General features: G+C 37.9%; 7 protein-coding genes and 6 non-coding genes across 18 annotated transcripts; 10 read left to right on the forward strand and 3 right to left on the reverse strand.

Moving 5' to 3' along the window:
* Window positions 1-1,336: 1,336 nt before the first annotated feature.
* Window positions 1,337-8,403, forward strand: LCTL (lactase like). The gene is given in 15 exon segments (XM_062583999.1): window positions 1,337-1,346; window positions 2,208-2,319; window positions 2,321-2,373; window positions 2,597-2,706; window positions 2,994-3,025; window positions 3,027-3,120; window positions 3,674-3,769; window positions 4,440-4,509; window positions 4,604-4,644; window positions 4,646-4,779; window positions 5,179-5,372; window positions 5,375-5,448; window positions 5,812-5,890; window positions 5,893-5,931; window positions 8,300-8,403. Coding segments are annotated over 15 exon segments (1,242 nt in total).
* Window positions 8,404-10,272: 1,869 nt separating this feature from the next.
* ZWILCH (zwilch kinetochore protein) lies at window positions 10,273-23,550 on the reverse strand. 3 transcript variants are annotated; one of them, XM_062583752.1, is made up of 18 exons: window positions 23,481-23,550; window positions 21,627-21,678; window positions 20,701-20,775; window positions 20,436-20,554; window positions 19,103-19,299; window positions 18,543-18,622; window positions 18,003-18,158; window positions 17,689-17,760; window positions 17,259-17,352; window positions 16,282-16,337; window positions 14,677-14,779; window positions 13,856-13,935; window positions 13,493-13,649; window positions 12,458-12,486; window positions 11,919-12,055; window positions 11,515-11,610; window positions 11,306-11,424; window positions 10,273-10,557 (listed from the first exon to the last, which is right to left on the reverse strand). In XM_062583752.1, the coding sequence occupies exons 1-18, from the start codon at window positions 23,537-23,539 to the stop codon at window positions 10,466-10,468; spliced, it is 1,773 nt and encodes a 590-aa protein (XP_062439736.1). In that variant the 5' UTR covers window positions 23,540-23,550; the 3' UTR covers window positions 10,273-10,465. The 3 variants fall into 3 exon arrangements, with proteins under 3 accessions (XP_062439736.1, XP_062439735.1, XP_062439734.1); XM_062583751.1 differs by having other exon boundaries at window positions 20,436-20,548; window positions 20,680-20,775; XM_062583750.1 differs by having other exon boundaries at window positions 20,680-20,775.
* A 283-nt stretch (window positions 23,551-23,833) lies between these two features.
* RPL4 (ribosomal protein L4) lies at window positions 23,834-29,625 on the forward strand. The gene is made up of 10 exons (XM_062583952.1): window positions 23,834-24,020; window positions 25,244-25,415; window positions 26,229-26,335; window positions 26,757-26,895; window positions 27,452-27,576; window positions 27,950-28,079; window positions 28,505-28,661; window positions 28,825-28,908; window positions 29,290-29,410; window positions 29,490-29,625. Exons 1-10 carry the CDS (start codon window positions 24,018-24,020, stop codon window positions 29,541-29,543), a joined length of 1,092 nt encoding a protein of 363 aa, XP_062439936.1. The 5' UTR covers window positions 23,834-24,017; the 3' UTR covers window positions 29,544-29,625.
* LOC134144947 (small nucleolar RNA SNORD16) lies at window positions 25,075-25,175 on the forward strand. Its single transcript, XR_009959528.1, has one exon. It is a non-coding gene; the product is annotated as a small nucleolar RNA SNORD16 (small nucleolar RNA).
* On the forward strand, window positions 26,079-26,150 carry LOC134144952 (small nucleolar RNA SNORD18). The gene has a single exon (XR_009959533.1). It is a non-coding gene; the product is annotated as a small nucleolar RNA SNORD18 (small nucleolar RNA).
* LOC134144946 (small nucleolar RNA SNORD16) lies at window positions 26,592-26,691 on the forward strand. The gene has a single exon (XR_009959527.1). It is a non-coding gene; the product is annotated as a small nucleolar RNA SNORD16 (small nucleolar RNA).
* LOC134144945 (small nucleolar RNA SNORD18) lies at window positions 27,813-27,879 on the forward strand. The gene has a single exon (XR_009959526.1). It is a non-coding gene; the product is annotated as a small nucleolar RNA SNORD18 (small nucleolar RNA).
* On the forward strand, window positions 28,129-28,199 carry LOC134144953 (small nucleolar RNA SNORD18). Its single transcript, XR_009959534.1, has one exon. It is a non-coding gene; the product is annotated as a small nucleolar RNA SNORD18 (small nucleolar RNA).
* Window positions 29,626-34,064: 4,439 nt separating the features above from the next.
* SNAPC5 (small nuclear RNA activating complex polypeptide 5) lies at window positions 34,065-37,690 on the forward strand. The gene is made up of 3 exons (XM_062583619.1): window positions 34,065-34,255; window positions 34,765-34,854; window positions 35,496-37,690. Exons 1-3 carry the CDS (start codon window positions 34,166-34,168, stop codon window positions 35,610-35,612), a joined length of 297 nt encoding a protein of 98 aa, XP_062439603.1. The 5' UTR covers window positions 34,065-34,165; the 3' UTR covers window positions 35,613-37,690.
* Window positions 37,691-38,657: 967 nt separating this feature from the next.
* Window positions 38,658-81,321, reverse strand: MAP2K1 (mitogen-activated protein kinase kinase 1). The gene is made up of 11 exons (XM_062583856.1): window positions 80,966-81,321; window positions 66,985-67,195; window positions 63,881-64,027; window positions 60,615-60,692; window positions 59,999-60,050; window positions 48,384-48,508; window positions 45,298-45,505; window positions 44,575-44,639; window positions 41,873-41,934; window positions 40,739-40,784; window positions 38,658-39,583 (listed from the first exon to the last, which is right to left on the reverse strand). Exons 1-11 carry the CDS (start codon window positions 81,043-81,045, stop codon window positions 39,470-39,472), a joined length of 1,188 nt encoding a protein of 395 aa, XP_062439840.1. The 5' UTR covers window positions 81,046-81,321; the 3' UTR covers window positions 38,658-39,469.
* Window positions 81,322-88,228: 6,907 nt separating this feature from the next.
* TIPIN (TIMELESS interacting protein) lies at window positions 88,229-96,609 on the forward strand. 2 transcript variants are annotated; one of them, XM_062583658.1, is made up of 8 exons: window positions 88,229-88,463; window positions 88,863-89,017; window positions 90,351-90,444; window positions 91,413-91,488; window positions 92,496-92,618; window positions 93,084-93,147; window positions 94,797-94,997; window positions 95,977-96,609. In XM_062583658.1, the coding sequence occupies exons 2-8, from the start codon at window positions 88,888-88,890 to the stop codon at window positions 96,138-96,140; spliced, it is 852 nt and encodes a 283-aa protein (XP_062439642.1). In that variant the 5' UTR covers window positions 88,229-88,463; window positions 88,863-88,887; the 3' UTR covers window positions 96,141-96,609. The 2 variants fall into 2 exon arrangements, with proteins under 2 accessions (XP_062439642.1, XP_062439643.1); XM_062583659.1 differs by having other exon boundaries at window positions 95,980-96,609.
* On the forward strand, window positions 93,816-93,952 carry LOC134144949 (small Cajal body-specific RNA 14). Its single transcript, XR_009959530.1, has one exon. It is a non-coding gene; the product is annotated as a small Cajal body-specific RNA 14 (non-coding RNA).
* A 455-nt stretch (window positions 96,610-97,064) lies between the features above and the next one.
* DIS3L (DIS3 like exosome 3'-5' exoribonuclease) lies at window positions 97,065-113,428 on the reverse strand. 3 transcript variants are annotated; one of them, XM_062583876.1, is made up of 17 exons: window positions 113,270-113,428; window positions 110,737-110,890; window positions 109,790-109,918; window positions 109,007-109,142; window positions 107,841-108,017; window positions 107,219-107,297; window positions 106,049-106,228; window positions 105,306-105,475; window positions 104,336-104,497; window positions 103,425-103,672; window positions 102,462-102,554; window positions 101,353-101,886; window positions 100,357-100,511; window positions 100,072-100,250; window positions 99,443-99,588; window positions 97,654-97,828; window positions 97,065-97,578 (listed from the first exon to the last, which is right to left on the reverse strand). In XM_062583876.1, the coding sequence occupies exons 1-17, from the start codon at window positions 113,397-113,399 to the stop codon at window positions 97,270-97,272; spliced, it is 3,156 nt and encodes a 1,051-aa protein (XP_062439860.1). In that variant the 5' UTR covers window positions 113,400-113,428; the 3' UTR covers window positions 97,065-97,269. The 3 variants fall into 3 exon arrangements, with proteins under 3 accessions (XP_062439860.1, XP_062439862.1, XP_062439861.1); XM_062583878.1 differs by having other exon boundaries at window positions 113,382-113,417; XM_062583877.1 differs by lacking the exon at window positions 101,353-101,886.
* Between the last annotated feature and the right edge of the window lie 29,716 nt (window positions 113,429-143,144).

Genomic DNA, 143,144 nt, shown 5'->3' on the forward strand with positions numbered 1-143,144 from the left:
CTAAAACTAATCAGATGCTTTGAAAATCTATATGAATGTTTTTCATTTTTTGGCAGAATTGTGATACACCAACACTACATAATTGGTATTTTAACTAATATAGTTAGAAGTTAGATTCCATTGAGGTTTTCCACATATATGAAGACTAAGGTTTTCATAAAAGAGGTCTCAGGAAGAATTAAGAGAAAAGAAACCAATTATGCCTAAAGTGCTAAAACAGAAAAAAATGGAGGAAAAAATTCACTTGACCTCTCTCAAGCAAGAAGTTTGAAAGAATATCTTAAAAATCCAGGGAGAGATTGCAGCTCTAAGGCTCAAAGGTCTGTTGTGTGGTAGGGATTGATAGGATGAGTTCAGGACTTGTTTTTCAGAGTGGATTAAGGCACAAATCACAATATTTTGAAATTTACTCACTACTGTGGGCTTGTATTTTGAGACACTTACTAAAATTTGTTTGTATGAATTAGCTACGTGGTCATTATAGAAAATGAATCTCTTCCTTTATTAGCTTTCATCAATCAAAATTCAGTTGGCATTGGCTTATGTGACATAACTTTCTATTTTCACTTATTCTTGAAAATCTGAGCGTATAGTTGCTTAGAAGAACAACATACATTAATATTCAGTTTCATTTTATAACTGTTTCCAGTATGAGATAGTAAATGAGAAAGCCTGTGTGATCATGACTTTGTACCTGAGTATTAAGTGACTTTTTTTTTTTTTTTTTTTTTTAATATTGTGGTATCTGGAGTTGTTTTTACAATACAATCTTTGTGAAGAGATTTGACTGAATAGTTCAGCACGTTAGTGTTTCAGTGCCTCTCTGTAAACATTTGATTTAACACAAATTAGTTTTCCAGAGAAAAATGTCTTCCTTAGCAAGTCTAGTCAAGACCGGGGACTAAGTTTAATTAGGTTTAATTCCCCATAATTTTTACTTATGAGTCTAGTATTTGTCAAAAGTGTCTGCAGTCAAATATATTGCCTTAGTGGAAAAATATCTGAAGTTAAGCTGGGATATCCAGAGGAAACTCCTACAGTAAAGAATAAGAGAATTAAAGTTAAAACTGGAAATACTACCTATTATTGGGTATACTATTTCTTGCTACAGGGAAATTCAAATGAACTACAAAAGCAGGAATGGGAAATCCCTAATGCACCTGCTAGGGTATTTTAGTAAAGACTGAATTGCCAGAAACTAGATCCAGCCCTGTCAGAAGAGAATTTCTGAAAATGCAGGTCACAGTAATTGCTGTTCTTTCAGGACATAGCATAGCCTACGCCAAAAACAATTTCTATTGGTATCTACTGTCTTAGTTTGAAATACAAATTGATCATGGTTCCTGGTACTGTAAGTGGTCCTGATAAACTATTCAATTTATCAACATGACACAGTTAGATTTAACCTAAACACAACCCCCACTCCCTGCAACATATGGAATGTGCAGCTCTCCAGGCAGTTCTGATGATTCTGCATCAAGCTTTAAGGTGCTTAGAATAATGTTCAAGGATTTTTAGAATAATGTTCAAGGATTTTTGTGTGTTCCAAAATTGTCACAGTTTGTATAGAAGACTTGTAAGATATCCAATGTTTATATATAGCTGACATGTATAAATTCCTTATATGACACATTTCACATACATTTGATATCTTTCCTGAACTACTCTTGCAAAAGGGCTGAAGAGCTGAAATGTTTGGGGTCAAGATTCACAGGCTTACAGTTGGCTACAACCAAGATCAGGTATACTCAAATCCCTTACTGGCCCATTCAAAGCCTTATTTGTGCAGACAGGTCTATGAAAAAAACTGCAGTCACACCAACCTTGGTATGAGTAGTAAAACAGGTCTGCAATAGCAGAAGTGCAGAAACAGAAGTCAAATGCAAATATATGGCACCCCTGGATGTACCTTAAGTTCAGTTGCTCTTCCGTCATTATTTTTTAGATATGCAAATTACAAACACTGACATAAACTTAGCTGTGCTGCAAAATATCTTAACTCATTATTCCATCTTCAATTTCCACGGTCACTAAAACAACATAATATAAGACTTCTCTGTAGAATCAAGAAAAAAAAAAAACACACTGAAAAAGGAAGTACACAAAGCAAAGAGAGCCATCATCTAAAAGCAAATGCAGAAAGTAACTGATGCAATCCTCTTCTGTGCAATTTTTCCTCGGTTTTTCTCTGTTCAGTACTATTTAAGATAAAGGAATAACTGAAGAGCTATTCTGTGTGGATTTGATATATGTTATTTGGATCTTCTTGTTGGATGACATTCAGTTACTGAAGGAGCTGAAAATTAATCACTATACTCTATATTTCATGGCCTCAGATTATGCCCACTGGCCTAACAATTTTATCTTTGCAGTGTAAGAAGGCAAGTAATTTTACTTCTAAGGATACTACAGATGTTTAACATTACTGTTAACTAGGTTTCTGTTTCTCTGTCTGGGCCCTTATATTGTATCCATTACTATAATATGAAATTGCTTGGCTTAGATTTTTTTTAGATTTCTATTTTTCCAGTTAGCTGAAAAACTGCTCAGGTAATTTCTTGTGTGTGTGCATGTGCATCTGTGTGCGCTTCATCAGCAGAACAAGTGAATGAAAAGGGAATACAGTTCTACGATGATACAATTAACAGTCTTTTGGAAAACAGTACTATCCCTACTGTGAGCCTCTACCACTGGAATCTTCCACAGGTTAGAAAATACTCAAATTAGTGAGGTGTCTAATCTAAATGTTTCTGATAGTAAATTTATTCATAAATTTAAGAACTATGTATACATTAAAAAAGTTTAAAGATGCCTGCATGCTTTTAAGGGTATTTATAATTATTCTCTATTTATTTGCATTTTATAAGCATTTTTGTACACCCTTCTGAACCACTGCACACTTCCTGAAATATAAGTAAAAATCTTTGTTAATAAGGAACAGAACACTGAACTTTAAAGGACATTATTAATTCTTTCAATTCTTGTTTATGAAGGTTCTTGAAGAAAAGTATGGTGGCTGCCAAAATAAGCATAATTTATTATTTTAATGATTATGCAAATCTATGTTTTGAGAAGTTTAGTGATCATGTGAAACATCAGATTACTTTTAGTAATCCTTGGGTAAGTTATCAATGCTTTCCTTCTAATCATTCTACTTGTACAGCTGTTACAAAACTCCTTGGAAGTGACATGAAAGGAAAAGTAGGTTAAAAATTCTAAGAGAAATAATTAATCTGCGATTAACCTTTGTGCCCAAAATCTCAGTGGCTAGTTCTAGTCAAATACTACACATAGGCAGAGTTTCAAAAGATATTAAATTGCTGTGAAGTTTTGGGGAAAAAAAAATCATCAGCCAGAAAGGAGAGATGCATAGAAATCAGAAAGGTAGTTTATAACTTGTCTTGCTGTGTTTAAACATGGAGCAGCAAGCAGGCAGTCAGTCCGCTAACACTAGACAGCAACATGTTGTTTCAAACAAGCCACAACATACTATCAGCCAAGTAATGGAGTAGTAGATGGGAGCTAAGGAGAGGACACTGAGAAAGGAGAATGGAAAGGATTGAGAGACCGAGAGAAAGACAGACCATGCAGAAGGGCATGGGATCCAGATCCATAGGACAATAGTGAATTAATTAGTTCTACTGTTCAAAGAATCACTTCTATGTATTCATAGGCAGTTGCTGAAAAGGGTTATGAAACAGGAGAACATGCAGCAGGACTGAAGCTGGGTGGATGTGGAGCATACAAAGCCATGCATCATATAATTAAAGTAAAACTATAAATGTGGTTTCTATTCTACTTTGTAAATAGAGTGGTTTTGAGATTGAAAGGGAGAAGACATTTTTGATTCTTTTTAAACAGGAATACAAAGTTTTGTAATCATGTTGGTTTCCAAAGAGCACACCAAAATTACGCCCTGCTGTTCAAGTAGCCTGACTATAAACCGCTGCATATTCAGGCTTAGCAGGTATATATGCATAGGTGCTTGATATATGAAACTTCATTGTAACAATTTCGATTTTTTTCTTAAAGTCTTGAAACATACCATAAAACTGGTTAGATAAAAAATGTCCAGGTGACTCTAAAAAGGAGTAATACCCTGACCTAGTGAAAGGAACTCAGATTTTGCAAGTGACTTCCATGAGGCAATGTCTCATAGAAATAAACTTCCACTTGCCTAAAAAGAATAAAGTACGTAAAGATACATAGTATGGGTATAAAGTAGGTAAAGACTAAAGAGGCTGGAGAGAACACTATACTGAATGCTTCATATTACCTTAATTGGGACCTCATGGAATTTAGGAAAGGAATCTTGCATAAATGCTTTTTTGATGTCTTATATAAAATCAATGTGGTATTTTCAGAAATGCAATAACTCCCCTCCGTCCTCACCAACATCCTATACTGACTAAAGCATAAAAGATTAAAATATGCATAAGCTTTTTTACTTACATACTCACACATCAGTGTGGCACTCTTATAATCCCACATGGTGTAGTGAACAGCAAGGTAGTAAGTATTCATTCTGTTAAGGATGCTTCTATTTATGTTAAGTACTTAAAGATTATAAAATGATCATTCTGCAGTTTATGCATATTTTAAGGTATGGCTGGAATTTCCTTAACTAGCAGCTGAGGTAAACCTGCTGTGGATCAATGATCCACATATCCAAACAGATACAAAAGCTGCTGAAAGATATATACAGTTTCATTTGGGAGGGTTTGCAAATCCAATTTTCAAAGGAGACTATCTAGAAGTTATGGAGAATTACGTAGGCAAGCCACAGCAACTGACGATACCATGAATAAATTATAACTACATCACATTACAATGGAATAGCCCCTGATCAACCAAAGGCAAAGTAGAGACAAGGCTAACACAACAAATTGCCCAGGGACTGGAGCACTTGCTTTCTTGTCATGTTATGTTTCCAAGCATTCTGTTGACATTTAGAATACTCTTTGGGGAAATTCTTCTTTAACTCACTTCTCCACGTACACGACTAATACTTCTCCAAACTAAAGGCTGAACGCTTCTTTCATATTAAGGAGAAAGCAATCAAGCTAGATTGTCCTGTACTTTAAGTTTAGAAAAAAAAATGCGTTCATTGTTTGTAATACAAAGAAAATGTATTTTTGAGCATCACAAAATTTCATTTTCTGTGCTTACGATACATAGAAAGAGTGCCTAGAAGGGCCAAAGTACCTCAAGATTACCAACTTTCTCAGTGCAAGAGAAAAGTTATATTAAAGGCACATTGGATTTCCTGGGCGTAGGTCATTTTACTACTTGTTACATTATACAGAAGAGCCTTCCCTCTCTAAACACGTCCAGCTACAACATGGACTCTGATTTGGCAGAACTGGAAGACCCAAATGGCCAGCACCAGGATCTGAATGGTTATACTGTGTGCCTTGGGAATTCAGAATATTATTCAACTTCATTAAGGTGATTATGGAGTAAATCTTTCAAAGAAGTGAACCAAAAGTCTGGTTACATAAAGGAAACATACCTTCATTAGTAGGACAGATTTTTAACAGCTTTGCCAATATACGCTTCTCCTTATACTGTAAGTCCCCTTTTTGCCAAGGATCTTAATTTCAACTGGAAAAGCTATATACTTCCATAATTTTAAAATAAAAATCCTAATTGACTGTTAAATTCAGTTGCATATTTTTTTTAAAGGTACAGTAGGTAGACCTAAGGAACTGGTTTTAATCTATTTTACTAGGAATCTCATATTCTATCAACATAAAATCATTTCTGTTTATAACATGGAATATTCTAGTCTAAACACATCTTTGTTTGCAGACACAGGATGGGAATCCTCTCATTTATGTGACAGAGAATGGAGTTTCTGAAAAGGTATAGTGTACTCAACTGCATGATGAATAGAATATCTAAAAGGATATATTAATGAAATACTGAAAGGTAACTTTAAAAATATCATTTAGTACATAAAATATATAGTGCTATTACCTTCACTTTTTCACTCCCCACTTTTTAAAACTCTTTTATAATTTATATTATAGAGAAATATTCACATATCAGATTAGATAACAAATGACAATACCAAGTTTTATCAGCAGAATAACACAGCCTTGCCAAACTTACTCATGCTATTAAATACAGTAACTACAGGAGACTTAATATTGTAATAATTATCAATTTCCACTTTTAGAAAGGAGAAATTGCATCTAATTATTGTTTCTATGGCGCTAAAGATAACATTTTCAAAGGATCTATATGACTCTACTTCTTTACTCCTCCTCCTTTCCCCCTCCTCCTCTATTTCTTGTAGAAAATAAAATACAAATATCGCCCTATTTCAAGGAAGACAAATATAAGCAACAAGTTTAACAGAATAATTTGTATTCTATTTACAGGTATAAATGATGGTGTTAATATCAAAGGTTATATGGCCTGGTCTCTGCTGGATAAATTTGAATGAAACAAAGGTTTCTCTGAAAGATTTGGATTTTACCGCATTGATTTTAAAAACAAGAACAAACCATGACACCCAAAGGCATCTGTTGAATATTATAAAAAGATCATTAGTGAAAATGGATTCCCAAATCGGAGAGGTGATGGCAATCACTAAATCTTTCTATTTTTAATGTATGGGCAAAAATCACATCAAATTTCAGGAACTTCATTTCTCTAACTTGGGGTGTGTTTTATATATGTCTCCAGGGATGGACAGTTGAAATAACCTCGACTACTCTTTGTACAAATATTAATTGGATTTACTGATGTGATCAAAAAATTGGAACCATAACTTATCAGTACTCTGTCACATTAGAAAATTACTCATATATGCTACTTAATTGCAACATATATGGAAAACGTTACACATTTTTTCATTACTTTTATTTTATCAAATAACTAAGATATATATTGCAAATCACCAAGATACAAATAGTTTCAGAAAATCATATATTGATAGAATAAAATAGTTTCAAGTGAATTGACAAGAGTTCAGGCACAGAGAAGAGGCTGCTGTGGTAAGACAGAGTATTTCACAATTTAATACAACTACTGATAGGCATGTGGATCTTCTCAGGTGGAAAACTGATATCAGAAGGCAATAGACACTTGCTCTATCACAAACCAACTCCTTGCTTCAGGTAATTATGGTTATTCTTTTTTATTTGTTTTATAAAAGCATATTATGTAACTACTAGATGTTAAACATATTTGTGAATACTACTACTAGTGGATCCTAAAAGAAATTTCCCCCTGGAAAGCACAACAGCTTTCAAATACAACAGGCTCTAAAGAAAAATGTCCTAGCTTATACTCACCATCTAAAATCACTGCAACTAAATGGATCAAATTTGAATTTTAATTGAGTTCACAAACTGTAAAAATTACTATTTAAAAATAAGGGTAGGGATGAGAGTATTTTCCTTAAAATAATAAAAAGGTTAAATGCTCTTATGAAAATAAAACCAAAACCAGACAATTTAAGGCAACTATTCAGACAGAAAAGCTCTCAAATGTTTGACCTCCACATAAAACGAAATTATATTTTCTAAATATATTACTAAAAAAACTGACAACAGCACAACTTCAGCAGCTGCTTAAGTATATAAAAATATAGTAGACCTTGCCTGGATTTCCACAGTGCCAGGCTGATCAACCTCATTATAAAGACCCTTCCAATGTCATTCAGGACCTTTCCTAAATCCTGAACTATCAGAAGAGTCTAGAATACTCGATTTCTGAAACTTTTAAGAAAGATGAAGTAAATAGTATAAAATCTCACAGGAAGGATGAAAGAAATACCTCATGGTAGAAAAGCTCTAAACAGTCATCCTAAATTTGTCCTGCCTAGCTTCAGTTATGAGTGACATGATGTTCTGTATGAATTATGCTTACTAAACTCTTTGAGGCTTATATGCAGAGCAAAATTCTACAAAGATAAAACCCATTTTATTTTTCAAAGAGCTTCAGTGCAGTTCACAAAGGGTTAGATTGTTTCCCAAGGGTTTTCCTTTGACAATTTTCTTTTCTACCTTTCCCTTGAAAATTAAAGGAGCAGCAGAATACTGCTAATGCACTGAGCCTCATTTCTAATAAGCACAAAAATTTACCTCAAAGAAAAGTGAGCAAAACCTGTCACAAACTTGCTCCAATTTCACAGACTTGTGAAAATGTTTTAGTTTTGATTGTTGTTTATGCTAATATCAATATTTAACAAAATATTTTTTCCTTTCAATGTTCAAAAAGCCTTAATCAGTTAACAATATATTTCTGAAGATTAAATTTCTTACATTGTTCATTTCTCAAATTTTAGATCCCTTGATGACTCACATGGAAATGGTGATAGAGATTGTCGTTCCCACAGTTTTCACATTCTGCATACTTATCAGTGCTGTCCTACTAATGTTTGTCCTTTGAAACCATAGCTAAGATTATATTCTTATACACAGTATCTTCATTTAGTATAAATAAAATGTTAGTTTTATTACATTGTTTAAAGTTTACCTCAGATGCCTATTTTTGTAGCACTGTAACAGTGAAAAAAAGATATTAATTTACCTATGTCCACATACTACTACTATAGTTTTTTTCTATTCAATTCCCAAAACATAATTATGAGGATTTTAATCAACACTCAAAGTACATTTGGTTTCTGTATTATGTTCTATTAATTTTCTGTAGCAGACTTTATGCTTCTTATTATTTTGGAAACTATTATACATTTTGTTCCCCAGAATAACAGTTAGCTAAGCCTAAAGTGATTCAAATCTTGCCAAGATAAAGTTCAAGTGATTAAGGGCTGTTTTTTGCAAATTGTTTTCAGTCTATTCATCAATATACTTTGATTATCATGCAATTACTATTTAAAAAGACAGACAAATAACTTTCAAATGAAATATGGTTTAAAAATCCCAAGCACATTGATTATAATATTAACACCTTATTTCTTATGTAAACGTTAGGATAATATATGCCTTACTATTGAAGTCTGAAGAAGAAATAGTGGAAGTAGTTTAATCAAAGAAGGCAACTGCAGTGTCAGATTTAAACCAAGGAATTCTTGTATCTCCATCTGTTTATAGGGGGACTAGGTCTATATCGTACAACTTTTTCTTTACTATAATATATTGCATCCAGGAATATATAAAATAAGTAATCCAAGTACTTCAGAATTCAATATTCCACCTCAAAGTCAGTCTTACTGCAGGCACAAACAAATTAAACACATGATCACAAAAAAATCTGTCCCAGAATATGGCCAGCTTCCTCTTTCTGTTGGGCTTGAAATTATTCTTCTAAAACAAACTAACAAACAAGTTTCCTGTTTAGCTTGTGCTAACCTGCCCACTTTGGGGGTGAGGTTTAGTTCAGTTGGTTAGAGCGTGGTGCTAATAATGCCAAGCTCCCAGGTTTGATTCCTGTATGGGCCATTCGCCTGGGGGTTGGACTACATGATCTCCAGAGGTCCCTTCCAACCTTACCGCTTCTATGATTCTACAGTTCCAGCACTACACGTGCATGTACTGGATGCAAAGCAGTAGCATACAAATACAAAAAAGATCTATTTTTTAGCTTCTATTCAAAAGCTTTGACTGTTAAATTGATCATTGTTCTTTTAGTATGTAATAATAGGAAAGAGGCAAGAACTAAGGTTTACTGAGGAGAAACCACAAGTGATAGGACTTTAACAGTTTTTAAAAAGTAGGAATATTGACATCTTTCTTATATGTCAATAGTTGTTGTTTCTTATATGCAAAAAAACCTTCCTTCTCAAATGAATTAATAAGCATATACTACACTATGCAACTATTTAAAGCTGCGATGCCAAAAAATTACACACAGTATCCAATTAATCCCAAAATTTTTGAATAATGCCCAACCAATTACACTAAACAATGCTTCAGAAAATAATGCAAAAAGTATACACAAAACCACAGTCAAAATGATTTACTTCCCATTGAAGGAGAAGCTGAATTTGAAAAATAATTTGATAAATTTGATAAATAGAGGGCAGAGAAAACCAAACTGTATGTCAGAAGTTTACAATTCACTAGATGAACAGCTTTCCAAATATACCTGGGTGATGAAATGTCACACAACAGCAGGAAAAAAAAATGACAACATTAGTTGTTTTGTCAGGTTAAAATAATTCATACTTTGAACCACTCTTAACCAGTAAAATTTAAAATCCCAAAGTGTAGAACTTTATTGAATGTACATAAAATTATGAACCAAAAATCTAATATATTTTCAAAGCAATTATATGGTATATTCATAATTGCACAATCTTTATAAACAAACAATATATGTACAGTTATTTATAGCTGTAGATATCACACTAAGCACATCAAAGCAAATAATAAAATGTACTGCTCTTCAAATCACAGAATATTTCTAAATATACTGCTAAGATACAAACAATACTGAACTTTCCCTTTTACTGTACCTTGCAAGTGCCTGCTTGTAGAGCAATACGCATTTACGTGAAATGCACCTGACTGCATTTAGCCATTGTAATAAAATACATTCTTTCTTCACTGTCTCCATTAACTGTGGAATCGCATAGAAGACCTGCACAGACAAAAGAGAAGATAAGAGTAGGTGGTATTCTCAGAAAGAGAAATTGCAGGGATTAGTTCATGCAACAGCTTCAAGAACTGGTTCAAGATCTAAAGTGTTCCTTTCAGAAAACTTATGATAGAAGTTGAGAAAGACAGGAAAGCTTTACTAAAACATTACCCTGCATCAAACCTTGCCCCACAAACGAAAAGGCAAATCATTTCTTTATCAGTCTGTATTATGAATTCTTCCCTATTCTCATGCATTTTCATTTGTCCTATATTTCATTTTATGAAGCAAGGCATGTCATCTCTTCTTAGCACTTGTTTGCTTCTCAGACTCTGTAGAGGCCAGCACTCAATAAGAGGTAAACTTTTCTTCAAATCTTTTCTGAGGTATACTGGCATTTTTATACTGACATTTAAAAAATAATTGTAAGATACTGCTGACAATATTAAACAATCATGTTATGATCATGTTAAGATTACAACTATTCTGTGATTAATTTTAACTCTAAAAAGAGTTCAGCAAAAGTAAGAAGGCAGGGAAAGTCACTGCTTTCTAAGAATCTTATACATACTATAGATACCCTCTCATATTTTCACTTTTTATAAGCAACAAAGCATTGTTTTGGTTTTGCTGAAGATATTCATAAGAAAGAAATGGCTAAGACCCACTGAATCCCATATGAAAACCAATTTGGTTTTGAAAGTAACAAATGTTAACATTGATTATTCCATTCTGTATATAAATTCCTTACCTATATTGTTGGATTTCATATGTTCAGCTGGGGGATTAGTACTAACTTGCCACGTCGTTTTAACTTCCTTCTGTCCATGCCCACTACTTATGTCCACCTTCCATATTTGTGGATGGTCACTGATAGAATAATCAAATGATGTCAGAATTTGGTCATGTATGTAGTCACAGTGTGAATTTTACTGCTACAGACATTGAAGTTTATCTTACTTTTGATAGAACTTCTTGACAAGAGCTGGTCTGATTGGCAGCTGAAACACATGCTTCTCATTTAGAGGGTTTTCCTTGTAATACTTAATGCATGTTCTAAAATAATAGGAATCAACCAGTTAGTAACATTCTTTGGAGAAATGCTTGTGCAGTACTGCATAAACCTTGTCAAAAATGAACTATATCTCCATGTTTTATAATTTCCTTTATTTTTCAATCACAAAACAAAACTGAACAGGAAGATCCACTACTGCCTTTGAAGTCTCATAATCATCAACATTAAGGTGGGCTTCCATTCTTTTTTCTCTTAAGAGTGAGTTTACTTTTAAAAGTGAGTTTACATCTAAGTAAATCTATTTAATTCTAGTCATTTAAAGAGCAAAAAGTAAAAATTAAATAATTACTGTGTCAAAGGGAAGAGGTTCTCATGTTTGAACTGAAGTAAGACGGTACAGCTGACCATTATTTCCAGCATATGGTGAAGTTTTTGAACACGATGAACTTGCTCTTGTAGATCTACCAATGTGGAAATGAAGTAATCCTGAAACAGCAAAGAGCTTCCGCTATTAACTGGATACTCAGTTTATACTGGCATGGAACATGCCCTCTATACTAAAATCATCTTCCTGCTTCTTTTCAGGAGCCAAAACATTAAGAATTGCCCATCAGAGTCAGAATAGTGTCCGCATAGTCCAGTATCCTGCCTGACACTGACCAGATACAAATGAAATAATGTAAAAATAGGGAAACAATATAATGACATTTCTATAGTATATTGTCCCATCTTCATGATTTACAATTCAGTTTTCTAGCTTATGGGAAAGAGATGACTTGTACCCCACCATCAGCTAAGTGTACACTACCCTGTGCTGCTTTCAGAATAAATAAAAATAATAAATAAATAAATAAATAAATAAATAAATAAAAAGCAGCAGCATCTCACCAAGTAGGTTAATGTTGCAAGTTCCTGACCTGTAAAATGAACACAAAAAATAATTAAAATTTACTGGATAATAACAGCTGAAACATAAACAACAGTCAGGTAATCAAATAGGGAATTTACCAGAGAAAAAGTGCAGATCAGTAGCACTGAAGACTTCTTTTTGTATTTACTGACATAATTGTCCGTTCAAAACAAGAAAAACTCTGAAAAGTGTCAGGGCAGAAGCATTAGCGTATTTAGGGCAAATGCTGCACATCCATGGAAATACAGTGAAGAAACTTCAGTAGGTGCCACATATCTCGAGACAAAAAGAACCCTTGGGACACAGAGGCTTACAAGTAGCAAAAATTACAAAGCAAACAGAAGAAAAAGAATAAAAGCAGGCTGACAAGAAAGAAATCAAGAATGAAGAGATGAAGCAAAAGGAAGTGGAAAATAAGAGTGGTAAAGACAAACCTGCTGCCAGAAACAGAAAAATATAAAGCTGTAGCACTGAAAACAAAGTCATAACATTTTAAAGAAACAAGTTAATATTACAGAAGTCTTTCCACCCTAGCTTTTGTTTCCAGTATAAACTATAAAATAATCAAAAATCTCTCTAAATACCACACACTGTACAAACATGGCTACTACATGTGAATGTTTTTATTCCTTCTGTCCTATGTAAACTATAGAGGACAGGACAGGACAGAGCTTGAGTGTCTTGTTTTTCACCTAGAGTAAATAGATGAAGAAATAAAATAGTCTACAGTTATGTAAGTCTGGTATTATTCTACTCAAAATTCAAGCTACAGGTTTTTCCAGATTGACCAAAAAAGGCTATGTGAACTATAATTATTTTTAAACAAATTCACTTTTTAAATTATGAAAACATATACAACTCAAAAGTACAAATATTTGAAAGAAGCTACTGACCAGCACTTGAGCACACAGGACCAGAAGTGAGATCAAGGTTAATAAAAAGAATTAGTTATTTCCTAGATGGAGCAACTTTCTCCTTGAGTTTTTAAACATATCAATACATCCAAGGCTTACCTATGAAAAAACTGACATAATCCTTCTTCATCTTATCCAAACCAATCTCCAAGAGCATTTGAATTGGAGTTATACCAGTGAGGGAAATGCCATCTATCTTTCCATGATAAGATTGTTGAATCAATTTACTTAGCAAATTGCTACTCCCTTGATGAATCTAGAATTAAAGAGGTTTTCCTGTGATGTAATGGTGTATGGAATATAATGAACATTGTTTAGAAGTAAGACATTACAGAAACAGAGTCTGTGACATGTAAATATTTTAAAAATAAAACAGAAAGAAGGGGCAATTAAATAACAAGAACTATGTCCTATTTCACACAACTCAAAGGAATAAAATTTATTGTGACTGCAAATACATACCCATGGCTGTATCTCACCACGTTCCAGGGATCTTATAATCAATGTGAAACATTCTACCAACTCTTGATAAGAACTGACACCTTAAGAAATAAGATGCAGTATTTTACTTATCAGTCTAGACTACATCTTTAGCTGTTAAGTCAATAAATATAGGTCAACATGTACCTGCAAAAACAAACTCCCTCATTTAAAGAATGACAGTTGAAATAACAGCTTGCACTGCTTTTTGTTACATTTGTCATATTATGACTTCAACAAAGATTACTCTAAAGATGCAATGATCAAAAGAGACCACTGAATTGCAAATGACTGTTAGAAAATAGTACACAAGAAGCAGCTTGCCAGTTAACACATTTTGACCACATTCTCTCTCTATACATTGTGGTACAACACATATTTATAAATATAAAGTGGACTATTGGTATCTATTTATCCTCCTAACTGCTTCCCAAATAAGAAGCAAGCTTCCACAATGTGCAACTGACAACGCCCTTAAAGCAGAACACAGTGCAGTCATCACAGTGCATTTTAGTTATCCAGTTTTGAATCTGCCAAGACAATAATTACAGTGATAGGAATGAAAGGGATTTAGAGGTTACATACTCCCTTCCTCAAACAGAAAAGAGTTGCCATAATCTCTGGAACAGCTGATTAGTAATGAAAAAAAGAATAGAGTATTTGACCAAGTGTATTTGACTGGTAGTAGGACTACAAGAGTGACATAGTTTGTGTGTAGCTTTATCAACTTTTAAAATATTTCCTTCTGAAAGGAAGGAAAAGAAGGTTTTTCTTCTTTTTTGAAGAAAAACCAAGACACTCACTTCTCATTTTGCACCAAAGTTGTTCAGCAAAATCCAGGTCTCCTCGCTCACTGAAGATTGATTTTATTGAACTGTCCACTGCTGCAGTGTCACATTTAATTTTCTGAAAGAGATGTGTTTGTCTTAAATAAAAAGAATGCCTAACATTCAAAGACCTTGCAAAAATCAAACACTCTCTAAAGATCAAAATTGGATGCAATGCTAATTTTTTCCCTCTTCTAGTCAGCAGCTTTGCATGCAAGCATACTGCATAGTAATTAGGAAGCATATTTTTATTTAAATGTGAAACTTGTTGTTTTCAGGTTTAGCACCTTGGATAGTTAGAATCATAGAATGGTAAGATTGGAAGGGACCTCTGGAGATCATCTAGTCCAACCCTCAGCATAGCCCCATATGGGGATTGAATCCACAACCTTGTTATTAGCAGCACCACACTCTAACCAACTGAGCTAAACCTGTTAGCTTTGGTCCAAGAAGAGAAGCCTGTTATTGGAAATACTTTTCATCATAGCTAGGTAAAACTGGTCCAGTATTATGTCTTTTGTCAGACTGTCTAGTAAAAACCAGCTGCTTTCTTCAAGACAGTCCTTCTTTGTCTTACAACAGTCATACGAATATAGCATCAGTAAACACAAACGCAGTCCAGCAAGTACTGGTACAGAATCTGATCTGTGCTATATTAAACTCAAAGATTATTGAATAACTGCTTTAACATATATTTTACTATTGTGGTCTGAGAGGCCAAAGTTAAAATACACATATTCTGAGAATAAAGAATATTTTCCTGTTCTCCTGATGCTGAACATGATTTTTTAGCTGATATATAAATCATTCTACTTTTATCACAGCTTGAGACCAAAACTTTCCTCTCAATAGAAAAAAAAAACAAAACCTTCCTTGCAGACTGAAAGGAAAAGAAGTTCAGTATACTAAAGACATTTGTTGATTACATTAGAATAATACTGTAAACCCCTGCACAGATAGTACAGATACACAACAGACATCATTAAATTGGCCGAAAACCAAAGCAGGAAACGGGCAGGAAAGGCAAATTAGTGATGGAATGCAACGGCACAGAGGTCAGAGCAGTTTCCTGAAAGAAAGCGTGACATCCTGGGACTAGCAGCTTTAGGAGATGACAGGTAACAGTTAAGATGGGGGGAGGGGGCGGCAATTGGAATGATGATACTGCAGTTCAATTTACAAGCTTTTGGTAGTGAAAAAAGAAGGGAAAGAAGCAAACCAAAACAGCTCCAGTTCTTCAAAGGCTGCCAACTGAACAACACCAAGTTACATTAAAAATATGTATAATAAATACTGTTACAACATTAAGAATTCAAAAATAGGAAGACTTTCTGAAGGTAAAAATTACAGTGGATTTTCTATTATTGGCTAGCAACAAAACTGCTATTTTTGCCTTTAAAGACTTCTTCCACTGCTTTTACTCAGCAGATACAGAATGCAGGAGCTCCATCTTTCTTTATATCTTCATGTATATATATTTATAGGAACAAATATATACGAGAAACGTAGTCAAAATTTCAAACTAATAGAGTTATTAGGGGAATGACAATGACAAGGCAATTGTTTGGAAATTGCACATACCTCTGTTTCATTCTTGTTTCCTGATGTACAGAATCCATCCAGTTTCATCTTTAAATCTAGCAGAGGAGAAAGTAGATTTCAGCACTATGAAAAAACACATAGTCAAACTAACTATACTAATCCCTCTGCACGTAATAATTAACAATAAATACATTGCCTGGATGACTAACAGACGAATGTATGTTTAAAACTTAATTTTTTCTTATTGGTTAAGTATACAGCCAGAGATAATTTCTGATCAACTTTTATTAAGACAAAATTTCCCCATATACCTTTACTATATTCTATTGTCTAAGCATTAACTTGTCACCCCTTATTGCCTAATCAATGCAACTGAACAAGTCATCTAAGAAATATCTCTGTTTTTCTTCCAAATGTATTTGTCAGAGAAAATCTTTATCAGTTTTTCCCAATTTTATCTACATATTAATTTGTGAAAAATTTACAGTTGCATTCTAACTTTTTTGGTGCATTCCTGTAGCTGATTTTCTTTATAGATTCATTTACCATGATCTTTAACTTCTAACATGTTAGTTTTTCACAGCAGTTTTCTGAAGCAATTATTTACTTTGAGTGCTTCATTTTAAGACACCATCAAGGAACTGTTTTCCATCACCATCTAAAGGGGCATTTAGCACTTTTACAAGTTCATGTGCATTTCAAATAACTTGATTCACTGAGAACCTGCTAAATAACCTTTTAGTATAGTCAACTTTATATTGTGTTTGTTCCTAACTCTGTCAACCTATAAAGAAAAATATTTATTTATTTATTTATTTATTTGCAAAGTACTGGGACACAGAAAAGGGTCAGAGATGTACTGACTAATCAATTTAACTACATCATGCAGGTTATTATAGCTTAGAAACTAGCATTTCCAATTCTAATAATTTAAGAATTGAATGTGGACTTTCCTTCTACTTTTATGAAATTTCACATCCCTCTTTCCCCCTTCCCACATAACAGGCAATAAATACCAGTCAGAAATTCCTGGACAAGTTCAACAGCTGATTCAGATTCTAAGGGCTCAGGCCACTCAGTCACACCTGTCTTCAAACCTTCTGCCAAAGCCTAAAAATAGCATCAAACACAAAACAAGCAGGTCAGCTGTTGTTTGAGGTTCTGTATATATTACACTTAAAACATAGCAGCTTCTCCAAAAATGACACAGCTCTGCCTGCTCAGTTAACCATGAATTTAGAAACTTCTAGAATTTCCTCACTTTTGTGTTCATGATTCATTTTCCTTGTATTCAAGATTCTTAAAACTGAATACAAAGTTTAAAATAAACTAAGTGCTTAAGATTATCTTAGAAACATCCAATGGAATTTTAAATAGAGTAAATTAAGACATATAATCACTACTGCAGAAGTAAGTCTGCAATTGGATTTTCTTGTTTATACTTACAAGGAGAAACTGGAGTTCTCTATATAGCTGATATACAGGACTTCTGGGGTCCCCAGATTCCAGCGTAATGTTCTGAAAGTTCCACAAGTTTACATCAGATTCAAACTTTAGAAATTATATATTCTAAAATTTTCATTAGGGAAATGCAGATTAACAAGGTTTATAATTTAGATTATGAATATATTGTATTGCTTAAATCAGGCATAATAAACACAACTCGAGAAAAATCAAACACATTTTCTATGCTTTACACTACTTATGATGTAAGTAATGGAAAGAGTTTGAGTTTGTTTGCTTTACCATTCTTTACTTACCAGTGTGGCAGCTGAAGTCAGCGGAGGAGTCTGTAGAATCTTATCTACAGTATTCCACGTAATATCAATATATATATTGCTTTCAGATTCTACAAGTGTGTCCTCTATTGCAGCAGCTCTAATAAGTTCATACCGAGCAAAGCCTTTTGTCATCGTCTAGAATCAATATATTTAAAAAAAATTAAAAAACACCACCACAGATTAAGGCTCCAAAATCTAGCTCTGCAAGAATTGTTGTTAATAATTCATGATGTCAGCTAAAGATATCTCAATACAAAACAGAATAATATCAAGAATGTTTTATAACCACGTAAAATATTTTACAAAAGCAGTTCACACAAAGAATGACTCATGTCAGACAAACACTTTACAATACGGGAAGCCTAATTGTTACTTCCAAAGAGAACTTTATATTAGAGAATCATGCCAAAATTATTTTCTAAATATTATCTGTAAAGCTTCCCAAAAGCAGAATCAAAAATTCAAAAATACAGAATTTTAAAACTTATATTTGAGGTACGACAGACTGTAAAGACCTACCACAGATGAATGATACTTGATTTTGTGTGCCATTTGGAGATCTTCTAGACTGGCAAAACAGGTTTTATCAGCTGTAGGACCTGACGAAAAAAAAGGTAAGAATCAAAAAAAATATGATGCAGCCTGAATTTGGCACTTGAGAATTAATTCTCATATATTCTATTCAATCAAGTTACCATTCACGTTCTTTAGAAAACAATCATTCTTCTTGCATTTATCCTATTGACAATAAAAGTTGGTGCAATGTTAAAATTTAGTAAGAGTCAGTTACTTGTGTAAGTTGAATGGGAGCAATTTCAATTTTCTGTTGTGCCTGATTGAAGGCAGTCCTGAACAGACACTGTCACATCACTCTATGTTGCATATACTAAGAAGTTATTTTGTACATTCCATGGGTCAAAATATCTCTTTTCTTTCACTTTTTTTTTTTTTTTTTTAATAGGAAATAGGGAGCAGTACCAAGCTGATATCACACAAAGATAGCACCAGTAATTTTCCCACTTTTCTTTAATTCTGTCTTATTCAATTTTAGGTGTAACATTATAACCAGAGAACCTTACCATCACATGTAACCATATGCAAATAGATCCCTGTGATTTTGTTTCCAGTTTTGAGAGGCTCAGCCCCAAGCCAACAAGTATGTTCAGGATCAGAGCTATCACACCTTATCCAGAGAGGAGGAAGCACAACCAGTTTGCTTATCTTCAAATGGGTCATGTTTGGATTTTGTACCATTGTATAGAGTGAAATCAACTGCCTAAAAATATGAATGGAGGAAAAAAAAGTCAGATGCCAGCAAGTATTAGGAACAGCTAAATATGTCTCCTATACATAACTTTAAATGAGAGGACAGCAACACTTAAATCCTATCTGGGCTGTTTCATAAATCAAAACATTTTCAAAAATAAAAAAAAAAATCTGTATTATAATCCCCATTTTACAGGCAGAAAAATTAAGTCACAAAGGAGAAAGTAAGATATCATAACAAAATATATTTAATACAATATTGTAATTTAGACTAAAATACTAACATTATAATTGATTTTCACATTTTAACTAACTTGTCCTTTTAACTTGCTTAAGCAAACTGGTAATCATGTTTTGGTTCGATGCCTTAACATTCTAATAACAACCAAAGATCAAATCCCAACCAGATCTTAAAAAAATAAAATAAAATAAGTCATCCAAAAGCAAGCACTCAAGACTCACTAAAATTTCTTTGCACACCTACACAGGCAGCCTCATTAATCTAACGAGACTGCTCATAAGTGCTCTTGCAATACCAGGACTTTAGCTTCACTTTCTCATGAATATTTCTAACCACAGGAAGCCTTTTCCATGATGAAAAATGGCCATATCATCACTATTAAACTAACGAGCAATTTAATTTTATGGGCTCAAAATAACAGCGTTTCTGAATGCTAGGAAGAGAGACAAAACTTACAAAAGAAAATTGCACTGAGTCTGTATGAGGCAAAAGTCACCCCTGCACAGAGGTCTGCAGGAAGCCATAAAAAGTTTCTTAGTAATGCAAAGACCAACCACAAATTGCTTTTTAATGAGAACTTTACTTCATTTTTTTTTTTGGCATCAAATTAACAGCGTGCTTTTTACTATAGTTTTTTATTATTACTGGTAAAATAACATTTATTAGGAGTCCTTCCATTTACTTTATTCATCTTACTGTCGCCTAGATATTGTGAAAGCAAAAGAAAGTGTAAGAAAACTAGACCTTGCAGTCTGAAGTAAATATCTATGTATAATGCTCAAGTCCATCTCCAGTTTTTACCATTTGTTTGCTTATCAGCAGAAAACAATATATCTACCATGATATATCTATTTGTTTTGAGGGTATGAAGTTATTAAAGTATGAATGGGACCTTGGAAACTTACTTTGCTCTTCTAACAGAAAGAGGAACTGGTCCAGAACTCTCCTCTTGTAAAAGCTCAGAATCATAAATAGCATCATCTGCTTTTGATTCTTCCATCGGGTCACTTTCTTCCTTCTGTCCCTTTAAGAGAAATGGCCAGGTAAGTCTAAAAATTAAGGGTATATGACAATTTTTGGTGGGAATAAATTCCAAAGAACAGATTAATTTGAAAATTTCACAACTAACATACACATGCACACACTTACTGCTTTCTGCAAAATATATACCATATTGCTTCCATTCCAAAATCTTTCAGCAGGACTTTTGCTATTACCGCCAATCAAATGGATCTCTACATCTGTCTGAAAAAAAAGAAAATATTATACATTACATATAAAGGCTATATTGTAGCAACATTTTCCACTGAAGATTTCAAAATTAACTATTTCCATAAGCTATTTTCCAATCCCATTGCAACCATTCATTAATCTATTTATGGCAATACAGCTACTACATATTGCAAGAACTGAATCTTAAATCAACTGTGAAAATGCAACAGCCCCAACTAACCAACACAGAAACAGTTCACCTTTAGTATGTTGCTTCTATAAGAAAGTGAAATAGATTTTGAAAAGATTCACACAAATAAATAGCATTAAAAATTTTCCAACCACTTCTGTGTTTCAGCGACTATTAAAAGCAATTGCTTCTAACAAGCACTTAGAAAACAAATGTGCCAACAGAAGGCGCAGGTTTGAAGGTGTGGATTAGAAGCATGACTGTATCAGCTCCGTGCAGCCACCTACCTGCTGCCTGAGCAGAAGGGCAGCTGCTGTAGCAGGTCTTCCATCTCCACACACATTCCCTCACTATCCCACCACCTTCTACAATAAGTCTTACCCCTGCCATAACACTCCCACATGTACTTGTTCCTTACAATTATTTTAAACAGGTTAACAGTTAACAGCTGCAAAACTTCAGAGACAACTCAGGAATAAACAAGGAGGTGAAGGCAGGTGATGGCCTCTAGAAAATTGTCCCCCAGGTACTTCTCCGTCCTGAGATAGACACAGTTCTAAAAACATATTGCTGAAGTAAACTTTTTAATGTGGCAACGGCATGTATCCCAGCTGTTCGTCGATGACAGTTTGCTTGTTTTTTTAAACACGTATAGCCTTAGATTACAGGGTTGTATTTTCACATATGCATTTACCTCAAAAAGATAGGGATGTTCAGAGATACTTTTCTTTCCTTCATCATAAATTCTGGGGAAAAAAAATACATATAACATGATTTTCTCTATTCCTCATTAAACAGTAAATTTATCTGTAAAAACCAAAACATCAGTCTCAAATCATAGTTCTATATATTTAATTAAATTTTCATTTATAGTAGATGGAAGATATTTTTACATCTAGTTAATTTTGAAAAAAGTTACTAAACTAGTTCCTAGTAAAACTTCACACCTGACACTTCTATATATATACATATATATTTTTAAAGATTCATAGATGCTGATCAGGCAAGCTGACTGATACAAGACAAAGGCCCTCTCTCGTTCCAGACAAGATGAATGGAGTTTCACATCCAAGCTCAAGACTACACCTTTCCTTTAATGTATTCTTTTTACACCAGAGAATCACACAGACAGGAAAAGTGACTCATTGGTTATGTCACAAAAACAGTTAAATGAATTTATACAAAGTGGTGTCAGGTGAGTTACAAATGTAGAGAAGTTCATTACTCTTCAGCCCCTGACATCCTGGAGAAGGGGCAGGATACAAATCTCCAATTTGACAGAAGCCTACATGCAACATTCCGGACCTCTGCTAGATTTGAGACTTTGAACCTACGTAACTTCAGTTACACAGTTAAATGAAGCTAACATAATTTCATATTCTGACATCAATTTATTAAATATGCCTGGTTACGTATCTGCACTAACAACTATCTTAACTAAGCAACTACCAAAATCTCCAGCCCCAGCAACATCTCAGTATTTTTCCAGTAGTCTATGTCTTAAATAAGCCTTCTTGTACTACTGTTAGGGTTCTGGCATTTTTAAGTAAACTCCTCTTTAAAAACAAAATATTAGGATTGGGGTTCATGACATTATTAATAGGAATTCTTAAATAATTTTTATACAAATGTACAGGCGCACACCAGTACAAAATCCACCGTAATTCAAAGTTCACTGTACAGCAAATCTTGCTCAGTATCGTTGGAACACCAGGCTTTCCGAATGCAGACAAGCCCTGGAAGGGTGGACACAATACCTTTAACACATCACTCATCAGCTGAAGTGCCTTAATTGTCCGTTTATCCAATTTCATTGCAAGTTGAAAATACGTTAACTTAAACCAAGTTTTATTTCACGCATATATTACAACTTCTTCAAGATTTTCTACCAGAGACTTTTTAAAGTTTTTTTTTTTTTTTTTTTTTTTTTTTGCTTGAAAGTAGCAAAAAGTTTCAAGCATAACATTTTGTGCTACATTTTTGGGGGGAAGGGAGCGTCTCGCCAAGGATACAGGGCACAGGTATAGCCGAAAAACACTATTTTTGGCATCGTGCAAGCTGGCAGCCCTCGGTGCCAGACCCTGGAGACGCGGCGGTGCCCCAAGGCCCGGGGCCCAGGCGAAGGCCGAGGTCCCCTCACACCCACCCTTCCAGCCTCCACAGCCCCCAGCTCTGTCTGACTGACGCTCACGACTCGCCCTCGCCCTCCCAAGCCGCTTCCGAGTGACTTCGCTTGTCAGCACTCTCTTTTTTTCCCTTCAAAATGCATTTTAAGTCAGCCTCGGCACTACGATTAACTTCTTCAATGTCCTTCTCTATTCGCTTAATAAAACTGCCTGGATAAGCGACCGGAATAGGCAAATCCCTTCCTTTTCGGGAGCTCGCAGCCTGAAAGTCTGTCAGGGGCCGCGAACGCCCGCGCCGAGGTGGACACGGCGCCAACGGCCGCGCGGAACCGCGAGGGCGCCGCCGCCTCCGCGCCCTCCTCGCCACAGCCGCAGCCGCAGCTCCTCCGGGGCGGCCCCGGCCCCGGCCCGCCGCGACTCACTCGAACAGGCGGCCGTAGAGCTCGGCGGCCGCCGCCGCCCGCCGCCGCCGCTCCGCCATCGCCCGCCGCAACCGAACCGCGCGCCTCGCCCGCCCACCCGGCGCTACATCCAGCGCCGCGCGGCCAACGGCGCCGAAAAAAACCGTTCTCCCCCGCCCAGGCGCCGGTTTTATTCGGTTTTAGTCTCGAGGCAAATGTGCCCGTGGAAAAAAAAATCGCCTCAAAAAATTTCTAATTTTTGTGACACTCGATGACCCCTAGTGCCGAATCCCTCCGCCAGAAAAGAGTCCCCCAGTTTGGGAGGCGGCGGGGAGCGGAAGAGGCGCCCGAGGCGGGAGAGCTGCGCCCCGCGGGTCGCGGCGCACACGGCGGAGGCGCGGGCCGAGGCTGGGGCCGGGCCCCGGCCGGGGCGGCGGGAGAAGGCGGGACGGGTGCGGAAGGACACTGCTTAAAGCCGCGCGATCGCACCGCGTCCTTCCTTTTCCGGTCGGGGCTGCGGCGGGGACGGGAGGGAGCGTGAGAGGCTCCGCCGCCACCATGGTGAGGCGCGGCGCGGCCGCGGGGGGCGAGCGGGGCGCTGCAGTCGGCGGGCCGGGCCGGGCGGGTGGGTCGGCCGGCCGGCCATGTGCCGGGGTCGCTGGCAGCCAGGCCTGGCGGGCAGAGCCGGGCCGCCGGCGGGCCCCGGGCTCGAGGCGTGCGGCGCCGGCCGCCATTTTGGAGTGGGCAGCGCTGCGGCTGCCGCGTGGAGCCGGCGCGGGGAGGCTGCGGCCGGGGCCGGGGCCTCGCTCCGCCGCCCGCTGGAACTCGCTCTTCTCCTCTGTAGGGCGGGGTTCGGGCCCGCGTAGGCCCCTTGCTGGGCTCCATCGTTCTTTTTCCTCACAGCTTTCCTTTAAGCAAAATACACAAGATAGAATGCAGGCTTCTGAGGCAACATTGGGTTATTTTTTTTCTTTTCCCGTTCTTGTTAATCTGAAACAGACTTTAAAGGCCTTCACCTGGAACCAGATGGCAAAGGAACAACTCTTCTTGTTAACGTGATTCAGCTTGTGATCCTTCCTTTACCAAAACTGGGCTTGTTGCATGCTTGTGTGGCAGCCTCTGCCCTAACTTCAGGAGTCAGTGTCTTGCTAGTACCCAGTAATGGGTACATAGACAGTATGTATTACTGTTATTTGGTCAATTGTATAGCATAGATTAAATGTTTGAAATTAATTATGCCTTTTTAGTAGGAAAGGGAAGGAAGATATTTTGGTAATGCCATGAGCTACTAAAGGCAATCACCTTAGATGCTAAGGTGCTCCTTTTAGAAGGTTGCTGCTGAGCCCAGCAGGACATTTTGCAACATCTTATCAGCTTTTCTTGAAAGGAAGCTGGTATTTGCAGTTAACTTCTCCCTTTAGAAACCTTGAGACACTAGATACTGTTCAGAGGGTCCAGACTTCACAGAAACTTTACTGATACTAACTTAGCTTTCTTGTAGTCATTGTGAGCCTGCGCATTATATTATGACAAGTTGGTTGCAACACTTAAGATGTTAAATGTAATCTAAATAATAAGCCTGTAGTGAATAAACATTTCTTTAAGTGAATATTATTGCTATGATGATGTAATTTGCGTCTTATCCAGTGTTCAGTGACAGTTGCCTGCTGTCAGCATGCTGGCACTGTTGAATTGAAGACACTTCTATTCTGAGCAATATTTGATGCCTTTGAATGCTAACAGTTTGCTTAACTAATACTTAAGAATTTTTCTTTCTTCTTAAGGCTTGTGCTCGACCGTTAATATCCATCTACTCTGAAAAGGGAGAAGCATCAGGCAAAAATGTCACCTTGCCGGCTGTATTCAAGGCTCCTATTCGCCCTGATGTTGTGAACTTTGTTCATACTAATTTGCGCAAGAACAACAGGCAGCCTTATGCTGTCAGTGAACTTGCAGGTATGGTTTGCACATAAAACATACAGGAATAGTTGTATTAGTGGTTGGTTTTAATATAGATAGGCTAAAATACTAACAAAGTTGGAACTGAAATATAAGAAGCTATATTCAGTGGGACTTTGTATAGAAAGCAAGAAAACTTCTGATTTACAACGCTTTGCTGCCTTTTATAAGGTTTTGGAGGTTTCTGGGCTCTTATCAGAAATGTGTATTACTGAAAGTATTGTGGCACCTAGGTTCTCAAATAGAATTTACCTTCTTTGCAAGAAGAACCACAAAATGTCTGAAATTTAGCCTGTTGGGCTGAAAATCATGGTGCAAAGGTGCATGTTATGGTCATTGCTCTATGCTGACTACATGATGCTTTTATCTGAGCTGCTTGTCAAGAATAAACTTGTATAATTGAGCATTTGTTAGTTACTTCAAAAACTAGCAGCTGCAGATACCTACTTTCAGAGAAACTTGTGCAGCAATATGCATATTCAAGCTTATTTTTGAAGGTAATTCACATAACCATTTTAATCCAGTAGTAATAGCAGTACCAATTCAGGCCTCCAGACTGGGGATCAAGCTTAGCCATTGGTGTGTTACATTTAGGTCAGAATCAAGTATATTATCTTTGATATAGAAAAGAGTTCATTTACTTGATCAGGATTTGTTGTGCTGAAATGATGAAATTCCACTTCATTGGTCCGTGTTTCTGAACTGCATGATAACAGTGGAAGTTCTGATTGTTGGCCTTCAATTCTGCATTTCTATCACTAGCAAAAATTGTGCTGTTGACACACTCTGAATTAAAATCTTGCGTTTCAGGTCATCAGACCAGTGCTGAATCTTGGGGTACTGGGAGAGCTGTTGCTCGTATTCCTCGAGTAAGAGGTGGTGGAACTCATCGCTCTGGCCAAGGTGCCTTTGGAAATGTATCCTTTCATAGCTGCCATTTCAATCGGGTGTAAAGCTGAGTTCTTAAAGGAGAAAAATGGTATTTTAAGTATCTAAATGTGCAATGTAATTTTCTACTTCTTGAGGTGATGGCTATCGAGCAATTTGGACAACACAGATTTTAAGATGACTGTAATGTGATCAGTAGCTCCAGTATGCAAACACTGGAGAAGAGTTAATTGATTTCCACTGGAGGAATAGCGGATGTTGCAGATCTTAAGATGCATAGAGTCTTGCCATGATGTTGTAATTTGCGTCTTACTCTGTGCTCAGTGACAGTTGCCTGCTGTCAGCATACTGGTACAGATGATTGACGAGCAGTTAATGCTGAGCAAGTATTAAAGATTCAGACTGGAAAAAGTAGTTTGAGAAAGGTTATTCTTAACTGTAGATTCATAGATGTGTCGTGGAGGCCGCATGTTTGCCCCAACCAAGACTTGGCGACGCTGGCACCGTAGAGTGAATACAACTCAAAAACGTTATGCCATCTGTTCTGCTTTGGCAGCATCAGCTCTTCCAGCGCTGGTCATGTCTAAAGGTGGGAATTCCAGTGTGTTCATTCTCTCTGGAAATGTTTGCTTGCAGTTTTGCACTGCCTGAGCAGTATATGTGGTTACTTGAAATGTAACTAAATCTATAAAATATAACTCAGTTCTCATTTAGAGTTTAGCATGCAGTCCCATTCTTTAGTAGATGAGTATTTTTGTATACTGCTTAAGGAAAGTACTTTGAGGTTACATAGAGTTGGGTGTCAGGGGATCTTGCAGTGCTTTTGTGTCCATCACTGACATGAATCTTGTCTTGCAGTTCATGGTAACAAATCAAATTTTGAATCACAATGCAGTTCAGTTTGTAGAAGCCAAAATTTAGAACTAATCTTTACTCAGGTATAGCAAGTATTGTTTGAAGCAGGCCAGCAAAACTGCATTGAAACTTCAACTACTTTAATTACTATATCTCCATATTAGATACTGAATTTCATTTCCACTGTTCTTGATTTTTTTTAATTCATTTCTGAACACACACGACAATATCTTGCAATCTGTATGGCCAAGATCAATGGGTAACTTAGTGTATTGTAAAATTCTCATTAGGCCACCGCATCGAGGAGATTCCAGAACTTCCTCTGGTTGTTGAGGACAAAGTTGAGAGTTACAAGAAAACCAAGGAAGCTGTTCTTCTTCTTAAGAAGCTTAAAGCTTGGAATGACATCAAAAAGGTGAGCTGCTGCAAGTATATTCTCAACCCAGGTCATTAGACTTTGCCATTACTATTTTATGAATTCTAAGTAGTTCTGTTTTGATTTGATACCACTAAAAATTCATTGATAACAAAACACAAGAAACTGTATAAATCAGAGTTTAAGCCATCAAAGTAAATTCCTTAGTATGCTACTTTACTTTCTCGGCACTTTCTTCATTTCACTGTTGCTTAACAACAGTAGGCCAATTTTCTTAAGAATGATGAACTTTCACTGGTCCGTGTTTCAGATGATCAGTGATGACTGTGAAGTTCTGACTAGGTGGTTTTGTTGTGCCTTACTATAAGAATTTGGATTACTTAGACTACTTAAAGGTTTCATTTCTGTATAGGTTTATGCCTCCCAGCGTATGCGGGCTGGAAAGGGTAAAATGAGGAACCGTCGTCGCATCCAGCGCAGGGGACCGTGCATCATCTACAATGAAGACAATGGTATTATAAGAGCTTTCAGAAATATCCCAGGTAATTTTAAATTTGGGTTATATTTACTCCTACTATTGGAAGAATATGTCTAGAATGATGAGATTCCACTTCATTGGTCCGTGTTTCTGAAACACATGATTTTGTGGAAGTTCTGACTTCTCATTTAAATAATTGTCCTCTGATTTGGTGATGTTGAAGATGTTTGTCAAAATGACAAATGATTAAACTATATTTGGAGCATTAAAATGAGATTTTATCCTGGAAGAAGACTGATCATTTTGGGTGTGTGCATGTGTTTTGTTTGTGTGGGTTTAAGATTTTTTTTCCTTAATGTGTACGTAATTTTAACATAAAGCTAACAAATCTGTATCTGTTTCTGTGTACTTTCTGTTCAATTTATCTCTTACCGTCTGTGAATTTAATTACAAATCCAAGGAGGGTTTTTGTTGTTCTTTTTCCTACAGGAATTACTCTTCTTGATGTAAACAAGCTGAATCTGCTGAGACTTGCTCCAGGTGGTCATGTTGGGCGTTTCTGCATTTGGACTGAAAGTGCCTTCCGCAAGCTGGATGATCTATATGGCACCTGGCGCAAAGCTGCTACTCTGAAGAGTGACTATAAGTAAGCATAGCAAGCGTTTGATGCAGCTAAGTAGGTTAAAACATAAAACAAACTTGGAAAATTACCTGTTAGTGTCACAAATTCTTCTAAATTCCTATTTTAATATAATTAGCTATGTTTTCTTTTTATCATCCAACTTACTCTGTGAATGTTTGTTTCACAGCCTGCCAATGCATAAGATGACCAATACAGACCTTGGAAGAATCCTGAGAAGCCAGGAAATCCAGAAGGCGCTACGTGCTCCAAAGTAATAATTTTTATCTAACAAATGCCAAGTGCAATCTCGTTATTAATTGTCAAGTGCAAGACTTGAATGAGTGCAGAAATCTCAGTATTTCAAAAAATAATAGTAATAATAGCAGCAGCACTTCTGACTTCTCAATTTCTGGTGCATAAATAACAGGAGTTACAGTTCCCCTAAATCAAATTTTAGAGAAGGTTTTACAGACCTTGATGATTTGTGAAATTGTGTCACTTAGCTAGATCCTTGTGCGTTGGCTATGTTTTTTCTCTGGCCTTCTGACAACATCATGAAGCTTATTTAAAAAGTTAAACTTCTAAAGCTTAGTGAAGGGCTTAAATACAGTAAACAGCATTCATGGTATGCTAAAAATGTCTCTATTTATAGGAAAAAGATTCACCGTAGAGTCCTGAAGAAGAATCCACTGAAGAATCTGAGAATCATGATCAAGTTGAACCCATATGCCAAAACAATGCGACGCAACACCATTCTGCGCCATGCTCAAAATGTAAGAATGCAGGTAGTATAATCTAAAACATCAAAATCAATTCTATATGTGTGACTAATCTTATTTTTTTCTTTTCCAGCGCAAACTCAAAGAGGAGAAGAAAGCAAAGGCACAAGCAAAGTTTGCAGCATAAACACAGTGCAGTACTTCACCACTTAAGTTCAGAAAACTGTACTGTGGACTTAAAGCTAATAAATTCTATTGAAACAATTAAATGTTTTCATATCATTTTCGACACATGTTTTGTTGGAAGGAAAATGAAATTCAGCAGCCTTATGGAGTTGAAAAATAAAAGTAGCACGTTCACATTATTGTAAAACTGCAGTGTAGAAAATGGTACTTGAAAGTAGCCATCACATCAAAATTCTCTGATTATTTAATATAGGCTGTTTTATTTCTTAAAACAATGTTTGTTACTTGCCATCCCATGCACTTGAAATACCAGTACATTATTTCCTACAAGCAGTGCAGGAGAAAAAGGAGGAAAAGCTTTTTCACTTTGATTGATAATGATATGCTGTGAAATGATGATAACAATTTGTATAATTTGTTGTTAAGGTAGTAAAAAAAAAAAAAAAAAAAAGTAATGCAGAACTTCGCATTTAGGAAAAGCTAGAAGTATGTTATTTTGTAGATACAAACCATTTGCAGCTTTCATGGTCTCCTGGCATATTTAAATTTTTTAAATGAGAAAGCACCTTTGTAAGGATAGTATGGAAATACCCTGCAAACAATGTCTTGATTTTTTTTTTTTTTTTTTTTTTTTTTTTTTACTTACTAATCCAGTTATTATAAACTTTTCTGTGACTTCAGATACAAAATTTGCTTCCTGATTTTGCTCCATCTTGATCAGGTTTTAAAATGGAAAATTAAGAGTAAAAGGATAGTCCTGACAGAGAAGACGGAACTTCTTTAAATAGTATTGTCTGGATTTTAGATTTACTTTATGCCTGAATGTGCGTCATATTAGTGTTTCTTAAAATGTAAGTATTTTGATTCTGAAACCCATTTATGCAAATACATTTCCAGACAGATCTTTACCCAAGTGTGCCCAGGGTAGAAATAGGATTTTTTTTTTTGTTTATGAACAATATAATCCTGTGAGTTATAATATGTTTAATTTCAAAGGGTCAAGCACTGGCTCTGAATTTACAGGAAAATTCTTGCTTGAGAACTGTATAATGCAGGAAGCACTGATTATTAACAGTAAACTACAGTTGGCCACAAGGTGGCAGCTGGTAACTAGCAATGTGTTCCTAACCAACCCTTTCCTCTTCAGTTTCACAATGATTCTGTTCTAATAGTGGTTTGTTTTTTTTTTTTTTTTTTTTTTCTTCTGTGATACCAGAATAGGAAGAAAGATAGCAAGATATGAAACTACTGTTTCTGCAAGTTGCCTTCATTATAGCATTACTCTTTATAATGCAGCCAGCTTCAGTAGCAATTGGCCACCCGCTTTGCTAGCTTGCTACATAAATGTAAGAAAAGACCATCCTCATGCTCGGGTGTCATGCTAACTAGGAACAAATCGAATTGGGTTATAATGAATGATCACATGAATGCGTATAGAGTTGACTTTAAGAATTAGAAAATGATTAAAATGCCTGAAGCCAGAAGCAGGATGGCCCTTTTTTTATTAAATTTCCAAATGTAATAGTAGCTATCAGAACACAAAACTAACAGTAATTCTATGAGCACCTATTATAAAAAATAATCTTTTTTTTTCTATCTTTCACCATTTTGAAACAAAACTTTTCAATGGAGGAAAGGTTATGATATAGACTGCATCTTCCAGTTTCTATTAAGGCATTTTATGCAAGAACTCTGAGTTACAGTGGAGACTACAAAATATTTAAAGATAGCAAACACTGTATCAGTTTTATGAAAGCTCAAACATAGCTTGCATCTTATTTTAGAACAAGAAAGTTGATAGTTATGTTCAGTGTTGATACTCCATTTACTGCTAAAAAGTATTAATTCCTTTAATACTAGTACAGTAATAAGCTGACAAAGAAGTACTAGTAAAATGCTTTCATGTCTCTAGTCTTAAAGCTGAAGCTAATATCTGAGTCAAAGTATTTAGTTTTTACTGGTGGAGATTACTAAGCAAGTAAATCAAGTTCAGAGAGGAAATGAGATGTGATTTGCGATGTGCTCCCTTCTGTGTGCCTACTTTTTGCTGCTGCATCACTTCTGCCACATTCTAAAACCTTGCAGAAAGGTTTTACAGGCTCTGCTGCTAAATTGAGTGATCAGTGTAAGATTACTGACATCCTTTGAGGGAGAATCAATTATTTATAGAAGCAGATTATGTAAGAAATCTATATTTGAGAGAAAATGTTAGCAAGTTTTAAGTGTAGCTAAGAAAATTCTGTGTTATCCTAACTATTTTTTTTAACCTGCAGCTTGCATTCTATGCTGTCAGATGGAAACTGAAAGAGTGGACAGATTTCATTTGCTAATTACTCAGATATGCTTGGTCAGAAAAGCTGGACGGCTAAGCTACGTAGTCAAACTAATAATAATAGTTTGAAAGGAAGAAAAATTCATTCATTAATGTAACATTCTCAATTTGTTTACTGTGAAAGTTCAAATGGCATATGATGACTTCAGTAATTTTCCTACTTCTTATTCCTCGATATTTGTATTGATATACAATTGGGAAAATTAAAGGAAAATTAAATACAATTTCAGCAATTAGAGCAATTTGGAAGAAAGTCAGACTTGAACAGATTTTTTTTTTAATGGTACGTTAGTTTTTTTTTAATGTTAATAAAGGGATAGCCTTTCAACTGGCAAATGTTTTCTTATCAAAAGTTGGTGGTTTGCACATGAATTGTTCCTTTAAGTTATTATTTCACTTAACAAAACTTAGAGCAGCAACTTTATATCTTGAAAATGTAATAGTATGGATCTGTAAGGAAAATGTGTAAAGCAAGATACACCTTATTTTTTATTACGTTGGATAGTTTGCCAGATCTTTTCTTCTTTGAAATGAAATTTCAATCTTTTTCTTTTGGCAGAATTAACTGGCATAGGATTTAAGTGAAACCATTCCTAATCTGTTTCATGTCACAAGGACAAACCAGTAACCTGAATCACAAAGCGGTTTTAGCTATTCTGTATCACCTTTCTTTCCCTACTTTTCCTCTGCCCCTTTCCTTCAACTGGTATCCAAGGAACTATGACCTACTTCCTTTCTGATTTAAAATATTGTCAATTTTCCATCTATCTTGCATCTCAGAAAACTTTGTTTTTGCAGCAGTCTAGGCTAATTCTTAACACAGCAAGCTTTCTTCATGCTGAATAACTGATTTTGGAGAGGCTGAAAGGGCATGTAAGCCAGCAGTGATGCTATCTTTGGGTATTTCTCTGTGCTGCCACTTAAGTTCTGGTGGACAAACTCATGGAGACAGTATTTCTAGGTAGCCTTAGAAAGCTCAGTGTAAAAGCAACCTTCCTGTATTTTTCAGAGTCTGAATGTGTTTCACTTTTGCTATGATGCTGCTTAGAGTAACACTGGACTAGTAATAAACTGTCAGTGGAACATACAGCTTTGGAGAGTAAGGAAGAATGGAGAAAACTTGCTTTGTGGAAGAACATCTTTTACTTGTTTTTAAACATTCCTTTCACAGAGTATCTGGGGCTGGAGGGGACCTCTGGAGCTCATCTAGCAGCATCACCTGGAGCAAGCTGCCTATGACTGCACAGTCAGATTATGACCATCTCCATGGGTGGAGGCTCCACAATCTCTACAGGCAATCTGTTCTGGTGTTTTAAACACCCCTGTAGTGAAGAAGTGTTTCCTTCTGTTTGAGTGGAATTTCACGTGTCTGGGTTCTTGCCCCTTCTTTTCATTAGAATCTGTTGTGTGTGGTGGGATTGAGACAATTCAGCTGTCAACATGTTCGCCCTGCTCTGGAAATCAGTGAATACTCAACGTCTTGTGTGATGATCCTGGACAGACTTACCCTTCCGTAAGCTATCAAAATCGGCATTTGTAGTATCCGAAAATCTCAAGCTCTTGTATGGAAAATGGTGCTCTGCTTATTGTTAGCGCAGTCTGAAGACTAAAAAAAGGCTGCTCCAAAGCATCTTACTGCTGGAAATGGCAGTTTTCAAAGAGCTGCTGGAGGTGCAGCAGACTTCTGGCTCACGAGAAACCTCCCCTGACGCCCGTGCCAGTCACCTGAAAGCAGAGCCGCTAGGTAGCTGTGCGCCCAGCCACGGCCCTCTGTGAAGGGCCGGGGGCAGCCGCTGGCGCCGGCCCTCGCCTCAAATAAGGCCCTGAGCCCGCTCCCTCGGCAGCTCCGCGCTCTCAGCAGCCGGGCCCAGCCCAAGGAGGCCGCGGTACTGCCCCAGGTGAGCCCCGAGGCGGGGGGGAGCGCACCTTTCCGCGGAGGTGGCAGGTACCGGCAGCCGAGGGCGGGCGGGCGGCCGCAGCTCACGCCGCGCCTCCTCAGGCGCTGCAAATGGCGGCGCGGTGACGTCACGCGGAGGCTTCGCTCGTCCCCGGCTGCGGCGCTTCTGCCCGCACTCAAGATGGCGCTGCCCGCTTTCCACGTCCCCCTTTCCCGCCCGTGCGGTCACGTGGCCGCGCGGCCGGCGGGGCGGTGTCGCGGCGCAGCGCCCCGCGCCTGAGGAGAGGCCGCGGCGGCGGGGCCGGGGGCCGCGGCGGCGGGGCCGCGGCGGGTGCTGAGGCCGGTGCTGCCGCCAGGGGGCCGGGGCAGCTGGCGGCGGGCCCCGCGGAGGAGGATGCTGAGCCGCCTGCAGGAGCTGCGCAAGGAGGAGGAGACGCTGCTGCGGGTGAAGGCGGCGCTGCACGACCAGCTCACCCGCCTCAAGGTCGGCCCCGGCCGCCGCGGAGGGGGAGGCGCCGCGGCGGCCTGAGGCGGTACCGCCTCTGGGCTTTCCTTTCCTTTTCTTTTCTTTTTTTCTTTTTTTTTTTGATATATTTTGCTGTTTGTTGTTGTCTTGTGATTTTTTTAGGGGGACGTTTAAGGAGCTGACCGGTGAAACGGCAGCAGTCCGCTGCGTGGCAGCGGCCTCGAGCGCTTTGACTCGTCCCCTGCGCTCTTGCGCCGTCCCGACGGGCAGCCCGTACCCGCCGTGGCCGCGGCTTCCTGCCCGCGGCGGTGCCGAGGCGGGCGCAGCCCCGCAGCCGGCCTCGGCGGGCGCGGCCCTGCCTCGTGCTGGGGTCCTCGCCTGTGAGCTCGGGCGGGCTGGAGCGCGTTGAAACTTCTCCTGAAAGCTTTGCTGTTACTGCCGTTGATCGTGCGAAAGCATCTAGCTTCGAAGTCTAAAACTCTTAAGAAATAACTACCGCAAAAATTTTTGTGTTCCCTTATTTCCAGGTGGAAGAGCTGGCACTGCAGTCTATGATTAGGTCCAGAGAGGAGAACGTAACAGTATCTTCATCAACAGTTGCAGAGGAGACTCAAAAAGTAAGGAAAGAAAGAGACTCGTTTTAACCCGTAATGCTGTATAGCAGCATGAACGACAGGGAAAGGAGCATTTTATTGATTTATTTCTTTGAGTGGCTGTAAGAGTTTGTATGGATGGTTTCCATTTAGAGATCTTAAATTTAATTTGTTTTTGCTTCTCATCAATTGAAAACTTCAGGCTACGAAATCTGCCCAGTTTGTTGCTGTTTTATGTTTCAATTTAAGCTGAACCCGAAGAGATTTCACCTTATATTTACCCTCTCTGAAAGCAGCATGTTGTTTCCAGGAGAATTGGGGAATACCTGCTTTATATTTGCATAGTTTTAAGCTGCACTTTATGGAGTTTCTTAGGCATTGTGTCTAATACTCTTATATATGACATGCTGTTTTAGTCAACTGATCATATAAGATGGAAATGCAAATACTATCTGAACTTCATACTAATTATATGTGATCAGCTTGAGTTAGTTGAAACTCTTCTATGTAGAACTGATGCCTATCACATTGGGCTCTTGTAGTCAACAGGTTTAGTGTCAAGATCTCTAAAAGACTGCTGTGCCTATTCAGTTTTAATAGTGATTTGTAAAACACTGTTCCTGATAACCGGTAAGTAAGTTAAACAAACACTCTTCTTATAACAGACTCTAGGGCAGATGGATAACGAGGATGCTATCAATCAAACTGAATTACATCTAAGTCTTCAAGATCATGAAGAGGAGGAGGAGGAGGAGGAAGAGGAGGAGGAATCAGATTCTTGAAAAATAATCAGAGATGGCGATCTTGATTTTTAATGTAGACTCAGGAATTTCTTCTTCGTTCATATAAGATCTGCCAGCAGATTTTTCTTTTTGTCCTGTGTATGAACTGTATGCTATGTAAGATTTTTGGAGGGTTCTAGGGAAGTTACACTTGAAGACATGAATGTCACAAGCTTGGCAGATCTTGATTTATATGTTAAAAGAATGAAAACTTGCTGCACAAATATGTAGCATAATCTTTTTTGCATTCAAAAATCTAATGTGTAGCTTACATCTTTATCTAGATCAAGAAACTGTTAAACAAGTCAGACTAATTTGACACATGCACTAAAAGCAATAACTTGTCTGTTCTTATTGCTGAAAAATAAAACTAGTTCTCAGTGACTGGTTGCTGAACCAATGATTATATAAATAACCTCATCTGCATAAACTGAGAATTTTAAGAATTGGCAATGAGAAAAGATTTGACCAAGATTGCTTCCATGCTTTCAGCTAATGTATTCTCGGTTATATGGAAAAACTAAACGTACGTTCCCTGTAAATGTGATGATAAGAGATGTAGGTGCATTGAGAGAAGCATCTATTGCACTCTAGGCTCTCACTGTTAATTTTGAGCACAATAGCAAGGTAGCCTCTCTTTGTACCCACTGGTGCTGTTCTTAAGTACTGTCAGTCTGATTGTAACAGTGAAGTATTTTCTACTTCTTGCTCTTTCAGAGGAGTAGCCAATTAGCCTTTTTATTGTTCCCAGATTGTATGGTAAGAATTAGTTCACAACATATTACTCGTAATAAGGAATTAATGTTCTTTAATTAGTTTTATTTTCTTTTTCCCCTCACAGTAACTCCATAGGTCAAAGTAAGTCCATCTTCTACTTTCAAGTTATCTTCAAGAAGGAATATAAGGCATTTAACAACTTATAAGATGGAAAAGTGACGTGAAGTTCCTTCCACAGTTTCTTTAATGGTACAGTAACAAGTCAGTGCTGCTCTTAGTGATAGGCAGTATGTTCTTTCTCCTAATGGAATGCAGATACCATGTGGCACAGCTAGTTATTTTATCAATTCTTAAAGAGCTGTTTGGAAGCACAGAAAACCAAACTGTGTTAAGCTGATTAAAAACAAACAATAAAAGTATTATGCTAACTAATTTAGCCATTTTGTCAAGCTGTCTTACTAAGAAAATATTCAGAGATGTATCCAGGGTTGTTCATTATACAACTAGTGTATAAAGATGCTGATGCTATCTCAGTTTGACATTAGTAGCTCAGAGAAAATAAAGGTAAACTTCAGAAGCATACTTAAGAGTCAGAAAAGAGCTTGGAAAAGTATCTGGTGTCCTGTGTGCGGTCAAATAAATTCCTGCTACTGCTTGAGGAGAGCCTGTTTATTTGGCTTGTAGCTATAGAAACTAAATGCTAGAATGTAAATACAGCATTATCCTGTACAGAAGACTAATTACCTTGTAAGGAGGCTGGATGTCCTTATGAAGGAGCTTAGAACTTGAGTACAGAACACTTAGCAAAGCCTTCCTAAGATGTGCAAGGGAACAACAAAAAGTCTGAGCAGAGAAAACTATAGCTTGGATCGTCAAATAATTTTCTTTAGAAGTGTGTGCGTGAACAGTTGGTTTTGCAAGGTCTCAATAGCTGATCTTTCCTCCTTTGCTTGTTACAGTGCTCAGTATAGTTGTGGCACTGCACATGTGTCACTCCATGTGTCTCTTGTCTTTAAACAGGGGCGCTTGTCTTCCTGTCTTTTGCTTTTGGGGAAATGGCATTTTGGAAGGGTTACTCTGGGGTTTCACCTACAAAGGTCAATTCGAACCTTTGAAACGTTGTTTGTCCCTGCATGCTACAGTGTAGTTTTTCACAGATACACTTTATATCCTTGCTCCCTACTACCTTTCATGGAAAAGGCCATTGCTTGCTTTTGAATTCAGACGTACAAGTTCTGGCAAACTAGCTTGCATGTTGCAATAAAGTATGTTTCCTGTTGTCCTACTTTACTGTACTTTTAGAGTTCAAATTATTGCTGTATGTGGAGCAAACATAAGTAAAATGGGATTTCATATCAAAACTTGCTTTTCGCATGCTGTTTCTTTTACCAAAAAAGTGAAAAGGTACTATATAGTGTGTAAGTGTGTGTGTAAGTGTAATTTACATCTACAATGTAGGACTGATTTTAAATTAGTGTAGCCTTGTCACTAGTATCAAGGGCCAAATTCAAGTCAGAACAACACAAAGGTGATCTTAAAAGTGTTTGTTGATAAACAATCTCCTACTGTTGATGGGTTGAGCTCTCTGAGAGTTGATGCTGTTGTCTAAGTGGAAGATAGGTTCATAGCTAGAATGATTTGGATGCCGTTTGGAAAGAATGATCTAACCCGCCTCTGAAATCAATCTTTCAGAGAGCTAAGCTTTTTATAGTGTTGCTCAGTACCCATTAAGAGAACAAGGACATGCAGATGTACCAAACCTCTCTCCCTGTTGTTTTACAGCAATAGCTTTCAGCTTGTGGAAAGTTGTGTGGGTGGTAGATGCTGAAGCCAACCAAGAGAAGTGATACTAGCAGAACAAGGGGATGGGGAAGCAGCAAAGGCCAAAGCATTTACAGTTTAGCACCATCACTCTCCATTTGACACCAGCACGGAAGTTGGCCTCCCCACAGCAGCTTGGATCCCAATGTTCCTGCCCTTCTGTGCACTATTTGTCACTTTCCATTTCATCTTTGTAATGGGAAGCATTTTGTAACGGGAAACATTTTGTTAATCTAGTAAATTAGGCTTTAATAGCATGAGAAAACATGTACAGTTTCTGCCTGAAAGGGAAAACAAATACCGAGTAGCTTGTGATTGTCCTACTTGATGAATAAGGATTTATATAAACCTATAATATACATATGTAATTTTGGACTTAGAAATGATGATACTGCATGTTTACTGCAAAAATATACAGGAAAAAGTATGTAATGCAGTAACAGTTTAGTATCAAGGCCATGACTGATTTTATCTAACTTGATTTTGAATCAAAAAAACTTCACAAAATTACTTGATAATATATTTATTAAGAGAATCCATTGCTAAACATCTGAGAGAATAAAACAATATAGGATTTTAATCCACTTTAGACACTAGACACATAGTTTTCATGACTCTTTAGGTTAAAAGGAAGTAAATTGACTGGATCTTTGTCTTGGTTTTATAGGACATTTTAAAGAACTAACTTTTAAAAATCAATTAGAAAGACATACATCACTAAACAATCCTAAGTATGATGATACATTTTTTAAAAATAAATATAGAAATATGAACAAGTCTACAATTAGAATAGTGCCCTGTATTTTCTGAGAAACACAGAGCTCTTGCCTTCTTTACTTGGAAAGAGATTGCTAAACAACAGCAAAATTGGAACCATTAGGCCCGACTTTCAGATACAGTTTGGCAGCAGCAAAAGCATGCTTGACAGATACAGTCTTTGAGGGTCTCTAACCCTTTTCGCCTGGGAGATTAGATAAGCATGACTGAAGTACCACAATTTACAAAGAATCTTGATAAAGTTCAAACAAACCAGGGTAAGTACCACCAGTGATGTTTTCATTAAGAAAGAATATCCATAATCACTTAAAATCAGCAAGCACTGTAACTTAAACATTTCACATTTTGGTCAGTAAACAAGTGAATGTAATCCAATACAATACCAATTAGTTTATGACAAATTTTAAAACAGTTTGGCACATGCTAAAGACATTCTTCCTTAAGAGGTGAAATACATGTTTGAACAGGTACAAGCTTAGGAAATAGGACCAAAATAGCGTTGTTCTTAACAGATGTACAGTACAAGATTTGCTCTTCCATATTCAGACTCCAGCAGCATGCGTGGGTGTACTTGGTTGGTTAAGGCCTATAGTTGAACAGAGCCATCCTGCAAAATCCACCTCCTCCGCTTCAGATCTCTTAATAAAAGCATGAATCTAAGCAGAGAAAAAGAATATATTAAATAAAAAATGAAGAACTTCATAATCAGTAAATTAATTATTGAGTAACATGAATTAATACTAATCTAGTTTAAGTAAACATGTGGTTTGCCAATTAATATACCCAGCCTGAACCGACGAGTTATTTCAGTAGCCAATATGAAATGTACATATTGCAAAATATTCCAGAGGAACTCCTCCTACATAATGCCTATTACAGAATACTTACACCACAAAGTGCAATGAGGATGTGACTCAGATATCGAAGATAGTACTGTAAAATGTATGCCTGTGCTTTCACACACACACAGTAGGGTTTTTTTGAGAAAGAAATACTCCAATTGCATTTTCAACCCTGCTGTAAAGTAATAATCGGGGCAGGGAAAAGCTTAATTTTCTGCAGTAGATATCCTCACATCCACCTTAAGGCCATCAAAAGGTCCACAGAAACCAACTACATAAATCTTTCATTTTTTCCTATGTGAAATCCTGTCTGTGCTGCCTAGTAGTTCAACAGAATTTGTAAGATGAAGTTGGAGGAGGAGGGAGGGAAGGGGAAAAAAGTAAATTTTGCATTTCCCCAAAAGAGTAGATAAAAGTAGGTTGACTTAACTAGTCTGTAAAGCATGCAATTCTGTTCTCTCTTCCTCTTAAAAATAATCTATATACTGCATTACCAACCACTAAACTGAAGTATGAAATCATTCCTTTGGTAATCAATTTAGTGTGCTAGGTCATAACAGTCACTGTAATTATCAAATAAGAGGCTGCAAAAACACGAGCTTTTTGGTCACTAAATATTTACTCCTGTCACAGTTTCTCTCTAGACTGCTGCAAAATAACCGAGTGGCTGCTTTAACAGAGCCGCCAGGGATTACCGCACCAGCGGGAAACTGGCCATGGCTCTTCCTTTTGCCCTTCTTCCTCTTCTGGGCTCCTTTGCTGTCTGTGTTCCAAGGTGTGTAAAAGCCTCGGCCCCCTTGGTCCCCTTCAAACTGTTTGAATTGTTCATACATGGGTCCGCGAACTACACCCGAGGCCGCACACACTGATCCTAATCTTCGCTGTCTCAATTTCCTTGCTCAGATCAGCTGAGAAACCCAACCTGCATGCAAGTACTTAACTCAAACGGAGAGAGGAGCTTTCACTTACCATCAGTTGCTTCAAATCAGCTCTCTCAGCAGGATTTTTAATTAAACTAAGAAAACAGAAAAAGTTAAACAAGTTACATCTTAGTATCTTTTAACATAAGGAGTAATATAAGATCATCCTGGTGTATCATTTGGTTCCTGAGAAGACAGCACTTCAGATGAAAGTAGTAAGTAACATAGCACCTATGAAACACAGGTTCATAGGCAGTTCCCCTCTGTTGTATTTACACATGCAGTTAAGTATGCAATCCTGACTTGTCTGATATTGTTTGACAGGCAAAGGAATGAGTGTCCAGAGCCCTGTTTAAATCAAAACTCAACAATATGAATCATTTTACCCCTCAAGTTTCTTTCATCCAAGTCTATTCAAGCTAAGTTATCAACTAGGTCTGTTGTGTTACTGTTCTTTTTCTTTTGGAAAAAGTATCTAGTTTGTAGCAAGTAAAATAACTTTCAACATGTAATGAACTACCTTGCATAGCACTAAATATACACATTCAATGAGCACTGAATATACAAGTTCAGTGCAGTTTAGGTTTTAATGTTATCCAGGGGCAGTGGAAGCATTCACATTCTGTATCACGGAAATGCAATTGGAAGAATGTAAAGTAAGTACACGCAGACGGAAGAATGCAATAGAGATGTTAATGCAGTGAAGCACTGGGGCAGGAAGAAGCATCTGGATCCTGCAAGACTTCTGCACTGTTTGGAATGCCTCCTGCAGAATGATGTTTTGAAATGTTACTCATGCCAGTAAGTATGATCCTTGCTTTGCATGACCAGAGTCTATATAAGCACTGTTGCTTCTTTGTGGTAGAGAAAATATTAATCTGAGATACATTTGCCCATAGTTACATCTAGAACTAGAGATCATATTTTGAGAGGAGCATCTCTCAGCTTTGGGGTTCTCTTCGTATGCATGTGCTGTCAAGCTGGTACCTGCAAAATGAGCTTTAGGACACATTAACAGTTGGAGAAGGAGGATTGAGCTAACTGAAGTAACTTCAGTTAGTTACATTTGTCATGGCCTACAAAGCAACCAGAGTCCCTGCTTTTCAAGTTACTGACACAGCAAGCTAGCATGGCTTACTCCAAGTACGTCCCTTTGGAATTCAGCAGTAGAGAAAATACTCACCATTTGTTAACAAAATCTTGAAATTCAGAACCAAAGACACCATTGGGCAGTTTTGGAGGCGGCTGAAAACAACAACAAAAAAAAAAAAAAAAAAAAAAATCAGTGTCTAAGGCAGAATGAATACATGATGCTACACAATCTACCTGAGGATCTACCAACTGTGTCTTACTCTAGGTAAAGCTGTAAAGCTGAATAACGCAGTTCTAACACTGCCCATGCCTTCTTTCAAAGCTGAACTCCCCCCAAAATACCAAAGCAGACTTCAGTATTCATGCCTATGAAAAAAAAGGACGCACTGTCACATGATAAAAGTGTTGAATTTTACTAACAACTAATTTTGGTCGACTTTCACAGCTGCTGGATTTTTAGGTGCATCAGTAGTAACTGGCCCAGAGACCATTAGTACAGTCAGCTTCCCCCCACATTCCTCCTTCACACAAACAGATGTTTGCCACTGGAACACTTAATGACTTTTGTCCACAACAGATGTACAGACGTGCCTGCGTGCAAGACAAACTTCTGTCCACAACTCTGAGCTCCCAGAGAAACAAAACTCCCTGGGGGCTTAGGGGATGTGCTGGCAATTCCAGGTACAGTATGATCTAGCCACAACAGATGCCTGTCTAACCCAGTAATTAAAAATAGAAACAGTGCTTACTACTGCTTGGGTGAGTGAGATTCACTGTGCTTCTGCTTTGAGGGAAGCTGTAGTCCAGCAGATTGGTTTCCTAAGTGGGGCTGTCTCTAGCATTATTCTTCAAAACACTCAAAATTCTTTTGCTGTAATCATTACCAAACACTCCTGACTATTAATAAGCATTAGTAAAACATACCCATCACCTACCATGCTGACTAAAGCCCCCAGTTCCTTTTACTCACTTATTTGTCTGTATGGCACCTAGGATGCCTTATCTTAGATTGTAAAGGCTTCGGGGATAGTGTTTTTATAGCGCTCAATACAACCAGATCCTGTTACATTTTTTGGGCCCTTAACTCCTACCACATATAAAAAGAACGAATTGTAATGCAAAACTGTGATCAAGCATATAGAAAGGTATGCTCGCATTGTCTTCCACGAGGAAAAGTATTTATATTAAACTCTTCGCAGCAAACTGCTATAAAAAAAAATATTACATCTACAGTATTAGAAATTGTACCTGAAGGGGGTTATCACTGTCTCACAGAGCCGTCTAAAGGAGGCACAGAGCAGCCTACAATAGTTAGCTTTGTGGTATGCAGTCCCTTTACTACCAATCTCCTGTTGAGGAAGGGACGATGCCCTGAACATCATTAGTTCCATAATCCTTTTAATCTAAACATTCTGTCCCAGGGAAGTAGTTTGCTCAAGTTTTGAATTCAGAAAGACTTCTTATAAAAAGAGAAGAGCTATTATACAAACCTGCATGTTATTACTTTGTTCTCCATGGCTGTAGCAGATGATGTTGGAGATTAGTTGCTCTATAGCATCGGTAGCTGAATGTAATTTTTGACAAATTCTCAACTACTGCATCTCAGCTTAAACTGAGTCACTACAAGATCAGGGCAAAAGTGTCTTAATCCAAAGCTAACTCTATTCTAAGAGCAAGTGCTGAGGGTCCAGCACAGGGCTATGAAGATGATCAGAGGGCTGGAGCACCCGCCCTATGAGGAACAGCTGCGAGAGCTGGGCCTCTTCAGCCTGAGGAAGAGAAGACTGGGGGGTGGGGGGGTAGAAATCTTATCAATGTGTACAAGTACCTGAAGGGAGGGTGTCAAGGGGAAGGGGACAAACTCTCCTCAGTTGTCCCATGGGACAGGACAAGAGGCAATGGGCAGAAATTGAAGCACAGGAAGTTCCGCCTGAACGTGAGGGGGAATTTCTTCACTGAAAGTGTGACGGAGCACTGGACCAGGTTGCCCAGAGAGGCTGTGGAGTCTCCTTCTCTGGAGATATTCAAGGCCTGCCTGGATGCAACCATGTCTACCATGCTCTAGGTGACCCTGCTGCTGAGCAGGGAGGTTGGACTAGATGATCTCCAGAGGTCCCTTCCAACCTTACTGATTCTATGGTTCTATGATTCTATGATATTAAGACAGCAGTGTATGTACTGCAGCATGAAGAACAGGTAAAAACTAGTCTTCTTCAGAGAACTAGGCACCAGCGACAATTTTTAACTAAGTTATTAAAAAGTACATTTAATGTATTTATCTGGAATAATTAATTCATCCAGCTTTTAAATGACAGCTAACATGACAATGCAAATGATAATTTTTGGAAGTGCAGAAGCACTGGCATCATCCAAGCTTCAGCAGCATTTGTGAAAACACCGAAAACAGAGTTACCAATTCTAAAGTACATATCTCTACTAACTAGCCTTACAGTTTAGTTATTTGGAAGATACAGGTATTACTAATGAAGTTATTCATAAGACTAAAGAAAGAAAAGAACAGTTTTATATATGCTTGACAGTACCAGTTCTCCTATCAGGTTGCACAATCCAGGTTGGAAAACCCATAAGTGTGCTTAAAGACTTAAAGGATGGAAGGGAATGAACTTCCCAGGCGTAACTGAAAAAAATCAAGTCAACACACTCATAACAAGCATATACTTGGTTCTGCAGTATTAAAAGATAAAATCTGGCTTATTGTAACACTTACCTACTTCCTCTCAAACTCTGGACTGATTTAGAAGTGAATTAATACAAGTGCAAATAGTTGGTTACCTCATTGACGATGTAATCAAGAAGTTCAAATATTGCCATTGGGGGTCTGCTGTCTGGTCCATAGGCTGAAAAGAAATTACATGAACACACAAAATGTTACTCTCCTCCTGTGCTACAGGAGTCCTAAGAAGCTAACAGTCATATACTTGCTTATTATAAGGTGGATTTGCTGGACAGCCAATAGAAGGTTTATAGGAAAGAAGTGGAACAGCAACAGAGCACTGCTCTCATGCAAGGAGAGACTATTCTTTCAAATCTGATCCAAACCATTAGCTTCACTAGAAATCTTCCCACCACATTTTAATAAGCATTGCATCTTAAGGAGAGGAACTACACCAACAAAATTTATCTTAATGGTGCTCATGAACAACTTCGTTATTTACAAAAGGATCTCTGGTCTCTGATTTTCAAACTCAATACAGCTCCTCATAGCGAGATTGAGCCAGGTGCCTGAAGCACTCCTGAATTTTTCCAGAGTTTAAAGCCAGACTATGCAGATCAACAATCAGGTAAGTAAAAACTCTGTGCAGACAGAGGGGGATTAGAAAAGAATCAAACAGATTTTATATCTTACGTCCAGAAACATCAGCTTAGTTTCAAATGTCTTTAGACACTGCAGAGGTGCTTTAGTGGTACAGATGCAAAGCTACTCAATGAGGCTCAATAAGGCTTGTACCAGCTTTATTTTTCTAGTTTTTACACGCCTCCCATGTTGTAACTTACAGCTCACTGGTCGACCAGGTGTTCTTTGCCTCGGTGAGGTCTCAGTGACTGGAGAATCTCCCTCTACTGGACAGCCAAACATTAACTCAAGCTCCTTAGAGTCCGGAGGAGGAATTGGGTATCTGCCAATAGCCATTTCTACCAGGGACAATCCCATGCTCCAGATATCCGACTGCACCGAATAATGAGTTCCCTGTAGTCTTTCCGGCTACAGAGAAAGAAAAAAAGGGGGGGGGGCAGGAGGAAATGATAAAGTACTGTAACAAGAAAGTCAAATAAAAATCACATTCAGCAATAGCCTAGAAAGAGTGAAAGATAAAAGCCAAACTTGTTAGTATGACAGGATCCAGTCAGTATCTTATCTCTTTCTTTACAGCTCTCACGTGGAATTCCAGAATTTCCATGAACACTTCAAATAATCTCTGCAAATAAGTTTTGAGTTTTGTTTTGTTTTGTTTTTTTAGGATGATGCTATCATATTGCTATTTCTTTTTTCATCTAGTATCGAAATGTTGCAACTATTAATAGTGACATGATGATAAAAGAACAAAAAAGGATGGGCAGCTAAAGATTCACCTCTTTCCCTGAGAAGCTGCTCTTGTTTTTTTTTTTTGAGACAGAGAGAGAAGGTGGCTGTATTGATCCTTTATGAATCCAAAAGCGACTGTGTGCTTTAACAATAATCTTGTTGTTTGTGACGCTTCTAGGTTGATACCATTCAGACGATTCCCTAGAGCAGGAATACATTTATGCAAGGACAATTACATGCATTCACAGCTTTAGTTTTAGATCCACATTAAAATAATTTAAGTAAATCTTTAAGCTCTATAATCCATTGAAGTGATAATAAAATGTAACATAAAAATTTAATGAAAAAGTATTATGAAGTGCAGAGTTTTCCCAGAGATATTTGAGAAATATAAGGTAGGAAGATAGACACATGTTTTGCCCAGCTTAACAGCCACTTGTACATTATGGGTATTAGATTTTTATTGGGAAACCCACCCCAAAAAAGGATAAGAGGGACAAGTTAAATTCAAGATAGACTGTATACATATGCCAATCTAAGCATTATGAAAATGTATGCAAACAAAACAACAGGCTGTGCTAACAGTCTTTATTAGTTTTGAGAGACTTGGACACTGGAGAGATATTTATAGATTTTTTTTTTTTTTTTTTTTTTTTGACATTTAAATCATCATTAAAACCGTATCTGGATATCCCAATCACATTGCTCTGAAGATCCTTAGATTCGCACAGCGTACCCACCTTCTGTTTTTAATGAACTGAAACATAAGATTAATCCTGAACTCCTTTTGCTTAGTTTTTGCAATAGCTTTATCAGTACTATGTTAAATGCTGAAGATGCTTGCTGCAATTTTTAAATATATTCATCCATACTTTCTTTGACAAGTCTTAGTACAAACAGATTCAAGAAAAATGCTCACTATGCTTTTCTGTCATTCCTCCCTCCTCCTCCCCCTTAAAAAACAAAAAATATCAAGCTCACATTATATGAATGGTAAAGGTTCTTGCCTGACTATATTCCTATTTTGGAAAAAATGTATGAAATGAGAAACTTACAGAATCTAAGTACGAGATGCTACTGCAAAGTCTCTTCACCCTGCTATAAAAGGTGCTTGTTATTTTAATAAATTAATTTTGTAACATTTACTGAGGTCAAACTTAAGCTTTCTCCAGTGTCCCATCTGAGCTAGTTCCAAAACTGTTTGGATAAACTGCACAATTGCTGGACAATGGACTGTTGGGCAAAAAGGAAGATACATTGTAGATTTTCATATTTTATGAATGAAAATTAGAAGTGAATGAACAAGAAATAGCGAGTAAACACACATAGTGCTAGCACAAAAGCTGTAGCTAAAAGCTAGAAAATGTTTTTTAAGTGTCACTGCACAGACCTTCGTATGGCAGACTATGATACTGTTTGGCCCATAACAATTCTCTAGCTGTGATCTGAAAGACTTTGCTAGGGGAGACACTAAATTAAAAGGTACTTCAGACACCATCAAAAACAACACATAAGATCACCATCACGGCTTGGTCTGTGACATACGGTCACAGCAAGGCCAAGTCTCAGTCTGGTGGAAGTAATAAATTAATGGAGCCAGAAGGCAGTCAACACTTTGCTCTACTTCCTTCTACTGAAAAGAAAAAGGGAAAGATAGTTGTATGCCAAAGGCCCAGAAGTCATGGAGTTGTGAATTTTTTCCTGCAAATTAGTAACAGCCCCTAAATGTGTGTGGAAACCTAAGTCACTGTTTCAGTTCAACTATGTTACCAGTACAAAACGGCAAAAAGAGAAGACTGCACCTTTGATGTGAACAGCAGGTCTCATGCTGAGCAGAAGCAGCATTAGGCTTTTTACTTTAAATTTAAGCCCACACAGTTTCAGACCTACTGACAAATCTCTGAATACTCTGATGAGTTAATAGATTGCACACTGAGCTGATAAGAACATTGGAAAAGAGATCTGTATTTCTATTAACTGTGACTTTCACGTAGAGTTCCTCCGAAGAGGGCGTTTCAAAATATTTCTCACATACAGGAATGCAGGACACTCAGTAAGTCACCAATTAGCTACCATGGCCTGGTTGACACCAGCCACTCTCATACTTTCCCTCGTTCCTGCAGCTGGTTGGGGCCCTGGGAGCAGCCACAGCAGAATGACTGAAGAGGCAGCAGCTTGCCTACATAAGTGACTGTAGCAATGCTGAAGTGGAAAGAGAGAAAGACTTAAGGAGAACAAGCTATAAATACTGGGTTTTTTGGAGACGCATGTATACAAAACCCAAATATATTAACCAACTGGATTTTGCAAAGTAGGTGCAACTGCATCTTTTTTGTAAAATTATAAAACATTCCAAGCTGCTTGGCTTCTCTCGCAACAGTTCCCACTACCACCCCAATTTGATATGATGCTGGAATATTTCCAGAATACAAAGTGCTGAGGTAGAAACTATGAATAAGAACAGCAATGGCAAGTTTGTTTCTTGTTTGATCACTGGAATCTTGATAACTATACCATAACGTATAGTAAACTCAAAAGCTATAAAATCTATACTTACAGACATGTAGGAGCGTGTGCCAACAAACGAGTTTGCCATAGAATCTATCAGTTGTCCACTGACACCAAAATCACAAAGCTTGATTTCACCTCTAGAGTTTACCAAAATGTTAGATGGTTTAACATCTGGAAAAAAATGAATGGATGATTTATATTTATAATCTATAAAATGGGAAATTTGACAATGAAAGTAACATGAAAAGTGAAAATTACCATGTGTCTCCCTTTGTTCTCCTTTTAGCTATAACACAATTCCTAGCCCTTCTCTGGGAACACTCAAGAGATTTGGTTCCCTACCCAGTTCCATTTCATAGGCTATTTATATTCTATATTCTGTAAACTCTCCAAATGAAGAGAAACTTTTTGAAATACAGATGCAAAGAGACTGTTAGTTTAAGACTGAATATCATCCACTTTCTTGGCTTTCAAATGTTTGGTTTGGACAACTACTACCTCCTTGTGATGAAAAACATTCAAAATATGCTGACACGTGCCTTCAAACTTAATTCCTACTTAACGACATTCTGTTGTCTAAAGTACTTAATAAAGGGGCTCTATATATCTAGCAACACAATTCTTAACATTTTTTAAAACAAAAAGCTGCAAAAAATAACTATCTTACTATTGAAATGCTGCACTTAAAATACTTGGAGACTGTTTACCTGTGATAGAACCTCTCCATGATTTCAAATTCTGCACTTAATCTAAATGGAAACTTAATGAGGGTCACTGGTAGCTAGGCAACTAATAACAGCTATTTACGAATGCAGAGATATTGAAAATAATTCTTTAGTATTTCTGAGATAAGTATTAAAATTTTTCTAATACCACTTACTGCTTATCTTGTCATTATGTTATCAAGCTAATTAAACAGCTCACATTCGCAAACTAACGCCACAGATTAATAATAAAACTATCACTTTCTTTAAAACCCATTTAGAGTGCCCAGTACAGCTTCTCAGAGTTCCTACTCAACAGGGGATGTCTGACCACTGTGGACCACATTGAGGTAATTTGTTAGTTTGGTTAACCTCACTCAAATCAGTGCAATCAAATCAGGGTGTGTGTGTGAGTGGGGGGGAGGTGATACCTGCACTAGAACATTTAGTTGTAATCAGTTAAAATATCAGACACGCCATGCATTACGCAAGCAGTTAAAATATACAAAGATTTTAAAAGGTCATGGAAATGGCTACAAACAGACAGGTAAAGCAAAGCCTAAAGCAGCTTTCAGGAAATTGGCTACTTTAACTCAAGACAGACAAATAAACATAGACTTGAAAACACAATTTCACTTTAGACTGCTGCTATTTAAGAGCTGATCCAGAAGGCTACAGTCTGTAGCCTTCTTCATCATTTTCACTTTAAAATACTTAAAATACATTCCAGGTACCTTTCATTTCAGTGACTAAGGAACGAAGTCTAGTTTGGGACATCAACAGGATGTCACTGGAAAAGTGTTACTAATGTGGCTCCTCATCACTAGAAGAGATCTCCATGCAAAAGCTTATGCCTCACTGAATGGGGATCAGTGGAGACTTGAAATTAGGAGGAAACTATATTTTAGTTGTCTACCTCCTACTGCCGCCCCCCCCCCCCCCCAAAACAAAACGACAACAAAAAAAAGCACACACGCTATCCAAAAGGTAAAAATTACATGCTTTCAGAAATTCTGTTTGATTCTGGCTACAGTTTGATTCCTGACATCACCTCCCCCAAACAGGAAACTGAAATTGTCCAGGCACCCTGAAAACAGTGTTTCATGGTGATTTGTGTATGCAAGTTCTTCTAGGCTCAGCTACACCATAGTGAGCCTAGAGCATGTCCACTTAGCTTCGAGCAAGCATCAGCCCACAGAAAATCCACACAGTGATCTAACATATAAGCTATGCCATGGTCTTAACACAGGCAAAATTACGCATCTTCCTTCCCCTACAAAGAAAGTTTTTGCTTAGGACAGTTTTCCTCCTTATGAGATAGGTCCCAGAAAAGGGACATGTATTTTATGTTTATTTATTCATTTTTTTAAAAAATCCCACCCCCAGGGAAAGTAACTGGCTTATATACATGCTTTTTGCCACACGTTTAGCTCCTCTAAGAGAGGCACAGGTCCTGGGCAAGTTCTGGAGCTATTTACCAGGCAGGAACCAAACCGTTACCCATTGGTTAACTCAGGACAAGGAGCTCACAGAGATGCACAGGACCTCAGCAGAGGCACATGTTGGTGTCCTTCTGGGCTGACAGCCAGACCTGCAAATTCTGTCTCCTTTGTGGAAGCTTTGTCTATTTGTTGATACCTCACCAGAATTACCATTCACAATGTAAAGGAAAAATCCAACCAGAGCTTAACATATTTTAGAACTCCATGAAAAAGAAAAATGCAGATGTTGGTCAGTGCAGTGAAGCTGGTAGCAGAAATTACAAAGATTCCTAGCTATCCAGGAATCTTCACCTAAAGCTCTGTTTAAGATCAGGGTAGAAGAAATAATGTTCACAAAATACTTTGTAAGTACTGCAGAGCCTAGATAGATTACAAAGGCCATATTTATATTTGTATTACTCACATTAGCACATCTACTAGTTCAGTTCAGAATGCAAAAAAAGATACACACTTATCTCTCTACAGGCCATGAACATTCATCATTAGATGGCAAAACATAACGTTAGTATTCCCCTTTTGAAACTATACTCTCATCATAAGCATTTTAGGTGTTCTGGAATCCACCCAGTCTTTTGAAGACTTAACTTTTAACTTCAGTGTCTCTCACATACCATAACTTTCTTATAATATCAGTGCAAACTGTGACTACTCAGTGGAGTTTTATATAAAGCTTATCATTCCTTGAGCATTTTAATTTTCTTCTCAAAGCTCCCAATGCGATTAGAATGTGATGTCTGGAACACTGTTGTCTTTTTGCCCCTCTAAATGTAGCAAGCTATGCTATTTTAACTACAGAATGTCTGCACACTTAAGTAGTTTCTCTGGAAACCAGAGAGATCTGTATTGCTAAATGGAAGACAAATATCAAACTATCCTTCAAAATGTATGTTGCAACTTGCAAGAAAATAAGAAATCTAGAAAGGAAAATCAAGTATGCCGCAGAAGCAATGTATTTAAATCTTAAAATGAAAGAACATTCCCTATGTCAGTCCAGACAACCCAGAAACAGAGCCACGCACTTCTAAGAAAAAGTCCTTAGCCAGTCCTCCAGAGGGATGGTTACGTGACTCTGAAAAAGGGAGCTAGTTAATACAAAGCAGTCATCAGGACTTCTAGTAGGCCATGTAACTTCTGTAGGATGTATGCCTGAGCTCTGCTCCCTGTCACAGGTACCAAAGTACTTATTCAAAATAATGAAGCCCCTGGATATTACCATAACATCATCAGGCAAATAACTTTTTGTATGAAAGTCACTGAGTAGCCAAACATACAAGAACATATTTGTCTTGCAGCACATCGTTATCCTTTAGTCATCCAAACAACAATAACACACACAAAAAAAAAAAACAAAACACAAAACAAAAATTTGTCCTCATTTACCACAAGTTCTCAATTGCAAGAGTGACTTCTGAGAAACGGAGAAACACAGCCTAGAACTGGCAAGACAAAGGAGCAATACTCTACACATTAAAACCAGTAACAAATGGGAATGCAGTAAACAAACTAAGGTCAATATATATCAATTAACTACAAGTAGGAGTTTCCTAAGAGCTTTTTCTATTATGATTCATGCTTTGAGCAATCTCCCAAAGCAGGATCTTATAAGGATATTCTAGGAAGTAAAATACTAGAACAGGCCATTGGCAAGATCCCTGTTGTGCTCCATCTCCTACCTTAGAGTTGCTGGCTGCAACCTGAGTTCAGGAATCACACAAAGCACTTGCTATGCACTATGAGAATTTCCAGAGAGAACTACATCACAGAATAATCAATAGTAACTAAGATTATAGTCTCATTAGTTTATAGGATTTTTATTCATCTACAGGAAAAAAAAAATCAGGAAAAAATATCCATTTTTCTTAATTTCCTGAAACAATATACTTTGTAAGTAGTTGCATGAAATTTCTTGCCTTTCTATTTGGTGGCCTCTGGTATTAACCACAAAAGTAAACAGGAATTCCCCCAAAGGGGTATTTTCTATACCATTCACTGTTACAAATAGTTTTATTAAACAGAATAGAAGCTATTATGGAAACATTTACAGTAGTTACGATCCTTACCCTCTCCTTTCCTGTGCATGCTTTGTATCCCACCAATTTGTCTTTCAGAATTTTTGCAATTTCTATCATGTCTTTTCAGAGAGGATCAAAACAAAGCATGGGAATCCAGATGAGCTAATACACTATTAAAAAGACCATGGTTTCCATTCCTTCCTTAATAACCCCTAGCAGCTTTTTTCCTTTGGCTGTCTGCAACAACATTCCAATACTACTTTCTCAGAGGTCACAGTTAGTTCAGGACGCATCTGTGCATGTAAAGAGTTTAAGCCGAACCTCATGTTGAGCAGCTACCATGTCCCAATTGTTTTGTTTTGTGTGTGGTTTTGTTTTCTTCTTCAGTTCATGATTCTCACTACTTTTTGATCAATCCAAACAAATGCGTCACTGCTAAGTTTGCCAATTCACTTTTTTTTTGTATATAAAAAATATACATTTTAATGCTGACCTGAAAGAATGGAATAATTTGTGTAACAGCAGTCTCTTGCACCCAGTATGCCATGTGCTAGTTTCTCTGTAGCATTACAGAAGAATTGTTAACAAAATCCTTACCCGTGTGAAACTCTTATAATATTACTATATGGGAAGAGTTCACAAAAGTCCTTTGTTTTACCTCCCAGTAATAATGCTGACATGTCCATTGCACTAGCCATCATCAAATCCCAATCACACCAAAGTACCCAGTTCTCTTATTTTAAAAAGAGTACTTTGATGGTGTTACATAGGCCAAGAAAAACATATTGTCTCCTCAGCTTTTCTGTATATACATATATGTATTAGCATGCCTGAAAATACATTTCTAATGATAAAAAGTGTCAAAAAAATAAACACAGTCATTTGTCCTTTATTTTTTTTTTTCTAAGCTACGGAGAGAAGAGCTGGACCAATAAAGCATTACGTGATATTTGTAACCACCTGAATTAAACTAAATGTTTTTTTTCAGTCAGATTTGTACGCAGAGCAAAAAGGTGAGCATTTGATTCATGAAATATTCATTAATGGGCAAGACTAGTCATGAAATCAAACCATAATTGGGTATGAGTTTCAAAGGAGCGATCTCATAAACAAAAGCTTTTTTCTCCCACCCTGAAGTTGTATTTTGTAATCTTATATTCAATTCAAACAAACAAACAAACAAAAAACACAAACACTCAGCACTCATTTGGTGGATAGGCGATACAGCTATTACATTGTGAAACAGGTCTCATATCCAAGATACAAGCTTACACTTTGCATCTAAGCATTAAAACATGTCTTACAGTAATCACCTACCTCTGTTTTCCATGGTAAACTCAGTGGCCAGGGCAATGCTACAAGCTTTTGCAGGTATTGAGATGTCAGATGCAGGTAATAAAACACAATTATACAATAAATACATCACTGAAAATAGGAGTTACCACAAACTTTGCTTTCTTTAGATAGAAAAACAAGATGCACTTTTTTTGGTCTTCTGTTGCTATGTGAAGATGTCCATTTATTTTATGTCTTCCACACTCAACACAACACAAAAAAGCTCTACTAAACCAACGCCAGTTGCACATATTTTCCCCATGGGGACAGGGTGAGTGAGAACAAGCAGTACATGTTAGGTGTTAGTAACACCATGTCAGTGCAGTACTACAGACACTAAGGGCAGACTACAGGGATTAAAGAAATTAAGACAAAAACTCTAATTATTACACTTGTGTCACCAAAATAGTGCAAACCCAGTTACACCAGCAAAAACATGCTTTTACTAGTCATATTTATTTCAGCTGGGGTTCCAGAAATAGACGGGCTGGAAAAGAATAACTACACAAGAAAAATCTTCACTTGCACAAGAACTGTTTTCCCTGTATAACATCTTCTAAAAAGGCATTAGAAAGAAAATAAAATCGTAAGTAATTCCTATGTTCTCACAAAAAGGCTAAGCATCTAAGACATCAAAGAGCAGATAAGTCAGTACATTTACAACACATTCGTCCATTTTAAATCCAGGTTTAACATTCAGAGATGCTTTATCTAAGCATGTTCTGAGACCACTAAACCCTATTGACACAGTCTGAGTCTACGATGGGTCAGAAATATGTATTTTTAGCATATTGCATTTTTTTCAGATACCATTCCCTCCTTATTCAGTGGGACCACACAATAGCGCAATCAACATAGAGCCGGGCATCAACCAATTCCAGAAGAGAACCTCACGCTCATGCCTTGCTCAGCAGCATATGGGAAGTAGAACCAGGGCCCTCCTCAGCTAGGCCAATAAGCTGTAACGGGTCAGAATAGCATGTCTTCAATCTAGTAACTTCAGAACCAGCATCAAAGCGGGGCTTGCGCTGATCCACATGCTTAGAAGTAACTTCTGATGCAGCCACTACTGTGAGGCTAAACTGCACTTAAGGATCAAAATAGCTTTCTTTTGGATTTGTCAGGTTTACAGATCATGAAATTAAAAATAAAATAGAATTGGCTCAACAGATAGATAAGTAAGAGCAACCTCAAAATCCCAAAGCAATTAACAAACAAACCAGTGCTGTGGCTGAATTAAGGACTACAAAATACAACAGTCTTTCTTCCAGTATGTCCTAAAATAAGATGACTTCCTTCCCAGGAGTCTTCCTTATGCTCTGAAGAGAGACAATTACTATCAGAAATATTTATAAAGTTCACCTCCTCTATCCTCCTTTTTCCTAGGAGAGAGCTATAATTAATCATTTATTAAAAAACAAAAACCTCAAACACCCCAAAATACTAGCAAAAACCAGCAATGTATAGGAAACAGTCTATCTAACATGTAAACTGATGCTACAATGGATTGTACAAACTAGGATTGCTAATTACTCTTTTTATGTTCTGGCTAACAAATGGAAACTCAGATGCGTATCAAGTGACTCCTAATGAACGTACTTTTATGATCTGATTTCATACAGTATGAGAATTACAGAACAGTTGGCATAGTTTATGCATGCTGCCACGATCACCGTAATGAATAGTGCCATTCAAACAAAAACATGAAATGATCCAACTCTGGTCGTCAGTTTACACTGATGTCAGGAATGGAGTTTATTACTTTACCATATCGAGTATCATTTTTGCTTTTACAGAACATGTAACAGATTAATGAAACAGCTGGATTTAAAAGAGAGCAACAGTAAGATATGCTGAAAATAACATTTATTCTACAGTAAAGTCTAAAGACTCCAGCAGATGTCTCAGAAATGACACATCCATTTTACATAAATACACGTTTTTAAAAACCTTTAGGCATAAAAGAGAACCAGTTCTGTATGGTAGATGTCTAAAAATAACATGTGAACCTGACATAGCCAGTAAAATACAGACTTTAAAGCTACCATTGTTCTAATAGCAATAATGAATACTGAATTCTTCAACTAATTTTAGGTCAAAGGTTTTGATTGAGAATCTCTTCAAAGATTTTTTTTTAATTACGCTTAACAGACCTGTTGCTACTAAAAGAAGAGTAGTTGCAGTGAAGAAGTCATGATACAGCTCAACAGAGCTTTTTTTAACATAGTCTCTTCCTTTGTGAAGAAAATTATCAAGCAGGGCACATTTGCCTTTGCAAAGAGGTTGGCCAGCCTAGTAAAGAGGGCTTTAAACTAGGTAGGAAGCGGGAGGGGGAGTGTCATACAGACAGGGTAGACAACAAAACACAAGTTGGGCTGGGGGGCCTCCAATGGGTGCATGCAGCTGAGGATGTGCATTTGGGACATGGCTATCAGAGACCCCCGTACACCCTTCCTGAGAAACCTGCAGGCATGACCACCTCTTTGAAATGCCTGTACACCAATGCACGCAGCACGGGGAACAAACAGGAGGAGCTGGAGATCTGTGTGCGATCGCAGGGCGATGATCTCATTGCAATCACGGAGACATGGTGGGATAGCTCACAACTGGGACGCTGTCAAGAATGGCTATGTGCTTTTTAGGACAGGCCAGGAAGGCGAGGTGGTGGAGTTACTCTTTATGTGCGAGAGCAACTGGAACGCATCGAGTTCTGCCTAGGGGTGGAGGAGGCAGTTGCCAGCTTATGAGTAAAGATCAAAGGGCAGGCTAACATGGGGGACACTGCTGTGGGTGTCTACTACAGGCCACCTGACCAGGAAGAGAAAGTTGATGAGGCCTTCTATAGACAGCTGGAAGTAGCCTCACAATCACAGCCCTGGTTCTCATGGGGAATTTCAGCCACCCTGATATCTGCTGGAAGAACTACACAGCAAGGCACAAACAGCCCAGGAGGCTCCTACAATGCATTGATGATAACTTCTTGTCACAGACAGTGGAGGAGCCTACGAGGAAGGGTGTCCTGCTGGACCTTGTCCTTACCAACAGAGAGGGACTGGTTAGAGATGTGAAGGTTGGGGGCAGCCTTGGCTGCAGTGACCATGAGATAGCGGAGTTCAGGATCCTGCAAGAAAGAAGTACGGCAACAAGCAGGATTGCAACCCTGGACCTCAGGAGAGCGGACTTTGAGCTCTTCAGAGACCTGTTTGGTGGAATCTCATGGGTTAAGGCCCTAGAAGGAAGGGGGGGTCCAGGTGAGCTGGCTAGTATTCAAACATCACTTCCTCCAAGCTCAAGAGCAGCACATCCCTCTGAGTAAGAAGTGCAGCAAAAGGGGCAGGAGACCTGCATGGGTGAGCAAGGAGCTCTTGGCCAAATTCAGACAGAAGAAGAAAGTACACAGAATGTGGAAGAGGGGACAGGCTACTTGGGAGAATTATAGGAATGCAGTCAGAGTATGTAAAGATGCGGCGAGGAAGGCTAAGGCCCAGCTGGAATTGAGTCTTGCAAGGGAAGTTAAGGACAACAGGAAGGGCTTCTTCAAATACATCAGCAGCAAGAGGAGGACTAGGGAAAATGTGGGCCCGCTACTGAATGGGGCAGGGGCCCTGGTGACAAGGGATATGGAGAAGGCAAAATTACCGAATTGCTTCAGTCTTCACTGCTAAGGGCAGCCCTCATGAATCCTGCAGCCTGGAGACAAGGGAGAAAGTCTGGAGAAGGGAAGACTTTCCTTTGGTTGAGAAGGATAGGATTAGAGACCTTCTGGGCAGGCTAGACATCCACAAATCCATGGGCCCGGATGGGAGGCACCCACAGGTACTGAGGGAGCTGGCAGATGTTGTTGCCAGGCCACTCTCCATCATCTTGGAAAGGTCCTGGAGAACTGGAGAGGTGCCTGAGGACTGGAAGAAAGCCAGTGTCACTCCAGTCTTCTAAAAGGGCAAGAAGGAGGACCCAGGCAACTATAGGCCGGTCAGCCTCACCTCCATCCCTGGAAAGGTGATGGAACAGCTCATTCTGGATGTCATCCCCAGACATGAAGGAAAAGAAGGTGATCAGAAGTAGCCAGCATGGATTCACCACGGGAAAATCCTGTTTAACCAACCTGATGGCCTTCTATGATGGAATGACTGGCTGGGCAGATGAGGGCAAAGCAGTGGACGTTGTCTACCTTGACTTCAGCAAGGCTTTTGATACTGTCTCCCATAACATCCTCCTCGAGAAGCCCAGGAAGCGTGGGTTAGACAAGTGGACAGTGAGGTGGATTGAGAACTGGCTAAAAGGCAGAGCTCAGAGGATCGTCATCAGCGATGTGGAGTCTAGTTGGAGGCCTGTGGCTAGTGGCGTTCCCCAGGGCTCAGTTCTGGATCCCATCCTGTTCAACTTCATCAATGACCTGGATGAGGGGATGGAATGCCTCCTTGGCAGGTTTGCTGATGATACCAGGGAGGGAGTGGCTGACACACCAGAGGGCTGTGCTGCCATTCAGAGAGACCTGGACAGGCTGGAGAGCTGGGAGGAGAGGAACCTCATGAGGTTCAACAAGGGCAAGTGCAGACTCCTGCACCTAGGGAAAGATAATCCTAGGCACCAGTACAAGCTGGGGGCTGACCTGCTGGAGAACAGCTCTGCAGAGAAGGACCTGGGAGTGCTGGTGGATGACAAGCTGACCATGAGCCAGCAATGTGCCCTTGTGGCCAGGAAGGCCAATGGTCTCCTGGGGTGCATTAGGAAGAGTGTTGCCAGCAGGTGGAGGGAGGTGATCCTGCCCCTCTACTCAGCCCTGGTGAGGCCTCATCTCGAGTACTGTGTCCAGTTCTGGGCTCCCCACTACAAGAGAGACATAGTGCTACTGGAGAGAGTCCAGCGGAGGGCTATGAAGATGATCAGAGGGCTGGAGCACCTGCCCTGTGAGGAACGGCTGCGAGAGCTGGGCCTCTTCAGCCTGGGGAAGAGAAGACTGAGAGGGGATCTCATCAATGTGACACCTGAAGGGAGGGTGTCAAGGGGAAGGGGACAAACTCTCCTCAGTTGTCCCATGGGACAGGACAAGAGGCAACGGGCAGAAACTGAAGCACAGGAAGTTCCACCTGAACGTGCAAGGAAATTTCTTCACTGAAAGTGTGACGGAGCCCTGGACCAGGTTGCCCAGAGAGGTTGTGGAGTCTCCTTCTCTGGAGATATTCAAGGCCTGCCTGGATGCAACCATGTCTACCATGCTCTAGGTGACCCTGCTGCTGAGCAGGGAGGTTGGACTAGATGATCTCCAGAGGTCCCTTCCAACCTTACTGATTCTATGGTTCTATGATTCTATGTAGTTACAAAAAAAAAAATACTCATAGGCATCTTATTGTGACTGCTTTCTGCTTTTTTTTTCCTTTCTTAACTGAATATGGAAATATCAACTACATAAAAAGCTTCCCTCCATACACAAGTTGCTAATATTTTAAATAAAGATGCTGCCCACAAACATACTACACAGTGTAAGTCTTCACTGCAGCTACATTAGGCAGGTAAGCTGTTGCTGCAGGTAGAAATGGGCAAGGGTATCTTCAGAGCGCAGCACTGTCTGTGAAACTGCAGCCTCTGTTTCTGCACCTGCCTGTGTTTACCTAGAAGTATATCACTTTTTCTTTTGTGCTGAAAAAGTATTATTTTCTCCTAGAAATTGCAGGGTAACATATCTGTTATTTAAGGAGAAATACAGGTTGCATCACTCAGGTCCTTTAACATACGACTATCTTCACTGTAAAGCAAGTACTTCCAGTCTCAAGTTAGAGCCCCAGCTCTATCACATACTCACAATTAGACAAGCCACCTTGGCAGCAAGCTAACACAAACACAGAAGTTGTGTGTGTGCATGTAATACAAGGGTATTGGGTGAAAGTGTGACAAGCCCACATGAACTGCAGGAAGGTAACAGAAGTCATTAAAGTACTCGATGGCCATACAAATGAAATTTAAATAAGGAAAGCCTTACACTACATAAAATAACCCCCCAAATCAAAATCATGTTGAAGCATAAAGAACAAACACAGGAAAAAATAGGTATTTTAACTTGAATAAAAACAATATGAAAGAAAAGTTTATCATAAAATTGTATCTCACCTCTATGCATTATCTTGTGCTTTTCTCTCAGATACGTGAGTCCTTTTATTACCTAGACATATAAATAAATTTTAAAAAATTCAGTTTGAGAAAGAGAACTGTGCGGTTTTTCTGTGTAAGAGTCAAGATGTTTATATGAATGCAACATGGAATAGAAATTCTAAAATGTAATTTTTGCAAATCAATATTCTGTTTAAACTTTTATCTCTTACTCACACTTAAGAAGAAACAAACAAAAAAACAATCAAATCATTACTGGAAACTTTGTACCCACACCCTGTTGCACAACAGATATGTAAAGAGTAACAGTCACTTTTTTTTTTTTAATTAAAAGATATCATTTTGTTGATTCCGTTCTTATCCAGAAGCACCAGCTGATACAAAAGCAGAAAATCAAAGCAAACACAATGGAATGTGTGTTACACATTCCAATGCCCTGAGGTACCAAATAACGACAAGTACAGAGATATTTTTTTTAAGAGGAAAGCAACACATTTAAAAATCCAGTAATATCCACCTGTCTCACATCTTGTGGTTCCCAACTACTTTTTTCCTGATGTTAGCATGCTAAGATGCACAAGTACCCACTTCCAGCCCTTGAGAGCAACAAACTTACCGCAATACTAACTTTGCCCAATATCTGTTCTGGAATTCTTCCAGCCTTTTTCAGTACTTGATCCAAGGAGCCACCATCCTAATAAGTGTTCAAAATATAACCAAATTTGTCTGAATTTTTAAACAGAACTACAATCTAAAGGATACATTCAATGATGAAAATGGTGCTTTTTAAATTTGGTTCAATATTGTTAAGGTACATATCTGAAAAAAGTGAAATCATTCAGCAGTAGGAATTAGTCAGTTTTATGTTTACTTTAAACAAACATTTGGCCCGTAACCACATCCACTCAAATGGACACATCACACAACGATCTGCTGTACTTGTATTTCCACAGCTTGGCTGTTGTTAAGAAAGGTCCATAAATAGTTGTTGACTAAGCATGTGGAATTTAAGAGGCTTCTGCATCTTCTGGTCTATCACAATAGCATGTAACTTTTCTTGGGATGCCCACTGCATGAAACTCTCCCTTCTACAGAATGAGAAAGATTGAGGCACCACAGATTTTATGATTCCCATCACTTAGTTGAGAATAATTTATCACCATGGAAAACAAGAGTTCTACTTCTGAATATCACGTGCACTACTGGCAGCTCACGGTCATAATCAAACCCAGATCCCTCCCGCCTTCTCCCTCTGGACTAGACACTGTGCAGAGTGTTATGCAGATCTGGAGTTACTGTCCACTTCCAAGGGCAAAGGGATGATTCAGCATGGCTTTCAAGAAGGCCAAAATAGGAAGAAACATTTTTAAAGTTCCACGGCAAGTAATGGTCTTACTAATCTCATTAGGTTAAATAAATTGAATGCATACAAATGTATCCCCATCAAATTCAAATATATTCCACTGTTGCTAAGGGCTTCTGAGAAGGAAAACTAGAAGTGATACTTATTTTTAGAAACTAATTCAAGAATAGGTTTGTGCGGATTCTCTAGAATGGAGAACATACAATCTGAGAGGAAATTAGAATGTTATTTCTCAAATTAAAAGCAATATCCAGTTGTCTGGATTGTCTTTTGACATCTCACAGTACTCAAGGCAAAAGTCCAACTTGAGTAAGCAACTTCCTTCTGCCTTCACCTACCCTTTGGAAACTTTAATTGTCATTTATATATGTATGGAGAAAAGTTAGAATAGTCTTAATTATTCAAGGACTAACATCTAAAACTCTTATCAGAAGGAAAGCAGAAAAAAAGGTTAACAAATAGCTCAAAGTAGCATTTACATTTTGTAACAAAATGAAATTTGATAAAAGATATACCAGGTATTTTTTATGTGTTTTCTATTGCATATGCAGGCATACTCTCTGATCCTACTATGTAGTATTCTGGCTTTGCCTGGAGTCTGCATTTCTGGACAGCTGTCTTTGTGGAGGTACCGGTGTATCAACAGTGATGTCATCCCAGAGGAAAAAAAGTTTTCTAGACATTTCTCTGACGGTTACAAGAGGCTGAATACAACTGAATTGCCAAGAAGTGCTGGATGCAACCTTCAGGACTTTTCTGGAGTCTGTCAAATATCTTCTTCTAAGTGAGGTTATGTATTGACCTTGATAGTTTCAGGTACATGGAAGTCAAGGAAATCTGAGTATTTGAACCTTTGTCTTTTCGACCTCCAAACCTTGTTCGTATTTGGAGTTACATTCTGTGACTTGGTGCTAAAAATAAGAATTTTGACTGGCACTAAGAAGACTAACAGAAAACAAGAAGACTAACAGAAAAAGGAGAGAAGAATTGTATAGATTATTTTGTCTAGAAATGACAGTGGTGATATTCTCACCTAATCTCTTCTCCAAAACGGGGCAAAACCTTTCACTTAATGATCCACATTAAGCCTATAATTTAATGGCTTAAATTGGGAGGGAGACACAGCCTATAGTTTAGATTAGCAGTTTAAATAATCTACCTTCTCTTTCAATTGTGCATCTTGCTGATCAATTTCTCTGTGTGAAATTTTGTATCTAGTCTGCTATTGTCTAGATTCAGCACTAAAACACTTGATTTCATGCTGCCTTCTCTCAGATTGAGAAGTTTACTGTCGCATATATCATTCTCTGATTAGGAACCTGTAAGCCATTATGTCCTGTTACTTTTAGTTGATAACAAAGGCGATTCTTCAGCCTTTTTATTTATATATGTAATTATATACCATGGCCATGTCTCTAACACATCCCCATCTTTTAACAATTGCTAACATGCACATCTTTTTGGCATGTAACAATATAATATTGAAAAATGTCCAGATACTCATGTTATACATGTATTTTCTTCTCATTTTTCATGATAGTTTTCAATTTGGAGAAACTAACTTCTTTATAATTTCCAGTAGTTATCTGTATTTTAGGGGTGTGCACACTTCCTATTCTGCTAGCACATATTTAAAAATTGGATCACGATCACTTGTTTCTAAGCAACCATCAATTTCTTCTAAAAATTTCTGTAAGAGGAGACCAGAAAAACATTAAAACAATCACATGTACTTTTCAGAGAAAATACGGTTTCTCTTCAAAGATATGGTTTTGTCAGGAAAAAAAAAATCTTTATTTAGATTTACTGTATTTCAAATTGTTAAAAGCTTCCTCTACCAAGCAAGTGAGGAAAAGATTTGACTGACTTTTAGTCACAGAAAATTTGCTTTTAATGTTTGACTCCATATGGTTAGAGAAAGGCAAACAGATGTCTAGAAGAATGTGTACTTTTCTATCAAAATGAAATACAGTTAAAAATGTTTTTGGCATAACGAAAAAGTTGTATAAGCTCCTTCTGGTCTTGCTCACTTCCTGCACACTACCCTTTACGTCTGTATCTTCTGCAAAATTTGAAGCAAGGAGACAAACTATAGATTAATCTGAATCAGAACAAACTATAATCCCTACTAGCTATGATAATCAGAATCTACAGTTGTACCACCAATAAGTCATTGTGGACCATGTACTTTTAATACTACATAAAAAACAAAATCAAACTCAAATCAGAACAGCTGTATAAGAGCAATATTTTAAAATAAAACAAAAAAATCCCACACAGATAAAAAGAAATTGGGGACATACGTAGCATTTTGATGGAGGAAGACACACTAAAGAACAGCATAAAACCAATCATATCAATCCCAACCTCAGATTTGCAGAGTAAGTCTGAAACACAATATTTGATTCTTTATTCACACAGAAAGGTCTACCTGGTTAACTCAAGTCCTGTTGACAGTTAGGTTTTGCATTAATAGCCCGTTAACAACTTCAGCCTAAAACAGATTTACATGTACTTACCATATGTTCCATGCAAATGCTGATTTCTCCATCACTGTAAAAAGCTCCATAAAAGCCTACTATGTATGGAGAGTTGCACTCGTGTAGAACCTGTAGCTCACGAATGATCTGGTTTCGAATAGCTGGCTTGATCTCTAGATGAATTAACTGTAAAATAATCCATTCTTATTATTTCCTTAGTAGCAAAAGGCCTTTCAGGAGGAATAGGTTGCCCAAGAGGTGTGGTCTCCACCCCAGAAGGTTTTCAAGACCTAGCTGGATAAAACTGTGCAGCCTGACTCTCACAGCTGACCCTACCTCAGTAGAAGTTTGACTGGAAAATCTCCTGAGGGCCTTTCCAATCTGAGTTACTCTATGATCCAGTGAATTATCTGAAAATTAATCCATTCTTATTTTCTTAGTGGCAAAGGGTCTTTCAGAAAGGAGAAACTCTAGGATACGGCATGAGGAAGTTGAAACACCAATAGCCATGAAAGATAGTAGATTTAGAGCAACAATAAGTGAAGTAGAAGTTATCCCCAAAACAGACCACATTACACAAAACAACTGAAGTTCCCCAAGTTATCCACTCATTGTCTCTACTCCATCTCTGGACAGGAGAGCCTCCAAACCCATTTAGCACTTTCCCACTAAAAATAGCCAGAAAAGTATAATGTGAACACCAGGTTTTGTTCTTGATTATAGAACCAGTCCAAAATGGCTCGATTCCTGTTTTGATTAAGAATGTCAAAGAAAAACAGTTATTAAGGGATAATCTATTTCAACTAAGACATTCTAAATATTATATTTAGGGTATTAGCTTTTTTAATTAATATTAAATCAGTAACAGCATCTCATGGGACTGCAAAATATAAAAGGAAGTCCTGACTCAGAGTAAATTTACTGTTAGGACTCTGATTTTATATATCAATTTTTAAGAGGGTAATTTTCTTATTTAAAAATCTACCGGAGTAATATCAAATTCCAGATAAGCCTTAGACATTTTCCACTTCAATTCAAAATACTTCTATAAGAAATTTCCAACCAACAGCTAGTACAAAACAAAACAGAATGTTTAGCTTTGCAACATGAAGGGACAGCAAGAAAATCTGTCATAATTAGAACCCAGATTATCAGTAAAGGTAACTAAATTAAATTACTAAAGCTAATAAAACAATTTATGTAAGTAACAGCATTCTGAGATACACTCATTAAAGCATGAAAGAATATTTGATATGAATTATTTATGCTGCAAAAGATGGAATTTCCATCTCTTCTTTTTATGACATAATTCTCCATCATGAAGAACATTTTCTTCATTTATCCATTTTTGATGGATAGAGTTCAGTAACAAACTCTTTATGTTGAAGAAAACCCATGAATGAATTTCTAAAGGAAATGTGTCACAGGATACACTGACTCAGAAACAGCCGCCAAAAAATATCTGCACAGTTTTTGTAATGCACTAGTGGGGGGGGGGGAATCTAATAAATAATTAATTATATAAAGCATCACCAAACTGAGTCTAAATCTAAGTGGGAGATTACATGAACTTACATGATTACATAACTGTTCCGCTACACTGTTTCTTCATACAAAGCAAGAAGGGTATTTCTTTGGCAAAACAAGATTAAAAGACTCTATGGAAATCAAATTTTACTCAACATATGAAAGAAAAATAGCAGTTCTGCAAACATCTCAGCTGCATCAAATATTAACTAGGACAAAATTTCCTGTTAAACTCACAGTAGGTGAAAAAAAAAATCAAGTAAATTGATTTAGTTCTAGTAAAACTCACAGATCTGTATATTTAATAATTCTCGCCCCTTGAAAGTGGGCATTTTTCTTTGCCTCTCTCCAAATTGTAAGCAGTCTACTGAGCATGGTTTATATTAAAGTCAGTGCATGCACACTGTCCTTTAATTTTGGTAAAGATGACAAAGTGTACTTCTCTTGAAAGACTGCCTTTATTTTTTAACTTCTCAATAAAGAAATAAAGACTTTTCAGTGTGCTGTAATAATGGGATTTGAGTATGTCATATGTTTTATTCTTCTCAATGGCTAGACTGTTTCCTATGAACGAGCGTAGCATGCCAGCTTTCTGATTCCCTACAATACATTGGAGTATACCTTGACAAACTGCCTTGTAAGGAGGCAGCAGGAAGAAATGTCACCTGTGCAAGGAACTTTGCTCCTGGGAAGGAGTGCCATGAGGTACCCAAATAGAAATATTCATGCAGTATCACAGATGCATTTCCACAACTGTATTGTTTTATTTCTCGTGAAATTTTTTGAGAAAGTTAAAGCTTGTCACAAACAAGATGTTTCTTATTGATATATATATTTTTTAAATTGTTATTTATTTTACAGACTAGGTCGCAAGTGCCATTGATTGTAAAATACAAAGCTGAATCATTAACATATACCTGCCAAAGGCACAAAATTATATTTTCATATAGGAGTAATGTTCACACCACAATGAAATGTGCAAAACAGAAGCTGCCAGTGTACTTCAGTGGGGTTCTACTGATGACTGTACTCCTTTATTCTTTGTTTGAGGAGTTTTCATTTTTTCAGTATCATCTACAGAGGCCCTTTTCTGGTCTACAGCTGTGAAGGGAGATCTTAGAGGTACACCCAAAAAAAAAAAAAAAAAAAATCCTCTCTCCAAAACTTACAGCTTAGAACACAGGATATTGCCAGCTTAGAACACAGGATATTGCCACTTTCTGCAATCTACGACATTTAGTAACTTATTCTACAGCTTCTACTAATTAGCGAGCCAGTTATGTGTTTGAAAAATGACCTTTTCAGTTGTATATAAAATACATATATTTGTCAAATGGAAAAAAAGATTAAAGTAGGAATGAATAACTATCCTTTCATTGCTAACACATCAAACACTATTCTTGAAGAAGTGGGAAGCATGGGATAAATAAGTGCAACCTTTCCTAAATTTCAGAACACAACTTCCCTGAAAGTTAGTATTAAGTACTCTTCTTTGTGTTAACACTACTTATTTACAGAAATACAGTCATTATATTTATTTGGAGAAAATCTCCTTAAAAAAAAAAAAAAAAAAAACACCACACAGGTCCATAAGTTCTTGTTTTTGAGGCACTTACCTTTCTTGCCATTATAAGACCAGAAGGTTTGTGGGACACTTTGAAGACCACACCACCATTTCCTGCTCCCAGCTCACTGATCTTCTCAAAGTCATCATCCTTCAGCTCTCCAACCTTTTGTTTCTGGGTAAGGAAAGCTTCAAGGCGCTTTCGCTGCTGTTCATCCAACTCTAGTTCTTCCAGCTTCTTCTGAAGTGCTTCCAAATTCGTCCTGCCGAGCAATGAGAATGAATGGCTCAATAGCTAAGCTTGTTGAGCTTGCTCACAATGTTGCAGGATGAAGAATAATAGATCACAGAGGTCAGAGATTCAATGCAACGCACTTTTGCATCTATATGCATTATCTAGAAGGACCAGTCTTGTGTAGTCATTGCCATAAGATGTGCATTTTAGGATCCTATTTACATAAATAGCATTTTATTACAGATAAAACAATGACATAAATGTCAACAGCAAACATTCAGTTTCCCTATCTTTGCAGTTCTATCCAAATTCAGGCATGTTTAATTTCAGTACCAACAGGAGTGGGCTTAATGACTCAGCAACTTATTGTATTATTTAGAAATAATACAATATTTTCAGTACTGAATTGCCCTTCTGATATATATGACCACACTTTCAGAGAACTTCAGCAGACAACACTTTTAGCTATAAATTCTACATATGGACTTAACCTAAAAATTGAACCAATGCTAATTTAAAACAACAACAACAAAGCCTGACCTTAGCAGAGGATTTTAGGGTTTTTGTTTGTTTGTTTTTAAATCTGGTCCAATAAGCCACAGCAACAAATGATGAGGAAAAAAATCCTTATTTTCATTTACAAGTTTCAAAATGGAACACTGAACTTGCTATCAGTTTAGGAATTACTGAAGAGGGAGGACTGTTCACTTAGAAAAATAAAAGAATTACAGCCACAGAAACAGGATACAACATAATTTTTCTTGATCTGCTTTGAAGAAAACAATTATTCAGTTTTCCTCTGAAGCAGAAGAGGCTTTCTAGTTATACACACATGATACAGAGATGCCTGAGCACATGACCCACAGCAGACAAATACGCCAGTGTGATAAAACAGAACTGTCACACAGATGTTTCAGTATCACAAAAAACATCTTGCTTGCACAGCATTTATCATATCTGTGTCAGTCTTGCGCACATCTCTATTAGACTTCTTTTACATTGTTTGTTTCAATCTCAGTGTGGCATTCATTAGATACAGACATTTGCTTGCCTGAAAGCACAATCATTGCTGAAGTTCCTTGTCCAAACACTATTCTGAGGAGTCAAAAGGCTCTCAGAGATGGAAAGTATTGGTATAAAACTCTCCACAAATTTCTTCATTTACCTAGAATAGGGCATGGCAACAAAAATTATGGTAGAAAAGCTTTCCTTCTATCTAAGGTCACACTTGCCTCTTTACAGGATGGGGGGAAAAATCTGTTTCTAGCTCCTATTAGTATCACATAACTAACACTGATTTAACAGCAAAAAAATCATCAGAATGTTCTAAGCTCTAATTGCAGTACCTTACTTGCAGTAAGGTACAGAACAACAACAGCAGAGAGTAAGTTTTCAGATCCTGCTTGAATTTTTCATGACTTTTTTTCCTTCAATAACTGTAAAGTAAATGAACTTTAAGATTTTGTGAGAGTTACTAACCCAACAAAGGCAGAATCACTATTCAGAATACAATCATACAATAAAGTAATATCACCATTTTTTTAATGACATTTGAATGACAGATGGGAAGACAGAATTAGGTTTTCTTTCCATTCTTGTCCTTTGCTTGAAGCATTAGATATCATAAATTTCAAGTTTAAATAAATTGGAGGATCTGTGTCATGACAATAGTTCATGGTAATTTAATTTCAGTATTTCAAGACAGGCAGGCCTTAGGTATACTTTGGTTTTGAAAACAAAATGCTGTAAGAATACTATCCCCCTGACAGACAATTGTGAGAGTTATCTGGACCCTCACCATATAAAAGCATCACAACTAAATTGCAGTGCAAAGAACATACAGAAAGAGATAGGTAAATAAATCGCTGCATAAGAAGTTGTACAAATAAACAACACACAAGTATACAAAAGGGAATATTTAAGTCCATTCCTCTACACCAGGACTCTATGAAGAATGTTAAGGAAGCTTTTTTTAGCTAAGCGATAACATACTAGTACGCTAACATCTGCCTGCAAAAGCAGCACTAGTAGTTACTTAATCTTATATAAAACTTTTATTCAAAGACAAAAGATCCCTATTAAAATTCATGACCATTACCTTCTGCAGTCTTGGAGCTGGTTTTTCTCTGTCAACAAGCTAAGGCTTTGCCAGAGTTCCATCAAAGCAGGAAATCAAACCATCTCAGAGCTTCACTCTTCCAAGCATTACTTTAAGCAACAGGTTATCATTCAATTTACTGCTATCAATTTTCAAGCCAAGCACATACTAAACATACTGCACTAGGGAAAGAATCCAGCTTTTGTAATGTGATCATCTGAATGAAGTAGCAGAGAGGTCAGTACTGTTTTCCCTATTTGTTAAAGACACTGTGTAATTTCACAGAACACATTCAATAAATATACTTAATTAGCTAGAAATTGATAAATATGCTGCATAGCTAACACAGACAAAAACCTATGTAAAAAAACACTGTGTCTTAACTACCAGACTCATGATGTATGACTGCAAAATCTCTTCTGGACAAAGAGGGAGAACAAAAAAAAACGCCATTCTACATAAGCTTTTGGGCACCAATATATCAGGGGTTCTGTAATAGGAATTAGCGCTGCCTGCTCCTGATCAAGCAAGCTCCCTCCGATGAATGCAACATTACCTCCTCCTTTTGATACTCTAGGAAGCATGCTGACAGGGCAGTGCCCTTTTCCTGGTCTGACTGAGCATCTCCCATCTTGCCAATGGCCAAAAGTGGATGCTTAGAAAAAGAACATTGGGAAATTAAAGATAAATAAAATAAAAAAATAAAAGGGGTAAGTCTACAGCAGTCCCTCCAGTTACTACTGGGCTACAAACTTTGTGCTTCCCAGAGACACTGCTGCACATACCCTCATCCACAGATTCCTAAAGAGACAAGGTATGCTGCAGATACTATCACTTTCACCAGGTCACTTTAAGCCTATCACAATGCTCCTCCAAAGTTATCAGAGGGAATGGGGGAAAACAAAAACCACATACACACTTTTTCTAAGTATTGAGAAAACCCAAAGACTATTTATTACCACTGAAAACACGGGCATATAACAGGTGGAGGGGATACTGAGCAACCCTTCATTTCCTTGCATGAGTTTCTTACGATCACATGGGCAGGAGGGATAACAGACTATGCAGAGTACTCTCACACCCTAAACAAAGATGTGCAGAAGGCAAGAAGAGACTTCTCAGTTCATGCTTTTGGGGGCAGGCACTCCAGCACAGAAGAAGGCCCATGCTGGAACAGATGCATCCGTCATTTTGGAGCATACTTGCTCGCTTTGAACTTGCGGACAGAAAAGTAATTGCTGCTTTCAGTTTGCTAGCGTATAATGTCACAATAAAAACTGGAAAAAAACTAAGAAGAATGCTCCAAATCTTTTTAAAAATGATAAAGTGTAAGAATTTAAATTCACTTCAGTGACAGGCTAATCACATACAACCTTGAAGTCCGCATTCAAGCTGCGCTCAACAATTTCTCTTCTCATCTCAGGAAGAAAAAAGTACTTTTTTGGTAGTGGAAATAAAAACCTGATGAAGTCTTTAACAGCAATTTGTCACAGTTGTTCAAAGCTATTACTATCAGTTTTGCAAGCTGAACAATTAGTATGAGTGAAAGCATAAAGCAGTACATTCAGTTTCAGATCCACTGTCATGAGGATACAGGCTTGGGGGCTGTTTGCTAGAACGGTGACAGTAATGCTTTCCCCAAGCCTACACAACTGTCAATTTAAAGAAGAAAGTAGGCAGTTCACAACATCATTTCCATGAACAACCTCAATCAGGGAACTGAACTGAAGTATTAAGAACATCAATACATTCTGCAGTTTTGAAAGACAGACTATTCTGCATGACTGCGCTAAAGCTGGGCAATAAGACAATTTTGTTTAACTTTTCCTTTAACAAAGAACAGTTCACAGAATAACATGGAAGACAAAGTAATTACAGTAGTCTCATGGCTTACAGCACAGGCATCTATTTCCAGGCTAACTGCCCAGCACAGCCTAATGAAACTCGCTGTTAAAACAACACAAAGAAATCTAAACCCACCCCATGTCCAAAGGATTCTTATTTGGAAAAAAAATGCTATTTTTGATTTACACTTCTGTTCTTGCAATAAGGTAGAAGTCTTTCATATAATCACTCTTAAAGGTAAGGCCATGCCCAAGATACCTGCTCATTTCTAGTATGAGCTTTAACATCTGATCACATCATCCCACTTTCAGGATGCAACAGGCATGGTAGGACATATTTTGCTGTTTAATATCATCAGAAGAGAATTCTCAGAACAAGAGGCAGACAATTTTGACTAAAATCTATTCCTTAATAAAAGAATGCATGTAAAAAGAATGTATCAGAAAAGTATTGTTCTGCCTGAAAAGGTATGTCCTACCAGACTAAACTAATGAAAAAAAAAAATCTGTATTCTCTTTTTTTCAAAAGCCAAAAGACATATTTAAAATAAGAAAGGAAAACATGCCATATGACCAAGTTGTTTGGTGTTTCTGCTGCGGAGATTCCAACCACTGGCACAACTTAACTCCAAAAATTCCTCATAGGCTGACCTGTTAAATTGGGAATCCTTGCCTTAAGCCTTCTTCCTCTTTTCCTTTAGCCTAACCAATACCCCAATAAACACTTCAATCTTTCCGATTATTTTTTCCTAAATTAGAAGTGTGCCAAATAGCATGTCTGAACTGAAGAAACAGCAGCACTCACCAAAGGAAGCGAAGCCACAGACCTGAGCGGTGGTGCAAAGAGAGATTCGCGTTCTGGGTACCTCTTCCTACCAGATCTTTTTGCAACTGTTCCAGCCACCTCTTGGACTTGCAGCCGCCTGGGTGGCAGCAGCAGCCGTCAGCAGGCTCAGGCACCCCTTCTGCTTTTTAGTGCTTTGCAGTTGTTTTTAGTGCTATGGCCAAGCTATACAACTGGTTTTGCTCAATTAAAAGGCCTCTGTGGGACTTGCTGTAGTGTGGGATTCAAGTTTGCTACAAACAAGTTTTGCGACCTCAAATGATGAAAAACAAGATCACACACTGGAAATCCAAGTTCTGAACTTCCTTTTCAAAAACGTATGCACCTCTCACCGATTTCTCTCCCAGCCACCACTACCTCCACACAATCTGCCCAAAGAATCACAAAGCAGTTAACACTTGCTTACGAACAGAAAAAGAAACTTATTTATCAAGTATTTCAAGCTTAACGCAGAAGATAAAAAGAACTTACAAAATTCTGATCATCAACCTAGCTATGTGTGCTTAGAAAAGTCCTACTTTTCCACCGTTTTTAGTCTCCGAACTCAGAGTTAAAATTCAATTTAAAAAAAGCACAATAAACACAATAGCAATGGTAGTAATATCTTCAACTCCCCTATGCGGCAGATACACAACCTTAACAAATACAAAAAACCCACACACAGCATCTGTTTACAAGATCTGTGACAACGTCAAGATGAGAATTCAGAAAACTTCTATGCAACAAAGCTAAACAAGGTGGACAGAAGCAGAAACTGCCAAAATCTGCAATTAACACAACAGGGATAGGGAAACTGTCATAATATCCAGAGAGAAAATGGAAGATTTCTGCCTGTAGTGCAAATATAGGGAATGCAAAAATACAGAACACTTGCTAATACAGTCATTTAGTAAAGAAAGAGATATATATAAAGCCAAAGTCATAAAGATACAGACTATTCCTATAATTACAGAAATATTTATATACACATTCCCCGACTAGATAGAATAGCTCTATAAATAGGAATGCAATGTTGCCAAAAATGCATTTTGTGATTGTTCAGTTTGCTGCATTATATCTGCTGACTCATCTTCCCACTACACTGAAAAAAGTTCAGAAAAACTACTTCAGAAGTCTTTCAGAAGAACAACGCTGAGTTCTAAAAAACACTGAAAGAAGGAAGAACTGCCAGGAAGCTGCAAAGATTTGCTCTAAAAACCCATGAACAGATTTAAAAATGACACTTGTTTATTAGAAGAATCACATAAAGGTGGTACTGCTGTAACATTCCTGCTTCTAGCTCTCAGACTGCAATCTAAAATAATCTGCTTTGACTCACAGTTGTTTGACACATGTCGCCCAGTCACGGACACAGCCGAATGCCTCCTCCTGCCAGAGCACCTGTGAGTCAAAGGAACCCAGGCCAAAACCCACATATTTGGCCATCAAGACATGGAAGTTGGGCTGGAATTTGCTCTTCTTGTTTAGACATGACTCGGGATAACAATGACTTCTCATTTTAAGAGACAAGAGATGTTTGCAAAGAGACACTGAGCAATGAATTAGTCTTTCCTTCAAAACAGTTGTTTAACTTCTGCAGGCAATAACTGCAGAAAGGCTTGCACACATGTTCCAAAATACATGCAAGATTTTGTCCCAAGTTAACACTAATGAACATACTGTGAATTCGAAATCATTCGATTGCTAATTTCTAGCCACACATCAGTAGAGAGTCTTTAGAAAAAAATTCTCCCACTGCTTTCTTTCAAATAAAGAAAGTCCTCTGAAAGAAAGAGGCCTTTCCCCAAAATTCAGCAAGCTAGAACCTGTTATTGCCAATCTGTTAATCTTACAAAAGCCAGCAACCCCCAGGGCTGTAACAGTAGAGCAAATGTACCTTCAAGAAAATGTAAAAAGGGTAACATGGAGTAGGGCAGAAGGGAAGTTTTTTTACTGAAAAATGTAGAACTTAATATTTTAAAGGGAACATCTAGGTAAACCTAGATGAGGACAAAATTCCTCTTTCATTTAAGAAGGTTTATCCTGTGTACACTGACACATTTAATCAATATGCCCTCAAATATCTAGCTGATGTACTTCCAGACCTGTGCTATCAAAATCCCCATCTTTAAAACAAAAAAAGTCAGTGCTCAAGCAGAGACCCTTTGCCCAGATTACTCAAAGGCTAATAATATGTCCTATCATAATAAGAGTAGCAGCATTGCAATTATGGTGAACAAATAACTGGCATATATATTGGGTTTATGTAGCCTCTTTCAATCTTAATCTCTTTTAAAATATTTTTTTTTAAAAAAAAGAAAACCCCAAAGCAACAATCTTCTTTAGATATGAGACCTTACATTGTCACCTGGTAGTCAATTTGCTCCCCTTGAGACACGGATCTGAAATTATTCAATTAAAAGATGTGCTACTCCAAAATTGTAATTACTGACTTTCAGCATATCTCAACAGTATCTCTCAGGCCCTGGGCACACAGTCTCTTTAATCTCGCAAAAAGCAGGGCTGTTTCCAAAAGAGATGGTGCTGCCTCATCCTGCTCCCAGTTATTCATTCCCAAGTAGCCCCATTCAGAGACAGATGCATTTAAAAATTAACTTAAAATTGTGCAAGTTTTTGGCTGGACTGTTTCCCCGATTAAGTTTACCAGATGGCTACATCAGTGCTGGTGTAAGCACAAGAGAAGATACTGCATAGCCCCTCCGAGAGCTAATCTGTACTTCTTTGGTGGTTTAGTCTGCAGTCAGGTCAGCACGCTAATATGACTCACTGCAGAAGTGGGTACAAAAAAAGGGAAGCACAGGAGCACATGGCCAACGCAAGCAGAGGCCAGGAGTTCTCCAGGGGGAGCAGGACCTTGCACGTGTTTAATTGTGAAATCACATCTTCAGAATTCTATCTGCAGAATTGGTGTTGTTAATGATAGAAAATTAAAGACAGCTAGATACATATTAACAGCCTTCACTTTGCATTGCAATGAGATAAAATGTAAGCAACAAGACTCTAACTCTCCTAAATTGATTTGAACAAGAACATCATCATAAAAATTAAAAGATAATTTTCATTATTCTTATCATGCTTAAATATAAGCTTAAATGCATAATGAGACTTGTTATTTATTAGTACCTCAGTATTTAGTGTCTTAAAGTCTGTCTAACATTCATACTGAGCAGACAGCTTTTAGTTTACAATTGAGAACAAACAGCATAGGTCAATTTGCTACTTGCATTAATTTCTGTGTTAGTTGTGTACACTTACTTATTTTCTTTTAGCACATGCATCCAGATACAATATAAAAAGTTAAAGTTATAATAAAATAATAGAAAGTAAGAGTCTGCATAACAGATCATTTGTGTTCTATTAGAAATATTATTTTAATAACAATAAAAAAGCTAAAATCAATGAAAGAACATCAGATCTGTGCAGATTTAAGAATGCTATGAAGTGAGAATCTTTTAATCTAAAATTGAAGGATTTAGTGAATAATAAAGGCTCACAGTTTTCTTGGAATTATCTGGCATTTATGATGCCTAGCCTAAAATACATTCCCTCATAGCATGTGTATTTGTAAGTCTGGTTAATCTTTCATTAGCAGGAGAAGGAGAAAGTGGGGAGGGGGAAGTTCTGATTTTTTTTTTTTTCCTTAAAAGAGAAGTATTCACAGATTTGCAGTACTTCCACGTACACATTCTTTGCAACTACTATCCGGTCAGCTCTGTCATAAAACTCCAGAATCTAATCTTCCAGAACACTACATATACAGAGTTCCTTTGAAGTCAAAGGAGTTCCATGCAGGGGCTGCCTATAATCAGAGATTTTTGTTATATAAACCAAAAAAATACACCCCCCTCATCCCCCCAAAAAACCCAAACAAACAAAAAAAAAAAAAAAAAAAAAAAAAAAACAAGAGAAGTGACCCCATAAATATTAATGGAAATAACTTGGTGAAAGCCTTTCTCCTACTTTGTCTCAACTGACATCTGAAAAGACTGACCAAAAAATTACTCTGTGGAGGACAATTCTTCTTGGAACAAAGTCTGCCAGGAAACAGCCCATTGATTCTGCTGCTGTCCTCAGGCCACTCCATTTTGCAATGCAAACCTAAAGACTACTAAAAAACAAGTGATAGGAGAGAATCTGCCTTTCTACTCATACAAAGCCCAAAGTTTAAGTTTCCTTGAGGAAGATGCTGAAAAAAGGAAAATTGAGAGATGCATAGCAAATAAGCAACTATTTCTTTTGCAAATTGTACTGCAAACTGAATTTACAACCAGTTCTGTATAATTTCCCAAATTCTTCTTTGACTATCAAATACAGGTAATTCTGCTCAGCAGTCATGCCAGCTATCCAGTTCCTTCCTCAATAACAGTTAAACAGAACAAACAGCAGGAAATATCAAGAAAAGCTGATGTATGTTAAGGATTGTAGTATTAATTTATGGTTGGATTTTGTTAATTTCTAATCAATTGTTCTTTGATTTGAATGGTCTTAAGGACTAGATGTACTATGGTTAAGAAAAGGGGGTGGTGGGGAAATTCATCATGGATGTAAGCACCATCAATGACAGCACTATCCCCAATAAGCTGTTTTGCTCACAGTTGTCTTTGCACTTTCTTCCAGACCATTTCCTTTGAAGGAACATAGTTCAGAAGGAGGTAAAAGTTTATAGAGAGTATCTTCTCAAATCCTTCTCAAAGATCTGCTTCTTTATAATATATATTAAAGGAAGATAATTTTATTTTCTACTCACATCTTATATATTTTACTCCATGTTTGACTTTTCTTTTACATTTTTATCTAATAAACACCAAATTGGAAAAGCGTTCTTTCAGACCATTATTAGTCTTGCTCACCATGAATCTTTCCTATTGTGCTCACCCTAACTTGTATTATACCATGCTACGTCATGTCTTAAGTTTGCCTGGTGTTATGTTCCTAGAACAGAGATCATCTCTTAGACTTGATCTGGGAGATACTAGGTATAATTTGACAGTTGGTAATAAAACACTTATACAATTTGTACAGTTTGGAGTTCTTTAGATTGAAATCTTAAGTTATCTTTCTATCCCAAACACTTCTTCAATGTTTATATAATGTTAAAGAAAGTCAGTGATAAAGTTTCATAGCAGTTATGCTAATAAGCAGAATTTATAATTCAGTATAATAATACTGAAATACAACCAACAAACAGGCAACACAAATAGAAGGGACACGTCTGTAAGCTTTAAGCAGTGATAAACATTAAAACACACTTAAAATAGAGCACTAATCTCTTAGTTTATGTTTTCATTGGAAACAAAAATTACATAAGATATATACACCTCAAAATAAAATCCTAGTTGAGATAAAACAGTAGAGGCTCTATTTCAGCATGGTTTGTAGGTAACACCTCATCTGCAGTTTACTAGACTTACAACAAGCTAAAAATGAGTTGTGCCTTGTCTTCATTGGCATTTTATATCAAAATGGCTAGCCCATTATAAAGTATAAGCCTTCTTTCTACTTACTTTCTTGGGTAAAGACAAAACTAAGAAATAACATAAAATAACTTTCTTTTCAGGTGAACAAGTAATTTACTATAATACAGAAAGTAGTATTATCTTCAGATTTACTCTTGCTTCTTTGAAGAGCTGCTACTTAGTGCACTCAGTCTAGCTTGTATTTAGAAAAAAAATTACTAGCTGAGTAACAACTGTCAGATATTCAACACTACAGATGACAGACATAGAATTTTGAGGAAGTTCAGAGTTTGTTCATGTTTCTTTTATCCAGGAAGACAATGAACTACCCCGGTATGTCCAATCAGAAGAGAAGAAACACTGCTTCCACTCAATCTTATTTCTGCTGTTTTCTGTGTGCTTTCTTGGCAGAATCATCGCATAGGTACACCTATGCAGCTCCAGCAGTACTGGAAAGAAATTAAACCTCCACCTGGCTAATTTTATCTTTGTTTAATCTTGACGAACTAAAGCAACAAGGAGCTAACAAACAGCAGCACACATTCAAGTCTGCCTGTGCAACTAATTCTCAGGAGGAAATGTCAAAAACAGATGAAGTTCACAGCAAAGAATGATCTTGTATTAAATTGCTTCTAATGTCCAACATAGTAGCAAGAGACTTCAAGGGCCCCAAAGAGACTCAAAACAGCCTGCATGAATGGTTAAAATAATCACTACAAATAACAAGCTACAAATAACAGACTGCTATCAGAGAAAAACATTCAGAAATTTTGATCAAAATATTCACTATATGCATATTTGTATCGCAAGTACCCTAATTCACCTTTGCTCTGCCCTACCAGGGTGGTAGAAAGAATAATGTAAGGGAGGATCAGGCCTCCAACATATACTTTTAAAAACTGTACACCTCATATAGTACGCTTTTTCTGACTCTAGTCAAAATGTTCCCAATATCAAATATCACGGAAGACAGAATAAGACAAGAATAGAAAGCAAGACATCCTGGATAATCTGGTTCCTTCTTTAATTTCCTTCCTTTCTCCTTCCTCTCTGCCTGGAAGTCACAGGCAATGTATCATATGTCCCCATTCACAGAAGTATCAAGCTTCATTACTTAAAACTAGCAATGGTACTTGCTTCCCAAAAAATCCCTTCAAAATACTTTACGGAACCTTCCAATCCCAATAGCTAGAAAGTTTCTGCTTTCCAGCACAAAATCACTGACAGCCCTTTGATTTCATGTCAACATTGCCTTTGTACCCAAACAATTCTTTTCATTCTATAATGTTCAGGTCCCTTAATTCACTTACAAGCATCAGTCATATCACCTCTCACACAATCTTCATTTTTACTTAGCTAAATAATTTGAGCTCTTTTCATTCCTTCTCTTGAAAGGTTTTCTTTCCCAGAAAAAAAATACAGGAAAGTAGTCAAGATAATTTGCAAAGTGACAGGTTTGTATACGGTGAAAGCAAACAAGTAACTGGAGACCCACATAGCCAAAATTCCATCAAACTAGGAACTAAGCTTTAAATAATAATAATGCTGTAGTCTACAGATGCCTAGTACATTTCAAGCACTTGAAAATGTATACACATATAAAAATAGACATATGCCTCTAACACTGATTTCAAGTACTGACCAACAGGAAGCCCAGAGTAGGAGAGCAAAGGAAAAAAATGAGGAGAGAAGCAAGCTTATAGATGAAGGCAGGCAGCCACTGTTTTCAATTTCATTCCGAGACCATTTCCAAATTCTCACTCAACTATTCTTTGTGATTTATAATAAGGATTTAATATTTGCGGGATGAAAAGTTATTTTCATAATTAATTCTGGTTATTTATGGGGAAACAAGCTGCTGGATTTGCTTTTTCATTAAGCTATATTAAAAAAAAGTACCTAAGCCTGTCAAAAACCAGGTATGAAGCCTAATATTTGATAAAGAGCAAAAGTCTAGAAGATACATGTCATATAAATTAACATGCAAAGAAGAAAATGAAGATAGTTATCTGGTATAAATAAGATTTAGTAATCCTATGAGACTCCATAAGTTTCAAAAAAATAAGCAAGTATCAAACATGTATAAGATTTAAAATTAGTGACATTTCTTGAATAGAGAAATACTGAAGAAATACTATACTTAACATATTGGATAGTTAGTGATTAATTTTAGGTACCAGAATAAGCAAGGGATAGGTATAATAGATTTATTCTATACCATTAAGCTAATAATATGCACTAGGGATCTGTGAAAACTAAATCAAGGAATTTGCAACTACCATGAAGAAAGTCAACTGGAACATGCTATATAGGCAAATACAAAAGTAACATTTTTTGCACTGAAGAAAGTCAACTGGAAAGTGCTATATAAGCAAATATAAAAGTAACATTTTTTTCCCTATCATCTAGAAGAAAGGCCACATAATATTTAGATCAGAATCCTTAGATACAATCAACAACCCCTGCCTAAAGATAATTTTTTAAAGAGTTCACCTTCCATTTAATCATCAAAATAGTTAGCTAGAAATGTCACAGCTGGAGCTGCTAGATACTAAATATTTTCAGAGATATTATGTTGAAGTGGTTAAATGAGAATTGAGCTTATCTGAAAAATCTGACAGCAACGATTAGCATGGATCACTAAAGTCTGAGACTTACGTATCTCAGCACAGCTCTGTTCACGACAGTGATACACAAGCATCTCAGAGCTCAGCTGATGTATCAAAGAAGGAAGATGAGAGACCTGACCATGCTGGACAGGAATCTCCTAGTACACATTTGTTTTTCCAGCCTCAGTTCATAGTGCTAGTCCACCACCTCAATCTACAAATTAAGTACGAAACACAGACCTGTTAACCTCTAGCAAGCTTTTTTTAATACTTCATTACCCTACTGTGCTGACAGTCTGACTTGTAAAATTCAACCCGCTTTGCTCACCCAGATCAACGTACCCAACATGAAGCTCAATAAGAAGCTTACTTCATGCATAATGTATAACAATTTAGTATTCAGGGTTCCCACCCCCAGTATACCAATGATTAGCTCAGATCTATCTTCCTAACATTCATTAAGCACAACGTTTTTATTATATGCTCAAAAGCTTCGACAAACATATTATTTGAATTACCTAGCATTACAGGTTAGTTCCTGAAAAACTAAGTTTACTAACATTAGTGTTATTTTGGTTTAAAGCAGAAGACTTTTTATACAAGAAGACCTTTTACACAACTTAAGTGATAGTCAGTGTAACTTCTCCCCCCCAAACACACATATTTACTAAATGCACGCTCGGAAGGCTAAAATTTGCCATTTCCTAAATAACATAATCTAAAAATCTCCATTTAATGGATACCATTAATTTGGACATCACACTCTTATTTTACATATGTTTTCCTATACCCAATTCCCCACGGCCCCTCGAAAGCTCCAGCCTTGAGGCAATTGCCCGAGCTCACCGCGCGGAAGCAGGCCGCGCCGGGGGAAGGGGCGCCGCGGCCCGCCCCGCCCCGCCGGGGCCCCTCCGCGCCGGGGCCCCGCGCCCGCCACCCGCACTCACTCTGCCGAGCTGGTGCCGTTGACGGCGGAGCCATCCGGTGCGGGGTTGAGCTGGATGGGCCCCGGCTTCTTCTTCGGCATCTTTCCGCGCCGGGTGCCGCCGCGCGTCACGCACGCAGAAGCGCTGTCCCCACTTCGGCCGCCTCCGGGGCGCTTCCCCCGGCGGGGCGAACTCAGCGGCTGTCCCCGCCGCCGGCGCCCCCGCGGGCTCGGGGCAGGCTTCGGGCAGCCGCCGCCGCGGCGCTGCGCTGCGTCGCCGCCGCCCCTGGCGCCCAGCCCGGCCTCGGCGGCGGAGCGGCGCGACACCGCTCCGAGCCCCCTCCCGACCGCGCAGGCTGCCCGGGCTCCGAGTGTGCCCGTCCTTGCTGCTGCGCATGCGCCCGCCGCCGAGGCCCGCCCAGCGCGCAGGCGCCTGCCGCCGCGCCTGCGCACCGGCGAGGGGCAGCGCTGCGCGCGGCTGCCGGTCCCGGGGGGAGCCGGGCGGCGGCGCCTGCCCCGCCGAGGGCCCGGGGCGCCGCTCGGCGCCCTCCCGCTCTGCTCCCGCTCTGCTCCCGCTCGTTCGCCTCACCTCGGACAGGCTTGCTTTTCCCTGACTGACTCCTCTAAATTCACATTTTATTTTTACTTCGGACGCTTGCGGCAATGGGCTCTGCACCTGGGCGCGCTCGGCGCCCGCGTGTTCCCCGGTTATTACATTCCCGGACTTTTTATGGAAGTCTTCTTTCGGGAATGCTCACAGCGATTAATTAAAGTCAGCTGTTCCCCACCGGCGACATCATTTGCTCTGTAGGCAAAGCCACATGGCCAAAGCAGTGTTTTGTGGAGCAGTTCGTTTAGCTCCCTCGCGTGCACCCGTATTTGGAAACGGCCGCATTTATAATTAAAACGTAAACCTCGGTGGGGGTAATAATTTTTCCCATGGTAAACGGCTGAAGTAAAAATGAAAACTGAGGATTATAGCTGGAATATACTTGATTATAAATAGTAAAATGAGTCTGAAAATGAAATGCAAAAACTTTGTTACAACACTGCTTTCACTACTAAGAATTAACAGATTCAGGTATCATTTGAATGATGAGCTGATCAATCCCTGCTTGAAGGGAGCATCAACCATGTTAGGCAATTACAACATCTTAAGCTCAAATGTATTTTACATATTCGTTGATGATGGCTTTAAGCATATTCCTATGAAGTTTTAACTTCTCTCACTATTTGATCTGAGATTCTCTGGTGCTTTGTAATTACATTGTTTTAGTGAAACTAAAGATACAACCAAGAACATGCTATTTTTAAGTAGCTCCCTATCATGTATTTGTATAGAAAAATAAAAACGTAGGGTTAAGAAAGTACAATTCTATAAAAAAAAATAAAAACCCCTCAATGCTGTATACTGGGATTCTATTTTATGAACCCACTGCTTCCTTTGATAATTTTAAGGTTAAACATAGAATCTTGAACTCATAAAAAGCAGGGCAGTGACCCCCCTCCATGTAAAGAACAGTACATGTTATATTTGAGTTATTCCAAGAAAAAACACGCAAACAAAACTGTACAGGTAAAATTGCAGAGAACTAAAGCCACCCTTCTGCTGAAAAAGAGCCTTAATATGGGTATTTAAGGGAGTTAACGCTGCCTTACTTTAATGTTGACTTGGTTTAATTTTCCTGAGAGTTTCCACACGGAATGACTTAGTTCTTGGATTCCAGGTGGGAAGTAAGCTAATTTTTTATTACCAAATACATCCCCTCCTATATGTCCTAGAGGTCAGGACACCTAAATTAGGAGAAACAACCAGACAACAACTCTTTCCCCATCCCAAAGGTTCCAGATGAAGAATAAGTTAAGGATGAGTTTAAGAGACTTTATACCTCATACATCTTTTGCTCTTCCATGTCAATGAGCACTAGAGACTGTATTTTGTAACTGTCCTGTGATACTAATCCAGCATGAGTACAATTAAAAAAAAAATAGTTTTTATCTGAATCTATTCTACAACACAGTTAACGCTCAGCTGTAAGAACTTTAATGCTGGAACAATGTTTCTGATAGGAACACATGCAAGGATGCCTGGGGTTATTACAGTAACTTGTAAAGTATAAGTATCAAGTCTCCCTATGCAAAAAAACTTTTTTTTTTTGTCTTTTTTTTTTTTTTTTTTTGACTGCAGAAGACATTGAGTTGCAGGTGAGGTTGTTTTTCTCTGTACCCAGCTGTGGGTGGAGAAAAACATGGACTCCTTTATCTGACACTGAACTACTTTGCAGAAAACATGCAAATATCAAACAGATATTGAATGCACAATTATGAAAATTCCTTGTATAACTGTAGCACTATATTGCTGTTGTTCACACGAGTTATTCAACTCTAGTTACCCTAATACATTGTAAGTATGGCCTCTTTCTCTGAGCAGATTATTGCAGGAAAGATTTTATTTTCTTTTAAAGGTTTCAATTGAACAAAGAAGAATTTTCGCCATAGGTTTTGAATCATTTTTTTTTCTTTTAGCATTGTTTGTTTTTCCTCTGTCAGAATAGACTATATACTGAAAGCCTACATAAACAGGAATGACAGAACATGTCTACAGAAAACAGAGGTTTCAGTATGCAGATTTTTTGAAATACAGCAAGAAAGAAATGTGGATCACATAATTCACTTCAGCTGATAGTAAAACTGCAGAATAAATTCCATAACAGATCTTATTAAGTACTCCGGATGAAGAACTGCTCTGAATTCTATGTTTCAATTTTCTGTGATTTGCAAACATCAAATAAAAATAATTATATTTTTAGTCAAAGTAGACATTAATGCTCTTATAGAAAATGAAATTTATCTTGAAAAAACTACCCTATATATTATGCAGAATGCGCTATTATTCCTAACATCTCACCCATTTCTAAAGTAAAAAAAAAGATTGAATTATTTAATTTTCATAGCGCTACCCTTCCTACACACATTCCCCCCTCCATTAAATGACAAGTAACATTAAGAGATAGCTCCCTCCTGTGGTGTACGTTATACCTGCATTGCAAGCAACACTGCAGTCTGAATTCATTCACCTGCTCTGGAGTCCTTTTAACCTACAGCAAGAAAACAAAGGTATTTTGAATTGACTTAATATAGAAATATAATCATATGTGTATGGATTGATGTCAGCTCAGGAACCATTTCAATGTAATTGCTGCTACCATCACCTAGTTTGTCAGGCACTATCCTTAGGGAAACCAAGTCTTAGAAAAAAGAGTTGGATGATCTCCGGGCACTGTTCAATGTGTTGTGAGATACCTTGGAGTTTTTTGTTTGTTTGTAAAAATGGAGGTCATAATGATCTATACAGACATACTATTATTTCCTAAATGATCTATCTTCTTTTGTGTGATTATACAGTATATTTGACACGTTTCAAGAATGTTATAGGTTGGTTGGAATTAATAGATTTAACTTCAGGATATTTGCAACTGAAAATTAAGCATGTTTCCTCACCCAAAAGAAAGCAAATGTAAAGCTTTGCAGAATTTCGTTTGCACAAATATGACTGAATATGGCTCACATAGGAAAAAAAAAAAGAAAAACAAATATAAGTGAGGCAGCATAATCCCTAAGAAAGACTTGCAAGCAGGGAGACTTTCTGATTTATTGATTCAGTTACTACTTGGGGAAAAAAAAAATGTAATATGTCCCTGTAAATAGAACTGCATCAAAGAAGCCTGTCTCCATTAGCACTTTTTTCCCTCATGGGACTAATCAAAAAAAACCTAAATGTTAAAGAAGTTTCTCGACTCTAGGTTTCCCAAAGAAGAGTCTCGGTCACAGAGTATCACAGACTATTTTCTATTCATGCTACAATGGCAAATGGCTCAAGCTGGGTGCCTCTGGAGAGGGACCCTGAACAAAGAAATTCTTGGGCAATTATACTCTTACAGTCTCGATTCCCCCTCTTCACGCAATAGTTCGGAACCAATAGTAACATTAAGGTCTGGGGTCCTATCTTATCTTATCTTCCAGCTTGAACTGGCTCTGGGGACCGCTTTTACTTAACTAGGCTTAACTCACACTTGCGGCCTAAAGCTTTGGCAAATTTAGCTACTAATGCTAAGCAAATTATGCCAAGCGCTTAACTCTAGAGAGCATCAGTCCAATATTCTTTAATAAAAATTTTGGCTAGTTTCTTGTATGAGAAGGAAAAGAATTCTTAAGATTTGGAGACTCAATAATCCGTATAATAAAGGGAGATAACTTTCAGGACACTGCTATTGAGTCTGTGAAGTAGATATACAGTATATAGAAATACAGGACCTATAAAATAGCTAAAACTTCTATTAAGTTTCCCCCATCTATTAGTCAGCACTCAGGAATAAAACACTTATTTCAAGATGAATTATTCCTTTTCTCACAAACTTATTAGATTTATTAGAAGGGGGCTGACAGTTAGATGAACAGACAAGCAGAGATCACAGTCTTGTATATGTTGTTTTCCTCAAGAAACAGGGATTGAAAAGCCCACTGTGGACCAGAACAAGAACTTCAATATATATCCATATAATAAAAAGTTAAAAATATATTAATATTTAAGATGACTGTGTAATATAAAATTTAGATTAGATTAACAAGGTATAAATCACAGATAACTGTGACCTTTGCTAAACCTGAGTTGTGATCTCCCCTTGACACAGCTACACTGGCACCAATATAGCCTGTTTTGTGTAGGGTTAATGGCATGGGGAGTGGTTTTATTATATAAAAAGGTTTACCAATATAATACTAAATGGGTTTTGCAAAATAAGTTGCATTCCTGTAGCAGTAAACCCCTCCAAATGTAGAAGTAGCCACTCTTCCATTTTAGAGATTTTTTCCTGCCCTATGTTCAAGTGTAGGGTAAAAAAGGAAATGAGACAAAGTACTAATTTTCTGCAGTTTTTCTCATAAAATAACATTATTAAATACAGAAACATATAAGTAATACATTTGTTTCATCTAAACTAGAAACAAGGAGTATTTTCTAGAATACAGGCAAGTTATGGCTTTTTTTCCCCTGACTTATTATTTTATCAGCATGTGGCTGGTTATTCATTTCCTGAGAAAAAACAATAATCAATGCCTCCTGGCATATGTTTTTCATTTAATTAGGAACATAGGACTGGAAAGAACCACCCAGGTCATCAAGTCCAGTCTTTAATTAAACACTCTTCAAAAAATATTGATTAATCAAAGTTGCATAAATATAGTAGGTTTTGTAAGACTGTACTCCTCTGCAGAGACTGTAAGTAATGTACTTTTATCTTTGTTTTTTTTTCTTTCTGATCATAAAAACAGCAGTGAACTGAAACATTGCCATAGCAAATCTGTTTATTGAAAAAAATATGCCTTTCAAGTGCTTTATCCCTGTCCATTCTCTCTCAGTCCAGGCTAGGACAAAACACGTCACCAACAGGCCAGGCCTCTGCTTGCTCGTGCAGACTGGCTGACCTGCGTATGTGGAGATTGCCCTGCTGGCTACTGCAAAACACAGCCGAGAAGGGCTAGCATCTCTCTGCAAGAACCCTGCTGCCTTATTTTTTTCTCCCTACCAGTCAATTTTCAGAAAGTATGCAGGAATCTACAGGAATTTGAGAACTCAGAATCTCTGATAAATTCAGTTGACGTAAGTACTTAAAATTCAAATAGAAAAAAAAAGTAAAAATTAAGGAAAGCAGTTCTGAATTGGTTAGATACTCAGGCAACACCCAAAGCCTATGATTCCCTTGTTTATGAAGATTATCTTATAATATAAAGAGTGATTATTTTCACTGTAAAGTGCTTCCTGTGGTATTAGACATTTGATTTTCCGTCATTTTATAGGACAGAAACAAGTCTTTAGTGTTTTGAGTTAGAAACCAGTAATATAATTTATAACTATTACTGTATCTTTGTGTGCATTTTTCATACTTCCAAAGCGTCAGTAACTTGAAGAAATTGGCCATATCTAAAAAGTTGATCCCTAACAAAACCATTAATATGCTTACCCTCTTATGTGTATTTTAGACTATAAAAGATGTCTCTATATTTGCAAGTACAAATGTTAAATATTAAATATTGTTAAAATCATTTTGACTAGCGTAACAGTTTATTTTTTAACTAGGAGGTATCTGCAAGTGATTTTCTTTGTCATATTAGGAGGAAGAAATTAAAATATCAGAAATATTATGTATAACAAACTCATCGAGAAATAAGGAAAAAATCATTTCCCTTGATGTATTAACTGACATTCACTCATTTTGCTTAAACCGTCTACAGCTTAAGTCAGATGCACTGACATGGACTGACCTGTAAAATATGCAAATTTTTCAGATGCACTAGATCAGCACATCACCTGCCAACAACTGGGTCACCAAGGGCACCAGAGGCCGCAGTGTGGAGCCTCTCCCGTCCGTTCTGCAGACTGCAGTACAAATCCTAACCCAGCATTTTATGTACACAGCCGCCAAATCTCATCGGGCTTAGGGTATCTCTTAAAGCCTGGACAACTGCAAGGTGTTTAAATAATTACCAGAAGGCTCTACTGCACATTTGCAGAGAAAAGCCTTGGGACCGCTACCTGTCCTGAACGCGCTTCCTCACAGAGGCAGAAAGAGCTCCTTTCGCCTTGGGTTAAATCCCATTCCAGGGCTGATTGATCATTCTTTCCCGAGCCCGCCTAACAACTTTAGATCCTTCAGATGCCACTGACACCACCAGGGATTTTAAGCGTGGCGAAGCACCCGTGCGTCCCCGCCCCGGGGAGAGCTGAGGGAAACGGCGCTCTCACGCCTGCCCCGACCCCCCTCAGGTTTTGGCGCCAAAAGCGCCGCGGCGGGGCCGCGCAGGCGCATTGGCGCGGAGCGGCCGCTCGCTCCAGCCGAGAGCTCGCGAGATGTGAGGCTCTCGCGGTGTTTCCCCCCTCCACTCCGCGCCGCTCCGCTCCGGCGCGGCTCCGCAGCGGGGCGCGAAGCGGCCGCGGCGGGAGGCGCCGTGCGCAGCGCTGCTCGCCCGGGCCCCTCGCGCCGGCCTCCCTCTCGCCCTGAGGAGGGGGGCGCGGAGCCCTCTCGCCGCCCTCCCCGCCGCTGGAGGGGAGCCGAGCGGGCAGGACCCTTCCCCCCCCCCCCCCCTCTTTGCCCCGCCGGCGCTGCGCCCCGAGCCGCTCCTGAGGGGAGCGGCGCCCCGGCGGCGCCCGGCCCTCGCAACCCGCGAGCGCCCTCCCCGCCCTCCGCCGGTCTGCGCCTCCCGGGCCGCTCCGCCGGCCGCAGGAAGGGAGCTCGCCGCCTCCTCAGAGGCCGGTGCCGGCGGAGCTGCCTGCGCTCCCCGGTGGCTAAAGCCGCTCGGGAGACAACTTTTCCCTTGGAGAGGGAGCAGTTCGGAGCCGCGTGTCTGTGGCGAGGCTGGGTCATCGTAAGCCCTGGCGGGCCGGTGTGCCAGAGCCTCTGAAATTACCTGTGCTAACGCGGCTGGGAAAGGGGAATCCTCCTGCAGACTGCATTTCTGAGTGGGTAAGCTGTAAACCTGAGGAGTTATCGCCCCCTCCCCGGTAATCTTTGATTTTCAGGAACTGTAAGGGAAAACAGCTGTTTTAATAAGTGCTTTATTTAGAAATCTTGTTTTTTTTCTAATACCTGTGACCCATTCCTGCCCCTCCCAAATAACTTCGATGAGTTGAGACATGACAAAACCCTTTCATCTGACATCGTGAGACTGGGTTGTGTCATCCTTTTACGTGGTATATGCTACCTAATCTTTTGGATGTTGGTTTTGTTTGTTTGTTTGTTTGTTTTCTTGGTTGGCAAGTATTTTGGGGGACAAGCTGAGACCTGTAGGAATTTTGTAGGTAACTGATGCTTAGCTGCTGCTTCTCACTGCTTATTTTAAAACATTTTTGATATCTCCTACAGGAGGAAAAAAAGTTAATCTGTGGCAATGATAGATCCTTTAGAGAACAATTTGTTTGATCTTCCTGATTATGAGAATACAGAAGATGAAATTTTTCCACCTCTTCCACCTCCTACCTCTCCAGGAAAAGATGCTGACTGGGCTCTAGCTAATGGAGGTAAATACTTGCAACTTCCGAAGAACCAGTTTTCCATTATAGACTATGAGAACAGTCTTACTATTGGTGTTGTGCTTCACTATCCTGACATTCTTATAGAAAATTTTATATGTATATATATATATATATATATTTGTATAAAAGTAGCTCTTTATATAGCCTTATTTAAAAATAGCCTCATATATAAGAAAGCACTTAATAAATTAAAATTATACACAATTCTGCACATTCAGACTTCTGGGAAAAGTTTGGTTTTTGTATTTTCCATCAAAATAGCTGCAGCACAAATGAATCTTTTAAAAATTCAAGCTCTTCTGCCAAAAAATCAGTAAAGATAATTATATAGGCTGGCATATATATGCATTATATAGCATTATATAGTTACCATTTATGACTTAACCTTGAGTGGAGAAAAGGGTGCTAAATATAGTAGTCTAGGGAGATGTTGCTTGTTTCTGTAGACTACATGATTTAGGAAAAGTCCAAGGTATTTCAGGAGAAGTGAAATTTAAACTAAAACTGCTCATATTTTAAATGATCTTGCAGCCATCCAGTATGCTGAACTGGCTAATAGAAGACATGAAGATTTCTTGTAGGCATTAGTTATAGGCAAATATGAGTAGACATAATGTTAAGTATGTATTTTTCTTCATCCTTGCTATGTTTGCTAGAAAGTATGGATTGGAATAGATTTCATTCCTTGATATATGAAAAGGAGAGTTCCAACTTCCTGATGTTCAAAGGAACAAATGTAAAAGAGGAAATCAGTTTGTCAGCTAAGAACTAGTTCTTAGCTGAGATAGGCAGTTGTAGCTTATCTGTTAAAGTCAAAAATATACATACAGCCTTCATCAAAACACACAAAACTTGGTTCTTAGAAGGCATGCAAAAGACTGATTGTGTTCATATATCATCCCTTTCTCTACTTTTGAAGGTGATAGTGAAGTTTCAGACCTCTTAAGATTTATCCTGGAAATTTTGGGAAACAACCTGTTAAAAACCTCGAATGATAACTCTTAAAACTGGCAGCAGCTACTCTCAATATGCTTCTAATTAGAAATATGCAAGTGATAAAGCTAGGTTCTTTGAAAAGGAAGTGACCTTCTTTGTTAGAAAAGTTGATTATTAGTGTATTTTAGAGACGCATTTATTTCCAAACTATCTCATGGGAAAAAGATGAAATATACAAGCACTTGTTGGAAGTAATCACAATTGAATGCTTGTGACCACTGCCTTTGATTTAGGGTAGAAATTTAAAAGTTTATGTTGTGTAATGCTAGTTGATGTATTATATTTGCATTATATACCTCTAATATGTTATTTCTTTTATTAGAACCAGATGGTAACCAGCAGTCACAAACAAAGGATTCTTCCGTGACTATACGGAAATCTGTTAGAAGACCAATACCTAAACTAGATGCCCAAAGGTGTGGTGGGGTTTTTTTGTTGTTGTTTGGTTATGGGTTTTCGTGTGAGTGTGTGTGTGTGTGAGAGAGAGAGAGTACTTTTGTCTGTATTTTATGTATTTGGTATATGGCTGTTGGAATGATTAAGGTGCTTATCCACTCAGATGTTCTCTATGTGGTCGTATTCAAGCCAAAGACCAAGTTTTTTGGAGATGGAAGTTCCTGTTGTAGCATACTGCGTTTCAACCTTTTTATTCCTCGCTTACTTATGTAATGCTATCATTAGTAAAACTTTCTTAAGGTTTCTTGGGACTTGGTAGCTGAATAATAACTTGTTTGTAGATGTGGGGTTTTTTTATACGTAGGACTCTTCCAACTGTATCATCTTTATTTTGGCTCAACATATTACTGTGGATTTCTTCTATTTAATGGAAGTGTATTTCGAAAAAAAAAAAAAACCTCAGTGTAATAGTCTAAAGTACTTTTTATAAAGTACATTTATATGTGACTTCTGTACAAACTGGATAAACCCTGTTTGTAAAAGTTAAGGATTTTAGTATTTCCCTTGCTCTTTCCACTAAAACCAGGCTAAGTTCTATATAAAAAAAATAGAATCTGAGCTTCTGTTTTCTTTTGTGTTATAATATTCCGATGAAATTATTTGCTAATATCACAGGTGGATGTCTTGGGCATGTACCTATTGTTTTCACATGGCCAGTATAGATATATGAACTACCTGTCCATTTGATTCTGTGTTATCGAAAAGTTGCTTGGACAGGGACTGTTTGTATGGTGACTTTCCAAAAAGTCTCACTCTTTATTGCAGTCTTTATCTTATTGTATGGGGTTTTTGTGTTTTTGTTTTTTGACTTCCTAACCCATACGTCTTTCAAGCAGAACTTTACAGAAATCTTTAGACTGGAGGAATGATTTTGATTCAAGGAAGTAGATATAGGTTTTGAGTAACTTGGACTTTTTCATACTAACAGATTAGTTTCTGAAAGAGGACTTCCTGCCTTAAGACACATATTTGACAACACAAAATTCAAGGGTAAGGGGCATGAGGTAAGAAATACTGAATTATTATTTTGTTTCCTGGAGGATTAGCTTAGATTGAGATTGCTGTCCCTCTTGTATGAGGAGGATTGATATTAAGTTCTGGTTAGACAACCATGTGCAGTCTTCTAACATCAGTGGAATGTACCCTGCTGAGTTTTGTAGTTCTGAGTAAAAAATACGTGATTGTTTCACAGAATCAGTATTTCAATCTCAAAGTACTTTCTTGTGTTTCAGAACTATGGACAAGTCACAGATGTGATATTCTAGAAAAATGCTTTTGAAATTGGAAGAGGCTTATAAGACTGCTTACTAAGTCTTAAGAAGTGCCTTACATTATCATTTCATGATCATATTTTCTGTTCTGGCTGTTGTGACACCTGTATCCCAAAGCTTCTAATACTAAAATGTGAAGCAAAGAGAAAGCAGAGGTTTCTCTAGAAACTGTCTCATTGTCTTTGATACATTAAAAAATAATTTATTTTTTTAAATAAATATCATTAAATAGACTATTGAACATTTGAAAAGAAACCTGTGTGTCTTTAGTTTACAAGAGAAGTTTTGGTGTAAATTCTCTGTACAAATGGAGTCATAAAGAAACAGAAAAAACGCTGATCTGAGCGGAAGTATTCATGACACAAAGTTATTTACATGTATATTTTTTCTGTACATTCTGAACATCAAAATGTGTGTTAAATGTGCCACCACGGATTTTCCAGTCTTGGTTTGGGTGTATGTGGTTTAAGGGGCAAATTCTCAGAAGCCTATCAGATGTTTTACAATGAATGTAAATGCTTTTCCTGACGTTTGATCACTGTTCTTCTCATAACTTGAAGCTGCACACTCAAACTTGTTTGTGGGAGGATAGATTACTGAAACATCTATACTATATAGACTTTCATGAAACTTTCAAATGACAAACTGAGTATTTTCAGAAACATTAATGGCATGTTTCCCTCTGCAGTCTACTGACTTAATCAACTTTTAACAGCTGGATGTCTTGTTTTCCCTTCTAGGCAGAAGACCTGAAGACACTTATACGACATATGGAACATTGGGCCCATAGATTATTTCCAAAATTGCAATTTGATGATTTTATTGACAGAGTAGAGTCTTTGGGAAACAAAAAGGAAGTTCAGGTACATGCTGCTCATGTCCATTTCTCTTCAGGCAATACTGTAAGAGGTGGGCTTATGAGAGTAGTTATGCAACAACTGAAATTATGCTTACTATTTAAGATTATAATTTGATTTAAATTTCTTTCATTTAAAGAAGCTGTCTAGTATTTGGAAGTATTTATGATCACATTTAGGTGTAATATTTATTTGAAACCATACCTCAAGAAAATCTGCTCTGACTTACAAAAGACACTTTTACCAAAGCAATTTACTTAAGAGTACAGCTTCCTCTGGCTAGGTGATAGACCAAGTATTAGGAAAACAACCCACAGCTTTAAAAGCTGTGGAAAAGACAGACATGCAGGGAAAGGGAATGTTATTTCAGAGAAATAAAGGATAAAGAAATCAGTAGTAGAATTAAAAACTATCAACATAACGCAAGGGATTTTGTCACAGAAATATTGAAGTATTTCTTTTCATTTTAAGACCTGTCTAAAGCGAATTAGACTTGATCTTCCTATTTTGCATGAAGACTTCAAAAATAATGAAGGTATGCTCTTTATGCTGTTTTTTTCAGCGGCTGAATACTTAAAATGTCTCTCTTTCTCCTTCCTCTCCCACTGACTAGAAGTTAATGGTCAGGATTCATTCTTCTGTTGTAGAAGAAATTAAGACTGGTCCTCCATTCTAAAACTAGGCTTTTGTGGAAATCTTACAATTACAAAACTGAACTGATACTCAAACTAAAATGCTCCATATATATTTATAACTGAGTGGCATATAGAAAGGAAACGGAAGATGGATATAAAAATCAGCATCGTTAGCAATGGTCTTCCAAAAAAAAAACAAAACTGCAATTCCCAAGTGGATGTATTCTTTGTTTTTGTTTTACCCTTCTATAAGTAGGCAGTCTGCAGAGCTCTTGGATCTTACTAATGAAGATATTGAAGATCATTACATTGCTTATACTGCCAACTCTTACAATGCAGTCAGGATGTAGTCCTGTCCTTTATAGGAAAAGTACTTGTAATGCTTGTAGGCACCGCTATGTGTATGTGTCACTCTTGGTGTGTAGCTGCTGCTATTTCTTGCAATTTCAAAATCCAGCCACTTGATAGATAATAAATCAGTGCTTGGAAAATACATTGCAGTGAAAGAGTTCTCAGTGGTAAAATCTTGCCCTGCCAATGGGGGAAGGCTTTAGGAAGTTAGTGAAATGTGGCTGTCTTTGCTATTGGCTGCATTTGCTAGATGTTTAATGCAACCTTAAGCAGTCACAAATAGTGAAATAAATGGTTCCTGCCGACAGGATCTGTAGAGTTATCAGATTTTTCTGTGCGATGGTTCCATACATTTGTATTTAAATACAGTGCTGATAATGTTCTTGAGCTATGGTAGCTAGTGTACTGCTTCAGCTGGTTAGTTTTCAGTCAAAGAATTTGAGTAGACATCTAACAGTTTTGAAATAAAGATTAAACCTAGAAATACAAGCTGTAGTACGTTTTTTAAAAAAACCCTTTGTTTTAGCTACCTTCTTTGTTTACAGGTTTAAAGTGCAGCAATAGCATACTTGGCCTTAGGCAATCTTGGAAACAGTGTTTTGCTTCCCTGTTGGTGGGTGAAATTTGTCTAATGGAATTGGACTATCTCCATTTTGCATGTGTTAATTTTGACAACTGAGTAAATATTCCATAATAGTAGCAGACTGAATTCAAAATTGACCATGTCATGTCTATGTTTGAACCTGTCTGTTGATTCCCAGAACTAGTCCCTCCACTTTCCAAAGGACACTGTGGTATTAGTATGGGTAGGAAGAAAAGTATCTGGCCTTTCAGTAAGGATGGTATATCTGAATTTACTGGGTTTTGACCTTCAGGCATAGTTTAGGATTGCTAATTTAACATACAAAGACTTCTGTATATTCAGATGCTACTTACTGTTCTGTATTTGGGTTCTTTGATAAGCACTTGCTTTATATCACAGTGAATATCTGCTATATGCACCCAGATGGAAAACTGCCAGGTAACTGAAAACTAAATCACAGAATGTTGTATTAATACAACTTTAAAATATAGCATATAGTCAGAAGTGCCTTTAAAATGTCATCTTGCCACGTACTTAGCAATATATCTCACTGGGTTCAAAGTGTTGATTTCTGCCCTTCTTCACCCCCACCCTTTGCAATTCATTTTCAATCAGATGGTGGAGGGGAAAGCAATGGACTAGATATAGGCACTGAAGACATGCATCCCTGCTCTGGGAATCTAAGAGAAGAACTGGATTCTCCCTCTGGTACAACTCTCACGGAGGAGCAACAACAGCGAATCAAAAGGAACAGGCAACTAGCCTTGGAACGCAGACAAGCAAAGATGCAGTGTAACAGCCAGTCACAACAAAGTGGTAAACAACTTTGTAATTTAAATGTTTATATAACATTGGTAGTCTGAAAACTTTGAAGGCTTTCCTTCTTATTAAAGAGAAAAGCTTACCAATCTGTATAAAAATGTTTGTTTCTGAACAGGTGTTGCATGAGAGAACTTTCTAAAGTAAGGCACTATCACATTCGAATTTAAATTCTGCTTTGCTAATCTGCCAGTATGCTGTAGTTGGAGTTGTCAGTTACTCCCTGTTTTGGTCAGTCATCTTTTCCTGATGAAGATAGAAATTTTTACCATTTTAGTGTGAAAAGACCGTCTTTCATTTTTCCAAAAACTGCTGCAGTAACTGAAGAGTTAGTTGAAATAAACCAGCAAGGTTTTAAAGACAGATGTATGTATTCTTGCCAGTAAAAGATGCAGGCTCAGACTCTCTTAGGATACTGAGTTGTAGAAAAGAAGCTAGGCAAATTACTGCTACAAGTGTAGTGATAGTATGTATTTCTCTTGCCTCCACTGTTAGAATTTTCACACCTCCCATTTTAACTGTTCTTAACCTGTCCTATGACAGAAATGAAACATTTTACTTTGTCTGAAATAGCAGGGATAAACTTATCGTATTGTTGTCCCTGAAACTACTGCTGTATAGTTTGAAAACATCTACACTTCCTAAGAATAGGATATTTACAGTTTACACAGTTGAGCTTCTTGGCCAGTTTAAAGGAAACTGTGCTTATTCTTTTAGTAAGTAGAAAAATGTGTATCTCTTGAATTTAAACTGTCTCTGTAGTTAGACTCCTCCAAAGCTAAGTCAGAACTACTGTTCTCTCTAGTTGTCCTGCTACCTTGTGAAAGCTTTCTTGCTGCTAAAATGAAACTTAACTTTCTTGTCATTTCTGAAGTTGGCTCTTGAAGGCTGTAATTCTGTGGAAGGAAACTGCAGCTGATAAACAGAAAGCAGTAATATTTTTCTCAAAGACTTTTTTTTTCTCTTCTTTTAAAAGTAGAGCTTTCTGCTAGTTACCCAGAAGAGGAGGTGTTTAATACTGCAGCTGCTCAGAATCTGGCTGACCTTACGGAAGACACTCAAGTTACTGCAACCAAGTTTGCTGTTGCAGATGCTGAGGACAGAGATACAGAATTGGAATATGCCAGAGAAAAGCAATAGCCTTTCCATGTACTTTGAATGACTTTAAGACAAAGATCCCAACATTGTAAGTTCTATCATTATATGCAGATGTCACCAGCTCTTTCCACTCTGACTCTGGAAGCTGCATGGAAGTTGATGTCTGCACAGGTGGACAGAACTTCATTTTCTTGTGTGAAAACGAGCAACTCCATCCATTGGGAAACAGAAGAGAAATAGATTTGAGACAGTTGATCTTCTTCGGTAGTGACATTCTTTAGGAAATGTTACTGTTACCTTTTCTGACCTTTTCTGATTTTTTTTTTAATTATTGATATAAAAGTGAATTAGCTGGGGTGTTGGTAGATCAGGTTTATATTCAAGGTTTTAAAATAGAGGATGGTACTATGTATGAACCAGATGTCCTGCATTTTGTAATTCACTTATCAAATACCTGTATCTTGTTCTTATAAAATGGAAGCTATTAAATTTCAGAACTCAAACCTGAAAATCTTGTATAAGGCTGTTAAGCTATAACTACTACAAATTCAAAATCCATGATGTAAATTGCACCTTTTCACAGATGAGTACATTTCTTTCTGAGAACATGCCTTGGCTTTGATGGAACTACTTATCTTTATCTCTCCAGATGGTCTTGCTCGCTCTCTCTTGAAGTGAACATACTAAAATTTTCCTTTTTGTAGAAGGAAGCAATAAACTAGTCTGAAGTATCACCATCATGTTAGAGCCCCAAGACTCTCCTCTGCAGTAGCATATGGCAGACAGTTGTTTGTAACAAACTGAATGAAGATGTTCACTCCTAAGTTACAGCAGATGAAATAATCTGACATTAACAAGAAAATATTTAGGTTAAGAACTTAGTTTAGGGAGGACACCTAGAGGTAATTGCTTAAATCAACTTTTTTGAATGATGTTTAAAATGATTCACCACAGTCTTTAGGGTAGAAGAGCTTTATCATGTATAAAACATTTTAAAAAGTTATACAGGTTCATTATCAAATAAAAATAGTCTTATTTAAAAATAGACATTTAGTTTATCTTACTAAATTGATTCTTGAAGATTTAAATATATGGCTTTTTTAAAAAATTAAAATCTTACAAAGTGAGTATGAACAAGAATACCAAGAAGCAGATATTGCTAAGTTACAGTTCAAGTTCTGATGTCAGCTGAAACATCTAATAGAGCCAAATCCCTGATCTCTTCCAGCAGCTGGTATAAGCTTGCTCCTTTTGTCTGGCAATACTCCTGATACTCTTCCTCAATTACCTCCACTCTTGCTTTTTCTTGAGCACGCTCAGCTTCTTCTGTGGACTGACTGACTTCTTTTACTAATTCAGATTTTGCCACATCAGAATTCTGGGAAACCTCTGTGGCTAAAGTCTGGTATGGTGCATTCCTGATTATTTCAAGCTTGATTGTGTCAGCATGGCAGCGGGAAGTATGCACAAGTATTTTTACCTTAAAAGTAATGTACAAATTATTTTATTTCTCATCATGCTATTTACTTTTACTTTCTTCAAGTTAAATACTCACAGTAATGTGATCAAAGAGGCTTAATGTAACAGATTCTCCAGTAGTTGTAGTGGAAATAATTTTGTTCTGAAAGTGATGAAGTGAACCAGGCTTCCACTCACAGCTGCCATCACATTGAGAAGAGATGACTAAACCTTCTTTGTTTTTCATGTATGCTGCAGCTTTAATTCCGTATCTACAAGAAAGCAGAGGGAGACTGTTCTAAGAGTTTTCACCCTTACCAGTTCTCTTACTGATTTTGAAACTAAAACAAAGCTAGTTAGGCTTGTCTACAAGTAACAGCGTCAAGGGGCATACTTTGTTTTCCTATAGCCCTGCTTAAGAGACTCTGATAATGCATTCTAAGATGGGCAGGGGGTAATTATACTATGTGAAATAGTCACAGCATGAAGATAGGGACTGAAATGTTTGGAAAGCAGTGAAGCAAAAGCAAAATATAGTCAGTGATCCATTATCTATGTATTGGATGGTGCCTCGAATACTCAGATAATGGAAAAATACCAGCATTACAGGTTATTTCAGAGAGCACAGGAAGGAAACAGTTCTCTCTGAGAAGTTACTGTAAGTCCAGCAGAGTGCTTGCACTGAGTTCATCGAAAGGAAGCCTTACTTGACTAGGGAGGTTCTGGACCTTCATCTGCGTGTCCAAGCCACCTGCAGTGCTAGAGCTGACAGGCCTATACAGAGCCAGTTTATATCCAGGCTCAGTCTGTTCACAGGACTGGCAGTATTCATGGAAGTCCCTGGTATTCATACAATGTTTGCCTTACCTAATATACCTAGAGAATATTGTTTTTGATGTCTTTTGCTTTTTAAGGAAAATCCTTATACCTATTTTTTTTTTTTTCACTTCTTAGCTAGCAGGACAGACAGCATTGCTGCTGAGAATGCACAAACAGGAAAATCATAGAACTAATCCAAAATATAACTGTCCAGATTCATTAAGGGAAAGGAAAGGTAGTTGTCCTTCCCTGCAGCTTCAGAGAAAGTCTTATGTGAGAAGTCATGCTCCTCAGTGCTATAGCTACTCAATCTTCCTTACACCATTCACTCATCAATTTATAACATAAGCAGAATATGTGTAGTATATATATAAAAGAAATAGATTTCAAAACTTGGAAATTAAAATGTTACCTTCATGCTAAGAACTGCTTTCTGCTTGGGTAAATTGGAGGTAGCTGAGATACAGGCCCTTAACAAAAGCTTAACTGCCTTAAACAGCACTATGTAAATGTTTCTTGTATGCTTTCCTGCACTCTATAAGGTTGAAGAAGCATCCCTTTCAAAAGATGTTCCCAATCCACATGTACTGCTGCCTGTACTAAAGTAAAAGAGGGCTAAGAATGCTTGGCTTTATGATGTGGTTAAAGATTAATTTTAAACTTGCGTTTTCTTTAGGTAACTAATCATTTTCTATGATAAAAAACAATCCTTGGTAATAAACATTCCAATCATTATTCTGCTCTAACAGTTACTAGGGCAAGAAGTTGCTAGAGCATTTTAAAAACACCTCCTCTAATGGCAGAAGATCAGACAACCTTTCACTGTTAGGAAATAAATACATACTGGACAGTATAGTCTTTCAGTGCCCTTGTGGGAACTCTTTCAGAGTCAATTCATAGAAAAGCACTGCCTGTGATTTATGACAAAAATTTTAAATGCAGTCATCAACCAATACCAAGCCATGCTATAAGTGCTTCCTTTCTCAAGGACCAGAAGTGTCTTCACAGCGTTCTCTTTAACAAGTATGTCTTATTTTTAAACTCACTCCAAGCTCTAATCAACTTACCGTGGTACAAAAACAAGCACACCATTTGTTCGAATTGAGTAAATAACACCATCTGCTATGCAGCGCTCATCTGTTTCAGGGGTTTTATCTTTGAAGTACATGCACTGGAAGAGTTCAGTGGACTGTTTCTGAGCGTGCTGGGCTGCCTGCAAGTACCCCCCCCCAAAAGAAAGAAGATAACTGAAAATTCTAAAAAGCTTGTTTGCCTTAGATCTTTATCGTTTCTTTCTTCCATGACTTATGTGCCCTCTAAAAAAATTACATCCAAAAGGAAATCCTACTTGTAGTACAGGATAAGTATGAAGTTACTGTTACTATCAGAAGAGAACAGATACGTAAATAAAAAAGAAATTCACTGCATTCTTCGGTTATTTTCTGATAAATTGCACAGTTTTCTCATGCAGCTGGATACAACATTGGCATGCTCAACTTCCCGATTTTCGTATTTTGCCTATGAAGCAAAATGGATGTTTCCCAATTTTCTTTGAACTCCTTTCGTTGTTAATTTAACGTTTTAACATTAAAATAAAAATGAAGTGATACTATGTTATCGTGGTACCCAAAAGCTGCAGTCAGGACTGGTATTCTTTTGCACTGGACAACATACAAGCATATAAAGACCATCTTACCCTGTTTCTGTTATTAATGTGTCTGCACAGCTCCTCAAGATCCTTATTGCTGAATACATTATCCTTAACATCTCCTTTACTTTCCTTCAGAGTGGCGGCCATCAACAGTCTGTGGACAACAATATCGGCATATCTTCTAATTGGAGAAGTAAAATGAGTGTACTTATCTAAGGCAAGTCCTACAAATAAAGAATGAAGCAGTGATAGGGAAAAACAGTCACAAATCCATGAGCAATTCAGAAATAATAATATGAATAGCATAAAAAATAGCAAGTGACAGGATACCATAATGATGAAACTCTCCTTCAGGACAAGAACCAGTTGAGAAGTACAATGCATTAGACATTGCATGAGTGGCCATAGATCGCAGAAGTTTATTTACAATTGGATCCTGGGGATCATCTGCTTTATCCAGAGACTCGGCCAATGCTTTGTTAGACCTGTCAAAAAAAAATTGTTAATTCTGAAGACAATTATGCTACCCCGATCATAATAACATGCAGTTAAAAATAACATATGGAAGCACATTAAAAATTATTAACCATTAATATAAAAACATTAATGACAAGCAGGATGATACTACCAATACAGTTTAGTAATACCTGTATTCTAAAACAATGTTTGGACAAAAAGCCAGTTTTCACCTATAGGTTTGTTTCTTGTGACTGGGAGGAGCAAGAAGGATTTGAGCAAAATCCACTTCGCAGCACAAAGCAAATGGTGAGCTGAGCTACAAACTCTTCTGTAGAGAAGACCACATGTGGTGGAAAGGAAAAGGTGACATTTGAATGTCACACTATTGATGCCCTTCACTCTTTGTAGTCCACAAATGATGCCTCTCAGTGTGATGAGGCTTACAGCCATGCCATAGTATCCTGACATACAAACAAATTCTAAATGATTTTGCATCCTTTAAAATGCTTATATTCCACTGAATTTCCTTGATTCAAATAAGGACTCTCAAGAGTACAGCTATGGGAAATAAGGTGCAAACAAGCCTATTACACAGCTTAACCATTACAGAGTGACCAAACAAATTGTATTTGGTATGTCCAAAATTATTCGGGTATTGTTTCAGTCCAACCAACAGAAATGCTGGGCGCATTTCTGTTTAGAACATCATCTCCTGCTTACTGAAAGGTTATGATAAAAATGTTAAGAATTGCTATGCAGTGTCTATTAACATTGATAGGCAGAATTGTAATAGTTTGTAACAATTATACCCAAATAGTTAATTGCTTAAGTTTAATTAAAGCACTTCAGGTAAGCAGTAAAAGATACCATGTGTCTATCGAGAATCCTTTGGCACTGGCACATTCCCGAAGTTCAGAAAAAAACTCCTGTCGTGGTGGAGGGTGTTGACGCAACAAAGCTTGATGAGGAAAATTTTCTGAAATCTTTTTTGCTACCCAATGGTTGGCCAGAATCATACATTCTGCTACAATCTCATGTACCTCCAGTGGCTGCTTGGGGATAAGATCATGAATATTTTTTTTATCATCCAGTTGCACTCTGATTTCTATCCCTTCCAGCTCCAGAGCGCCACAGCTGTCCCGCTTAGCCCTAACATGTCGCGCTATATCAGTCAGTTTTGATATTGCCCAGACCAGTTCAGTCAACTTCTTTTGTCTAGTTCTTTCATCCAAATCTTTCAGTTCCAGGATATCACCAACAACACTTGTGTCACCATCTAATAATCCTTGTGCTGTTTCATAGATTAGCTTGTATGCAGACCGAATGATGGTTTTGTTGTAGGAGACGCTCAGGATTTCATACGATTCTTTATCTAGTTCCCACATGACACTTACAGCATACCTTAAAGATAAAATCAGAATTCTATGAACAGTTTCAATTGCCTTAAACTAGCATTTCAAGCCCATTGAACTGTTGCACATTTTTGGATTTCTGTTTCTATTTTTTTCTTCATGAAGCAAACTAGTGCTCAGCAATGCCACTGATTGATGCACTTGCCTTTCAGTACCACATATTCAATAAATGAGAACAAATTATGTCAGCAGTATTATCAATCTACTTGCTGATGCAAGGTACCCCTAAAATAAAAGGTTACATCTGTTTTAAAGCATAGTTTCACTGCTATAGTTATATTTTTATTCATTTTTATTTTGTTATCTCAGCCAAATGTGTCCATTTTTAATGTATGTGTACCCTGTACATCCTCACATCAACCAGTCAACCAACCCTTTAAATTGCAAAATGGGGTAACAACATGTTTGAAGAATGGGCAACAGTAGCAAATTTGATCTTTCACATGGATACTCTTAAGGGGTTAGTAACAATGCAAAAAATACACATAGTTGCTAGAGATACTGGTAATGGTAATTCGATTACTTGTAAAAATCTCTTTCCTCATGAATGCTACAAAACCTTACCTATCAACTCCACTCAGAAGAGAGCATATGTCAGCACTCAAGATGGAGGGCAGCATGTCATAACGACGGTCTGCTAAATAATAAGTTGTTGCCCTGAGGAATAAAGCACATATGCAGTTCTTCTAACAAGCACTCATGGGTACATCTCTCTCAAGCAATTTGCAGTATATACATAGCTTCAGCAAAACATGACACATGGCATGACTTTAGAAGGTTATTCTTACGCAACACACACTTGCAGTACTTAAGTCAAATTATTTAAATAACTATTTGTATAGAACAGGCTTAATTCTGCATTTCTCTGTATTTTCAGCTTCCATAAGAGCAGAGTTAAGGGTGTACAAAGCATGCTCACCGAAGAAAGAGTTACTTAATGGCTATACCAAACATCTCTGCTGGCTATGAAGTTTACATTTCTTTGCATCTACAAAAAGTAAGACATTTAATAAAGTGATTCAGCAGTTTAAATTCAAATCAATTGAAACAATAAAAAATGACTGAATATCTGACATATTAAAACAAAAAATAGAGCCTGCCCTCTGAAATACCCTTGGAATTAAATTAATGTAAGATTCCATTTTGAAGGTGTTCTATGTTATGTGGAAAGATTCATCCCCTTTGGAATGCCAATAAGTGATCTGTAAATACTTTAAGTCATAAATGATGAAGAATATAAAGCAAATGGTGATTAAGGAAAGAGGAACTTAAATCATGACTTTGTGGGAAGGAGCAATTTCAGAGTAAAAAGTTAAGCAGTACGTCACAAAGTTTCTTCTACAGCACACCTATTTTACCCAAATACAAGCAGAATACTACTAGGTAAATATTTTTATAAGCTACTTCCATGGTCAGGAATTCTTTGAAAAGAAATAATAGAAATAATAGACTTCTCAATGTTTCCGTAGAGCAGCATTACAAAATTCCAAACTCTATACATTTTACAGTTTTTAGAAAACAAGTTACCTTGCTCTGGCCTCAACATCAGTATAAGAGTTTACTGCCACAAAATGGGTTACATCTGCAATGTGGACACCTAACTCTAGATTCCCGTTAGGCAGAGTTCTAATGGATAGTGCATCATCCACGTCCTCACAGCCTTTCGGGTCAATGCTGAATATCAAGTGTGTATCTCTCAGGTCAAGACGTTTTTGTTCCTCCGCTGGACTCACTTTCCATGGATTCTTTGAAGAACTCGCAGGCATTTCGCTCATCTGTACAAAAACATTACCAAAGATCGTAAGGTTATATCTTTTTTAGAAATGAAAAGTCTACAAGTTGGATATAATTAGCTTTTCCTTTTCTAATCTGTCAATAGCTTTGTCACTGTACTTTTTCATTTTGGACAACTTCTTTCCATTCTCCAAGTCATTTGCTTTACAGAAAATATAAAACAATTTAAAAGAAAGCTACACGTATTATGAACAACTGATATTACTGTAGAGATACTACAGCTCTGGCAAACATCAACAGTGTATTGGGTTTTTACATTCATTTTTTCTGTGAGAGTCAGTCCCTACCTGATCGAAGACAAACGGATTTATGATCATTTCAATAAGTCTACGTTTTTAGGATCATTACCATGAAGACAGATTAAAGACAACGTTATCTCAAAACTCTTAGAATTAAGAGTTTGCAATTTTCTCCCCAAAGTGAACAGGTTATATTAAAATCACTCTTGACTTGAAAATTCATAGTTTCTATAGAACCACTACTGACATGCAAAACTAATATTATGAAAAATATTCTATACATAGTTTCCAGCTTTCAAAAATCTGTGAGCAACTAACTCCCTCAGCTGTAATAAAGTCCCTCTTTTTGAGGCCCATCACCCTGAATATCAACAGAAAAGAATATGCCTAATCAAGAAGACTGACCTGGATTTCTGAAAAGGGGGCAACAGAAATGCCGTTCTCCACAAGAATAGCTGCAATTTCCCCTTCAAGATCTCCAATTCTTCCTAAAACTCTCACAAAGTGTCCATTTGGATACACAGATGTTGATTCCCAAGAATCAATACGCACGACAACTCTATACTCCTGCAGCAAGAAAATTCTTCTGTTAGAACTGCAATTTGCTCCTGATAAATAATCAACATAAATACTCACTAAGGGGCATTAACAGTGCAATCCAAAGACACTGGCAAAGCTAAAATTTTTATAAGAAGGAAAAATAAACTGACGATGAGAAACACACAAATAGATGCTGAGAATTACATTTCTTTCCTCATCGAAGACCCATTTGGGCTCATTATATAGACAATCTATATCTTGAAGCACAAAAAAATAAAAGCAAAACCAAGATGTACACACATTTTCTTATTCTTTTAAGAGAGAAGACACAACTGGAATTTACTTCAAGGCTGTGAAGAAGTATTCAATACCACAAAGTAAAAGCAACAGAGAATGAATAAGTTTTTTTTTTCTTTCTACAGCAATGGGAGGTTAATTACCATAATTCATTATCCATTTGTTGGAAAGCTCTCCTTAGTACTTTCATCAAAGTTATATAGTCACAGATCCAATAAAATCATTAGAGGTAATGCAATTTATAAGCCTCATATGACCCCTGACGTATCAGAAAAAAAACAAAGACAAGTATATAAATGCTGGAGTACTTGGATAGTCACCTAAATTCAGAAGTCAAATAACCTTTAATACCTGAAGGTGATACAATTCTAACAGGGGTTGAACAAATTCTTTCAAGGTAGGACTCTGACTGCTCTGGCAGACTTGACTTTATCAATAGGTTTACCCCTCTTTTTGCTGTATAAAACTTCATTAGAGTATATGAAACATGTACAACTATAAAGGAACACCATATAGAGAAACATTCGTGTCAAACTACCTGCAGTGATTCAGCTTGCTGGGTGCTGATCCGGATTTTGGGAATTCGGTAATCCCATGGCGTAACAAGGATTTTCTGAGCATTTTTGCCCTGGGACTGGCTCTCTTCTTTGAAGGGAAAAGTGACCACGTAATCCCTCCAGTTCTTTTGAATGATTCCAATGACTTTGCCTTTTAATAAGGAACATTGTTGGCTATACATTAAATAAATAAATAGGAACAGGAAAGCAAATATGCGCAAAGTATAGTGGATTCATTATTTTGTAATACGAACTAATGTGTACAAATCTACATTACAATTGCTAACAAGATACAGTATGCAGACCATATCAGTCACAGGTCTACTGCATTAGACTAGGGGTCTAATGCAATGCAGATAGCACTTACATGACTACTGCACTATTCAAGAATCACAAATGTTTCTACTCAAAATCACCAAGTTCGTTATAAACTACCATTGGCAAAGCCAGATTATAATGAGCTTTTTATTTATACAGTGCCCTTCATTCTAAAGGAGACTAACCTTTTTTATACATTTAAATTGATACAGTACATAACTACAGGGAGATTCACATAGTCTTCTACTGAAATGTAGCCAATGCAAACAAAAAATACAGAAACTTTTTAATAGCAAAGACCAAAATTATGCAGCATTTTACTGCAGGGACTATATAATGAAGAATACAACACAGGACCAAGGAAGTGAGGTATTCTTAAAAAAAAAAAAATCTTATCATACTTTACCTGTGGGCATAGGGTCACCAGTGGTGTCTGCAGGTGTTTTATCCTCAGTCTCATTTTCACAAAGGGCAACAGTCCTTCCTTTCCACTCATGCAAGGGTAGCAACTCAACAGCTACCACATCACCATGGATTGCACGATTTCGAGCTCTGGCTCCATAAATAAGTATGTCATTTTGAAGTTCTAAATATAAAATAAAAAGAAACGGAATTATAAACAGCTGAAAATTCAAATCCCTCCAACCTTGGACCATTTTGCTGAAATAACAATGTGTAGAAGATGACATTTTTTCATATGATTTCTTCCAAAAAGGACTATTGGCAAGTAACCAATATTGCAAGAAAATTAAAATCTATTCCTCCTTCCACACCCATATTCTCTTGGATAAAAGGTTTCATAGGCTATGAGTTCATTTTTCTCAGGCAGCAGCTTTAAAAGAACACAACATATAATTAAATTGCAGAAAACACTGCCACATGATTCTGGACAGGCTAAAAGATTAAACAACTTTTTTTTTTTTTTTTTTTTTTTTAAAAAAAAGTTTGGTTGCAGAATCTGAACTCCATCCTGCTACACAGGAACATCTGAAATTTCTGATCACTGAAAGGCAGGAAAATACAGTTGTGAAAGGATAATGCACTGTTCCTGCAAAGCCATTTATTACTAACTCACACCAGAATGAGGTTACTTATGCTCTGATCTGATCCCAAAGACAATTTGCATATTATGTTCACAGTGACCAGCTCCCTACTCCAGCCAACATCTACGCAAATACATATTTCAACAACACAAGTAGACACCTGAGGTTACAGTAGAGCACAAAGGTAAAAATTTGCATCAGTGTTCAACTTTAGGAGAGGTCTAGAGAAACTTGTAAGTAGGACAGATAAATCTAAAATATTATGGCCAAAGGTATTAAGAAAGAGGAAGGTGGAAACATGGTTACTGTTTTCTCAGGATGCCCTCGGGATAATCTTCAACATCCTTTCTGGTCCCTGAATAAAACTACAGTATTACAGTATCTCAGCTTTCATCATCTTAATAGCTGAACAGCTTATACAGCAACAGGGCCTCAGGTAAGCACAGAGAGTTTATTAATTTACTTTTTCCTCAGTAGGTTGGCATGGAAGATGGAATTCTCTCATTAAGTACATCATCTCATTGTCTTTTCACCTGTTTCTTTGCTGCCAATTCCTTGAAGTCGAACAAAAGCTTCCAACTGTGCTCGATGCTTATTGACATTTAAGATACCCTAAAAAAAAAAGTAATAAACCAACATAAAGTGAGATAGATGCACCTCAAAATTGCCTATTTTAAAGTACAAATTTTGGAATTTTAAACATATTTTAATAAGTTAGTAGGTTGTATTCATACATAGATTATTTTGAACTTTGATGATATGCTTGATATTACATCTAGTTTCTCAATTTACAGCTATATCACATATCAATCTGAAGAAAAATCCACAGCAAACTGAAGATCATCAATAATAGACTCCTACAGACTATCACCTGAGCAACTTGTAATTCAAGATATTCTTTTCCTGAATGGGAATAAATATCTTTGCTGATTATTCCTTAGCTAACTTCAATAGCCAACTTCTTTTCATTCTCTCTCTTCCAAATTCTTAGTCTAGCTTTTTTTATTTCTTTCCCAAAATATCTTTTTCCCCCCTCTTCCCACTATACTGATATTTCTTCATAACTGGTTCTCCTAACCAGTTCAATTCAGGAAACTAAAAGGGCATACCACAAGAGTGCACTGTTCGGTATATGCTCTCTAAATACCGAGTTACCTGTATGTATCTTCCAGATTTGACCCCAGCCTCCAGTATTTCTATGGGTAAGTGCTCAGGATACTCTTTTCCGTTATTTTCTTGACTTTCACTCTCCCGTTCACGACGAGCTTGAATTATTGAGTCAAAGAGCTCGTGGGCAGCCTTTAAGTCAGGCCAAAAGTTATCCAAGTAACTCTGTATGCACATACATAAACAGGCAGTGGGTTTGAGAAGTCTCTGTTCTTTTAATAGTGCTTCATTTGGAAAGCTATCATGTGCTACACTCAAATAGCTTTTCTGAGTGGTAATCAAGCGTCTGTTCTAAACACCACACATTTGTTCCAGATTCCACCCAATACTTTGGCTGAATACAAGAAAAAGAACATTACTGTTAATATACTACCTTAGACTAGAGATTCGCAAACTTTTATCACCCATATGCCACATACAAGCCCCCATTATTATTTTCACAGTTTTTATACAATTCTGTTCACTACATTTGGACCACTTTCCATTGTCTAACAAAAATTCAAAAAAAAAAACCAACCCCAAAACAAAAAACCCCAACTAGCACTATTTTTTTAATATATAACTTTAAGGTAAATCTTTTTGGTTTTGGTTTCTCTTAAATGTGTTCATGGTCTGGTAACATCCTTTCACAGCAAGAAGTAAACCTCCCATCCATGCTCTGCTGAATACAAGCAGTATCAGAAAGCAACAACCAAATGAAGAATGAACTATCTTCTTGCACATTCGAGTATTCTAAATAGTCAAGGCTAAAGTACACTGGGCAGAAAAATACTATGGATATTTAGGCTACTGCTGTTAATGGACCTGAACTACATATTTAGGCAGCTGACTGAGGTAACTCATTATTGTTCAACAGCACTAAATTCTTTAAAAACACGGAAAATAATGAAAAGGGATCCTAAGAAAGATGACCTCTATCCTTGGAGCTGTTGTTTTCCTCCTCAGTTCTGTTTTACCCACTGCCACTGCTTTTGATGACATTCCCAGCATTGACATCTTTGCTTTCTCTGATAAATGAAGTTGAAAGTTAGCACTGCAGTATTTTTACGCATAAGCTGCAGAATGATTTGCACTACACATTAGGTTTAAGGTACTTGCTTTGCCATTTTGATGCAGCATAAAGGCAACCTTCTTCTATTTTTCTGATACGTTACCTTGAAGGAAATCACAAACACTCCTTCTGTTTCATTTCCATACTGCCTGACAGCATCTTCATCTTCTGTTACCATAACAACTGGCATCTGACCCAAGCAGTGATTATAATACCAGACTGTTGCATTGTAAATACTCCTAGAAAAGCAAAGTTTGAACAAGATTTCTGGCATATCCCATTTGCTACTGGGCAGGCATTTCCAGGTTTTGTACAAAAGTGATTATGTTTTATCATGTATACATTTGAGATATATATATATATACCAAGGTGCAAAAATCTTATATTTTCAAGAAATTTTATGTGCCTTACATTAACACTGAGAGAATAGGGGAAAATAAAGTGTTTCCTCACCAATAACTCCACGTGTTTCCCAGCTGCAACATAACATAGCATTCCTCTGAGTGAAAGTTTGTGAAAAGCAAGCTGGAACTGCCAGGAGTCTAGTCCTGTGCTGCTTGTAGGCTATCACACATTACCTCTCATACTTTAACTGAAATGTGTTTTACCTATTTGTTGTGTTAAAGCATTCTTTAAAATGCCTAACTTTAAATTGATCCAATGTATTTGTATCATTATTGTATTTAATTAATTACATTCTTGTCTATTTTTCTAAAAAAAGAATTTTCTTAATCACAAAAGGACAATCTAGACTTTCAATTATTGTGAACTAATCTAGACCTAAGTAGAGCAAGACTACAACTCTTACATATCCAGTGCCTACTAACATTTCTAGACACAATGTCACAATGCTGTCTTGTGCAAAACTAGACTGGTTAAAACAAACCTGGTCTGCCATTTCTCCATGGATTCCCCTTTCTCTCTTGGCAGATAGGAATGTTGATGGAATTCATTAGCAAACACAATACAGTCATGACGGGCATCCTTTACGAGGTTTCGCAATTTGTTGTACTGTCTGGAATATGAAAAAGACAAATACAGCCTTGTGATTTCTTTTGATAATGCTACATTAACTCCAGTTGAAAATACAACCGAAAAACTCAAGGAAAACTAAAAAATTCTAACAGTGTGAGACCAAATCCTGTCATTCATAAACAAATGCATTTATTCTTAAATTCCACCATTGATGATAAAATCTAAAAAGTCATATGTAAGTAGGCTTTTTTTAACTTCTATGATGAATGCTTCAGGTTTTTAACCGTATTTGTGATATGATACACATGAACCTTTTTCCAGTGAGACCATTTATAGCACAAAAAGACATAAATGTTCAGGAACCTATTCTATCACTTCTGAGACAAAAGCTATTTCTTAAAAGGTGTTTGTGCCTTAAAAATATAAGACCTTGATCCTAAAAAATTGCACTTTTATATGGTATAGCAATACACAGGTTAACATCCAGTAAGGCATGTAATAATATTCTTATTTGCTTCTCAAAGACATTTGCTCATTCTTTAGTACAGTAGAAACAAACACATAATCTGATTTTGACATATGAAATTAACATTGTTGCTGCAAAGTCTCCTTAATTCCTGTCACAAGCTATCTTATTAGTTCATAATAATATGCGTTCAATATCGTTCCTATCATGTGAAAATAGAATGGGCACTGTATTCCAAGGCATCATAGCTGTTTCCCATTCAAAAAAAAATATATCAAAACACCTGAAAGACTTAAAAGCAAATTAAGCATGCTATGCTTAAATACACATTTTACAAAAACAGTATCTTTATTTCAATCTAAAATAACAATAAGTTATTATAGAGTAAGTACCTGCGGCCTTTTTGATGTTGCACAGCTTGACATGCTGTTTGCATGAAAATAATACCCTTCAGCTCTGGAAACTCAAGAATCTCAAGGTAATCTTGAACCACCTTCCAGTCAGGGACAACATAATGAGTCACATCATCTGACAACAACTTGCCATCTAAAAATATAATTCAAAGATTAAAGATTTAAACTTTCAATTGCAATACTGTTTTAAAAAAAAAAATACTTGCAAATGCAAGGAAATCTTAGTTGTATATCTTCAAAGGTATATCTATCTGTTTTACTGAGGAACAGAATTTTAATAACTACTCTGCTACAATTCTATTGTATAATTCCTACAATTTGTGACTGAGCCCTTTTGTTGCCACTGATCCAAAAATTTTGTGTAAATTCTACCTAAATGAGTGAAAAATCTGGTTTCATGACAAAAGAAAATCACTTGAAAAGTGCAAGTAATGATCCAATTTTCTCTACTTCCACATAAAAGGAGAGACTATACATCTGCCACTGAAAATCTTTCTGTGAAATTATTTAAAGGACTACAAATATTTCCATTAGGGAGCTTCCACCGACTTCATCATTTAATGCTATTTACTTACAGCATGCTCTCTTCTGTATCTAAAAGGTTACACATAAGGATATGCATGGAAAAAAGCAATGCTATCGTAAAGAGCAGTAGTTCTCAAATCTAATTACTATCATCATAGCCAATTCTGTCTAAAAAGATTCCATATCTTAATCATAGTCCATCAAAACATCACAACAAACCCATCACAGAAGAAATTTAAAACACACCCTAGAATTAACTAATCGCTTTTGATTTTTCAGAGATTACTCAATAATTTTTTTTCTTGGGCTCTCCACTGCATTTTCTCTCTATGCCTATTTGTGATATTACAAATACTGAACTGCTGGACTTGAAACAGTGCTGGCAGATTGTGTTCAAACTCTACAGATCCTGACAAGTCAAGTTATTTTCACATATTTCTTAGAAGCTGACACAAGGCAGTCTGTCTATTAACACTGATCCCTAGAAGCGTGAATCAAGTGGGCTCAATTCTGCTTGGTGACATGAGGCTACATGTCACACTGAAGGTGTACAAGGGACAACTGCAGAACGCATGTAACAAATTTAATTGTTATTAATAATTCAGAAGAGTATTAAGAGTGAAATGTCACTTGATTTATGTAATCCGCTCACATTAAGCTATCCTTGCCTAACGTACACATCTAGATCAGAATAACTTTAAGTAGGCACAGCACGCCATTAAAAATATCTAGGGATGTGATTTATGCAGACAGGCTCCCACAGTGCATGAAATAACATTTGCTCAGCTCAGTATGTAGAGTCAGAAGTAAAAACAAATGTTCACCATACTTCTGAGTTATGGAGAATAATCACAAAGGGAAATATTCTGACACTGATTATAGCACAATTCACCTTTAAATCCAAAAGTTAAGCATAGATAGAGAGGCAAGAATTTGGCCCAGTATGTGTCTGTAACTTATCCTTAGGGAACTCATAATGAAAAGCATTAATACCTAACACATCTCAGCAGCTCCCAGACCCTTTACAGAGCAGTAACCACAACCCTGCCCTGCCATCCTAGATAGCAGTAATACACTACGCTGCCTGCTGCCCTCCATCACAACAGGCATCTAAACAGAAAACAGAGGTGGCAATATCTATGCCAACTACAGTTCAGAAGAATAACTGTTAAAATTCTTAGTCTTTTCTCTTAGGCCAGCAGAGAGCTTAGCTTATTTAAACGCCTTATATGTTGTGCTAGTTGTCATTTATTTTCTTGCACTAAAGAAACTGTGTTATTTAACAACCCCCCCCAAAGAGAAATATCAGCAATCACATGATGACCTATGATGTACATAACAGCAGTGCACTATGTAAAAACAACATGAAATCGAGAGGTCGCAGAAGCTGGCGGACTTTGTATGTCTGAAACGGCCAGGTATTGCACAGACATTAGTTACTGAATTACTAATTACTGAATCAGAATAACCACTGATGCAGAATTACAAATGTTTCAAAGATAACTGCTTGGCAGCACGGTAAGAATCCTCAACAAATATGTAGAGGATTTAATTCAGACTACAAACCACCGCCTTGCAAGAATTAACGCATTTTTGAAAGAGATTGCAAAAAGGAAGTGAAAAAAAAAAACATAAACTTGCGCGATCCTTTAGCCTTTTATCACCGCCCGTAAAATAACTGTTTACAGCAAAACCCTGTAGCATTAGCTGCTGTGGTATTTTCTCCTAGCATCTCCTTTTTCATCCGAATTTTACTCTGAAGGTGCATTTTCGCCCGGTCGTGCATCTGGCGCCGTTATACTTCCCGCCGCTTCCCCTCAGGCCGCCCCCGGCGGCGGCGGCGCCATCGCCTCTCGGTCTGCACGCCGAGCCGCCGCCCAGCCCCGCCGCCGCCTCCCAGCCCCGCCGCCGCCTCCCGCCGCCCCCCGGCCCGGGCCGGCGCCCCAGGTCCCGCCGCGACGGCCGCTGCCGCCCGCAGCGCCCTCACCGCGCGGGCAGGCGGCGCGGCACAGCGCGCTGCGGCATGGCACGTCGGGGCGCACGTAGTGCTCCCGCACGACGCGCACCGAGCGGCCCTGCTGGCCCCGCAGCTGCAGCACCTTCTCCGTGCGCTGCATGGCCGCGGAGGCCGCTAGGCCCGGCCCGGCGCGCCGCGGCCGCTGCGCATGGCGCTGGGGGTGGTGCGACCGCGCGAGGCAGGGCCTCCTTCGAGGGGCGGGGAGCGAGAGCGAGCGGGGCGGCGCGGAGGGGGAGGCGGGAACGAGCGCGAGCGGCGCCGAAGGGGGAGGCGGGAGCGGCGCGAGCGGCTCTGAGGGGGAGGCGGGAGCGAGCGCGAGCGGCGCTGAAGGGAGAGGCGGGAGCGAGCGCGAGCGGCGCTGAAGGGAGAGGCGGGAACGAGCGCGAGCGGCTCTGAGGGGGAGGCGGGAACGAGCGCGAGCGGCGCCGAAGGAAGAGGCGGGAGCGGCACGAGCGGCTCTGAGGGGGGGGCGGGAGCGAGCGCGAGCGGCGCTGAAGGGAGAGGCGGGAACGAGCGCGAGCGGCGCTGAAGGGAGAGGCGGGAGCGGCGCGAGCGGCTCTGAGGGGGAGGTGGGAACGAGCTGAGGGGAGCGGGGCTGCAGCTGAGGACGGCTCTGAGGGGCTGGAGCGAGTTGGGGAAGCGGGGCCGGGGCCTGAGGGGATGCGGGAGCCTCGAGGTGGAGCTGGGAGCAGCGCTGAGGTGCAGCCCGGCGGGGACCGAGCTTCCTTAGAGCCCCAGGTTGTGCGACCGGGCGAGCAGAGGGGGTTAGGTTTCTTCTCAGTGAGGTAAAACTGAGAGGGTTTGGGTCTGTGTAGGAAAGGCCGAAAAAAAAAAAGCTGGGATATCTCTTTGAAGGTGAATGGGAAGAATCTGCCCTCTGTTAGGGTGGAGTGTGTGGCCTCAGGGTGGTGGAAATGAAGATACATGGTGAATTTTCCTGTTCCTCTGTCCAGGAAAAATAAGAAGAAGCTATATTGCTGTACCTAAACTGTAGTCCAGCATAAATGTGTTTGTGAACCATCATGGTCTTCCATAGCCTCTTCCACATGCAGCCCCGGGACCGCTTCTCGGATTGTATGGTTTTGTGTGGTCACCTCCCAGCACCCGGGGTGCTGAGATGGGGAACATGGCTAGGGTGAGTGAGGAGTGCACAAAAGCCCCGAGTCAAGTAATACTGCTATAGAGACCAATACTGTTTTTTTATGTTTTACAAAGGGGAAGACTGAGGCCCTGCATAAAGTGCTTGTCCATGATCAAACAGAAAAGCAGTGGCAGGGTCATGAATGCAACTCACTGTTTCTGAGTCTGTCAGCACTCTGTATATGAGGCTGCAATGATGTAAGTATGACCTATTGGGGATGATTATTCTGAATATAAAAAAAAAAAAAAAAACAGCAATACTTTCTCAGAATTGCATACATCGTAACCTCACTTGAACATAAATACATGATGTAAGCTGTCTAGTATTTGTCTTATGAGAAGAAAGATTGGGAAAGAACCAAGGCAGTGTTTCACTTTATGTTCCTGTTTGTTCTATTGCTTATTTTTCACATGTTTTATAAAACGTGTATCTTCAATGACTAATACTTGTAGGTAGCCAATTGGTGCCAGGAAATGGAAATGCCATCTGTGAGAAACTGATTTTTCAGAAGCCAAGTCCTCAAACATAGGAGGAGGAGGAGGAGGTGGTATAACTTGGTGAGAGACGACCAAAGCATAGACTTGTTTTTGTTAGTCAGGATGATTTTAGACTTATTATGTAAGCAGGATGTGAGGGGGGAGACCGAAATGATGGAGCTCTTGTACAGTAAGAACACAGATGAAATCCACACTGACAGAAAAGGAATGAAAAAGAAAATGTTTGGGAGAGAAGTCACTGAATTCAGTTTGAAATGCTGTAGCTGCTGATGGCTGTGGCATAGTGAAGACTTCACTGAGATGTGTGGCTACTTAGTGTCATTCAGTGACTACAATAAAATGAAGGTTAATTAAATGAAAGTGATGGAGAGCACTATTCTGATTTGTTCAGCTTCACAGAAATGCAAGACCTTTGGGCTAAGTTCATGCAATGGTGATGCTATTGAGTAGCTGCATCCTTATTTCTAAAATGGATAATTTAGAAAAGTCTTATTCTTTCCCCACCCTTCCAAGAGCTTTCTCTTAGAAGCAGAAGTCAGTTTAGAGTTGAGTCAGTAAAGCCAAAAAGAACTGTTTACACTTCATCTAACAATTGAGTTTGGCCTAATGAGTTCTGAGGCAGATTTTCTTTCATCTGCCAATTGACTTTGTACATGGCAAGAAGTTTCTACAGGGTGAGGGTGCAGGGAGAGCCAAAACTTTCAGAATAACAAGATAATCCTTAATTGATTTTTTTAACAATTAATTGTAAAAAAAGCCCTGCTAAAATGTTTTAAAATACGGTATTAGAAGATCTCATTAGATGCTGAAGGATGAAGGTGGAGTGCAGCACAGTTGCAAAGCAGTGAGGCAAATTTCTTCCTGAAATTTTCTAAGTGTCTGAGAAACAAAATGCAATAGAACAGATGAAAATAAAATAGTACAAGTATTTCTTTCTTTTCATAGAGTATTCTTACCTCAGAGATGCTTCTTTGGATAACACTAGTAAGTTCTACAAAGTCTTTTGTCTTAAATGAGACAGAGAAGTCTCACTAAAGTTCAGTTATATGTTTGTTCTTGCCTATGTTGGGAAGCGTGCATCTCTCAGGAAGCCTCCTTTCTTATAAACAAAAGTCATGAGGTGCAGTGCAGAATTTCAACAAAGTACCGTTTGATAGAAGTTGCTCAATATTTTGGCAAAGAAAGCTTTCAGGTCATTTGGAAATACCAGCTTCCGGCTCAGGTTTCTCATGACTTGAAGCCTGACTCATCTGACAAATGGCTGGAAACAACCTAAGAAACTGATGTAGACGCAAAATACAGTTTACTATGTCGGTTGTTGTCAGGCATATATATGTAGAAGTGGAACATGTGCAAGATAAAGTAAAAAGCAGGTATTCAGAAATAGACGTAATAAATTGTTGACCATTTAAGGTAGCACCATACCTCCTTACCAATTCAATTACCAATTCTTGCAAAGGGACTTCTTCCTGAGTTTTGTATGACTAAAATTGTGTTTAAGACTGTCAGTAAGCACAGAAAAGTGTATAGCAAGTTATATTCTGGTTTGCTACTGTGCCTATAGACAAGTCTGCAGCAGACCGCTCCAAGATGGAATCACATATAAGGCCCTATTACAGGCTTTCTGATAAAAAAAGATTAAGAAAGTAACACAAACAGGAGACGGTATTAAAGTCTGGTATCCGCATAGTCAAGTTATCGATAGAAATCTTGTATTTTCCTTTGAAAGAGGCCATATTTTTCCCAGGAATTCTATCACTGGGATGGAGGATGCAAGATTTGATTGTCTTACAGGATATCTTTAAAGTTGATTCTTCCATTCTTAAAGGAATTTTGAAGCAACCAGCAGTTCATCATCTGCTTCTAACTCATACAAAACTGAGTAAATGCTGGTTTTTCTCTTGGAGATTTCTTCTCCTGTGTTGCTGGTTCAGTAAAACCCAAATACTGTAAAAATAGTGCACATATCTAGAATGGTCTCAGGATTAATACACAGCTCCTTGCACCAATCTATCATTAAAAGTGTAATGTACAGTTCTTACCCAGTTATGCTCTAGATGCCAGTATTTATTGTCTTTTAAAGATTTAATCTCCTTCATACTATGCAGCAAAGGAGTGCTGATAAAAGAAACTGCCTATTTTCTGAACAAAAGACAATGTAGAATTGAGATCATTATCCATGACTCCATTTCACATTGCTGCATTTTTGAAGTAAAAATTTTTTTTGCCTTCATTTGTCAGAGAATCTCTCAAACATTAAATTTCCTTGCATTTGTTAGCAGGAATGACAAAATATGCAGTAGTATCATAGCTGAAGATCAAGGAATTTTATTACATGAGGTCAGAATGGGTGTACTTGTCAATGAAGCTCAGCTTAACTGATGTAGACCATGGTCTTATATTATCCTGCTTATCAGCAAGGTACCTATTTGGAAATCTCTTTCTACTTAAAGGAGCTCTGCCAAGGTTTATGTTTGTTGCAGGGAAAAAACGCACTTTGTTTCTACTCTGGATTTGCTTGCCTCTCAATATAAGTTTGGAAAAGGACTCTCATCGAATTTCTTTTCCTTGGGTACTTTTACAGTGTCATCTAATGATCTCTTACTGTTTCGTTGATGACTTCAACAAGTTGAACTCCCTTCATTTTTTTTTTTTTTATTCTGCAACTCTTTAATCTTTCTGTGGCATATTTCTGAAAAGAATCCACTTTCTTAAAATTCTCATTGTATTGCGTGTATTAGCACTGGAAACTGCACTATGGCCTGAAACAGATGCTATGTAAAGTCTCCTTACTTCTTGTTCTCCTGTGTATGCATCTCAGAATTAAACTAATTCTTTGATGTCAGCATTGTGCCAATGGCTCACGTTGTTATTTATCTATCATTATCCTCAGATATTTTTAAGAGTCAGTGCTCCTTAGACAGGTTTTCATTCTATGTATGCATCACTTACATTCTTTATTGCTCAATGTATAAACTTTGTCTTTGCTTATCTCAGAAATACATTATTTGCTTGGACCCAGTTTATGTAGTGATCTAGGTCAGTGGTCTGTCCTCTGTCTTGTGTGCCAAGCCAGTCATAAAAAATATGCCAAAGAAATCACAGTTGCCCTAGCAAATCTGAATATAACATTTTATTATAAGACCTATTAGTTAAATTTGCCTCAGCTAATTCAATATATGCCATGGAGATTTACAGCTTTCAGAAAAGCACTGAATATGCTGACAAATAGCTAGATTTCAAAAAGCTTGAAATTCCTAGCAGAATTCTATTAGAGTGACATTACTGCTCTTTCCCCCAAAACCCATAGTCTCATCAAAAAAGATATCCAGTTAGTTTAACAATATCTATTTTCTGTAATCCTGTGTCAATTGATATTAATTATATCACCCTCTTTTAGTTATTTTTGTCAAATCCTATATTAATTAGACTTTTTGTTATTTTACCTGGGATTGCTCTTTGAGTGACAGGTCTATAATTACCTGGATTATCCTATTTATCCCTTAAAATTATTTTGCATAACATTATAAAGATCATGTTAATATTCTTTTGGTAAAAAGAAAAGAATTTAGCTTTTGTGCATTGTTATGCTTCAAATTTTCTTCCTGCATTTTGGTTAGTCACAAACCATCTTTTTATTTTTCAGTTTGCAAGACCGGTTATCACCACTGGGAGACACTATTTAATTGGTTTTAGGTTGAAATGCTGGCTCCTGCTTCCATTATAATGTCTCATAGGCTAAAATTCAATTCTTTTCAGCTTCTATGAATAAACTGCTCTAAGTTGCTTGTAACATAACTAGAGCAATTTCTTCTGAAAAATAAAGAAGAAACTAAGTAGAAACAGTAGAAACTGTTCTGCAATGCAATAAAAAACCCACCTACAGATCTCTTGAAGCATGGCAGGAGTATGAAACTACATGATCTTTACAATTACTGGAAGCATAAAGGCAATTTATTTATCACAATTCCATATTTTTACTAGACTATGTATTTAGTTTTGTTCCCACCATCCCTTTCCTTCTTGGATGCAGTTCAAAAATTTGTTACATCACTGAATTACAAAGTAGTATACTATTTTTTTCACTCATTTTGTATCTTTACATAGTTCATTTCAGAGTTTTTAATCTATTTACTGACAACAGATGCATATCAGGAATGTCAAATGTTATTTAAAGAAAAAGAGTCTTTATACTAACATCAATAGAATGTTAAGTTTTAGCCTAGTAAGCAATTTTACATTATGCGTAGATAATAAAAATGTGGTGGATTTCAGATACTATTTTTCATGGTATATAAATTTGTTATGTTAGAAATTATGAAAATAATTTAGACAGCCCAATGGTAAAGTCCACAAGACCAGTCTTTGTCATCAAAATCTGTTTGATTTGATTGGAACCTTTGCACTGAAGTGATGCTTTTTGACACTCCAGCCTTTGTAGTAACTCCTATATAGTTCAAGGGATAATCACAGTTAGAGATGGAAGGACCTAACAGGTCACCTTTTCCACCCACTACCAAATTAGGATTGCTCCCTATAGTATTCCTAGCTCAGGTTTGGGGTCACTACTGTGGAATATAATGCTCTAAGGGTTATTTATTTATATACCGTAGTATAGTAAATAGAATTGCAAAGGTGACTTTTTTTTTGCCCTTCCTTTCAAAATCACTCATAGAAATTTCTGAGTGAAACTAATTAATTTCCTCTTAGGCTCCTATCAAGAGAAATTAAATGAGGTAGTAGTCGACCTGTGTGGAACTCTGCTGTTGTGATATGCTGTACAAATGACATGCAAAAGATTTTCCTTGAGAGCTCAGAGGTGTGTATTGGAATTAAAGGAAAATATATCATACTGTATTTTTGATTGGCAGCTGTGCCTCTTAGGTGCTTCATATTTTACTTACTAAAAGGATATGAATAAAGGTTTTATAACCATAGCAATATTCTATCCACTGGCAAAATGTATTTTTTGATAGGGCTGGGTAAATAGTTTAATTTATATATCTATATATGTACCTATATATATAGACACATGCACACACATACGTATGTCTAAATATTTATATCTATAAGAAAAAATGCAAAATTTCAACATGCATTCTTTTTTTATAATATTTTGAAGAACTAATTCTTGGCTTGCAAATAATTCAGGAGCTGTTTAGATATGTATGTAATATTACTTTTTGTATTTCTTAACTGTAAGAGCATGAAAATGACCAACAGTGCATATTTTGAATTTAGTTTAAAATTCATAAACTGACATATGTACTGCTAACAATCAATTGTGCAATTTGAGATTTTCATTTGGCAAATATTCAAGCTTAAAATGTGTTTTTCATGATTATTCCTCTTATTAAAGCTCATTTACTATTCATGAGAAGTTAGCACAAAGGGGATGTGAACAGTCAAAAGAAACCCATTTAAAAATTCAAATGAATATCCAAGGGAAATGGACTGCAGTGTTTGCCAACTCTACTGTGTATACTGTACTGTTCAGTGTCTTACTAATAGGTGCCTTGTCATTGTCCTTAAGGCTTTCATCACAAATGTTAGATAGTTCTGTTATGATTTCATATTACAGTCATTATGCAAAATTTGTTCTTGATATTGCCAATATGGTTCTGTTTGAGGGATGCTAGGTGAGAGTTTATTCACTATGTGACTGCTTCTTTTAAAAATCAGTTTAAAAGTGCTATTTAGTGCGATGCTAACTAACTGCCAATTTTAAATGTGGTGGAAAGGAATCAAAATGAAGCATCTCAGATCATCATCCTCTGCAAAAAGTAGAGAGAGAACTTATAGTAGTCTTGCTTATCCTAGCTTCAGGAACTCATATTTTCCCTCTGAAACTGCCTTTGTAGAAAAAATTCTCACCTGGGGCTAGGAAAAGTTTGGATCATCAAAAAAGCAGTAAATGCTGTTTCTTTTCTGTATACATTGGGGTGCTGTGGACTAAGTTGCACCTTTTTGCTTGCTTGAATGGGAGCAGGCTGTATGTTTAAGGTTCCTTCTTCCACTATTTTCATTCGCAAGGTCTAAGTGAAGTAAAAGGAAGATGACTAATTAGCAACTGTCCTCTGCTTACCACACAGTTGATATGACTGTTGAAGTATTTCCTTTTAATACATCACAAAAATGTACGAAGTCTCCTCTGATTTATTTAAATCATTGATAGCAATGTAATGGGGTAACAATGATGGCTAAGCTGTTGAATTCTGCAGCTTCTAATGTACCAGTTCAGCCTGTGTTGTCTTCACTATGTCTCTGGATCTCCCTGAGCTGAATCACAGAGCAGTTGAGGATGGGAGGCACCTCAGGAAGTCTCTAGTGCAATCGCTTGGCTCGAAGTAGGGGCAGCTAAGGCAGGTTGCTCAGGACTGTGTCCAGTTGAATTTTGAATATCTCCAAGCATGGAGACTCCACAACCTCCCTGGACAACCTATTCCAGTGTCTGACTGTCCTAACAGTAAAAAAAGCTTTTTGTAGGTTTAAGTGGAATTTTCTGTATTTCACTTGATGCCTTTTGCCTTGTCACTGGGCACCACTGAGAAGAGTCTGGTTCTATCTTCTTTACTGCCTCCCATCAACTATTTATAAATATTGATAAAATCCTTTTTGAACCTTCTCCTCTCAAGGCTAAACAGTTCTGGATATTGTCATATTTTATATTCTTATACTTTAACCTATTTCATAGAACATTGTGGGAGGAAGGACATTACAAGAAGTTGAGAAAAGAGTAAGTTCTTTTTTTTTCTTAGATGGCAGTTAGGAATTTAATTTTCATTACAGACCTCTATAAATGTAGAAGGAAAATTATTTTGAAGCTTATTGGAAAACTGTGTTATAATTAAGTGGTGCAGCATTTATGTTATTCATTATTATGCCAAGTTGGAGAGTTAAAGTTATGTGAGCAGCTGCATGGTTTCTAGAGGTAGTAACTGAAAAAGAATTTGCTGCATCATTCCACTTGATTTTTTTTCACATGCATATACTCATGCAAACTGAGGTCAAATGCAAGAGTTTTTCAACAAGATCTTGCTTCTTAGCCAAATTTATAACTGAACTATGGCAAAAAAGGTCAAATGATTTGCCTGGGAATCACATGCTGACTGAGTGGCTCAGGCAGGATTTGAGCCAAAGATCCTTTCTCTTGGTTCATCACCCTTGGCTGTAAATAGCAGACTTATTTCTGCTTTATGAAGACCTTAGGCAGGCAGCGTAATGTTCTATAAGTTTCTGAAAGAAACTGAACTGCCATTACAATGAGAAAGTAATCTAATGGGCTAAGAAAAAAATTAAGGAAAAACAACATATAAAAAATGTTGACAAAGAGGAAGAAATCAAAACCTACGTATGGCTTTATCTCTAGCACAACTCCTTCTGGCTGGGCTTTTCAGGATGTGGCACCTGTTCTATTGTGTTATAAATCAGAAACCTAGGCCTAGAAGGTTGCTTGGAGCTGGGTAGACAGTTTGGAAGGAAATAAATGCTGCTACTAGTCTCCACCTATAGCTGTGAAGTGGAAGAATCATTGTGAGCAAAAATCCAAACCAGAAAGGAAAAAAAAAGAAAAAAAAAAAAAAAAAAGAAAAGAATCCTTTCAATCAAGCCTTGGACAGGTAGTTTAATTATCTGTTAGATAAGCTAGACCATGATACAAGGTTTCCCTGGGAAATCTAGTAATGGGCTAAGAAGTCAGGTAGCTTCTGGCTGTCCCCCCTAACCTCCAAGGGGAAAATACGCTGGGGGATATTATAAGATACTTCACTTAAACTTAGTCACCTTTTCTAGGTGTCATAATGAAGGAGCTAGGCTGCCCTGCTTCTTTCCAGTAGATAAGGAGAAAGAAACTCCTCATTTTTGTGTGCTTGGTTAGATCTCAGCTTAGATTTAGGTGACGTGAATACACTTTCAATACGACATTGCCCACTCTGTAATGATTTGCCTCCTCTCCCAGAGTGCAGTCCAGGCCTGTAGCACTGACAGTGTAGAGCTACTGCCATGTACATTGCATGTCCTCTGTTTACAGGTTATGGGAAGAAATATGGCTGCTACCTGGTCAATAAATAGGTCAACAATATTCAGAAAACGTACTTAGATCTAGAAATGGAGCTACTTAATGTAGCAACTGATAGGATGTGGAAATTTCTGAGGCTGTGAAGGACATGAGAATACTCATCAAATACCAAGCTGCTGATATAACTTAGTGAGAGACTGCCTGATTTTTTTTTCTAGTTTTCATATATTATAATGTTTATTTTAGGTATTTTTTTCTCTCTTTCTCTAGTCCTGATTCCATATTCCAGTATGTAGAGTGTGCTACTGAGGAAATGCAAAGCACCAGTGTGAGGGGGTGTCCCATATATTGGACTAGCAAGCACAACTGCAGGTAAGAGAAGGTTTCTCAGCTGGTACAAACTGAAGACAAAAGAGCAGACACAGTTCTGTGACAGAAGATTTCCAGTTCTGTGTTTAGAGTCATGTGACATGACTATTCTTTCAGGTATGACAGCCTCTGCATTTTGATGCGTATAAGAAGATAGAGGGACAATGCTGGGTTATTTTGACCTAGGATTTTTGGTAAAAATTGAGTTCGGTGTATTATTTTAGAGCTTTTGTCATGACCTCTCTTTTTTTCTTGTATGTCCCATCCCTGCAGTTTCTTTTTTGGATTTTAATATCTCCCATTTTTGTCTGTTCCTTATCTTCTCTCAATCCATTTCTGCTTCTGTTAGCTTCTGTCCCCTTGACTCTCCGACTAATGTCTCCCCATGTGACAGATTAAAAAAAAAAAAAAAAGAGGCTAGGCTCTGAAAAAAACTAGAAAATATTTTGCAATGGTTGCAGCAAACTGACCACTAAAATGACTTCTACCGCATTTCAGATGCTGGGCTTGACAGTTTATTTATGAAACTATTTACACTCACAAAAGTCCATAACAGCATTTCCATTATTTTCATATATGATTTTTCTTTTTTGTCTATATTTTATCAAGTTAGCTTCTTATATTCAGGCCTGATTTCAGACAGTAGGAATACGAAGTGGAAAAATCCTTTCTAAAAGAGACTGTAGTTTTATATCTATTAAAGCATCTTTCTGTATCACAACATATTTTTATCTCAGTCCACCTTTCAGCTTCCCCTCTTTGATCCAATGGTATGACATGCAAGGGAAACTTAAGTAAAAGTTTCACTTGAGGAGTATGCATGCTCATAATTGAGGGACCTTATTAAAACTAACTTCCTCATTATTTACCAAAGTTCTCTTGCTGCTCTGGATAATGCTTCTGGAGCATGCCATATAAAAGCAAAGGCATATAGAACTGTTGCTTCATATTGAAAACAGAGGGAATGAAAACATAGAGGGAATAGTTATTTTGCTAAATTAGTAACAGTGTACATTACAAGAAGCTAGGATTAAAAACAGTGATAGACTTTATTTTCTTGTTTTTCTAAGTCCAACGCTGTGCAAGCATTCCCGTACTTGATATTCCATTTTGCTTGTTTTCTGAATTTCTATTTCATTAAAAAGAAAAAGCAAACAAAAACTGAGGGTTTCTAATGAAAATGGCAAATAATATTAAATAGTCTTGAAAACAACCTTGTATTAAACAAATTCTAGCATAGTCTGCATAAAGAGATTGTGAATCTCATTCACTAGAAATCTGCAAGAATAGGTTAAATGTCTCTTAGGGAGCAGTCTAGGTATAACCTGATCCTTGATGAAGTAATTAAATCAAATCAGTGATTCCCAAAGCTTTTAGACTAACAGAACACTATGAACTCTCAAGATTTCTCTACAGACCACCAGACCCCTTAAGATCAGTAGTTGCTGAAAACATAATAAAGACAATGTTTGCTGTGATTGCATATATTGCATTTTGGAAATAACTAGACATAATGATTTCATTGGTACTTCCAGCCTTATACTTCTGTGATTCTGTACTTTTGCCATAATTCCAGGGCAATGCTAGGATAAGTTTGTGACAATATATGATAATAACAGCTGTCTGAACTACAGGCTTACTACGATCTCATTTGCTTGGCTTAGAGAGACTGTTTGCCCAGGAAGGTCAGCAGGTTGGTTGATTCCTGTTGAGATAACTGGCAGGGTAACAACCACTGCCTGCCAAGCAGATACATTTGTTTAATCTTTGTTGGTTGTGAATAAGAACTTCCAACAGACAAAAGGAGGCCTTTTTTTAAGAACAAATTAAGGACTGGATGAAGATGACTTCTCCCTTAAAAACCCCAAGTATCAATTACAGATCCTGCAGATACGTATATATAATATACATCCCAAAAGAGTTGTGATATCCAATAAATGTTCCAATCTCTTTCTTTACATGAGAATACAATAGTAGAAGAGGGTAACAGCTGATCTCAGTATACTGTAAGAAAGTTTACTAGAACTAGGTAAGTGGGACATCCATATTTCTATTATAGGCTGATGGCAATTGCAAATTCAAGTTTGAATGGACTATAGGAGAGATGAGCAGCTTCCTGAATTGATTTGAGATGTGTGAGACAGAATTGCCAGTGGACAATAATTTTTCACTCCTATAAAAGAGCATATGCAAGGCCCAAGGGAGTTAGTGCAAAGATTCTTGTTAATATTCGTGGGCTTTTGATCAAATCCTAAAGACAGAGTCGAGACTTAGATGTTTTGACTTTGAAACAAAGGCTCTGCTGCAATTGCATAATTTCTTTTATTCTCATTTAAACTGATGTGTGTTATTCATCATGCTGATCAGAACATGCTTTGCATCATTGTACTATTTCTGGTGTGATGATTTTGATAAACTTAGTAACCTTTTTCAGCTTGTGAAATTACATCCTTTCTTATGTCCTTCATTTAGCTTGTAAAAGTGCTTTTTAAAGTTTAATAGACAAAATTGTTCTTTTTTGGTTATTTTGGTCAATTAGAGATTATTTGGAGGATGATGGTATTTTAAAAAATAGTAATTCCTTTAGTACTACTCCATCTATGTCTCTCTCAGAGATTTCTGTATTCTCCATTTCTATGTATTGTGTCTGTTTTGTTGCTATCTCTCTGTAATAGAGGGCTATCTGTTTGGTATCCTTAGGATTTGCAGGTTTTAATTAGAATGGATTTATGTTGATTAGAGTTGATGGGATTGAAATGCCATGTAGTTATTAATTTCCTAGTTTTAATTTTGCTACTTAGTCACACGTTACCAAAAATATCTTAGAAATATATTTTCCCCCTTATAAAGTGGCAAAACACAGAAATAAATGCATTGCAGCATGCTGCTGTTTTAAGAATAAACTTTTGGCAGATACTGACTTTTTAAATTCTACCAATGCATACTGAGCTGGGTGAAAATGAAAAGAAAGATTTGCAGCCAAATAAAACAAAACTTGTGTGAATATCCGTGAGAACTTGATTGTTTTCTTTTTGCATTAGGAATGTAAGCATAACTCTCTGAAATTCCAAAATTTTAAATACTGTCCATTATAGTTTTCATACCTGTAGCGAGTGTAGTACATAGACCTAGGTTCTGTACAAAAATTAATATTAACCAACACAAAGAATGCCATTTCTGTTTTTGCAGGTAGGAAAGTGAGAAATAACCTATGGTTGACTTCATTACAATCAATATAGAGATGTTTTTTACTGTAACAGGATAAAGTTATATGAAAAAAGGAATAACTCTTTAGGATGATCATCTCTTCAATGAATAAATGAATAAAAGCAGTAAAAAAAGATCTCAGGTTAGATAAAAATTGAGATTCTCTTTCTCCTAAGAGCCTGGGCTAAGCTCATTCAAGATTAAGATAGTAGACTTCCACAGTACTGAGATGTAGAAGTCCAGTGGGCAGAGTTTTGGACTAAGAGTCAACACTCTCAGGTTTTATTCCCTGCTTTGTCATTGTAAATGTAGACAGTCCATTTTCTTCTATTTTGGGTCTCATTCTTGTTTACTTGCTTATTTTTCTGAGGTTGTGTATTATTCTGAGTGTAAGGAAATCAAAATGAATTCCTGGTCTTGATTAAGAACTCTGCCTGCTACCTTAATTCAAAGAAATTGGAATGGCTAAAAATAAATATGGACATAGAAAAGGAGTACAGTTAAACAAATATTTATATTCAGTGTTCACATTCAACTTGTTCTGAAAACTTCGCTGTAAAAATCCAAGTAGAAATTTATCATAAATATGAATTCACAGCTTCTTTTATCTTGTCTCTTCTCACTGGATACAAGACCAGTGGACTCAAAATTCCCTTTGAAAGAAACATAGCAGGCAGTCTGCATTCCACAATGTGTGCAATTAATGCCCACTGCCATAATAGTGCATTTCATACATATATAAGTTCTGTCTTTAATATTATGGCCATCTGGAGACAGTTGTCTGAAGGAAACTGGCTGAGCTCTGTGATAAATTTGCCCTAGCATATTTAAAAGTACATGTAAATGAGGTGTAAATGAAGATATCTTATGGACTTGTTTCAGCATGCCAATCACATAATTTCTATCTGATTCAATCCTTATTTTAACTTTATCTGGTTTATTCTTGCTAGTACTTGGAATTGTGGTGAACTTTCTCTAAAAGCATGTTCTCTGAGGGAGAGCAGTCTCCTGGATTTCTTGGTGAAGGAGCAGAACTTTGGGAGACCTCATTGTTTTTGTGTTAGCAGATGAACTGAATCATCATTCTTCTTCAGTTGCTGATTCTGTGCCCCTGTTTTACTCTGTGCTTGTTGGGGGCTGTTCCAGCCTTTGGATTTCAGTAAAGGAGAAATTCTAGTTGCTTAATATTACATCTCCTCACAGACTTCTTGCAGTATTACTGCGTTACATCAGTGCCAGCAGGTTCCTAGTTCAGTCCAACACAGTTTAATGGAATGTGTAGTCTAAGACTTTTGATCCTTTAAATAATGATCATCCAAATGAGTGGATAGGCTCAGGAGACTGATAATAGGCTGTACAGCTCTTAACACAGTTACAAATATAGCTGAGAATGTTTACTAACCTTTTGACATTTAGTTGGCGGTATAAAGTTGGGAATTAGTTGGATTCCTCCCGTACTCTTATTTCTGTCTCCATCAGGACTAAATGGTGTGCCTGCAGACACATAGGAGCCTGACAGGTAGATTGTCCTCCAACCCTCAAAAGCTGAGGGTGAGTTGTAGTTACAAACAATCAGTTTCTTGCTGCTGTTGCTGTACATGCTTTCTTGATTCAAAAAATCTTTAAGGCTATCCACACAGGAATGTTGACTAGAGGATGATAGTTGCTGTTGACCTATATGACTTTGCTGTTAATTATGCATTATATATGCTGTTTTTCATAATCTTTTTCATTGTGAGGCTCTTTAATACTCATACGTAACTCTCATTAATGTTAATAAGAACTTAGGTGTTCTAGAATGATTGTCAATCTATTTTGATAGCCTTCTCTGATACTTACCAATATCATATGCTTCAAATAAAAAGGCGGAACGTCGTTCTTCTATAGCCAACATGTACTTGGAGATCCCATATTTATCACATAGAATTACATGCTGAAACCATTTTTCTAGGCTCCCTATAGCATGCCATTTATCCTATGAAGCTTGAGGACTGTAATTTACCCTAGCTATTTTAACTTCTCAGGTTATTCTGATTCATTCAAATAGTTAATCTTTTTATCCAACAAAGCTGTTTGTCACAGCAATTCTACAGCAAGTTCCACTAGTGAGATTTGTAAAAGACAGATCTTTACCCAGTAACTTTTATCATAGAAGGACTAGTAGCTGCAAACAACAGACTTACATTTTGCTATTTTTATTAGTAGATCGAATTTCTCCCTGAAGTAATCAGTTATAATTCCATTGAATTAATGCTATTTCTTCTATTTGCATCATTACATAATTACATTCTTCAGCTCTACCAAACTTTTTTCTTATTATTTTTAAATTCCCATCATAACTAAACAAAATGTAATTTTATAATCTGTTCCAAAGCAGATGCCTTGACTAAAAACAGTAACAGTGGCTAAGAGTGATGGTTGTATGCACATGACTAAGAGCAGAATTTGACTTGATATTCAATGAGATTTACACAATGTTTACACAAAATCCCTAATCACTAGCCTGTTTTTTGCAGTGCTTTGTATTTATTCTCAGTACTTTTCATATTGTATATTGGGACCAGATTCAAAGTCCATCTATGTTAATGGAAAAACAATTTATATGATTGAATCAGGCTCTATATGCTTAGTGTCTGTTTGAACTAGGTGAATAGCTCTGGAACTACTGTGCGTACTTTTGTTAGTGTTACATAGGATTCCTGTTTTCTTCATCTTCATCACCTGTTTGTTAACAGTCCTGGGACAATAGGTTGAATTTACATTTGTATTTGGGAGAATGGGTCCATAAGGTGAACTAAGGCAAATTAATATTGTTCCTGAAATGAACCCAAGGTATGAAGGGTATCTGGGCTTTTTCACTCTTTGGATACAGTACTGTACTTCTCCAAACTTTGTAGCTTAGTCAAGGTTTCTGATGCAGAATGAAGTGAACTGTAATTCCTAAGAATGCAAGAATTACCTGTCCAAACCAGAATAAATTCTTGTGATCATTACTCAGATAAATCAGGAAAATCAAATAAAAAGTATGCAGATGTTGTTCCAGTTAAGGCTATATTTTCTACAGTGCCTACAACTAATATATTTGTATTTGATTTGGATGTTTTGTTTTAGTAGAAGGAATTAGGCATAAAAGAGCCAACACTATTATTCAGTATTATTAATGATGTTCTCTACTCTTAGATTCTAAAAAGCTAGAAAACTAATAAATTTTACATATTGGAAAAAAATCACAGATAAATCAAACAAATAAATAAATTCTTTAAAGTATTTAATATGTGTTAAGAGGACAGAATGATAAATTCAATATTGAAAACCAATATCAAATTTACAATTATGTACCATTTATCATCACTAATTGCATAGACAGCATATTATTGCAGGGAACAGAATTATTCATAAACTAAAGCCTTGAATGGTTCTATAAAAAACAAGTTAAAATTCACATTATAGCTGAAAATCTTTGTTTTTCTTTTCTCGCATAATTTTCAATAATAGTTTGTTCTTTCAGAAACAAATTATGCATGTTTAATTTCTTGAACTTTAGTATTAAATGTGCAGTAATTGTAGGGAGGTGAAACTGATGCTTTTGCAAACCATAATAGCATGATTCAATATGTTTTTATTTTCTCAGGCCCAATTCCCCCCTATAAGAATGAAGATACCTTCTGGAAAATGAAAAAAAAATGGATAGGAGCTAGTCTTGAATTGGACAGGTAGAAATAAGCAAATAAAAGCAGTAAAAAAGTGTTTTTGAAAGGTGATTTGACTTTGAAAAGAAAGCATGTGCAAATGGCAACTTCTTACTCAGCAGCTCTACTCCCAGAGTGAAATTCTGCCTCCCCCAAAAGTCAATGGCAAAACTCGTAGTGACTTCTGTGTTTTCAAACTTCCATTGCCTGTTTGTACTGAAAGATATACCTGCCTACTTTTGTGAAAGAGCTACACTCTTTAAACTCTTGTCACCCCAGCTGAGCTGTGGAAGAGGGAACTGAATTCTTTTCTGGCTCATGCTTTATCAGCAGAATTATTAAGTAGTTTTCTGTTGCAGAGTCACTTTCTTAATGCACTCTGGCTTTATTTTCAGATTCTTTCATTGGATTCACATTGCTGCATGGGAATAACTAAAGATATCATTTTGCCCCGTTATGGTTGTGCACCAATAATTTAGTTTATTTTGTACTTGAATTTTGATAACTTATTCTGATTTATCAAAAAATCTAGCTAAACTTGAAGATTCAAGTTGAGTTTACAGCTTTGTAATTTTAGGTTAGACTCATCAGGTCAACAATAATAATAAAAAAGAATATTTCCTTATATCTTTATTTGTAAACTGTGCATATTTAATACAGAACCACTGAAGCAGAATCACTGTGATGCCGTATGAAGCTGTTTATTTTTTACTAAATACCTTTTTAGAGGAGGTTTCCATTTAAATAGGGACTAATAATAGGTGAGTACTGTACTAGTCACCCTCAGATGTGAAACAAACCCATAGTCAAATTCACCCACATGTTTACTAAGGTTTACTAACATTCAAGTAGACAGACCCGTATTGTAGAGTATACTAGAACTGTACTTTTGATTCCAAATGAAATTACTGAGCTGGATGGGATTTTACCTGAGAAAGAAGAGGAGGATTGCACCCTTTGTCTCAAACATCAAACCTCTAGACATTCATGGAACAGTGTGATGTCTTATTTTTTGATGTCCAAGGCAGTCAGTTTCACAGGGCACTTCTTTGGAAAGTTTTAAAGAGAACTCTGAAAGTCAAAAAATGTGTCAAAAAAAGTTTTTTCCAGCAGCAAGCTAGCCTAATTTATGCTATGTAGACTGGTTCTGTCTTCATGCGTTTCAGACAGCATTTTTCTTTTAAAAAGAAAGATCAGGGAGGCCAAATTTTTTCGCAGTTGGAAACAGGTGACAGTGCAGAGCCATAAATAATGCCCTGACTATATAGCAACTGGTGTTCTTAATATCTTATACAAACAGCAAAAACTAATTACCTTTATTCAATAAATTAACTTCAAATTTAGTCAATATTCAATTTTATTAAATAATGAAAATAATTTAATAAATAAATGTGATTGCTAATTTATTATTGATGTTCATTTTTAGGATATTTGTAAAAATAATTAAAACCAGGTAGAAAAAGATGAGAAGGAGTTCACCTCAGGAACTAGAACTGCTGCAGATCCTGGTCAGGTTGCCTTAACCGCAGCTGATGAAGAAAAACAGCCTTCTGGAGCTAGTGAGAAAGCAGGGGGCTGGGTCTGCAAAAAGAAAGTGAGGAAGCCGCCAGTACATGTGTAATCTCCCTTGCCCCGTTCTGTTAGTTTAGGTGGCTGATGCTAGATCTTGGGAAGGCTGCAAACTGGGACGAACCAGCAAGGGGAAGATTAGGAACTGGGAAGCATGAAAGTGGTGGGAATGGAAAGGTTTCTCAGGAGGCCAGGAGACTGCAGTGAGTCTCTCGTGTAAACAGTGTACCAGTTCTCGCCAGAACTACCTTTATCCATTTTGAGCCTTTGCCATCACCTGCAGTCATGTACTAGCACGTTACCAAGAAACACACAGTGCACGACAAAGGCTTTTGGCAGTATCATATATGCATAAAACGTTATATAATGTGGGGATTGGTTGTTACAAAAAGTTTAATTTGTAATTTTGTTATGTCATCAAAGAGGGACTTGAGCTTATGTTTCTTGTATACTGAGACAATCAAAAATCAGAATTGATCCCTACGTTACTGCTCTGATCTCAAAATAATGAGTAATGTAACACTTAGTGCATTTAATCTTGAGAACGCTTTACAAGCGTGAGATTGCTGGCTAAGAGCTAATTTAGTGCAGCTGTTTGAATCACCTTTCAAAAGCATTTTGGTCTAGTAATTTTTATCATACATTTGTAACTTCTTGTACTTCTTCGGGGGAAATTAGAGCCCTGGGGTGTGATTTGTTCCTTGCCCGATGCCTTTTCGGCCATCCAGTGGCACTGAGCAACCTTAAAAAGCCCCAGTAGTGCAGCCGATTTGACAATACAAGGGCAGATGTTCTGGACGGTAGGGGATGCTAGAGAAGAGGTAATTTTTTCCATCGCGCTTTTCTCTGCCTATTAGCATCCCTTCAGACTTGCCTCGTTTCAGCTCTAGCCAGCCTCTCTCCATCCAGGGGCCGCTTTCAGTTAGACAGGCAGAAAGCTGTGTGTTTCCCTGCTCCTACAACTGTGTGCATATGTACAAACCAAGGCACCTTGACACGGGTCCAGAAGTTTGCATGCTCTCCCGCTAAGCACATTTTGCGGAGCTGATGCCCTGGAGAGCTCGATCTTTCAGCTGCAGGAGGCATGGAGCCTTGCTTTTCCCCGTCTCATAGCCTCCCCTGAGCCGCCAAGTGTTTCTGCCTCGGATACAGAGTTTGCTTCCTCATTCCCGCAGGCACTGTTCAGGCTGCAACCTTGGGATGCCGAGGTGTCGGTCTGATTCTGTGTCTCTTGATTCTGTTTAAGGTATTTTAATTGAATCAGATGGACTAGGCAAGAGCAAAACCAAGAGACACGCACGCACAAAACCCAAGGCGTCGGCACAAGATCCGCTCCCCCAGGCAACAAATGGTTAAAGCAATAACCAGGATGCCAAAACGGCCATCACCAAATGAGCTAGCTGAAAATCAGCCACAGCTCTGCAGGAAACGGTAAAGTTTCTGCTCTCCGGAGCCGGCCATGTGGCACCGCGTGTAAATGCGGAGCCCGGGGGGTGTGGAGCGGGACGGGGCGCCGGGCCGGGCTGCCCTGATACGCCCAGCCCTGCGCCCCGGAGCGGCGGCGCCTAGCCGCCGCCGTGACTTTATACCGCGCTGGGGACTAACGACTCCGAGCCCCCACCCCCAGCTCTTCCCTCCTCCTTTTTGTCTTCCTCCTCCTCCTCCCTCCCTCTGGTCCTGTGGGGAGGCGGGTTTAAGGTGGGTCGTGAGGCCGCGGCAACTTTCCCAACAGAGCCAAAGAGGCGCCCGGAGTCCCCGCAGCAGCATCGCCTCCCCGTCCTGGGCAGCGGCAGCAGCGCGGTGCCCTCGTGCGAGCGGCCCCGGCTCGGCCGCCGCAGCCCGGGCTGCCGCTCGCCGCCGCCTGCAGCACCGCGCTGCCGCCGCTGCTGCAGCCCCGCGGAGCCGGCCCCGACGGCGGGGCTCCAGCCCGGGGCCCGCCGAGGTAGGTGCGAGTCGGGACAGGGGCTGGCGTGGGGGACGCGGGCCGGAGTCCCAGTATCTCTGCAGCTACGCCCCACCCCCGTTTGTCCCCCAGCCTGCTGCTGCGGGGCAAGGTGCTTCCCCGGCGGCGGCGAAGTCCCATTCCCTGCTCCTCCTGGACTTGCCCAGGCATCCAGGACGAGTTGGAGAAGGGGGAACTCTTCCCCAGCCACCCCTTTCTGTCCCTTATCCCCCAGCTTCTCTAGGTTCTCGTTGGTGATTTTGGACGTGCTGATCTAGGAGAGATGTATGTGTGTGTGGGTGGAGGTCTTACGGCTTTATCAGGACTCTTCCCTACAAGCGCTGCCCTCAGAAGTCAGTCCCTCACCACACGGTTTACTGGGGTAAACTGGTTGGCACGAACTTTCTTCCGGTTGCAGGAGGCAGATTTGTTGACCATATGCCCTGTGCTTGGGCTGGCGTCCGGCTGCCTGGGGCTGCAGCGCTCCCTGCCAGCTCGGGCATGGCCGCAGCAGGGCTGGGGCGGAGCTGGTCGGACTTGGTGTGGAGGTGACACCTCGGTCCCTTGGGGCTGAGGAGCTGGTGGAGTTACTTTGGTGCTACCCGTTGCTGCCAAACATTGCCTCCTGCCTGGACTCTGACCACCCTGGCAGATGGACCTTAACAACCTGGGGGAACTTCGGGGGTGTCAGGATGGCAGCACCCTTTAATGCTCAGCTGAGATCGTCAGGTGACAGCACAGTGTTTTTATTAATATTCTTTTGCAAGGCTTGGGCATCTGGTTGGTCCTGAGAGGTGGATAGAGAATCAATCCTGTGTGAAACCAGGGCAGCCATCTCTCAAGGTATCAGAGTGGTTAGAGATTTAAATAAAGCCTGTGATCATTAAATACTGTTAAGAGTTGGGGTTAACTCCACAGCAGGAAGGATGTCCAGAGTTTACTAAGAGGAGGTCTACAGTTCACATCTTTATGACCTCCTGCTTTGGAACATAAGTGCATAATATAATAATTATAAACTAACTACAATTTGGCAGCTGGTTTTTCCTCCGTATCCAGTCAAATGGGGAAGACCCCCTGTCATGCTTGGTCCCGTATGCTAGGCAAAGAAATTCCAGTCAATTGGGTGGATGTTAGAGCTCTTAATTTCACATTATGGGGCTAATTAATTCTGTGGAGGCTTCTTCTGGGATATCCAAGTCTGAAACCAAATCCTTTTAGTGCGGTCAGACTTCTCTTAAAGCGCAGAGAAAGCTTTTCTGTCCCTCTCTCTGTTTGGACCTCTTTTGTATGTCTACTTTGTTATTAAATCCCACAAATTTTCTTTCTCAGAGTAATGTCTGATGGATGCCTTTCAGGTGAATTTCCTTGCAAAGTAAAGCTTTGTTAAATAAAGGTGAATAATCCAACTAATGCAGTCTCATCACAGGACAGGATTTTGTGCAGTCATTTACAGACTGAGAACCTGGTCTTTAAAAAGCTTAAGAGTAAGTTTACCCTCATGAGACCTGATCTAGAGTGTACTGAAGTTAATACAAGGCACCTGAATTGGTTGTACATTAGGCCAGTGAATAATGATAAGCACATATGTTTAAGGATAGTCACATGTGTTTGCAGAATTAGTCTTAATGAAAGTTCATGAGTTCTTATTTGTCAGCAACAACCTCAGGAGACTTCTTCACTGTTCAAACTGCTGAGCTTAGTTTTCTTTCTGCCTTTTGCTAGCATCCAAGTAAATCTGCTACAGAATTATAAAAACTTTTGTGTTTAAAATGTTTCTGGCCATGATTAACCATTTTTCAAAACAATGTCTTATGTTTTCTTTCTTTTCTAGTCATCTGGTCATCTACTTTACAAAATTTCTTAATTTTAGTTTAAAAGAAAAGATAGCAAGGAAAAATGTACAATAATTAAGATACAGGAGGAACATAATATGGTTTTAATTATTGAAAAAGAACTAATTTGATCTCTTATTATTTTAATTAAGTATAAATTAATAGTGAAAAGTATCAAATAGAAGCCAGTATTTTCTTCTAGTAAGTTGCATGGCTGTGAATATATTTACTATGAATGAGGTGTTCAACCATTTTTAGTTTGAATAATCCATCATGCTTTAAACATTAGACAGCAGACTTAATATTTAAGCAAATGTACACAGCAAAACTGTAAATCTTTGAAAACTGCCAATTATACTGGAAATGTGAATGTACCGTCAAGTACAACCTGTACAAACTATTTCTCTACACAGTGATCACAATTCTTGCAAACCTTTTATCTATGTCTGTGAACTAATTTCTAATTCCATGCTCCTACAAAGCATGTGCTTGGTTTTTGTTTTTAAAACCATGTGGCTTGAGCTGCTATTTAAATATTATATTTATGATACTACTTTGGTTGTTCAGCTTAAAAAGAGCTGCATACTATTGCATTCTAGAAGACTTCTACATAATTACTACTTTCGGCAGTACTGCTGTGCAGATCTCTGGGGCGAGAATGTAAATGGAGTGTTTATACAGTTCACAGTTTTTTATATAAAAGCTATAAGATCTTTTTCTTGAAACATGGGGGCTGCAGGCCTGGGGGAGTGTGGAAGTATGATGCCTGAAGTAGTTTTTACATTTGAGTTGCAGCATGTATACTTGCTATTGGTCTTTGTGTACTGTGAGGTGCATATACAGTGTGTGTGGTGGGTTCCCACAAGCTACCCATCTGGTACCACTTGGGGTTTCAATTACCTACTTTTACGCCTATTTCTTATTGTGGTTTTATGAAGCATTTCAATTCTGGTTGCCTCTTTCAGAGCTGTGCTGGTGGCATGGGGCACTGCCCCTCTCTGCCTCACATATCTATGTGAGACTGACTGTGGGAGTCAGTATCTAATTCTAATCCAAAGTCTCTCTAAGTCACTGGGAATCTCTCCACTGATGGCGATGGACTTTTGGACTGCACTATAGTTCCAGCCTTCAATATTATCTCAGGTTCTCTAAGGTATCCTTCCTGGCCTCCAGTTGCTGCTTCATCAGTGTTCAGTTGTCCTGTAAGACGTGTCATATCTGGTGCCCTGTGCAAATATTTTGGTAAATCTAGAGCCTCTCAAACAGCACTTGGCATCCGTGTTTAGGCAACTGAATCCCTCCTTGGCTGTCTCACATATTACTGAAGTGACTAATATGTAGAACCTGAGAAGAAGGAAATAGTTACAAATTACCATTGTGAATAAATGAGTTACCCCCTAGAAGGGGTTGTTCAAATGTAAATGGAAAAGAGTAACAAAAAATTCAACCTCATTGTTCTGTACTGTACAGGCTGACTGTACTGCTGTAGCAGTTGGCACTTTTCTTTGCACAAAACCGATTGAAAACCTCAGTGAGGAAGTTTGTATGGTAAGGAGGGAGACATGAAAAAGCTTGTAGAAAATTAAAAGAGCTACTCTCAAAGGAGACAAATCCCAAATAGAATTAGTTTTAAAGATTTCCAGATGAATCCTGCTATATGATACTTCAATGTGATTTCTGTGGGTGATGTACGATTGCTGTATGCATATAGAAGGGAGGAGTTTTGAACAAAAGTTTACAAAATGTGATTCTTACCTTAAGAATCAAAGATTATTTACCAGATCCATGAAGAGACAATATTCCATGCCTTTGTGAAGATCAGGCTCAGTAGCCATAAAGAACAAGCTGCAGCTCAGAGCGTCTAAGTAGTTCAGCCAGAAGGTCCAAAGACAAACCCAGAATTCTCTAGGATACATGTCCTTATAAATACTTGTATATGAACAGTAGCACTGAGCCCTCCAGGCAGTTTCTTCTGTCTGGCTATTCCTCTAAAGGGAAAGTACTGAAATTTGTATGAAAGCTTTCCTCTGAGAGAGCAAGAGAGATGCAAGATGAAGGTCACTACTTAGCCTGTTCACAAAAATGCAGCAGGAGAGTGGAGCATATCCAGCTTCCACAGGATTGCAAACAAGGCCAGAATTGGTAGGCCTAACTTTTTTTTCTCTGCAATAAGAATGAGCACTGAGAATTTCCCCTAGTAACAGGCTGACTGGAGAGGCTAATGACTGGATGGACATGAGACTGAATCGTATTCACTGCTAGAAACATGCTATGTCTAGAAGAGGAGTAAGACAGAGTAGCTGAGTGGTTAGAAGTGTGGAGAAAGTGGTTCTGTGCTGCAGCTTGACATATTTCAAGGCTTTTTTAACCCCACATATTTTATGAGCATTAACAGTCACCATGAACAAGATTTTCAAGAATTAGAAAGGCACCACCAGAGAACTGCCAGAATAGATAGCTTAAATATGGGTCAAGTGTGAGATCTATGAACAATTCTTTTTCTTTTTTTTATTTCACCGGTAGATATTAGTAGATATTGTCTAAATTCTCTTAAGTTCAGATATGGAGGTAAGCTTTTCTTTAAATGCTTTCCTTGGATTCCTTGTTAAGATCTAGACTTTTGTTAACCCCACATTTTTATCACAAGTCTTATGGTATATGATATTTTTTCGCAAGGTTTCAGTTTATGGAGTGTTGTGAACACATGAAAATCTGCTTTCTCTGGAACAAAGAAAGGAGGAAAGGAAGTTGACAACTCTAAAAGCTGTAGAGAAACTATGGAATGGAGTACTGGAACTTAAATTGACTTTTAGAAGGCCAAAACAAGAAGGCAAATCAAAAGCTCTGAAGATCTGTAGTTAGAGGATGCAACCTATTTCTGCAGCCCGTGCAGCTAGGCATGATAATTGTGGAGCACATTCTATTTTCCAAGGGTTCTGATTCTATTTTTTTTTTTTACAGGGTTTGAATCTTTCATACTTAGGTCTGATTTTGAGACAAATACTTGAATAGCAAAACTAAGTTTTTTTCAAAGTAATAAAGATTTGACAGCTATTTTAGGAATCTTTGAAAAATAGAGGGAAAAAATCTGGTACAGATTCTCTCTCTTTTTTTCCTCTTTTTTTTTTTTTAAAAAAAAAAAACTGTAAAACATAGAAGTATGCTGATATAAAGCAAATGTAAGCATGAGGAGAATCAAGTTCTTTATCATGCTTTTAAAATCTATCAAGCAAAGGAAGCATGGATGATTTGTAAGTAGTCGATTGGCATATGGTACCATTATGATAACATCATGTTCACAGCACTTTCCAGATTGATATACAACCTTTCTAAAATAAACTCGGTAGAAAAAGAAAAAAAGAATGTAAAGTCATTTAGCAGCCAACGTGCTTTGGGTAGCAGCATAGAACACTGGTAGGTGACTTCACTGACACTCAGTTTGTCAAATGAGTTGTACGTCATAGCCTAGTACCTACTTGAGAAGCAGCCACTCCGGAAAACTGCCATTGCACTCTGTACTTTGCGATCTGATTTGTGCTTTCCTAATTCACAATGAAATGCTTTATTCATTTTCATTGTATGCAATCTCAGCAAAGTCATGGAGGTTAGCAGAAGGTACAGAATTTGCTCCTCAGGAGGAAGTCCAGCATTATGCCCTTTGTTAACAGTATTAGGAGAAAGCTTGGGGTTATCGAAGAGTGGAGACTGAATTATACTCTAGTTCTAGAGGGAAATATCCAGACTGAGATTGAAACTGTCTCATTGGCATGCTGTGTTGTCTGTAGTTTTCAAGGAACAGTTAAATCATAAATATTTTTAGAAGCAGAAGCCTTGACAAGACAAACTGTAGCAATGGTTCACCATTCAGAGGGGTTTTATCTACTTGCCACAGCTAGCTTAATTCTATTAAAGAATTAAAACAATGATATTGTATATGATGTTATTATAGCATAAATTATACTTTTGTTTGCCTTCATTTAAATGGAAAAGCTCTAAATACCACTGTAGAGAAGTGCTGGATGATTAATTTGAAATCGTATTAACTTCTATATGTTGAAATGGATAAGGCAAATCAAAATCATTAAAGTTACAACACCTACCATTTCTCAAACTCTGTAAAAATGTCTAATGTAGCAATGTTCTTCATCCCTTCTTCCCTTCTAATTTTCTTTTTCAGCATTTTTCAGATAGGCATTTTATCAACCAAACAGGGCCAATCCATTATTTTATAGATATAATTCAAGTATCAGAAAATTTACCTCTTAGTGTTATTATGCATTGCCTTCTACAAAGCACCATGTGAATAGTTATGCACTAAAAACCTCTAGAGAAAAATGGGTTTTAAATCAATGTTTCTTTGCAAAGGGATTAATTGAGATTTGGATGTTTGGTTTTGCAGATGCAGGCATGCTTTTGGGATGCATTGCTTGCTGGATATGATCCGTCCTCCCCCCCGCCAATGTAAAGGTAGACTAGCAGACCAGACTGAGTCAGGTACCTAACTTTTTGATTTTTTAAGTCTGAGATGAATCCCACCCTTTCATAATAATGCCTAGTTTTCACTTTGATTGTATTTTTTAAAAAAGAGGTGGTGGTGGTGCATTTGTCTTACAAATGAAAGTGTCAATGGTTTTGAAAATTGTTGTTTGTAATGCCGAGCTTTAATCTAAGCAAGGTGGGTTCTGACAACCTCATAGTGTTAAAGCAGGGCAGAGCTATGCATGCATACACATCACATATACAGTAGAGAGTGATGTTTTCACTATTTTAACTAATAGCTTGAACTTACTGTAAGCTTTCCCTGGATGAAGATTTTTTGATATAGACCTAAGAATACTGTGTACTGTTAGGACAGTGAAATGTCGTTCTAGTTAGTTATGCAGAATATTGTTTTGAGGAGAGAAGTACAGTAACTGCAGTCACTGATTAAAACTACTAATAATTACTTTTCCAGAAGACTGCAAAAATCTTGAATAAGTACTCCAACGAATCAGTCTTCTTTAGTGGGGGTAAGTATAAATTAAAGTGAGAGTTTTTTTTGTTTTGGAGTCTTTGCTGCCATTATAGCTGTCATTAATAATGTATTAAGTGTTCGAAAGGACAGACATCAGTAGCCTATAGGGTATATTTGCATAGTAACTGAGGATTGTTTAGACGCAGTATCTGCAGTGAGGGCTACTGGGAATAAGTCTCACAGAAATTACAACAATGGTAAAATATAATTACAAAAATGCATCCCTAGTAAATAATAGTGATCAAATATACAGAAAGATTTGTATGCTGCAGATGGAAGGAGGGTCATTTTCATGATGCTGTCTGCTGTAGAGAGGATCCAGCTGCCTACTACCTAGCACTGGACTATAAACTCTTCAGAGTAGGAATTGCAGCTGATGTAAACTGAGGTTTGTCCAGTGACAAAATACCACCTGCTGTCTGTGTTCAGAAGATAGCGAACTATCTGTTAACAAACTGAATGAACTCAGTGGGCAGTTTTAGCAGTTGAGGCAGGTGTTATGTCTGTTCCAATCCACAGGAATTTTGAAAAGTTTTATTTTTCTTAATCTTTTGCATTTATATTTTATCACTGTGGCTGATAAACATGCAAGTAAAATTTGTTTTTCAAAATGCAGTCCGTGGGATTGTTTGTGGACGATCTGAGTGCACCCTGGAAACATAGCTATTCCTTTTGCTCTGATCTGTAAAAGGAAAAATATGGGGGGACTACTTAATAAGGGGCAACAAATGTTAAATAAGAAAATGGAAAATAGCTTGTCAGGCAGAGATGCGTGGGTAGGAATGATAGAAAAAGTCACCCTTTTATATGTATAAAAGAGCAAGAAGAGAAACACAATTAGGAAAACAAACAAGGAGAGAGAAAGAGACAACTAAATAAGATTCAGCAGCAGATAAAAGGCTTATCCAGAAATTGCTGAGGTAAATGAGAATGGGAAAGTGAGGAACAGTTCTGTACCTAGTGTGCAAAACCCTTTCACTTGACAAAACGAGAGAGAGAGAGAGAGAGAGAGAGAGAGGATTCTGCACTGGAAGCAGAATATGGACTTGTAGTTCTGTTGTGTTTTGTAAAAGAAATGTTTGCATAAGTACTCTAGAATGAAATAGGCTCTGACTTTCATACACAGCCTGAAAATGTGCAGAATATACTGAAGATGGAGGCAAATACGTATTCTGAGCTTGCAAAAGTGGTGTTGTGAAGTAAATCATAGTAATATAACACCCTCTATTTCTTTGAAGGGATATGTAAATATTGTTAGGACCTGATCTGTCTGGCTGAATTGTGCCTGAAGCAGCACTTAGGAAGGCGAAGGACCGGTGCCTCAGTGCTACTTCTCTGCTTCATGATGGAACACGGCCTCAGTGTGGCCACTGTTGTAAACTTAATGTACCATGCACCAGCATGAACCATGATGCCGGCCTGCAGTTCTCTGAGTTTGCCCTTGTCTGGCCTCAGCAGTGGACCCCTGAGCTGCCTTTCAGTGGTGGTGGGAGTAGACTAGTGACAGTAAAGAGAAGTGCAAAATAGCAAAACTAGAAGGAGTTAGGGAGATAGTGAAAATAATTTGGCTTAATCTTGGAAGAGGAATGACTACAAAAGAGGACATAATACTTCTCGAAGGACTGTAGTTGTTTATAAAGAAATATGTTTAGGCACTTACACATTTCAAAAGCTAGGGATATAATCTTAAAAAAAATGACCTGAGATTAGTTAAATACTTGACAGTTATCACTGAAAGGTGAATAAATCTGCCCATTTCTTTAATGAACACTGAATTCATTAAAGACATAATTAAATAAAGTTCTTGTCATTGCTTTTGTTTTTGTGCCATTGTCAAGAGACAGAATTATGGATTTCTTAGCACATTTACTTTAGTGAATCCATTTAGGAACACTGCCTCTTCTTTACAGGAAGATTATCTTCTATATTTAAAAATATAAAATCAAATCTATTTTGCATATTCTGGGATGCTTGCATGCTGCTTCTTTGTTACGTTTCATGCAAAAAACCAAAAAAGAATAGTATCAACTTTTTCCGCTCTTGCTTTAGACTTCTGAAGAAGAAATCACTTAAGTATGTGCAGAAACATCACAGTTAGGCAGCTACACTGTAAATTACAAGCTCAATTCCTTGTGTATGAAGGTTAATGCATCTCCTGTCATGAGTTATTCTGCTTAGCAGTGTAAGAACACAGCTGAAAAAAGATATGTTTTTTCAGGTAAATTCTTAAGCTGTACTGAGAAAGATCATATGAGCAGATCTGATCCTGACTTAAACAACGTGATCCGCTCAAAGAGCAAACAGCGCTCGAGTGTTTGCATTTCCTGCTAGAAATCCAGCTATTAGTCAGATATGTTTTTTTTAATTTCAGCTAACTTCTTGGCCACCAGTTTACAAATTAGAAGAGGAAGTCTTGCATTGTATGCCGCCTATCATACAAAATAATAAGAAAAAAACCCATGCATTTAATACAAATTAGTATTTTTTTTTGAATTATCTTGATAGCTGATTACTCATTATTTAGGATTTCATCCTGGACAAGCAATTCTACTTATCTGACTAAAACTA

Source organism: Rhea pennata, chromosome 10, assembly GCF_028389875.1.
Source record: "Rhea pennata isolate bPtePen1 chromosome 10, bPtePen1.pri, whole genome shotgun sequence".
Lineage (NCBI taxonomy): Eukaryota > Metazoa > Chordata > Aves > Rheiformes > Rheidae > Rhea > Rhea pennata.

Bases quoted from the DNA above. Each gene is read 5' to 3' on its own strand.
- ZWILCH (XM_062583750.1), bottom strand. From the start codon at position 23,539: ATGGCGGAGCGGCGGCGGCGGGCGGCGGCGGCCGCCGAGCTCTACGGC. The intron at 16,338-17,258 runs GTATTTATTGCC...CTCCTCTGCTAG, and splicing joins TGTCCAGGAATTTCTGACTG to ATTTAAAGATGAAACTGGAT. The intron at 14,780-16,281 runs GTATGTGCAATT...CATCTCTTTCAG, and splicing joins GAAACAAGAATGAAACAGAG to AAAATTAAATGTGACACTGC.
- RPL4 (XM_062583952.1), top strand. The intron at 27,577-27,949 runs GTGAGCTGCTGC...ATTTCTGTATAG, and splicing joins CTTGGAATGACATCAAAAAG to GTTTATGCCTCCCAGCGTAT. The intron at 28,080-28,504 runs GTAATTTTAAAT...TTTTTCCTACAG, and splicing joins AGCTTTCAGAAATATCCCAG to GAATTACTCTTCTTGATGTA.
- SNAPC5 (XM_062583619.1), top strand. From the start codon at position 34,166: ATGCTGAGCCGCCTGCAGGAGCTGCGCAAGGAGGAGGAGACGCTGCTG. The intron at 34,256-34,764 runs GTCGGCCCCGGC...CCTTATTTCCAG, and splicing joins ACCAGCTCACCCGCCTCAAG to GTGGAAGAGCTGGCACTGCA. The intron at 34,855-35,495 runs GTAAGGAAAGAA...TTCTTATAACAG, and splicing joins TTGCAGAGGAGACTCAAAAA to ACTCTAGGGCAGATGGATAA.
- MAP2K1 (XM_062583856.1), bottom strand. From the start codon at position 81,045: ATGCCGAAGAAGAAGCCGGGGCCCATCCAGCTCAACCCCGCACCGGAT. The intron at 60,051-60,614 runs GTAAGTTTGTTG...TTATATGTCTAG, and splicing joins TGGGCAAAGTTAGTATTGCG to GTAATAAAAGGACTCACGTA. The intron at 45,506-48,383 runs GTAAGTATAGAT...CTTTCTCTGTAG, and splicing joins GCACACGCTCCTACATGTCT to CCGGAAAGACTACAGGGAAC.
- TIPIN (XM_062583658.1), top strand. From the start codon at position 88,888: ATGATAGATCCTTTAGAGAACAATTTGTTTGATCTTCCTGATTATGAG. The intron at 89,018-90,350 runs GTAAATACTTGC...TTCTTTTATTAG, and splicing joins CTGGGCTCTAGCTAATGGAG to AACCAGATGGTAACCAGCAG. The intron at 94,998-95,976 runs GTAAACAACTTT...TTCTTTTAAAAG, and splicing joins CAGCCAGTCACAACAAAGTG to TAGAGCTTTCTGCTAGTTAC.
- DIS3L (XM_062583876.1), bottom strand. From the start codon at position 113,399: ATGCAGCGCACGGAGAAGGTGCTGCAGCTGCGGGGCCAGCAGGGCCGC. The intron at 107,298-107,840 runs GTAACTCGGTAT...TTTTTTTTTTAG, and splicing joins AATCTGGAAGATACATACAG to GGTATCTTAAATGTCAATAA. The intron at 97,579-97,653 runs GTGAGTATTTAA...ATTACTTTTAAG, and splicing joins GCCTCTTTGATCACATTACT to GTAAAAATACTTGTGCATAC.